Raw genomic sequence first — 144,179 nt, 5'->3', positions numbered from 1 at the left:
ATGAACTATACGGTAGAAGAAATGCAACTAAAAGATGCGGCTTCTCTGAACAGCAATTAAAAGATAAGCAAGACTCAACACATTAGCTAGAAAAAAATAAAACAACAACTTGCTTATTTTTTTTTTAACTTCTCTATTAAAAGCTTTCTGTCTTTTTGAAGTGCGACCCTTGATTTCTAGTTGAATCTCTGATGGTTGAGAGAAAGTATCCGGGCTTATTTTCTTACTTATAACAAAAAGTCTGAATGGGATCTTTAAATAGCACTCTCACCTATTCACATGAGCAAGCATAAATATCTTGTACTTCTTTGGAGCGCCAGTATCAACGCTGAAATCAAAAGTATGGAATCCGTATCCTTAGGAGTCTGTCAAGAAACATGGAAACACCTTTTGATTTCATTTATTTGTCGTTTCTTTTTTCAGAATGGCTTCTACTGTATTTTACAACACCTTCGACTCATCAGTAACTTGCTGACATTGGCCTGTTCAGATTATGCATATGCCCATTCCGGCACAGTCACGTGAGGTTTGGGGCAAATAAAAGATTTGCTTTCCGATCAAGAACCAACAGCAACACGGAAGTAGAACCACCATCAAGAAATGTTTACATCGTTTATGGGAGAGCGTTTATGAAAGAATTTAGCCTTGCTGTAGTGGGGCTGCTTACTATTACGAGGGGAAAAAATGCAATCTGCCAGCAGCAAAAGTGGGGATTCGTTACTTGAGTCAATGTCGTCGCCTTAATTCTTTTCCTCACAACAACCGAATGAGGAGTTGAGTTCTTGTTTCTGCATAAAAATCGCATGGGTGTGCATGACTACAAGAGGGGTCTTAAACAAGTTGCTGCACAGCTACTTGTTACAGAATAGGGAATATTGCGAAAAACCTAGATCAGCAGTTTGTTTCCTAATTGGGAAGAAGCACGGATTTATAGCAGAGTGACTCAAACGGGGTTTTCAAAATTTTTTAACATCGCGAACAAACATGACTTGCGGAGTCCTTAGGTTGTTTCGCCATGAGCATGCATCACGTGCAAAATATTTCCTCCAAAGCCAACCCAGAACAAAGAGTCACTCTCGAAAGTTTGCTTCCTTTTGGCTTCGACTTTTACAGCGGCAGATCTTATAGTGCCTCAGCTTCTGAGATCGTGTTTTTCTCTGCTGCGGCATCTGCGCAGATAAAGATAGCTCGAGGGAAGCCGCATTAGGGAAGACGGAGGCCATGGCAAGAAGAGGACGGGCTGAGGCCACCCATCGGTATGCATCAGGTTCCTGCAAGCGGAAGTGTTTTCATCTCTTTCTTCGCCGCAGCCATATATCCAACGGGCCTCTCTCTGAGACCGGCGGCCGCCGGCAATAACAATGTGTGCCGCCGAACTAATTTTGTGACGTGCTGAAAACCAGAAAAAAAAAAAAAGCGAGAAAGTGGCTAGACTTTGCAGTCCGTGCAGTGCTGAATGCGACGCTAAGAGGGGCCGTCGTTAAGAGCCCGCAGACCAGGCTGAAACAGGCGAAAGAAAAGATCCCTAAGGACAGCGGAGGCTGAAAGAGCCAGGAAACCGTTTTGGAAGTTTTGGCAGGGCAACACGTTGCTGCATTTCTCCAATTATGCATGCCTGGTATTACACGCCGACCTCATGGCATTTTATTTAATGTGATTTAGTTCATCCTGGGTTTTTTTTTTTTTTTTTAAGCCATGGGTTTGCAAGAGCTCTCTCCGAATACAGGCCTCGCAGCGATCTAGTCGTGCACCAGCTGTCGCCGAATTTCGGATGATCTAATCGTATCGCGGTGGGGAAAGTTATTTTGCATTTTACCATGGAAGACCCCGTTACTATTGCCCTAAAAGTAATTCTACTACCATTAATACTACTACTCTTACTAGAGCTACCATAACTACCACTTCACAGCTACATCGCCTGCCTAATTAATAATACACCTGTTACAGATATTAGCACTGCAACTAACAACACTGTTACTAAAAGTCGTGTTACTACGACCACAACCATAAATATAAGCGTCATTTTCAATAATTAATAAATAAAGACTTATCGCGCACAACGGGCTTGGCACAGTCTTAATAGATACTAGAGGATGAAGTACGTAGCCGTGCAACATCTCATGACCATCAGGCCTCTAGCTGCCAATGGGCGAACGTGATATCAAGTCCTTCGAATTATTTGCAGAGCGGCTTTAAAAAAGGGTGGCACTCTAGACGTCACTGTGAAGTTTGATGCGCTGGAAATCGTAAATGGCTCAGGCGCATAGTAATACACCCACCTGCTACATACGTTAAGTGATTATGATCAGGGTAATTGTGAAGTTAGGGAAAGGAATAACGCATGTACATGCTGAGTATGACGCGGGGCTATCAATTTAAGCTTCAAGGACGAACCATCATTTTTGCTCTGGCCGCAAACCGCTTACATGTTTTCTCGCTAAGAAGGTTTCTCGTTGACATAAGCATCAGCAAAATAATAGAAAGCTTAGGGCGGAAGCATAATAGCCGTAACAATTGCAGCAATATATTTTGCTGAGAATGAAACGAGACTTGTATGGAATGATTCTTTGTTCCTAGAAGACTCAGCTTCAGCACAACATTACACGTTGGAACTCCTTGATTGGATTCGGTTTCAGATTTTACAGAAGGTTATTAAACGAGCCCTTTTTTATGTCCCTGTCGCTCACAATAAAGACATTCATCGTTAAGAAACATGAAGTTCTATCATAAGGGTGCCGGCAGTTGCGAAGCTTGAAATTTTTGTTTGGAACGGAGCTTCAAACTTTATTCTAAAAATACCATTTATCACGTGCACTTCCTACTAACGTCAAGGCTATGAGGTTTAATTGAATGGAACTACATTTTAGTGTGGCAAAAATATCAGGGACGTTTAGTGACCTATATGCCGTAATAATTACGTGGCGTGACGCCACGCATTGCCTAGTACAAGGTGGTGACTTCGTGCACATTCATGTGCAAGCGGTCAAGCAGCAAAAACCACTCGCTAGCCCCGTATACAATGTCAGGGCAGGATCGGCATGTGATTTGTAACAGTTGCGTGCAGACATTTGTAGACGGCTCTAGGTTTGTCTATAAATAATCTATAGGCAATGGTTTACTAAGGCTTAGTACAGAGAGTTTTATAATTTGTTTTATAATTTGCTGAGAGTTTTATAATTATAATCTAAAGAATCCATTACAAATGAACGCTCATATTTACTAAGAGGTTTCGCATCAATAGCCGTCTTTGTCATGTTTTGTAATGTGTATGTTTGCGCACTTACTACGACGTTACTAAGCCATTCGCGTTTCATAGACTGAGCGCCATTACCTTTGCCATTAGTTGCGTTAACTTGCTAAGAACACTGCCGATGAACGGCGACATCTTGTCAATTTATGCTTCAACGGACACAACGTGCCAGTGACCCTAAGTAAATAAAGAGATCACATACGCACGCCTATACATATGAGTGCGGAAATTTTTCCAGTGCGAATGTTTTGCCAGCAACACTGAGCGCGCATATGTGAGTGCCGCGTGAGTTTTTCTCGCACACGGGCACATTGCCGTCAACAAGGAATTAAAAATAGGATGAAATTCAACCACGAAAACGCTTAGCAAAGAACTTCCCAATCGCCGTATCGATGGAACTTCTCTTGACTTGAGGGCTGCTTGATTTTTGCGCCAGCAGGTTCCGCAATCTCAGCAAAGCTTGAGGCACTGAGCATCAATCACGGGGGCTCAGAATAGCTCAAGAGATACGTTCTTGCTTTTGCGAGACGTAATCATATCTTGAAGATGACAAGCTGTCGGGCTAGTTGGTTTTCCATCGATGGTGGAAACGACGAACGATCGACGATGAAGGTAAGTATGTCTAGCGGTGCACCCACGTCCAACCGCACGTTCTGAAAAGAAAGACGAAAGGGCTTACTCTCGGAAGCGGCGAACATTACGCAATGTATTCTCCTCCGCAAAGCAATGGCTTCATTTCCCGCAACTTCTTTTCTATCTCTTCCAGTCTCTCCTTCATCTGTTGTTACCTTTCTGACCATGCCGATGCAATTTCGGGAGTTGCGGCACTAAAGGCTTTTGCTGACGAGAGACAAAAAGGACCCCAGAAGCGACATAAAAGCTTTCAATGGCTACGCTGCGCACATGATTACTTCACCATGGAAGTCCTAGTTTCGACATCTATCAGCAGCCATAAAAGATAACGCACTGCTTATAGTCGTTGTACGACATCATACTGCAGTATTATGTTTATCCGAGAACACACACGAGTGATAAAACGATGCTCGCTAGGTTGACGAAAATTGTTGATTATATCAGCTGCATTGCTTGCTACAAAGCATTCGGATTGGAGAACGTCCCTCTTGGCAACCTTTAGGTGCTAGGGGTTCGAGCCTACAAATAAAATTACATGCTCTATCACACCTCACAAATGGACCATATTTCAGTAGAAGAGAACGACTCTTCAGTTCATACGTGTTGGGTTCAACAAATTTAGTAATTAGAGTCTGCTTCGTTAAAATCTGGGGCATGATTTTAGAAAGACACTAATCGATGAGAGCAAAGAAGTCGCTACATTGTCGGCGCTGATCGTTTTCGTCGCATCGTTTTCTGTAATCTCATAAAAGGCCAACGAGAAAGGATCACCGCTGAAAGGGGCAGGGGGCGCTCGTGATGGCTGGGCAGAGCCCGTTGCGCAATTGCCCGTACTTCCGGCTAGCCGCCGAGGCGTCGGGTCCAGGTATTCTTATAAAACCTAAGAGCTCGACTGTTTCCGGGTAAAGCTGATATCGCTTGCTGAAATCGTTTCAGTCATTCTTCTACTTCTTTTTTTCTTTTCGGCTCGAGTAGCTTTCGACCGCGCGCCGTTTTCATCCAATTTCGAGTCTCCAAGCATGCATAGCCCTAGTTGGTAGAAAGTGTTTTTATTTCTTTCGCTTCCGGTAAATGCTCAGCGGTGCTTGACGATTCGAACGATCCATCCTGCTTCTAACGGCGATAGCTCTTTCGGAAACAGATCAGGTTGAAAAACAAAATAAGAATTTCGCCTAAAGAGAGCTAAAAGTAGCCTATTCAGAGTCCAGATTCTCGCCCATACAGCCGCTGAAAGTAAAGCTATTTCCGTTTTAAGGGACATTGCGGCGCATAGGCAGGCATGCGTGGCCTCCGTGAGTTCTCACTGATGTGTCCGTGGGCGGCTTCCACGCTTGTGGCACTTCTTGAAGGGCCGGATTCTTCCGTGATGGATCGTCGAAACAGCAATGTAAATGAAGCCTTTCAATAACACAGGTGGACAGCCTCCGCGTGGAACATTTATCGTGGAAACATCGGTTAGGTCTGATGCTCTGAACGTGTGTGTGAGCTTAAGGACCAAACATAGCTTGTTGCACGTAGGCTATATGAGCATGCGACACGCTATTAACAAAATTTTAAATGCAAAGTGTTGCAAAGAGTGACGCCAGTTATGAATTAAATTCCTATCATTTTGACCATGAAATAGGTCCAAGAACACGCCGAAAAATATGCAGTGAGGTCAAGAAATAAAAAAAAAAGCAGGCTGAAACTGGACGCTTCCCTTGACCTTCATATAGTTTATGCAACAAAGACCAAAAGTCGAAAGAAATAGGAATAGCGGCTGTGCAGTTTTTTGTCTGGAAGTATTGAACACTGAGACCGCTTACGCAAAATTCAGGAGGTTGCTTCGAAAGCTGAACGGTGACCCACTCGCCAGTTGTGTCACCTTGCCCTTTGTTAAAGAAAAGGAATGGCGCACGAAAAGTTGGCACTAAGGGAATTTGTATGTTTTTTACAAGTAGGCCCTAAACTAACTCTATCCCCTCGTTCCTTCTTGCATTGCAACGAGCGTGTTTTCGTGCGTACACCATCACGCGAACACGCACTAAGCTCCACGTGGGAAAAGTTCAAGGGTCGAGATAGCAGCCGAGAGCTCTTGACTGCATTGTGTAGCCGGATTTCAAGCAAGCGGCACGAATTTAATAAGCGAGCTGTTTTCATCCGTCGAGAGTTCTCCGCCGGCGAACAATGAGCGGCCGCTTTAGAACCACTTCAGAGGTACAAACTGGGCGTCGTAATAAGTAGAAGCAGGGAACATTTTCATGGCTAAACTTTTTGCCGACGTTCTACCTGATATTTTGTATCATTCACTTCCATAGTCGAGTGACGAAACCAATTTTCCGGAACGACACTTGCAAATGAAGTAGCCGAAAATATCGGCAGCCTTCATTATCCTAGAAAGGTCGCCTAATCAAGTGCCGCTTCGCTTGGCTGGACGCCGCGCGTAACCAGTCAAGGGGAGATATAGAACACTCCCCGACGTCGACAGCGGCCTCGTGATCCCTTTCAACGGATCGAGCGACAGCGTCATCTGATAGCGCTCCAGTTCGCGTGGGAAAGATGGGATTTCAGTGAGAGGATCTTGAGCTCTTTGATTTAGTTTTTCAAGAGGAGGAGGGACTGCTCGTTGCTTCGTAACGCGAGTCTGCTTCTTGACAACAATGAGTTACTATGTTCTTTTTGCGGGAAAATTTTGCGCGTCTGACGTAGCTGATTTCCAGGAGACGATTTATACGGCGGCTTGACTGGCACACTAAAAAACTGCATTCTCTAACTTTATTTTGGGCTAAAGTCACTAGGCGCAGAAACGGCAGAAAGAATGGGCATTTTCGGGTGAATGTATTAGCTCCCCTGTTGTTTGCATCTCATGGTCGCGGTTGGCAGTGGTTGTGTTTTTTTTACCTTTGTGCGTATTGCCTGGGGTATGGTAAGATCGGCAAGCGAATAATGTCGGCGGGTGAGGACATAACAAATATAGAAGGTTCTCCGGGTGGCCCGTGCACTGCAATAGTCTCTAAGACTATGCCTAAGACGTCGTCCAGTCATGTAACCCCGTTACTTTGCGGAGAAGGAATCGTTTTGTGAACTTGGGGATATATATGTCCGGCAAATACTTGCCTTGAGGACTCCGTTTTGCTGAAAATATGGCGTCGGCATTATGAGCAAAAAAATCACCATCACGCCTCTGGCAGATGGCCGGATACTGATTGGCCCGCGGTTTGTGTGATGTCACGGCACATACGACAGCGGGCAAGTCAAATAGCTGATTTGTGATGGGAATCGACCTCTCCGGTACACCCTTTGACTCCGAGTCACACACGCGACTCCAAGGCCTCGCAGGGGCGTTCGTACAGCTTGGTTAACGCGGGGCTTTATGTCAGTCATGGATTACCCTAATTTCTCGCATTTTATAATTTTTTTCATCATTTTGCCATCAGCTAAACATTTCGTTTTATACACTGCTTACTGGCCATCGGCACTGATGTCACAGGTGGTATAGCTATTCAGTTTGCAGGCAATAAGACGTTAAAAGTAAACCAAAACGGTTTCAGCTCTTCGTATGTAATTTTTGGGGTAAGAAGGAGGGCGGGTGGAAGGTATGAGATATGCATTTACTCCGCAGCGAGTGCAGTCATGCTTGTGATGGTGGTGGTGGTGCTGAAGGTGATGATGATGATGATGATGATGATGATGATGATGCTGTGTTCCAACCCCTGCCCTTGGACACCATAGGTAGGAACAGCTTCAAAATATAACTACTCCCACCGAAATGCTACTTATGATTGTCAACAGCCTTTATAGTTGGCGATTGTGAGTATCTGACGCAGTACGCAGACAATACGCCGGTCACGCCGAGCTTAAAGTAGGCTGGCGAGTATCGCCTCAGAGACTTTAATCTCTATTAGGGCCGCCTCTCCAAAACGTAAACCCATCAATAATGGGCAGACCGCCAACAATATTGTAAGCGTAAGTGTAAAATTGTTTTGATTTTACTGCTGCACGTACTAGTACCTAAGCCGGAACGTTCAAGCATATGTATTTCACACAATATCATGGGAAACAGCTACGTGACTGCATTTCCTGAACAATATTTTCCCAATTCAATCTTTGGACACTTTCCGATTTGTCCGCCAGCGCCTTTGACACTGCAGTAAGCAAATGAGTAGTCTCGTTAGATCAATACCGATGATACTTACGGTAGCCGCCTGTGACAACAGGATCGAATAATGGATCAATTAATGTACTACCTTGCAAAATATGGCACTTGACCACACCTCGCAAGAGGCACACACGTTAGCTTCTTGGTTTCCTTTAAATCGAGAAAATACACGGCATCATGTCTATCCTATGCTGTGCTGCGCAGCTAAATAAGATGGACACAGGAGAAAGTATTTTCGCCCAATCCAAAAGCACGGATTCGCCTACCACAGAGTAACTTTTCCTTTTAGGACTGTATTTTAAGAAGGAGGATTGTACCCACTGAGAGCTCTCATCTCTTTTCCTCTTACGATTTGATCATGCCTCACCATATAAACCTTTGTATGCCAAACATTTTTTCAATTCCTTTCACTATGTCCTTGCTCGATACCGCTATGTATCTCCTATGCTTGCCTTTTAGCGGCATACGCGGGCACACACCGTAGGAGGCAATGAGCATCATACTTATGTTTAGAGAAGAAGGGTCAAAGGGGTTGACAAAAAATGTTTTCCCGTATTCTCTTCAGTATTTTATAAGAAGTTATTGAGCAGTTCTGGCGCCTGTCTTCGGAGGAGCCTGTGCATACTTTTCAATAGGCAGCGGGGATTTTCAATGGTGACTGCGCGTCGCTATTCAAGAATTTGTGGCTTCCCGTACCACGAGCAGAGTGAAACAAACGGCTTTTAATTATTTCTGCATATCATTTTTCCAGTCCGGACCTTGCGAAACACCGTAGGCATCGTTTTGCCAACGTCACAAGCAGTGCTCTCATGAACGGTAGTCTCGTACACATATTTTAAATGGACTGCGCAACCAAACAGGCCGTGCTATTGCGATCAAAGTGCATCATTCATGCAGGCCTTGCAGCCTCCCCCTCGTGCTCACAGCTCCTAGAGAAGTGCCAAGAATTTATGAGAGAAATTATAGCACTGTAACGTCCAGAAGGTGGAAGCACAGTTCGTGACAATCGTGGTCTCACTGAGGCTACAGGTCACATAGAAGGGCCGTCTGCTGGTTTTTGCCGTTATGCCTTGAATTTCATCATTTTGCTCGAGAAATTGTTGGCGACAACAACAGATTCTGCTTTCTTTTCCCATTTCCCTCTTTGGGCTAATCCCTTGGCGGGCACACCTTCGATACATGAAAACACATGTTTATAATTGAGATTTACTCAGTGCGACTCGTCGCGTTGCCTGCTGCGCATTATGTTAGTCTCCATGCGTATCAGCGAATGGTTCGTCCTTGGAAAGGGAGGAGTCTCGTATTTTGTCTTAAACTGGAACTGATGACGACGCCATTCAGCTTTTGCTGCATATTAATAAAATGATTTTCTGGCTTACCTTTCTGTGTTGATGCCTTTAACTATTGACGACCACATGAAAACTGACAGACTCGGTGATCTCAGCTTTCGGCTAACCGGAGGCACGCGTGTTCAAGAAACTGTGCTGACACACCGGAGTTTGCCTGCGCAAGTGGTGGTGGTAAGGACGCTCGGGTATTCTACTTTTCGGCCTTTTATAAATCCAGGGGGTCGTGCTTTCAGTGAAAACAGCGTTTGAATTGTGATGACACAAATACCAGACGATACATATGTCTATTCCGACTGGTGCGCAGTGCGCCTTTAAATTCACGAGCAAGCGATAACACTGAATCAAGGCTGTGGCCTAAACAAAAGCTGCAACTGTATAATTTTATGTCGGCGGTATTGCACACAGTGCAAGTACGCAATTTTCCTAAGTCGCAGAATGCTTCCGAACGCGCAAATGCCCGTTTTGAGTCACCCCTTGCTCACGCAAAACCTTGGTTCCCAATTTGTTGACCAAATCTGGTTCGTGCACGTGCTGCCCGCATACTCGAGTTGAAGGACAATGTCTTTGTCTGCTCTGAGTTCAGTTAACATAGTTACCCATAGTGAGTTATATTTCGTAAAACGGGAGGGAGTATATAAGAGGGGCGTAGGCGCATCGCTGTACTCAGTTCAGTTCAGTTCAGTCGTTCAGTCGTGTCCGACTCTTCGTGAACCTATGGACCATATCACGCCCGGCTTTCTGATCTCTCACCATCTTCCTAACATTCACATAACTTCATCTGCAGCGCCTTGAGGATGCCATCTAACAATTGCGTTCGCTGCCTACCCCTTTTCCGGTGACCCTCAACCTTTCCCAACATCAAATCTTTCTCCAGCGACTTCTCTCTTCTCATCAGATGACCAAAGTAGCTGTACTATACCGGGTAGTAAAGCGCCCTTCTCGGCGCGTTCCTTAATGGGCAGCCTCTTGCCGCTAAACCAGTTGCACTGACGTATGAACTAGTGGATCAATTATACCTGATGGCAGGTAAAAAAAAAAAAGCTAAAGAAGGCGCATTAAAAATGGCAATGCGCTTTAACTTTCGATCTGGGCCTCCAACTACTCTCGTCGCCGCGACCACTGAAGTGTCACGTGACTCTACTCGAATCAATGAAGACGCACCTAGTGCGTTTAGATTGAGCGACGGAGTCGGTTCACCGCCGGAGCGTTGACCGAGTAGCCTTCACTGGGCACGTGACTTGCTCGCATTGCACATGTATTACCAAGAGGTACCACTCAGAATGCGCTCAGTGTATTATCATCAATCACAGAGTATGTGCGCCGAAGGTATTCGCCATAACTGACTGCGGAAAACTGAGCACTCTGCAGCAGAAAACATAATCAGTGGCCAACTTACTTATCTAAGTTAACCACTGATGTAAGTTAACCTCCCACCCCCGCTTAACAGAATTTGAACATTGTTTGCCGTAGGAAAAGAGTTGCTTGGGAACACGCGTCTTATGAAAAACAATATGGGTGTCTTAAGAAACCTTAGCTGTAATATTCCACAACGTTACTGCTCCTTCAGTTTTCTGTCATTGTAGCCCGATGTGTTCTTTCTCACTTTTTATTCTTATTTTGTCCAGCAGTTGTCAGCTCTCAATCCAGGTCATATGCTCCTCGCAGACACGGGCGGCTTTGATTCTGGTTCCGTTGCGGCCTAATACGCGGAGCCGTGTGGGCACGTTTGCAGACCACCGAGCACAGCGACCAACTGCATGACGCAGAGTCCGCCACCAAGCCTTGCCACATTAGCAGCACATTTGCGAAATGCCATCTGCCAGCGCTCCTGTAGAATTTAGCCGTCCACGTCATTTCACGACGGCACACAACCCGGTGACCAGTCAGCGCTAGGCCATGTCTCCAGCCAACTTTCACCTGCAGCAATGGCATCTGCCCACTCGGCCAAGCAGCGTGGTCATGTAATGTCATTCGCCCGATGATCAAAAAGCAATCAACAGTAGACCATGCCACCTGACCTTGCGACTTCATCAACCACTCGGCCAGTCAGGAAATTTCGTGACACCATTTGCATTGAAAAATTGCCTCACACAAGCGGGTTTTTTCACTCTTGCGTAGTCTAATGTTTCAGTCCAAAAATTGGGGGACTATGAAGCTCCACTAATGTCTCCTGTCTGCAGCTCCTCTTGCGTATCCTCGTTCGCAAACATGCACTTTGCTAATCGCTTAATCGCGAATACCTAAATTTGAGCCCCTATTATCATACTCATTAACATAAACACACTCATTAGCATACAATTTTTACATTACGTTAAGCACCACCTGAAATCATCCTCGCTTTAGCCAAACAGTACGAACGTGCCTACGTGGCTATAGCGTCGCGTTTCTGGTTCGGGATCCGAAGGTTCAATCTCTATCTCACAGGACCAATCTGAGCTGGCAGCTTCTGCTAACTCGATGTCTTTTGGTCTCGGGACTTCACTCGACTTTCCGGCCAGTCAGCACCTGGTTGCGTGTTTCTGGCGGCTGCACACGAATGCGCCGAGGTAGGTACATCATGTGAAAGAGGAGGAGATGAGGCAGCAGGCAAGATGCGCTATTCTTGCGTCCGGCTGTTGTGACCAGCCGCTGTGAAACCTAGCGAGCCGAATAACCAAGCGGCAAATGTTAGAAATTTCGTCAAAAAAAATAAGGAAACACAGCTGAAGGTATTCGTTGCTGGCGCTTCTATCGCGCAAATGGTTAGCGTTGCACATTTGAACTTTACCTTTACCTCTCATTCTTGGGATGGTTGCCGATCAAAATAGTCATAAAGAACTTCCAGATAGCGGCATCGCGTAGTTGCACTGGGAAACGACACCGAAAGCTGCAATACAGAGTGACACCGTGAAATAAACTCTGCAGAAACCGTTCACAGCTTCCCTGGGGATGTGCCACCTTTTTTGGTTGCATTTGAAGATACTTTTCAGACCAGATCTCAGTCTCAAACTCTAACATAAGGGAAGAAAAGACGTTGCGATGACGGTCGCGCATTCGCCATGCACCGTCACCACAGAGATCTTTACAAGGCTAGCGCACGCCAGCAGCCTACGTGACGACAACGGATGGGCGATAAACTGCCAGTAAATGAAGGTGCGAGCGCGGATCTGAGTCGAGTCACGTGTATGTCCTCTGGCTACTTTACTCAAGCCTGTACGTGCACATTCATTGGCTGACATTTTTTTGCTCATCCGCTCGTCGTATATATTCGCTGAGAAGGTAATGCTACGGCCTTGTTAGAGTCTCGGTGGTGACGCACATGCACCGCTTGGCCATGTTAACAACCGGCCTAGAGAATCGCCCAGCAAGCCAGCGTCTTCATTTCCTCCTCGGTCGCGTGCTTTCTCTCTCAAGAATTCGTGTCCAGGCGCCGCAAATAGTCTGCCTGGCAACGACACCTGCCAACTATTGGCTGCCAGAGGCCTTCTCAAAGTTTTTCGGTCACAAATCCGACAAGTTCGGGGCTGGCATCGAAATTTCTGAAGAACCGCGCTTTTAAAGGGACACTAAAGACAGCCAAAGATGGTATGAAAATCTAATAAACTACATTTGGTGACACTGTCGCCGCATATCCGGCAGCAAAAAATCAAATAATTGCTGAGATATTGCGATAACAAGTTGAGGTTTTTTTCTTGTTCCCGCCGGTCGAATTCAAACTGTGCCCTCCGACTACGTAGTCGGAGTTGAGTGACGCACACTATGACGTAAGCGGAGAGTCCGTGATAGCTAGCGAGCCGGCGCGGCCCGCGGCGTCGCGTCAGTTAAGGGCCAACATGGCAACAGCGTACTCGCAATGACGGCCTGAGCCGAAATAAATAAAACGATAAAGAGAGTAATTTACCCAGCGATGGGCCCATAAAGGAAGAAAAAAAAAACAGAGCGCTTGTGATGCACAATACTTTACATGTTTCTCAAGCTTTTGCTCTCCTTCTTGCACTGTGTATAAACAAACCGAGCCCTCGGTCATCGCAACGCTTCCTGACATGTTTACATACAAATAAGATTTAGTTACCAGCAAAATAGTGTCCTCGCTGCTGCGCTTGTCAGTTTTGAAGCTTCGTCGCACTTTTCTCCTTCAAGGTTTGTGCTACAGCTCCGTGTTCAGCGAAAATTACGTCCACGGTAGCAGAACATGACCGAAGTGCCGGCGCCACTACATTTGCCAGCGCTGGGAAATTCCACATGTTAAAATGGATCCAGTGCACAATATAGTACGCATAGGCATCCAGAACATTAGGTGCAAGACGCGAGAGCAGGCAGCATGCGCCGATGATCAAGAAGTTGTAATTTTTAGACCGGCAGCAGAAACACTTTATTGTAAATGGGTCCATGACATAAAAACTAGAAATATTTCCAAGGTTCCTGTGGCGCGACGTAGCCGAGCATGGAAAACAGACACCATGCGGTCTGCATGGTCCTGAGATTCTATCTTCGACTCTTGAACGGCTAATAAGTCGATTTCATTATCCAGCAGCAGGCGATTCAACTGACATTGCCGCCTTCGGGCTCCAAGCCCTCTAACATTCAAGGTTGCTACACGTAATGGGACATCTAGCTTATTTGCCATGCGTCTAGAGAAAAAGGCGCCCGATCCATGTGATGCCTACCTCAATCGTCCATGTGGATCTGCTTGTCCGAGGTTCCGAAGCGTACGCGCTCGTATCCGGCCTCCCAAAGGGATGTCTGAATGCGTACTGAGGCGTGCCTGACCATCGCACTTGCCACCTTCCATAAACCCAGTCAAAGAGCCACAGCCGAAAACAGGCTATGACGGCTGACGCACCCCCTGCACTCACATGCATTAGGTCCCGTCCAAACAACGGAGGCGGTTTCCCCGCCTGCCGCGTCTCGGACGAAACGTTCAGCCGAGGCCTCAACGTCGAACGTCGAACCCCCGGTGATTTCGATGGCGGCTCGTCACTGCCACCACCAGGCACCGGCGCTCTCATCATGGGGCCGCTTCCCAACGGGTAGCCCGCTTACTCCTTCGTTGAAGTCCATAACGTCGGAGTTGGGAGACTCTCCGCTGCCTTGGCTTTCGAGCACAGGTTCTCTGGCGTCCGCCACGCTGTTACTTGCGTCCAGTTGGGAACCATTCTCCACTGATGCAGAATCCGCTGTCGCAACGTTTGTGGACGTCCTCCTCATTGTCAAAGGGGTCAACACCGGCCCATCATTCCTTGCCGGTTGCCCGGTTGTTTTGGCTGCCTCTTCCGCGTCCGCCTCATCCATAAGATGCGCGGAAGAATCTTCGCTGTTCCCAGGACCAGCGATGCTCGCGTAGCTGCGAGAACACTGCCCTTCTTCGTGGCCAAAACGACGGCATGCACCACAACGCGGAACCTTACACTCTCGGCGAATGTGGCCGGTACTTCGACACCGGAGACATACCGGAGGCCTTCCAGGTACTACGACGAGCGCCAACTCACCGCCGACGTTCAGCTGGTGCGGCAAGTCGTCCAGTTTGACCCCCACTTTCATCGTCAAGGTTACAATCCTGGTAGTTGAACCCTTATCCGATATGCCATGCACGCGCCAGCGTTCCCTGGCCACTTCGGAAACCTTTCCATACGGCGCGAAGGCCACACGCACATCTTCATTCGGAACGTTGTGAAGCAACCAGTGGAGCTTCAGCCTCACATCCTGGTTGGCCGGATCAATAACGAGGCAGCGACGTTGCTTCACACACAACTCACCCACTCCAGCAATCTTCTTCACAACATCCACGTCTTTCAGGGTGATGGCCCAGACGTGGCTCACGCGATACGCCCCCATGGCGATAACGTCAGGGAGCAGCGAACGCTGAGCCAACGCGTCTCGGAAATCTTCCACCCGGTACGGGCGGGCCCTGATATCCGCGTGCCAAAAAACTGTGTTTAACACAAAACGCCCTGTTGGAAGACTTGGCAGAACAACCTGGTAGTCATTATCCTGTTCCATAGCCCTGTTACCGTGGCCAGACATGGCCGCTGAAGCCGCTCCTCCGGAGCCCGTCATTACACGTCCGTACGCTATGACGGCTGGAAGTGGAATTTGATGTGCGTGTTTGTCACTCTGTGGGGGCATCAGGCGAATGCCTTCTTTTCATTCGGAATACTTTGGGTATAAGCGTACACTGCGTATTTGCATGCGAAAGTGGCCGACTCTTGGTTGACTTTTTGTTCTCAAATTTATTTTGGCGTGCTGTCTGTAACGCCCCCAATGTTGAAAGTGATCGTCAAAACTTCTTTTATGCAGTCGAGCCGTACTTGAAATGTGACAAAATTTTGCTTGTATTGGGCGATTTTAACTGTGTGTGTGCTGCTACTGATCGAGTGAAGATTAGATCAGTGAAAGACAAGAGCGCTGAACTGTTGAATGTATATGTGCATGACTATTGCTTGGAAGACATTGGAAATGTGTTTTCTTCTGGAACCCGTCCGGAATACACGCACTTTCAACGCGATAGTCATGCGAGACTAGACAGGCTGTATGTATCTATTGATCTCGTTCCAACTTCTACCGACTATAATGTAAAACCTATTTCGTTTAGTTATCATTGCCTTGTTAGTGCGACTTTTGGAATGAAGGTCAAGAAATCTGTTTTCAACTGGCATCTATGGAAACTCAACGAGAAAAGTTTGGAGGATGAAGAGCTTGTTAAGGCAATCACGAACGATTTGGAATGTTTGCTTGAGGTGCATGAAGAAAGCCATGCCGATAAATGGGAAACATTTAAATAGCAGGCGAAGATAAAAGCAATAGAAAAGAGCAGTGTTATTCGGTACAAACAGAAAGAAACAGAAAAGGAACTTCATGGACAACTTGAGTGCCTGTTGTGCATGGAAAGCTGTTCGCCAGGAAAGTTCACTAAGCAAATAAGAGATGTGAAATCTCATTTAGAAAGAATCGACGCTGAGAAGTACAGAGCCGCGGTTATACGCGCAAGAAGCGATAAACTGTGGGCTGGCGATGCGCCGACAAAGCGAGCGCTATTAGATGAAAAAAGGTATGCTTGCCAGAAGGAAATCAGGCAAATGGGCAGATTACAAACGATGCTAAAGATGTAAAGTGTGCGATTCTGAAACATTTTGCTGAGCTTCTGAGTAATAGGCGCGAACATAGTGAAGGGTTTCCAATAGAATATTTACGGCTAATGCCAACGCTCGAAGATCGTGTGAAAGAGAGCCTTGAAATGCCTATTACAATGCAAGAGATAGAAAAGGCCATAGATGACCTCCCATGTGGGAAAGCCCCTGGACCAGATAGGCTGAGCGCCCCCTTTTACCAAGCATTTAAAAACCATCTTTCCAGCCTTATGTTGGAAGGGATAAGAGAAGCCTACGAACTCAAGCAAGTGCCATTATCATTTACTACGTCACACATCGTACTTATTCCAAAAAGTGATGATCCAGAGAAACGCCTGTTGGTGAAGTCCTATAGGCCAATAAGCCTGACAAATGTTGATTACAAAATCTTCATGAAGGTTTTAGCGAAGAGATTGCAGAGTGTAATAGCCAAATTAGTCGGACCGCACCAAACGTGCGGCATAAGAGGTAGCAGCATCGCCACAAATATACATGTGGCACGAACCGTACTGGAATGTGTAGACACGCTCGGAAGTCAGGTTGCCATGATTCAGCTGGATTTGGAAAAAGCGTTCGATCGCGTATCACACGACATCCTTTTCTCCATTCTAGAGCATTGTAACCTGGGCTCGGTAATCGTGGAGGGAGTGAAAATGGCGTACGCAAACTGCTCGACGCGTATTATAGTGAATGGCGATCTCACTGACAGTCTCGCAGTGCGTTCTTCGGTGAGGCAAGGATGCCCACTCTCTCCTCTGCTTTTTGCAGCCTATCTCGAGCCATTATGCTTGGCCATTCTCAATAATGAATGCATCTCGGGTTTCAAGCTTCAGTCGGCGCATGTGAAGCTACTTGCATACGCGGACGACATTGCAGTATTTTGTAAAAACAGAGAGAGCATTTGTAAAGTAGTTAACGTTGTTGAAAAGTTTTGTGACCAGACTGGATATCGGGTTAACTGGGAAAAAAGCTCCGGATTTTGGCACGGCTTATGAGATGCTGAACCGGCTTCTTTCTCCCGATTGCAATGGTCTTCCTTGCCAATGTAGTATCTGGGTGTGCCCCTACAATGTTATCGCGATCCTAGCTTACACTGGAAGGAAGAAACAAATAGAGTGCGAGAGAAAGTGGAAGCATGGCAGGGAAGGCAACTGTCAATCTTTTCACGCGCGTTCATCTGCAATGTGTTTTTGATTTCAAAGATATGGTATGTAATGAATGTTCTATGTGCGTCACGAACTGCCATTCAAAAAATTCATCGTGTGTTTACGGTTTTTCTTTGGACTTCGACCTGGGAAAAGACGAGGCTAACGAATTTATTTCTTTCTTTAAAAAGCGGAGGAGTTGGTTTGATTCATTTGTTTCTGCGCCAAGTAGTATCGCGCTTTTTTTTTCTTCGCGACCAAAATGACACCTTTTTAAGAACAGTCATGCAAGTGCGGCTGCAAAGGCTGTTACCCGGATTTGTCGTCTCCTCAAGGGAAAACATGCGTGGTGCTGTCACAGGATATTTGCGCGAGGTAGTTCTCTCTTACAAGTTGTTAGAAGTGCGTTTTTCCCTTGAATATTTGTACAGTGTTGGCAAGAAAAAGCTTTATAAGGACCTAGTGGAAATCATGCTGCCGGCACCTTTGTATCGGGAGCCTTACCGTGGAGGCCCAGGGCAGGATATTTTAAAACGAGTGAAGAGGATGCCAGTTCGACCAGCTGCCAAAACGTTCTTTTTTAAGTTGCACTCGAACACTCTACCCGTCAAAACCTGGCTTCACGAAAAAGGAATCTATGTCCCTTGGACGACAAACTGCCAGCTTTGCAAGAAGCCAGAGACAATCGAACACATATTCCTAGACTGCTGGGATGCAGTATTTCATTGGTACGTGCTACAAAGAACAATTAAAAAAGAGCTGCCACTAAACCCTTATGGCATCCGGTTTTTACCGGTGGAGAACGAAGACGTACCCTATGATTTAATAATGCTTCTAGGCCTCCACAGCTTGTGGAAAACACGAATGCAAGTAAGGCATGATGATATTAACATTCGCAGTGTACGTGAAAATTTTGAACTCCCTGACCCACCACAGTGGGCAGAAGTTCTGGATGACCTGGTAAAATTGAAGAAATTTTAACCTCACACGCGTCAGCTCAAGGGCAGCTGAAGTGTTTTATTAAGTGTGACCATTTGTTGTTCATGTATACTTCGGAAATAAAGAAAAAAAAAGCGACGTAGCCAAACGGTTAGCGCCGAACGTTACGGAGCAAGCAGTAGCGAGTTCGAGTCTTACCGCTACTGGCAGTTTTTTTTTTTTTTTTTACAAATCGATTTCTTCTTAACCTTTTGTAATGTATTTCTGGTGCTTCGTTATTTTCAGTTTTTTACTTTTTACCCGAGGCCCTTTTTTCCGCCGGGCGACGAGCGCAATATATCGACGCTCTCCTTGGTATGAGCGGCAAGTATGCCCCTTTTGTTTACGACGCCTGCAAATAGCACGTTGAAGGTCTTGTTGACGCAGTATATGTTGGTCAGATGTGCCATGATTTAGTGAACAATTGAATGATAATGCGTTTTTCCTTTGGTACTTAGCATATGTATGCTTTTCGTGGCGTACATAGCTGCAGTCAAGCGGTCAGGTCGCAGTCGAAGCGGCAACGGCGGCGATATGTTGGCGCAGAAGTGTGAACGAAGGAGTGTGTCGGCGGTAGCGGATTTCGCTCGCTCGTGCCTCCGAATGCTCAAATGGGAACCATCAAGGCGCATCTGCTGCTCCAAGCTCGTAATTCAGGCGCTGCAGGTTCAAACAAACTATCCGAGTGCGCACGAAATGCCTGAGCCGAAACATAACCAAAACTGAAGTGGGCGCCTGTGGAGCCTCCAAGTATATTTTTGTATTTGCCTTGCAACGTTTACGTTGTCTTTTCGCCGTCGTTTACGTATGATAAAAGCATGTTATCATGTTTGAGAAAAAACGTACTACCGCATTGAAACATGCAACGTAATTGGCATTTGTCAGCCTCCGGGATCCCTAGCGCGACACGTGATTTGTAGTTGCGAGCCTCGGCCGTTTGGCGATACCTGTATTTCTGTTATTCTTCTTTACTACCTTATAACAACTCTGTTTTCAGTAAGAGTGGTCTTTTTGTAATCAGGAACTGGCATTCTATCGATGCAAACCCACTTCCTTTCTCTCTTTAGTGTCCCTTTAACGCGGTATCGTTAAAACTGCAATGAGCTGTATTGATACTTGTGCGATTATCTCTCTGGGCTTTTTCTCGGGACGTGGACTTCCATCTGCAAGGCCACTAGCCAACTCGGCAATGAAATAATTTTATTGATCGAGTGGTTAATGATGTCACCAGGTCAAATAACTTGGCCGAATGCTGATTGGTCAGCGAGGTGCGTAACGTTACGAAACCATGCAGCATCTCTCAGTCATGCAGATAATTTAAGATCATGATAGCGCCGGATTTGTCTAGAAATGCAAATTGTAAAAATATTTTACCTTAAAGTGCGTTTTTGTATAAAGTGCGTATCGGTATCTATAACTAACCCCCTTGTATTCCCCGAAGTGGCTGCAAGGTATGGATGTCAAACCTATACAGTGTGGTGCAACAAATACAATTACAGCATACCTGTATTCAAAAAAGTAAAAGATAAAAGAAAGGTACCGTATGTAAACCTTCTACGATATGCCACGAAATTGTCAAAGGAACACAACCAGCCTAAAGATGTCATTAAAAGTTGATTTGGTTTGTGGGGTTGAACGTCTCAAAGCGACTCAGGCTATGAGAGATGCCGTAGTGGAGGACTGCAGAAATTTCGACCACCTAGGATTCTTTAACGTGCACTGACATCGCGCATAACACGGGCGCTTTGCTTTTCGCCTCCGTCGACAAGCGGCCCTCGAGGCCGGGAATTGATCCCGCATCCCTGGGAACAGTAGTCGAGCGCCCTAACCACTGCTCCACCCTGGCTGGTCGTTAAAAGTGTTGGCTGCAACGCTCACTCACTGAAAACATTACGAAAGGCGCTTTACACTTCTCTTCGGCCTAGCCGAAACAAGATAGCTAGGACGTAGGGGAAGTGAGGAAGGCGCTGTAAAGAGTGCTTTTTTTTTTTTTTTTTTTGAAGTTAGTCAATCCGGAATTCGGAATTCGGAAATAAGCGAATATATGTTGTAATGGAAAACTAATCCACACATAATTCCTCTAAAAAGCTGTGATAATGAAGAGAGCCACGCAGCGAGAAGAAAATGTGCCCTTAAATCCTGTATAAATTATAAAATGAGCCAGATAAGCTGATGCACGGATCAAAATGAGCGTAATCTACTCATTGGAGCCTTCTTCGTCACTTAGCCTTGTAGTCTTGACTTTTCAGAACGCGATCTAATTTAAACCTACCCCCACGCTACTTTCCAATCGACTGTGAATGATATGAAGGGATCGGCGGAAGATCTGAATTCGGAAGACGTCGCTAACGAAGGATTAACTAGTGAAAACGCTCTTCTACTGCACTAAACATAATGTTTCTTTATATATCTTTAGTTTAGCTGGCAGCGTTTCATAAATTCATTATTTCTAGCAAAATGGCAGACACAGATTGAAGATGAGAGGAATATACACCCGTCGTTCTGTCGTTCATTTGTACTGTATCGACCATTTTGCTGTGATATAAATTTAGAATGTTACACAAAACAAGAACAAGGTTTAGACCCCATATGTTCTATTTAGTCAGCTTACATTTCCGCTGATGAAGTGATGGTTTTGTTTTGTGTTTTAATGGGCCAAAGCGACTAAGGCTATGAGAGACTCCGTAGTAAAGGGCTCCATAAATTTTGACCCCAAGGGTTCTTTAACGTTCACGGGCATCGCACAGCACACGGGCGCCTGGCTTTACGCCTCCATCTTTCAGCGGTCGCCGCGGCTGGCCGATGAAGTGAGAACGCTGTCACATGACCGTTTGTCGCAGAAATTCGCTGCGCACATTCACTTGCATTTGTTGTAGAAAAACAGAAGTACTCCTAATTGCACGCGCAACGACTGTTGGCAGTTGTTTCTGGATTTTTTTTTCTTTGGGGGGGGGGGGGGGGGGGGCTCATTTTGCAGCACAATGACTTGAAGTACTATTTTCGGAGCAGAGTTAGCATTCATGCAGTGGAAGAAATGCGTCTCAAATAACACTGGTTTAAAGTTCCACATCGAAAGAGCTAAATCCAGAGTTTACATGATGATACTGGCCAGATTGCTTCCATACATTTTTAATGAATGCAGGGATAAGTTGCTCTAACATCTAAAGAAAGCCGTATAGCATCTCGTACAGCGCTACGTAATATCCGGATAAGAAGCTTTCGCATTATTCTTGTTCCCCGTTTAGGTGCACCTGTGCCACTACGAAAAAAAAAAAAAGAAAGAAACTCCTGAAATGCATATAGAAGTTTATCTGTGGAAAGATGGAGAGAAAGGGCTACACATCAATCATAAGGGGCACGATTTCTTGTGAAAGCCAGTTTCCAGTTCAAATAATTTTAACCGGCACGAAAGACCACGAAAGGCGCCATGGTTGTTAGGGGAAAAGGTGAGGGTGGTAAGGGTTTATTATTAAATAATCAAAAAGAAGAAAAAGAGTGTTACCGGCCGTGGCAACTGCTATCTAAAAAATCTGAAGCACCTTAGCGGCGGCCGGTGGGAAGGAAAAGCGCATAGGGAGAGGATAGCGAGGGGAAGTATAGAGGGGAGCGATAGGAAGAATAGGAAAAAAGGACAGGGGGAGCTTTGTACATTATTTACAAAATACAAAAGGTCAACGAATTAGCGTCGCTCGCGCGCAAGTGCCCGAGCACTGTCCACAAATGCCTGCGCGCGAGCGGCCACTACGATTGTTTACAATACAGGCTGTATAGTTGCATGGGTGTATATACATAGCGGCGCGCACGTAGCGTCCTATCGCAGACACATCGCGCGCGCGACACAATGCACAAGCGGCCGGGGTAGGGCGCCCGGCAGCATACAGGGGAAAAGGTGAAATAGTTTTATTTTTGGTGAAGACGTGATGGTTTTCAGGTATTATAAAGGCATGTTGACTGATATGGCATACACGGTGCAATAAAGTATCGCTACATTTGCGGCTCACGATAAACTTCGTTCTGTTAGACTATATGCCTTTCATATCCAATGATTACCTTCTCTTTACTATAGTAATAGTGGAGAGCCACCTTAACAAATAGGTAAGGCCCCACAAGTACCAGCCTCGTATTTGCGAGGTGTCGGATACAATACGCAGTGCTGCCGGATGTACACCGGTGATGCAAAGGATATTATGTTTGCTCTGGCCTACTTCTCGGCTTATTTGCTATGAGAGAACTAGAAAATGTGGCTTTATCTCAACTTTTAGCTGAAACCTTGAAGCGCAGCATTGATTAAGGAGGTCTGAACATACTACACGCTCCCGTTCAGCCTCTCACGGCAGCTCTCCGGTTGGCGTACGCCTGCCGGAAAGACCGCTGTGCCGGCTTACCTGCCGTGACTAGCCAGAGATCGCAAGTAATATCGGTGTACGCGTAGCCTAAATTCACAGCCGCCGAGGTTTTCAGAAGCGCTGTGGAGGTTATTCGACGCAGTTGCGCAAGCCAGTGCGCTGCCCCCCAACTCTTCCATTTGCAGGGTGAGTTTAAAATGCGTTTGATTGCGGTGCCGTCTTGAATCGAGTAGCTGGCCGATGTTGATTTCGAGAAAGGATGTTGTTTCCTCTCGACAGAAGAGGACACGTCCAGCGCGCACCCCGCCCGCCGACATCCTGCGTGCCATCTGCCTGTCTGCCTGCCATCAGCGCGAGCCGGATCTCACCGGAACTGAACAATGGCGCGTCTTCTCATCATTTACAATACGATGCGCCGCCCTGTTTACATGCACTGCGGAAGTCGACTTCTCCCTCTCGATCTACCTCCGTTCGGCGGATTAATGCGATGCGCTTTCTTGGCGCAATATGCTGGTTTATACGAGTGCAATACGCCAAAAAGTTAATACGATGCGCTCTTGTCGCATTCATATAAACTCGGCGTGTGAATGTAGCAACGTGGAGACAACCGGCTCGGCGCATACGCTACAAGGATCAAGGTAAAAATGCGTCTCATTGCCTCAAAAAGAAGGAGTGTTATAACGTATATCAATTCACTGTAAAATTCACGTGTTCATTCCCACATAAGTTCTCCCAACTTCCTTTTTTTTTTTGGCGTCCACCCAGTTTCTTTTTACAAGCTCATGATAAAAAGCCATAAGACAACTATTGTGTGACGCAGCCTATACCGGGTGTTTTTGCTAGGTCTAAAACTAAAAAAAATTAACTGGCTATAGATTTGTTTCAGCGCTGAGCTGTTTTGGGGGCCACGGAGGGCACCACGTAAGAGGCAGATTGCTATACTTAGTTCGCTAATTGAAATACATAAATTTACTTTTTAATTTTTATTCCTCGGGGGGGGGGGGGGCATTTTGTGTTTGCAGAATTAGGGCTCGTCATCAAACAGTACCACCAAAAAGAAAAAAATCTTCAAAAATTGTAGCGCGCGTTAAAGGCTTGCCTATGTGTCCCCCTGGAAGGCGCATTTCCATCGTATACCACAAAAGCAGCAAGCGCGTGTGATGATCACTCCAGCCAGGGGATGCGTTCAATTTTTGAGTCCCGGATAGTCCCGGCCTACTTTCTGGCAGGAGTTGACATTTGATTTTTCTCGGGCAACTCAGAAGCTTCGCCCGTCAGTACAGCTCTCTGTAAAGTTGCGCAGTGCTGGCGGCCATATAGACTCCGCACGCATTCCGACTGCTTGTCGTGCTTCCGCAGACGATACCGTGCATTAAATCGGGGCATGAGCTCCACATTTGGTCGCTAAGCGGCTGTAGGACGTTTGAATTTTGCGTCTTCGCTTTCTTGTCTTGAAATTCAGTACTTACGCACGCTTTCAGAGCCCCGAACACGGACTGTTTGTTCTAGCTTCAACGCGCAGGCCTGTAAGCATCGCAAGCGAACCGCCATGTTCTGGAGCAGGAAGAATTTGTAAAGGTTTTGCAAACGCTTTCAGCGGCTTTCTAGCGCAGCGAGTTGGGTCCTTAGAAGAACTCCGCGAGAAGCAGCGGTAAGGAAACGTCCCGCAAAACTGAGTGCGCTGATTGGCTTCGCATTCAAGCAAAGGCATTGACCGATTGCTCCTCTGTTTTCTACAATTATGCGCGTGTTAGGAGATAGATAAATGTGCGCATGGTGTAACTGGGAAAGAACTGCGTCGTGGTGACTAACGGTTGGCACCGTCCGCTAAAGCAGACAATGCCTCACATAACACTACTTTCTGTCAGAGCGGAAGCCGAGAACTCTCAGCAAGTAGTTCGGGACTGCAAAATCGAAAATCTTCAGAGTTCGTCACTGTGCTGGCGTTGCCTGAAATCCAGACGGACGCGCGGCGGTTCTTCGTCAGTTTCGCTTTGACCGGTCCGGCAGCCACCGCGGCGGTACCCCATGAGCACAGTCATGTCGCTCGCAATCTGACCTCCAAAGCGGAGCGTCTGACGCTCCTCCTCGGCGCTTGGCTGCAGTATCTGGAGGACGAATCCAAAGCTATATTTACAACTTGACCTCCACCCCCCCCCCCCCCCTAAAAAATAGAAAAAGGTATTCAACGCACTGAGCGACTTAGTGAAGCATACTACCCTTACCTCTTAAAGGTCTTAAATCATTTGTTAATTATGCTCACTTCTATTTAAAAGCCTCCAAAAGGCACCTTGTATGCACTCATTCAATGCCACTCGATGAAAACGCAAGGTTTATTCCAGCCTCAAATACATGGGAGTGACAAAGAAACGAATATTAAACTCGGAATAGAATATTAAATCCAAACGTTACAAGGTCGTGTGACGGCGACTCTTGCAAACATATCAAGTAGCAAAAAGTCGAGACAGAGATAATATCTCAATAGTTCAATTCCATCTGCATTTAGCCGAATTTTCTCTTCGTGAGCGCAGCGCATCAGTAGTAATACTCCGACGGCGCCCGGCCGGAAACTGCATGCATATTGGCCCGTACTATGCGGTGGCTTGAGGCGCGGGAAAGGTCACCGAGGGACCAGCGCGATATACGTCGCCACGTCGTCGTGACCGGGTCCCGTCACCGTCATTAGTGCGTGACACTGGCGACGTACAAGGCCCCACGAGCACAACCATACAAACGCCTAACCCCCCCTAGATTTCATCTCTTCAGGACCATCTTCGCGAGGGCAAACAGGCCGCGATGCAAGCAGAAAAATGTGGCAGAAAGTAATAACGAGAGACAGTGCAGAGAAGAGGAGGCAGCGTACGGGTCTGGCTCTGCGGCCGGTGCAGCAAAGAGCCTCGGTTATCCCGCTGAGTGGCACGCCTGTCAGAGGCGCGAGGACAACGGCGATGACGCGTCCGTCACATTTTCACGAGCCTCCGTGGCATCCTCCTCAATGACGGTGCGTCGGGCCACGCCTGCCAACGACTGTACGAGACACGCCGCCAAAGCCCGAGGGATCGCTCCGAAACGAAGGGACAGTCCGCGGCGAGAGACGGCCGTCTTTCGGTCCCGTTCAGTTCCCCATTATCATTGCTGATTCTGCGTCTCGCTAAGACGGCTCAACGGCGGCCCTGCGTTGCTACTGCGCTCCTTCCCGCTTATTTTCCCATCTTCCTTTCTTTTGAGAGTTTGCGGTTCTCACGGCTCAGGCTGCTTTCAGACTCATGCGCTGAGCCTGTCTCCTCGTTCACCGCCTCGATTACCGCGCGGTTTCGGCGGTGCTGACCGGTTGACGACTGTCAGCCTGAGCTAGCCGCCCTTGCTGTAGCGCTGCATAGAAAATGTAACAAAGGCGGAACTATTCTAGCGAGGAAATACGACGCGATCAAAGGAAGATTGGCAGCACCTAATGCGACAGATTGTTTCTTGTAGTTCCACTAACATTTTTGCGAGCCTGTGTGTGTGTGTGTGTGTGTGTGTGTGTGTGTGTGTGTGTGTGTGTGTGTGTGTGTGTGTGTGTGTGTGTGTGTGTGTGTGTGTGTGTGTGTGTGTGTGTGTGTGTGTGTGTGTGTGTGTGTGTGTGTGTGTGTGTGTGTGTGTGTGTGTGTGTGTGTGTGTGTGTGTGTGTGTGTGTGTGTGTGTGTGTGTGTGTGTGTGTGTGTGTGTGTGCGTGTGTGCGTGTGTGTGTGTGTGTGTGTGTGTGTGTGTGTGTGTGTGCGTGCGTGCGTGCGTGCGTGCTTGTATAGGTACTTGTGCGGTTGGATGGACGCCAACAGTCGGCGACAGCAAGGCAAGCACTGGAAATGTTTTTATTTTCTTATTGTGACGCTTTCGGGAAATTAATCGTGGAAATATGTTAAACCATATTTCAACTATTTTATATGTAATTGTACGATTTAATTCTTCATCAACGCCATACACAAAGCAATCCCCCTATGCTTTCTTTGTGTCCGTTGACTTCCTTTATAATGTGTATGGCTTAACGAGCCCCATGCAAAAATGGTATCTTTCAACACATGACATGCTTTAATAGCTTCAATAACTCGTAGAACGTAAAGAAAGCGAGTAATCCGTCTCATGCAATGCAGAAATGAATAAAATGAATAGATGTTTGAACGAAGTTGTACAGGACAGGTGTAGCACTTTTTTTTTTTTGTTTATGAGTAGTTGGAGTCAGTAGAAATCAGTAGAATGACTGATTTTTTTTTTAGAGTTCAATTTCGTGCTTTTTAAAGTGAACAGGATGAAGCATAAAGCTCCGCTTTTTTCCTCCTGGTGAATGTACGCACGAAAAATAATTACATCTTCCTGTCGCATAAAATTCGAACTTTTGCTGTCGTAATTACACTCTAAATTACCCAAGGAGCACTCCTTGCTTGTAAAAGAATTTTGAATAAATCTGTTCCTCTCTGAATGTTAAATGATTCCTGCTAATATATATAGGTTAGTGATTATTTATGTTACTGTTTAAACACCTTGCTATATAAGCTATACTAATTCTGATAATAACATAAGTTCAATATTTATTCATTATTCATAGAAAAAGTTATTTTACTTCCCAGTGGATGTGGCTCTATGCAGGGTCGTCAAAGAGGGCATGAAGAAGAATGCATGCGCCAAAGAAGCCCCGTGAGACGTCAGAAGGGTGCTGTTTACAACATCCTTCTGCCCTGCGACAAACGCTGTCTGGGACAAACAGGCTGTTGCCTTAACGAAAGACTGCAGCAGTACTAGCTGAAGGTCTCAGCCATTGTGATAGATGCTCACTTGGCCGATCATTGCAAAAAATGCATTCACAAATCAGCTGTACGCGAAAACGGGAAGAAACCGAAGCCATAGAAAACATGTGTAGACGGGAGGACAGGGAAATCCTTGAGGCTCTTTTCATTAGACAGGCTGAAGACGAATGCGTCAGCAAGGCCTATGTCACATCCCCTAAAAAGAATATTTCTGAAAAGGTACGCAGCCCACTATAGCATAGCTTTTTGAACTCCCCTAGTTTGTTCCCTATAACTCAGCAGCTTTTTTCACCTTAGCCGCCGGGGTGGCGCAGTGGTTAAGGTGCTCGACTACTGTTCCCAAGGGCGCGGGATCGAATCCCAGCCTCGGCGGCCGCTTTTCGATGGAGGCGAAAAGCAAGGCGCCCGTGTACTGTGCGAATGTCAGTGCACGTTAAAGAATCCCAGGTGGTCGAAATTTCCAGAGTCCTCCACTACAGCGTCTCTCATAGCCTGATCGAGTCGCTTTGGGACGTTAAACCTCACAAACCAAACCAACCAACCAACCTTCGTTACGTTTCTGGCAGTTTTAAACTCGCATTCCTCGGCGATCCTTCAATCTCATCTGCTTTTTGACCTGGAACTGTGTAATTGCGTTAGTGGTTTTGCTGTTATCTTATTATTCTATCGTTCATTTGTAAAGGCAATTTTATTGACCTCGTATTGTCCATCCAGCACCAAAATGTTTTGAATAGATTAACGATCGCATTGTTTCTGATCATCAAGGCAGCCTGCGACAACGTTACTCGGCCATCAGGTCATTTTTGGACGCCTTGGAAGCTGCTAAGATCGGAGGCCACATGTTGAGCTGCATATGAAGCTATCTGTCCGAGAGGTCCTTTTTTGTCCGCACTGAAGGCGGTCCAACGTCTTTACATTGAAGCTCGCGCGGAATTCCACAAGGTGGAATGCTGAGGCCAACTTTCTTCAGCTCTACTTTCGTCGGCCTTGTAGACTTACGGCCACAGTCTGCTCGGATCTCCACATATGCAAATCATATCTGTATTTGGACATCGAGTGTGACTCGTCCCCAAGTTCTTGCGAGGTTTCAAAAGGAGGCATCGATATCGTCGTCCTACCTACGTCTAAGTATTTTGACCGAGAAGTGTTCACTTGTGGTGTTCACACGTAAAACAATGTCACGTTACTCTATACGCATAAATGGCGAAACTGTTGCCTATAAGAGGAGGCATCGCTCCCTAGAAGTTGTCATCGATAGGAATCTCTCATAGAGTCTCCATCCCAGCGGCATGAGCAATAGAATTATTGCACTTGAACAAGTCCTTTCTTTCCTCTTAGGTAAGTCCTTGGGCGTACCAATGAACTCAATGCTGCCACTCTACCGGTAACTATTTCTGGGTTACATGTGGTACAGCCTTCTTATATTTAGTAACATTAGAAAAACAAGCATCCATGCTCTTCAAAGTCTGCGGTCGTAAGCTCTTAGTGTCTAGTTCGGACTCCAAATGTGCCTCAATATCAGCGACAGTCCTTGTCACCTGGGAACATCCTTTCTCTACACACATTGTTGTTGATACCATGAGAACACATATTCGGCGCAGAATACGGGTCCCCAGTCATCATCTAGCAACTCTTCTAGTAATTAGGCCAAGCACTGCATTCATCAAAGTCATAGAAACTCATCGCGGCTAAATCCCTTCGCAGTTCCCCTCTGCCGAAGGACCATGCTCACTTATATGAAGTTTACATGAATATCGGACACAACTTTATATTCCTGGAATTACGAAGAATGCCAGTACGTCATCGCCTGCTCGTAAAGAAATGATCTGGATTATCTGCATTATAAAACATCAACATCGTGTGCATGTCTGCACAGATGGCTCAGTTAACCCAATCAGCTGCGCGGGGTCTGTGATAATACCAGCCAAGTCAATTCTGATAAAGGCTTTTTATATTTTATATTTTGTCAGATTTATATCGTACATCCATCTTTATTGATTAAAGTGGAATACACCTACCAAAAACCGAAACATCTTCCACCTTCATTTTTTTGGTCTGCATCTTCCCCTTTCATCATGCACCATCCCGGCCAGACGGGATTCCGTCAGACCCGTGACTTCAAACATTCATGTTTTATGTCCATCGTCACTTCTGTATTCCAACCCCTATCAGTTTTATTAACGTTCGTGCCTTTTTGTAACACATGACATTTTTAAGTGGATTCAAAGGCTTTTAAGTGGGTTAAAGTGTGATACGTGAATGCAACTGACGGCGGTATCGGTAAAGATGGAGAATGCAAGATAAAAAGAAGAGGAAAATACTGTGTATAAATACCTCTTTTCTGGAGTACAGTTCAGTTGGAAGATTAGCGTGTGCCCTGTTCCTGTATACCTTGTGTGCGCCCTCCTTGTGCGCTAGCCACAATGCCCGAATCTAGTAGTCCACTAGCCCAATTGATAGCCTTGGCTTTCTACTAAGCTCTCCTGAGAAGGCAAACGATATGGTGAAAATGGCGCTTTCACAAACAATCTGCAAGTCACGACACAGCGGTACTTAGGTTAGACATAAACGAATCAAGAAGCATAGTTATTTGCGAGCCAACAGAAATTTAGCCTTATTTCGGTGCTAATACACAACTTTTGAGTGTGCAAACATTCTCATACTCACTCATCCTACCAACACGAATTAAAGAATCCAACAGTCGAGGATGCCAAGAAAAGGGTAGATGAATGTTCTTTTAATTTCTTCTGTTGACCTGAATTAGTACTGTAATGAATTTATAACGAAATATAATTGAACATGAACACAAAGTAGAAGAAAAACAACACATACTGAAAGTCGAAGCTCTTGGGCTCGAATCACCACAGTGGCGTGCTGTTTTCCTCCTACTTAGGAGTCTATTCAATTCAATTCGTTTCAATTTGTTCACTTCGAAAAAATATTTTCAAAAGCGTCTGGGCCGTTAACAAGCTGCATGTTTGGGTCCATGCAATTACTAACAATTACTAATATGTACATATAAATGCTATCAGGCAAGGAGCCGATTGTTGGTTTCTTTCAATTGTGTATCATGACGAGCCCCTCTATTCCTCCTTCGTTTCCCACTCTCTGATGTTAGCAAGTGCGATGCGAGTCTATCTTGAGCAGACAAAATATCTACCTCTGCACTTGGTAAGAATTCTGGAGGAATACGAGTATTTTTACATTAAAAAAAAAAAAAAAAGCTGCATTCAGAAGCGAAAAATACCAATTTGCCTTCGAGATCGAGAGTTCTGTTATTTAGCGAATACTTCTTAGCTCGTTTTTTTTTTCCTCGCCTCCACCGAGTCGTAACTCCGCAGACTAGTTCCGCGTGCCTCCTTTTGCTGAATAGTGTAATGTAATCTCTAGTGAACGTTTATATTGTGTTTTTGCGTCCCATCTGTGTCTCCTCTTTTGCTAAAGTTACCATGTAGTTAAAACAAATAGTCGTACTTAGTTCATTACATATTTGCGCAAAAGTCGAGAGGTTACTGTGCTAGTTCGTTCGCCTTTAAACACAAAAGTAATCCCAGTCATAATAATATCAATTACACAGTGTCATTATACACAGATGTACCAAGGAACATAAACTGCGCATTCACTGCAACAACAGCGAACCCCGAATATTAATAAGCATATTTTTCGCAGTGTGAAGCATCGTGACAAGGTCAAAAGAAGAACTCGGAAACAAAGGAGAATAACAGGGTCTGTCCGTGTCCTTCTGTGTCTGTGCACTGTGCTTCCTCGCGCAGGTCAGTATGCCTCCGACGACGGCCAACCAACCAGCCCAGATAACCGTTTCAGTTTTTTCTCAGTATTGAGAAGAGGTAATAGACGGCGTCGCTGTCTGTGAGAGTTTCTTAGGGAGCTCTTCATCCACCAAGGTAAAGCCAGGAGTGTAAAGTTCGTAGTTGTTTTGATCGGTGTTTGGCCGCAATCATATACATGACTCCGCAATTAAGGCTGTTATGTAGCCTTAGCGATATTCTTAAAAACTCAAAAACTCGTACGGGCTTTGGCAGAAAGCACTAAGACATTCGAGTATGTTTATGAATTTCTAAATATCAATTATTGAAGGCTTGCTCCTAAAGAAGACGTTTCTGCCATTGAATTAGCATTTGTCACTTTTTGGAAGATCGGCGGTTTTTTCTGCCCGTGAAAAGTGGAATCAGTTTTCATTCTTTACAAGATTAACTTATTAAAGCTTCAGAGTAATGAAGATAAAGACAAAATAATCAGTTCTGGAATATGTTTCAGTAATTATTTGTCGTTCTGAAGCTGCTGGGAGGCAGTGAGGCCGATCGCCGCTGTATGGCATTAATTGAACTGACGTCTCACATAAGCCTAATGGGCACTGTTGTTTCTTTTAGACGTCCATAATACTTTTTGCCCTTCTTTAGTGCTTTCAACCATACGCATAGAAGACCTCCCCCTTCAAAAAAGAAAAAAAAGAAGAAAGGATAACCGACACTTGTGCCGTGAAGCGTACACATTTTGCGTCAAATTCTTTCTCTAGCGGGTGAGGCAGCTCTGCAGTGAAAGTGTGGTGAGGTCGTTCTAAAAAAGCTCCTGTGCACGAAACAAGGTCCACAGAGCGAGGCGTTGGGAAATACGTCGCTCAGCGAAATGCACCCCACGAGCCAATCACACTACCGGCGGACAGTTCAAATCATAGTGGCAATGAAAACTTCTATGAATGTTACATTCTCTGGTTTAGACTGAGCCCCTCATGCTTCGCAGCATGCACAGGGGAATAACAACCACATAGTGAGGGCCAAACGGAAACTATTACATTGGCAACACTAGCGCAGGGCGCCCGTTACGTGCCGAGAAGAAGAATTAAGCCGTCTCAGGCTATCGCTTCATTCCTTGCCTAAGAAACGCAAGGAAGTTGACCACACCCAACCAGGCAGCTTTACAAATAATACAAGAACCAGTGCCGCAGGAGGCCGACCATAGTTTAAAAAATTACAGTCAACATAAGCAAGTCAAATTATATAACGCACGAAATTCTGCACGGATGCATGGTCGATATATAGGTTTCCGTAAAATATGCACCAAATCTAACATAAGACACATGTTGTAGCTGCACCATTTGTCAGCACTGGGTTTACATGACACATGGCAGAGCTTTTCAGCAGATTTCTCTGCTGCAGTCAGACCCTGACCGCTATGACTCCAATGAACTGCGACATTTTTTTTTAAATTATATTTAGCTGTATATCGTGGCAATAAACGACCTAGATACAATTCGCGCAGATAATGCAAGGGCGCATACTGAAAGATATAGCCAGCAGTTTTGTCAATTCAAAAATAGAAAAATCACCACAGCAACCCCAAAACCCGCTAAAAACCGCTAAATTTATTTTTTTTTGTGGTCAAAAAAATTATTTTTACGCATTTTATTTTGTTATTTTGCTTCCAAACTACTTCGAAAATACTTCAAATATATTAAAAAGAACTTTATATTTTAACTAGGAATTTCAGGTAGCGGGTACTTTCATTCTCAGGAATGCCCAGCCTGCCTTCTTTGGGTTTACATTTCAGTTGCAAAAGTACGTCTTTCTTTATGACTACAAACTGCTGTCTGCAGAGCTTTTACTTGCAAAAAAGACGCCTTCTGCGTCATCTTTGTTTATCAAACACTCCTCGGGCGATTGTCAGCTTGTACCATCGGTTCTAGGTGGGTGTGCAGCATTAATGTTAACGTACACAGTTTCGTAGCAGCTTTCTGTCTTCGGAATCCAGCTCGAATGATAAAGATGCGATTCGTCATCTCTGTTCACATTAGGGTGCTTGTTTAAAACTAAGAACGTTTAGGTGACTGAACCTGCCTCCAATTTCTGCGTTTTACCAGAGCAGCAACTAGCACGGACAGAGAAAACTCCTTTGGCTCGAAGAAGGGATTTCTGTCGACAGCATCCCTGTACTAGTTCACTTCACTTCAAAATAAAGCTGCGCTTCCATGGCTGCCGCAGCTTATGAGAGTGACCTTCTTTCATTTTAGTTGATTAGCAGTGATATTTCTCGAAACTTACCCAATAAAAAAAGTGGTACAGAACCGTGTCAAAAACGCTACAAAATATTATGTAGTCGTGTAGTTTTTCTGCAGCCCTTTTCTGCAGTCTGTAGTTATTTTGTGCTTTGATGCTGTATCTAAAGAAACTTCTGATGGAACTAAAGAAATTTCTGTTGTAACAACAAGTTCTGCTGCCAGGAACCACCCAAACATTCTGTTGTGACAACAAAACAATTTTAACTGGGTAGAGTCCTGGAGTCACTGATTTCTAAACTTATGCACATACTTGTTAGGTCCGCCGTCATACGCCATCATGTGGGGCTTTGACCGTCACCACCAGGGATTTAAAAAGGCGGCGCACTAATTTCTTTCCCAGCAGCCTATGACATGAGTGCGTGATGAGCGGTTAAAGCTGAGTAAATGAAACTGTGAGTGTGGATATGACTCAAGCGAAGAGGCACCTCGTGACTTATCTGATACCAGCGCGTGCGGCTTCACTTACTGACCTTTTCGGCCCGTGCCGCAGTCATTAAGAAGGCTCCCGGGCTGCGCTGGTCCTGCCAAGTGTTCGGTGGGATGTTCTGATACAGCATGGATGCTCATGCTGATCCGTATGCCAGTGACAGCGCCTCCTCTGGAGGAGGCGCTGTCTACGAGCCCTTATTATTCATTCTCCATTTCGCAGGCTGAGAGGTTTAGGTTGTTGCTAGCTGCTGGCGAAATTAGCCTTGCGGAATATCCCGGCTATTCCACCACAATAGTGATCGACATTTACAAATCAATTGAAGTCCACAATTGAGGCACAGATCAGTGGCCTGGCAGATGTGCGTCGCCATTTCGAATCTATTTGGTCTTCTGGCCTTGGCCACTGATTTTTGGTGGCAAAGCAGCGGTTTTAAATCGCCTGTGAGAAGCGACCGTATACCATTGACTTCCACTCGGACTTCACCACTGGCTGCACGACGCATTTCGTGAGTGGCTTTAATATCGATGACGGCGGAACCCACTTGCTTGTAATGTCTGCGCTGAACACTGATGCTTTTGTCTCACTCTGCTGTCATGATGCCGTGGTGCCGAATGAAATGAAAAATGGGCATCTATTTCAAATGAATTCTTATCGGATTGGCCCTACTTGCTCCTCTCGCTAATCATAAGAGCAATCGCGATCAGAACTTGTTCGTGATCAGGGCGTGGCCATGAATCAAAAGGAAAAATCGTTCTAGTCGCTGATCTAATTATTGGCGTCGAGGCCAGTATATTAGCTTTAAATTAGACCGGCTGTTTCGTCAATATATTTGATAGTGAGACGATTACGTTTGGACAAATCAGTTTACGACCTTAAACGGAAAGCATTGTTCAACCAGCGTGTTTGGAGGATTCCTTCGATATGGTTGTGAGAGACGCCATGGTGAACTGCTAAAGACAATTCCGACATCGGGTCTTCTGATGCCAACAGATATCGTACGGCTTGCGGGTGCCTCCTTGCGTTTTAACTCCACTGAAACGGAGCCGCCGCGGCCGAGATCGAACCCGCGTCACCTGCTCAGCAGTTGAGCGTCCTAACCACTTATATAAGGAGAAAACCAGAGAAAAGAGCATCTGCGCCCACACGTGTAGCATGTGAATTCTTGCTGCTTGTCATCTTTCAGTTCGAAAGTACTGCCTGATGGGGTAAATGGAAAATCACAAGGTAAAGGGGTATCCTCGACCGTTGACGTTCCCACAGAAAAAAAAAAAAGAAAAAAGAACGTCGGAGCGAATTCCAACCCACGGATCACCTGCGTCTTTAACTGTTGCTCTCTCGAGCGGTTGTGTATTGCATGTCGTCATCGTTTCGTATCTATTGTCAAGCTTTAAGAAACATTAAAATAGATTGCAGAAAAATAATAAATAAAGCCACTCGCCTAGGGGATTCAATGTCGTCGCCTTCATCAACTTCCATCTACGCTTAATGGCTCAAAACACACCGCCATCGCATTGCCCTCTTAAGGTTTGGCCTATATTCATCTCAAGTGTGACCTTGAAACCCTATATGCGCAAAGCGAAATTAAACGTCACATGCTTGCGCACATACTTCGCGTTTAGCCAACTTAAGCTAAATAAGCTCCGATAGTTTTCTCGCGATTTTCACCTTTGTTTTGTGTTGGACATGCAAGCCCGGTTTACTTTCAAATAAATTACTTTTTTCTTGCTTTTATCTTGTGCTGGTGGTGAGTTTTAATTAGCGGTTTACTTAATATATTGAATATAAACTTCTATATTGCACGCAATTAAGTGCTATAAGTATTCTGAAACATGTGAGAGTACTCCCTTTCATCTCATACATCACCACCAATGCGGTACATCACTAAGCATGTTTAGTAGTTTGGTAGTCAATGTTATGATTTGAAGCCATGGTGTTGTGTGGTTTGGTTTATGCTGTTTATCGTTACATAAGGACATCAGCTCTGAGGGACAACGTAGTGAAGTGCTTTGCAAAATTTGACCACGGGGGCTCCTTACGTTTGCTCTGAGATCGCACTGTATAGCTATACTGAAGCGATGTGATGGGTTACGTTACGGATAGGCGGATTTCCTTTGAGAGTCGCCTGAGAATTTCTGCGCATTAAAATTTAGGATTTACATTTCTATTTATAACATAACATAATACCTCAACCATGTTTATGGCCGTCAACGCATAAGTCGGTGGTCCTGAAGTAGCTGACTTCTATCTCGTGTCACTGCGTCGTTGTTTCATGTGCGTTCAGCTTTCTGAACCTTGTAAAGAAAAAGTGCATTTCGAACCCCTTTTACTGATTTGTCCAATATTCTTCTCCATTAAATTGCGCTGAATTAGGGGCTGGTATATTTGTCTACGGGCTCCAGGATGTAATGTTTAATTAGGTGTGACAGTTTGCTGTTTTCAATGTACTCCACATAATTAATCATTGAGTACTCTTTTTGTTTCACACCGCTCTCCTAGAAATTGCTTCTATCACAAGGAAAGAATTGCCGAAACTACCAATTCAGCGGCTGTCCGCGCCACATGTAGGATAACAATAGGAAGTAAAGCGTTATATGGAGATATATAATGCTTTAAAAAAGTCTTTCAGGAAGCAGGAAAGATTGAGAATAAGAAATAAACAGCTTCACAGCAAGCCCTTTGCCCTTTGAGTTAAAAATAAGTACGCACACGGAATGTTGTTGACAACAAGACAAGTAGCGAAGCCGCCTACACGACCTGTTTTGCATGACTCAGAAACGGGAGTGGATATTCCAGCAAGCAGCCTCACTTAAGTCGAAAACTCGTGCGTAAGCCCAAGAATGACGCCAAGTGCAATGGTCACCACCTCTCTGCCACATTTTGAGCTTATTTGCTGAACCCGTTTCCTTTTTTTTTTTTTTTTCATTGGCCATGACGTTGGCATAACAAGAAAAAAATTAACGAGCTAAGGTATGAACAGCACACTGAGAGCAAAAGCTAAACTGCCCAGTCACTCCTGCAAAGTATATTGAAGTAATATTTTGAGTACGCAGGCCTTCGTAAAATGACGCCACAAGTTTGATGCTGAAAGTTATAACGTAGAAAAATGAAATACTTTCACGAAATATTTTTCAATCGATTGATTATTAATCGCACTTTTTTTACTATAGTTATCGAGTGACTGATTCAGCCATTCCTTCTTCCTTTTGCGGAGCATTCTTACATTCATTTGTTCTTTGGTATTTTGCATTCCTAGGACTACCATTTAGGATGGCAGTGTCTTTGCCGCAGGTTAGATATCTGAAACAGTTGTGCGGATAAAGGGCAAGTAATATTGAGAAGATGTGTAGCGCGATGTCGTCTCGCTCCCATGTCGTCTCCACGCCAAAGCTTGCAGCTGACTTAGCGATATTACACATCTCGAACAAATGTTAGATATGTGTTATAAAGACAAATTTGGCAATAAAGAGGACAGACAGGAGCGGAAAATTAAGAATCTTCGGTAGGGCACCAAAAGAGTTCTTTCCGCAGCTTTAACACAGCTCTGCGTTAGTCGTTAGCTCTCAATGACACGGTTTCCTGCAAACAGCAGGAAGCCTGATATCGTCAAGAGAAGCGAATAATCAGAAAAGTAAATCCACTGCTATCGCTCTACGAGGGCGATCATTACCAATTGCTTAGAAAACAGAAAGTAGAAAATACCCAAACTCAAATACTTCGCCACATATTGAGTGTTAGCGCCATGAACAATCCAGTGAACTAACATATGCGCGCTCAGTTAAGGCGCGCCAGCACGCAAAGCGCACGACAGGAAACTGGCCCCTGGTCTTGCATCTAGCGTCAGAGCCGCATAATGAGGAGGTATGCGGAGGAGAAACTCCGCTCCAAAACGAGACAAGCCACTGTATAACATTTCAGTGGATGACAGCTCAATGTGGAGTTCTGCCAAACGAAAAACACGAAGCGGCTCGCAGCAGTCTTCAGCACGGAAACTATATATCAGGATTTTCTTCACGAAATCAGACGCGTCCCAACTGGTTCAAATATATGCTTATCAAGAAAAGGATCGGCTTGGCAGTTTGCTGGGGTATCATTACTCATTTCTTCATTTATTCCATCGACCCACATATCAGATCTAGACTATACACCACGCAGGCTTTCTCGCCGTACGCAAACCGTTTGCCATCGACCTCGTATCGACGATTTGTTCCTAAATGATCTACAGTTCCATTTAGGACAAGTGCCCGCACTGGGACAACCGCTGCTCAGTCGAAGCAATGCTGCACATTTTGCTTGAATGCACAGCGCATGCTGACGAACCTGCGCATTACATGAACGAACATGAGCATTCCGTGGAGTCGCTCACCGAAATGGCCCTAACATCGGACTTTGTATTCGATCCCTTTGCCTCTCATGCGCAGCAGAGACGTGCAATGGACTGTTTGCCCGTATAAATGACGTTGGTCTAGTAGGCAAACTCTAAACACCTCGTATCTCATCGTTATGCACACTTCATCTAGAGAATTTTGTTAGTCCATTTGTAAAACATGGCTCTCCGCCATTCTTCTAGTATTACTCATTTGTGTACCTTGGCCCAAATTGGCCTAAATTATTTTTAATTACATTCTCCTCTGTCCAATTTCTTTGCGAACGCACAGCAGCACGAAAGCGATTTTTGAATGGTGGCTTAAATTTATTATTTTTGTTAAAAGGTTTTTCTCTTTGTGTCTCTCAAAAACCAGTAATTTTCGGTAACAAACTCCATTGACCAAGTTCTATTTTTAAGATGAACCATCTGCGCTGCACAAATGCATTTTGCAAAGAGAATCCCCACAAAGCTCCTGCTGCGAGTGTTGCTGACAACAGGCCCGATTATCTGGCACTATAGAAGAATGTTTTAGCGCCAAGAATACACAGATAAATGTACATTTGAGACACCGGGCAGCGAAAGATAGAACACAAGCATTCTATGAACTTGATCAGACATTCAAATGAATTCAGAACATCCGCGCACAATATATGTCACAAAATAAAAAAAAAAGTGATGAATCGACAGGGATCTCAAAAAGGCACAAACCTTAGTTGCAGCTTATGAAAGAATCTTCCACAACTGATATTATGAAGTATTTGCCTAGTTCAGAAATGCAATGGTTGGCAGTCGCTTTCTGCATCATGAAAACTTCAGAGGAAATGGCGCCCCCAGCCCTTTTAAAACACGTTTGACTCACCTGGCAATGAGCGGTGAAATGCTAGCGGAATGTTAAAAATGTTTTGGCACTTAATAAAATATGACCGGTTCTATAAATTGGGCCCCCAAAAGCACGCCTATTATGCTACAAACAACAAGAAAACAGTGAACACATTTAACAGTAAGAGGTTTATCTAGAAATACAATGCAATTTGAGTTCAAGGCTTTATTTGTGGAGGAATTAAACTTATCTATTTTGCTCATACCCGATGCTTCGACATATAGTTAATCGGCTGCCACTTTCGCAGGCAGTGCTGTGCAGTTTCTGTTTGAAGTGGCGCCGCCTTGTAATGAAACTAGACTTTAATTTAAAGATTTCAAGGACACCGAAAACTCTAGACGCGAGGGAATATAACACGACGATGTGGCTTGACGTTGAATACACCGATAAAAATTGAATTATATTTACATGTGGATGCGTACGTCTGCGGAGGGACAATGGCAACATCCATAGATCGATGAACCATGAAAATTATGAAAGAACTAGCAGGGCCTAGTTGGTTGTACATGTCGCTTTTTGACACGCTGAACTCTTGACGGAACGAACCGGACGCGCTTCGTCTTGTCTGAGTCCAGTTCGTTCCGTTAAGAGTTCAAAACGTCAAGACGTAGTAGCCTATAACGCCAAGTGCAAACCGATAGGATCAAAGTTATGTCTGTTCCCATTCAGAGCAAGCTTGTAAACTGAAAAGGAATGCTTGACATCAAAGGATGCTATACGAGCATGCTTGTACTTTGAAACATAAGATGGCTGTGCATTCAGCATCCAAGAATGTGCACATATTGCTGAAATTTCCTTGAGTACTAAGAAGCGCAGCTTTTCTCCAAGGTGGACTAAAGCTTGGCGCGGATATTTTTAGCGATTTGACCGTGAGGAAGAGCAGAGTTTGGTGGCAGTACATTCTGTATTAGTCTGATGTTGTGAGATTTTCACCCGCACAATGCAGTTTCTCTGGAGTACTCGTGAGAAAAGTGCAGTTGACGTACACGTGTTCCAGGAGGTATTCAGAGACGGTCGCCTGAGCTCCTAACTATTTTTATATCCTTTCTAACACATCGCACATCCGGTTGGTTACCACTTTAGCAGCCAAATGCTGCAAGCTTCCGCAGTGGAACACCAGAAAACATTGATTAGAAAATGGTAAAAATTCTTGTTTTACATTCTTCCGTAAACGCCGTTCGGTGTACTGGTTGCGCAGCCGGAGTTGATTCGGTATTAACCGTTCCCAGTTGGCACAGTCGCCTAAAGTCGCAAGGCCTAGGTACTCAAATCACAAATGTATCTGAAAGCAAACGGAATCCAAAAACTTAATAGTACTGTATTTTCAGCCCCTTTGAGGAAATGTGGAACGTTTTTAGGCGCCAATGTCCGAAATAGACGTCTATAGGCACTAACGCCATAATTATTCATTTATAGGCTGTACAAAAATAAGAACGAAGTTATTGTCAACGTTTAATTTGGGCTTATAGAAAAATATTCTGTCATTTTGACGCTGAACGACGGTGGTAACACCCCGCTCGCGGAAATATTTCAGCTAGAATTGGCTTTCGCGCGCGCCGGCGCCACTGTGTTTGCTTTCGATAGCAGACATTTAAGAGCATGCCATTGACACTGTGCACTCAAGAGGACCAGCAGGGCTGTACTAGCTGTTAAACAGATTTAGTCTTGCAACAGCAAATTTATGCGATCAATTTCTGGCATTGTTTTTTGTCCTGGCGCCGCATGAACCCAGAAATGTTTTTGTTGTTGTTCTCTAATACCCGCGTTGCTCCTATCGATTTAAATGCATAGATAATACGAAACAAGTTGTGTTCATGTGCAGGAACTTCTTCCTACCGGTAAGCATAGTCCTGCTTGACAAGGCCTAAGAATACCTGAATATAGGTCTACGGCTGTCTAAAACATAGATTTTCTGATAAACTTATTTCTGATAGTCTGCCTAGCAAGCTAGCGAAAAAGATTTTTACCACGTCCATGCGTGACCCATGATCCTAAGCAAAGCTAAAAATTACGGATATAATTCAGATTGAAGTGCACACACTGTAAGCCCAAGGGACTCAGCAACATAAATCCATAACGTAAAAATATCCCACCAAGCCAATGTGCGGATTTTCCTAGCCTTCTCACCATTCTACTTAAAAGCTTATTTATTTCCACCTTATTACATTTTACCACTACTTTGTCATTCTGCATCCAGGGTTTCCGTGAGAAGACCTGCTGTAATTATTCTTTCACGTTGACGATGGTCCGCGGGTCCTTTCGCTTAAGGTTAACATGCGCACATCATACAAAACACTTCAATAAACGTATTTTCGAAGGCTGTCACCAATATGAAAGTATTTTAGGCTCCTATTCACTCCCTGCATTCCAACTTTCGCCAAGACTGGTAATTCCGCCGACAGAAAGCGCTTCCTTCTTTTTGCGCTGCGCAATTATGCAAAAGTTACCCATGTCCATCAATTTTCGTTGCAGACATTAATTGGGATAAATAGGGTCGCTTTCGCTGAAAATTCAACTTAATATACCAGTAATGTACGCGAGTCACTTGGTCTAAATATAGCGATGAAACAGCTTGCCGAGGCCCATACAACCTTTTCAATGAAGTGCAAACGAGGTCTCGGAGTAAGATATGAATAGAAAATGTTTTGCTTTTCCGTTTCACATTTTAGCCGAACTGTCACACGGGGTTTTCATTTGGCGCTCAGGTGCTGACAACTGGAGGGACAACAGCGTGGAGGATAGAATTTAGATGAAAAGGAATCACAGGATGTTATACAGGGTTAGGTGTTCTTAGTTCATTGTACAAAAATGTGGCTTCGGCGGCCCAGCCCTCCGCCGGCCCGAGCATCCTACGTGCCCCATCTACCTAACGAGCCCCTGGACTCCCGGGAGCCTCTCTTCTCCTGTAAAACTAGACAGGTGCTCTAACATATTAACTCCAATATTCATTTATTTCTCCGCGACAATTCAGCTAGAGCGGTGTCATTTGCATCACAAGCTCACAACCGTGCTGTAATATTTGTGTGAACTATAATTTGTTTCCGCTAAGTGAAACCTTCAAGGCAGGAGGATATCTTCTGCAATGCTATACAGGGGTGCTTGAGCTGGAAGTTTGAGCTCATTTTCAAACCTCACGTGAATTATATACATCATTATGCGCGTTATAATAAATCAGTCAGTTTTAAGATTTATTCTCTTGAAATATTGCAGAGGGTTATATTATAGCCGGCCGCACTCTGGCTAGCATGAACGCGGTGGCTCAATGGTTAAGGCGTTCGCGGCTCACCTGGGGGATGCGGGGTGGATTCCGTCCGCGGCGGCCGCTTTTTGTTAGAGGGGAAACACCAACAGCCCAGTCCGAGATCCTAATTGAACGTATTTCTTTTAGCAGCGCCAGTCCCGTCTGGTATGTGTCTTCTTCCTGTGTCCTGTTTCTTCGCGCTGTGTTTATTTCGTGATAGTTATGATCCAACTAGCCCAGACCAAGATCCTAATTGAACGTATTTCTTCTACCAGCGCCATTCCTGTCTTGTATGTGTCTTCTTCCTGTGTCCTGTTTCTTCGCCCTGTGTTTATTTCGAAACACAAGGAGCTCATCTCCTGTACCATCTCGGTGAATCGTTAAGAGCCTCCATAGGTGGAAATTAACCGGGAGCCCTCCAATACGTCCTTCTTCATAGCCGATATCGCTTTCAGTCGTTAAACCGAATATGCATACCATACCATACCATACCATACCATACCATACCATACCATACCATACCATACCATACCATACCATAACATAACATAACATAACATAACATACCATACCATACCATACCATACCATACCATACCGTACCGTACCGTACCGCACCGTACCATACCATACCATACCATACCATACCATACCATACCGACCATACCATACCATAAAATGCCGTACCAACCATACCACACCATACCATACCGTACCGTACCATACCATACCTACCATACCACACCATAAAATGCCGTACCATACCATACCATAAAATGCCGTACCATACCATACCGTACCGTATCGTACCGTACCATACCATACCATAAAATGCCGTACCATACCATACCATAACATACCATACCATACCGTACCGTACCGTACCATACCATACCATACCATACCATACCATACCATATCATACCGTAACGTACCGTACCGTACCATACCGTATCGTACCATACCATACCATACCATAAAATGCCGTACCATGCCATACCATACGATACCATACGTACCATACCGTACCGTACCGAACCGTACCATACCGTACCGTACCATACCATACCATACCATACCATACCATACCATACCATGCCACTCATGTAGGTGCAGATGAGAACAAGAATAACGCAGCACGCTATTCCCTTTTAGCATTTTTGCAGCATTACCCGATTAAAACGGGCAGCAGTGAAAAGCGCCTGATACCAGTAGACGCTATAGGCCGCTTTATCACGACTAAAATATGTGCATTTCGCAGGGGGAAAACGTGACTGGAATTAGCACAGAATAGCGCGCTCCGGTCACTTCTATGTCCGCAGATGCAGTGCTAGAAGTTTGGAGGAATGTGCTCCGTCTACAGGATCCGCCTTGGGCTTTGTAGTAGATATTGTTGCACGTTTGATGAATTCTCGCTTTTTTAATTTTTTTTCTCGAACTTTCCACTCTTTTAACTTATTTTTATTCTCACACGTACTGGTGGCCTGGTTACCAGACATTGCACAGGAGCGGACACTCGAAAGCAATATGCTGGTCATCAGTATTTTTGGTCATTGCAGCATTTATATTGTGCATCCATATGTCCAGCAGGGATACAATATCTCTAGAAGCTATGGTCTTATGTTCCTGTAGTTTTTTCTCCAACTATTGTTCTCAGTTCTTTTTCATTCTAAGGCATTGTCCTTGATGTTTCAACTATCGACAGGCATTTCGTTCGAGTAATCAGGGCTCTTAGATCATAATATTGCGGAACTTACTGCAGGGTTCATGCACTAAAAAGGGCAACTATAGTGGGGAGATTTTTCGTATTGTCGCAACGGCAGCGGTAATAACTTAAATGGGGTTCATGTTTTACACCAAAAATTTCTAATATACGAACAACCACATGGCGACAAATCCAAAAAACCGGACGAAGTAACAATAATGAATATATATGAGAAAAAAAATTAAGAGGTGAAACGATAAAATAAAGACATTAAGAAGATTTGAACCAGCATTCAGCGAAAAAAAAAATGGTTCCCTTTTTCCAGCCATGATTAAGACCGCCGAGGAATACAGCCCGGAATGTATGTCCAAAATTACAGTACGTTATTTTGAAAAGATGTAGAAAATATATCCAGGTATTGCATCCTCTAAGAGTCTATACAGGTGTAGCAAATTCTTGAACCACTACAAACACGACTGTCAAAGCGTTAGTTGTCAAAAGAAACCCTACTTACTTGAAAAGTACCTCCAAAACTCAGCAAACTTGAAACGTTTAAGCAAGATACCAACAAGGAGTAAAGAAACATAAGGGCCCCGTGGGGAAGCCGGAGGCGGTCGGTGCACCGTTAGCGCCGTCGTGTGTTACGGTGCATGGTCGACCGGTGTCTAAAAAATTGCCTTTCATGTAGAGCTTCATAGGCCGTAAAACTTAGACTACTGCATTTACGGGCACATGCAAGGCGTGTGGCTGCATATCGCACTGCACGATACGTCTGACTCGTATAAGAACTCAGCTGTTTCAATGGATTGCGTAGACATTGTTGAGGGTATGTCAGTCATCATAACGCACATTTATCATGACGTTTTAAAATAATACCAACTTCGGGGGAACTGTTACAATTTTTTTTTTGTGCTCTTCTCAGAACCGCTTGCCAGCTGTTAATAACCGGCCGTCGTTACAGTTGCCTCTACCATGTGAGAAAATTAATCGGAAAATTTCGCATACATACATTCCTATCGACAGCTCTCCCACTCAGAAACCTCGTCGTCCGTGCACCGTGCTCGGCGACTTGCTTAAGCTCACAAGTATTGCAGTGTTTTAGAAATACGTCTGTCGTGAAGTGGCATAATTCGCTCTCTTCGCTTTCATCTTTTTCTTACCATGTACAGGTCCCTTCAGTATAAAATGGCTCAAATATTGCTCTATAATTATGTGTGCATGCCCGCTTTTTCCTGCTTTAAAGTCACTTTTCTCTTCGCGCATGCTGTACAAATGTCCATTTCAACTATAGAACAGGAGTAGCCAAAATTCGTTCTTCGTCGAATAATGTATGGTTTGCCTAAACAGTTTGCACAAGGCTAACTGGCAGTCACCAGGCAGATAAACCGTGCTGTAATATTTTTATTTAGATGCGAACTATAATTTGTTTCTGAAATATGAAACCTTCAAGGCAGGCGGGTATCTTCAAGTTCTGCAGTGCTATACAGGAGAGCTTGAGCTGAAAGGTTGAGCTCATTTTCAAATCTCACGTGAAATACAGATATCATTACGCACCGCATATTAAATTAACCAAATTTAAGATGAATTCTTTTGAAATGTTGCAAAGGGTTATATTATAGCCGGCCACACTCCGGCGGGCATGAGCGCGGTGGATTAATGGTTAAAGCGTTCGCTGCTCACCTGGGGGATGAGGGGTAGATCCCGTCCACGACGGCCGCATTTTGTTGGAGGCGAAATGCAAGTAGCTCATCTGCTCTGCCATCTGGGTGAACCGTAAAAAGCCTCCATAGATGGAAATTAATTGGGAGCCCTCCAATACGTCATTCCTCAATGCCGATGCCGGTGTCAATAGTTAAACAGGATAAGCAGTTGCCATGCCATGGAAATCATGCAGAATTCGATCCATACCGTGCCGTACCGTACCGTACCGTACCGTACCATACCATACCATACCATATCATACCATACCACTCATGTAGGTTTAAGGTGCAGGTGAGAAGAAAAGTAAACGGAGCACGCTACTTCCTTTTAGAATCTTTCTAGCATTGCCTAGTTAAAACTGGCAGCAGTGATAAGTGCAGGATGTCAGTAGATGTTATAGACTGCTTTCTCAAGACCAAAATATGTGCATGTCCGAAGGGGAAAGCGGAATTAGAATTAGCACAGAATAGCGCGGTTCGATCACTTATGTCCGCAGCTGTAGTGCTTGTAAACGTTTGGAGGAATGTGCTCCGGCGACGGGATCCGCCTTTGGGCTTTGTAGTGCACATTGTTGCATGTTTTATGAATTCTCGCAGTTTAATTTACTTTCTCAAGCTTTCCGCTCTTTTCACTTATTTTTTTTTCTCACAGGTACTGGTGGCCTGGTTACCAGACTTTGCGCCGGAGAGGGCATTTGAAAGCAATATGTTTGACCGTCAGCATTTCTTGGTCATTGCAGCGTTAATATTATGTATCCATAGGTCCAACATGGATATAATATCCGTAGCAACTATAGTGGGATGTTCTTGCTTTATTTTATCCAACTATTTTTCTTAGTTCTTTTTCATTGCTAGGCGAATTGTTCGTGATATTTAAGTTATCGATCGACAGGAATTTCTTTCCAGCAATCAGGACTCTTAGATCTCAATATTGCGGAACTTAGTACAGGGTTAATGCACCAAAAATGGCAATTATATTGGGGAGAGTTTTCGTATTGTAGCAACGACCGCGGTAATAACGTCAATGGCGTTCATGTTTTATACCAGACATTCGTAATATACGAACAACCGCCTGGTGGCAAATTCAGAGAAACGCACTTAGTAACTATAATGCATATGTATGAGCAATAATATGACAACTGAAACAAAAAAATAAATGCATCAAAAAGATTTGAACCAGTATTCAGTAAAAAAAGGCAAAAAATGGTGCGTTTTTTTTTTTTTTTCATCCATGATTAAGAACGCCGAGGAATAGAATCCGGGCTGTATATCCAAAATTACGGTACGTTATTTCGAAAAGGCGTACAAAATGTATCCACTTATTGCAGCCTCTAAGGCACAGCCTATACAGGGGTAGCAAAATCTTCAACCACTACAAATATGACTGTTACAGCGAAGTCATAATATAAAACCCTACATATTTGAAAGCTACCTCCAAAACTTAGCAAACTAAAAACGTTTAATCAAACGAGCAAGATACCAACAACGATTTAAGAAACATAAAGGCCGCGTGAGGAAGCCGAAGGCGGTCGGTGCACCGTTTGCGCCGTCGTGTGCTACGGTGCGCGGTCGACCGCCGTCTGAAAACAGCCTTCAGTGTAGAGCTTCCTAGGCCGTAAACCTTGGATTACCGCATTTCCGAGCACATGTAGGGCTTGCAGCTGCATATCGGACTGCACGATAAGTCTGACTCGTAGAAAAAATTACTAGGGTTGAACGCTGCTGAACCAAATATTGAGCGAAAGCATTAGCTGCTGGTGACCGAGCGTTCTTCTTCTTCTTCCGCAACCCCCATATAAAGCCCCGCTTTAACCAATCCATTTGAACGTGCCTTAGTGGCCTATAGGGGTAACGTGAATGCCAAGGTCCTAGCAGGCTCAATTTGACATAACCGTCCAATGTGGAACGAAAGACATAAGTTGGCAGCTCCTGCCAGCTTGGGGTCGTCTACGGCGGTCGTCTAAAGGTCAAAGGTCAATGGTGGTCACCGCCGTTCCACGCTGAAGGCTCAAACTGCGAGCAGTATTGATTTCGCAATAAAACCCAGCTGTTTCAATGGATTGCGTATACGTTGTTGAGAATGTCACTCATCATAACGCACATTTATCATGACGTTCTAAAATAATACCAGCTACAGGAACCGTTCCAATTTTTTGTGCTCTACTCAAAAGCGCTCGCCAGCTGTTAATAGCCGGCCGTCGTTACAGTTGCCTCTGCCAAGTGAGAAATTATTCGGGGAAAGCCTGCCACCTTAGACCATATAATCTGGACTGCGCGGAGGATCAGCCTCCGGAAGATCTAGTACCATCTCCCTCGCTGGAACACTGGAAGCGTTCTCGCCAGCCAGGACCCAGACGTACAGTCCCGGGCCTAGGCAAGAGCGCAAGAGGCCACTGACAGGCTTGGACTGCCGGCCACCTGGAGCAGCTGAATGCACCCAAGGCGAAAAACATCTAAATCATCGCTGACAAATAAAGTTTTCTCGCTCTCATCTTTTCTCGCTCTCGTCGCTCTCATCTTTTTCTTACCATGTACAGATTCCTTCAGCGTAAAATGGGTCGAATTTTGCGCATTTAGTTATTGATTGCTCTGTAATTATGTATGCAAGCCCGCTTTTTCATGCTTTCAAGTCACTTTTCTCTTGGTGTATGCCATACAAATGTTCATTACAACTTTAGAAGAGAAATAGCAAAAATGATCTCTTCGTGGTAAAATGGCACTTTGCCTAAGGCAGTTTGCACAAGGCAAACTGGCAATCACGAGGCGGATCATACCCAGAAACGTAGTTTGGCTTAGAGAGTTTAATGTCCCAAAACGACCCAGGTACTGAGAAACGGCGTAGTGGGGGGCTCCGGAAACTTCGACCACCTGGAGGTTCTTTAACGTGCACTGACTCATAACTCACGGGTGCCTTGCTTGTGGCCTCCATCCGAGATATGAGATGTTGGCCATTGGTTTCCCGAATGCTTTCTTGTATCTACGTCATCCGCCTTGAAGACAGCTTGAGAGTCATGCAAAGAGCTCGCATGCATCCGTAAACGCACGCTCACAAGCGAATACACAGTCCAATAAACTGAGCATTATTGCATTTCATCGTTAACTGTTACGGTTTACTCCATCTGGTCTGAGTCTACAGATTTATTGAAACCGTAATTAGACATAACGACATAGAGGCGATGAATTTCAAGTGATACCTCAAATGATTGTTGCGTAAATGGTCAGTTAATGACAGCAACGTGAAAGTCTCATTTTTTTCATTTATGGTTACATCTTTGACAATGCCACCTTGAGAACTGTGCGAACAGTTCTGCTTTCCTGACGCTTTTTCATTTTCTTGTAAGCACTTTAACTTCGGTCTTGCGGCCTTATTCCATGGGCGTCGAAATTCTTTTCAGATCAGTTTGGTCCTCTGGTATCGGTTATTATTGTCAAGTGACAAAGCAGCAGCTTTCAAGCGTCCGTGGAAAAATTACTGACCACAGGCTTATTAGCGTCCGCCGTTCACACTTGGCTGTATATGCCATCAGTGGTTTGCCGGCGCGTGCGGAAAATGGCGATCACCAATAGGGGAACCAGCTAGCTTGTGACTTTTGTGAGGGCCGCGTCTGCTTTCGTCTGATTCTGCCGTCACACTGACGTCGGATCACATGAAATCAAAGCTTATGGAGTACGGCCCGCGGTAAGTGAAGAAGTTCGAAAGCAGTTAATATATAACAGAGAACAACTAAGGAAGATGAGCAAAAGGGAATTTAATTTTCGGATCAACGCTTATACAATGCAGTTTTTAATCGACGCGGCTGATGTGCGCCCTAAGGGGAATTACAGATATCTAACCGATGTAGATGTACGCATAGTGCGCTAAAGTGGCGAAGCGGAGCAGGGCGCGCAAAGCAAGTACCTTTTCTCTCTGAAGGATAGGACGCAAGCTCTCCAGGGATGTTGCAGAGTCTCGCTGGTGATGCGTCATTGTGACGGCATTGGACAGCTTTGGACGCGCTATTGCTCTAGGAGCTCGCGCACTGCCCGGCTTTCGCGGGGTGCTATATCGGCGAATGCGTTGTCCCGGTACACAATACGCGTGCCCTGTCGTCTCAGCGAACGGCGAACGCGCTGTTTGCGCAGCCTGCTCGGTGCAGGCGCCGAACCTCTCATCGACTCCCCGCAGAGCACACCATGGCCGACCGGCAACACAAGGCGTCCTGAGCGAGGCGGCATTTGCTCTTTCCCGGCCGCAGAGTTCGGCAATGGGATGGCGCGCATACAGGACTACGGCCCGAGAAGAGGAGCGTTATTACGTGTGCCCCGTTACGTGGATCGACGGCGTCTTCGTGGGCGACGACGCATCAGGGCTGGCTGCTCCGCGCGGTTCCTTACAAGAATGGCGCACGTCGCAATCGTATACACGGGACGTTGCATCACCAGCGCGTTCCCATTTTGGCGCCGCGCGTGTAAAAACCGGGATGGGCGACATGCTCTGGCGCCCGAATTGGGGCACCGCGTGTTGTCCAAGTGGACCGGATGAGTGCCCATTCAAATGATTCCCCCGTGCGACGCTGCGGGAAGCCCCGGCTGCTTTTGCTGCGCGACGCGTCGGTTTAGGGAGAAACGGCAAAAGCTCACTCTTACCAAAGCGGATGAAGAAAGGCGTCATTTGCGACGTGAATGGGGGCCGTTCGCCGGTGTATGGCTGCGCTCGCACAGACCACGGCTTCACATACAGGCCTGAACTGTCCGCCACGAAGCTCCCGGCGAGTGGTTGTCAGAAGAATGCAGCTTACATTAACCAGTGCCTCTGCCAAAACACGCGTTCTTGCATTTATATAGGAAAGGCTTTCGGGCCTGAATTTAGAACTCCATTCTGTAAATAGGCTGACCGGAAGAAAAGAATATGACATAACTCCTCTGCTTCTGTCTTCTTTTACTTATGAACATATTTTGGCTAAAACATGGCCAAAGTTTTCTGAAGGGTGTCCTTTGATGGCGATTTCTTCACCGCACTTTTTCGCTTCCAAAACGCTTGTTCGATGATGTTCTCTTTGAGAAATTTTGGCGACATCTGTGCTTTAGTGCCCTGTTGGGGCATTCGTTATACGTACCCAGTGTTGTTGCGATAAGAAAAGTGTTTAAAGTTCTTAATGTTTTAAAACATCAAAAGAAGCAGCAATGCCTGATACATTTTACTTCTAAGGAAAAGACATGGTCTTGAGAAAAGGTTTTTTTTTTTTTCGTTATATCTACACATGATAAAAAAATGCACCCCGTTTATTATCAACTGCAGCGAGCCTAAAGCAATGCCGCTTTCGCTGCCAGAAGTGGCGTGGAGGTGTGTGACGCCGATTCCACTCATGTAATGCATTAACATCTCATTGACTAAACTGCGAAACAAACGTCTTACAAAGAAATCCTGCCGATGCGACTCGCAGAGGTGGCTTTAAGATGGGTCTCGATCTTAAGACACGTTCAGCTGAGCGCCATTGTAAGCTGGACTATGAAGACCGGTCACTTGTTATGTGTTCTGCTCATTCTCAGGGCAAGAACATCTCATAACTGTGTGCAGAAAAACAGGCGGTTTGATTTATAGTCGCTCTAATTATTCCACCATTTGCCGGAAGGCTCTTCTGGTAGAAGACTCTTCTCTTGGCGACTGATGGCTCATTCATTCGTTCGTTAGACCTCTGATGCCTACCTATAGCATATCAACTGAAGCACCTTATACTGTGTGCATCTTATGCGACTTGATATGAGAACGGTCAATTCCGAATACTCATTTTTTCGAATCTTGAGAGTTTTGATAACGAATTTCAAATAAAACCGTTCAGTTTTTCGCCGCAATAGGTAAATATAATCCCAGTTTTGAAACACTCCTTTCAGCCCACTGTAAATGACAGAGTAATAAAAAAATGTAGTTTGGTGTAACGTTTCAAGCGAACAAAATTGGCATCGTAACTTTCGCTGCGTGTAAGTGTGGTCCGTTTTAAACTTGAGTCTTCGCATCCTTAGATAGTAAGGTGTCACATGTGTCTGGTTCCCCCTCTTAAAACTCTTTTCAACTGCTAACCCCATACCCAGGAATTCTATACAATCGGACTTTTGAGACAGGAAGTTGTAAAGAAATCAATTTTCGACTTATGTCAGACTGCACCAGAACAATCAACATATGTACAGATACTGCTCGGAGACGGTTGTAGTTTTCTGCTAGAGACTGTCAAAAAGGCAACTCATTTGGTTTCGTACGGCATTCTTAAGCACTCAATGAGACCGTGGGATAACATTTAAGAGAATGGTGACGCGCCCCTTTACAGATACGCAGCATATTGCGCATCTTCTACTGCCGCAGGCTGCTGTCGCCTTTTTATAGGCGCTGAAGTTCGGTGTCGACTGAGAAAAGTCCGAGAGCCGCACGCGCTCTGCCTAAGTCTTCCTCAACAGCGTCGTCATGGTTAGCATCGGCAGCTAGCGGAAAGTTGTTGCCTCTGACCTCTATCGACGCTGTGCCTTTAGCCGAAAGGCGTTTCCTCTGACCTCTATCAACTCAGTGGCATTTACTGAAAGAGACCATCTTAATTATAATTATTCTATTGTAGTTGGTAGAATATTGTGCGCTCTGTCCTCTTCCCATCCCGGCAATGTTATGCATGTTTGCCGAAAACGAAGGTCGACGAAGCTTTGTAGCAAACGTTTTCGTTTTTTAGCCCATAGCATATGCGTACCTTGCACTGTTACTGTTGCCTTCAGTCGGTGTTGAACTGAAGTCCGCTACATAGGGAGCTGCAATCGCGCAAAAAGTTTACAAATAATTTCAAAGGGCAATCCTGGGCAAATTAGAGGCCATTCAGATGAGCCTAGGAAAACATAAAGCTTTGATGGTAAAGATTAACAGAAAACTGCGCTTGATTGAAGGTCCAATAGTAGAGCTGAACTATAAAGTAAATAAACAAAAACGTATGATTAAGGATGTAACAAAAGAGAGAAGTGTATGAAAATAGTCTTCACCCTGACCATTGGAGCTGCTGAAATAACGTTATTTTTTTTATGGGGTCAGTCATAGCAAATTAGAGATCTTGGAACTGTCTAGCAATCACTGAAAACATTTGTAAAGAGACCTAAGGTTTAGAATTACAGAGCACAAAACAGTCGCCCTTTAATGAAAAGAATAGAAAAAGACAATAATCGCCGCTTCGGCTCCTACAAAGAAATATTTAGCATTCATTACGAAGTTCAAAGAAGCTATAGAACGTTGACAAAGACAAATCCCATTGAGCAAAATATATTTGGAAAGGCGCATGTGGATATGAGAAGGCCACGAAGGCCAATAAACCCAATGAAGAAATCGCGCCAAACTTGGCGCTGATAAGGTATTTGCTAGCGGCAAGACGTGCCGTCGAGGTAATAAAAGCTCTTGTTATGAAAATTCAATTATCTGAACACAGGAAAAGGAAGTGGGAGAAATTCAACCTCATTAAAGTAGTTAGCACAGAACTGTAGAAGGTCGTTGATAAGCTGACAACTTTGTTGCTCTTATCGGTTCTGTAAAGACCGATACCGTCTTTGGGTCTGGATCCTGGATGGCACATTTGATTAAGGCTAGCAAAGTGTTTCATCCAGACTTCATTGCCAGTAAAAAACTAGATCCCGAGCAGGCGATTGCGTCTTTTAGTTCGCCTTTGCCTAAAATAATTTCAACAAGATAAATGCAGCAACCGCCAATAGGCGTTGAAATGCAAAAGCGTAAGCTGTTATCCATCACAGTCACATTTCGCATAGAGCTTGCTGAACGAATATTTTGGTACCACTCGCATGTTTTTACGACCAGTGGTTCGCCAGACACGCACGCACCACTCTGCAAACACAAATTCTGACCATTTGGGGCCCCCAAAGGTGGAGAGTGCGACTTCCCCATCGAAATGAGAGTAGATTTAGAACTGAAATTTTACTTCCACGAACACAACTAATCGAGAGGCAACACTCTGGTCTCTCCACGACCATCCATAGGTTCACAATTTTAGCTGAATGACATATTTATATTAAATATATAAATTTGAGCGAACCACCGATCGGCGTTCGATTCAAGAGAATTATCTGTCCAAAGCGGTTCCCCACTGTGTGGTAGACACGTTTGAATGTCTCTCCTAGGTTCCAAATTCGGGTATCAACATGTTGAGAGCGTAACAAAGATTTGTTTGGTGCCACCCGCGTCCTCTTACTGTTACTAGTTCTCCTGCTATACCCGTCACGGTGGCTCAGTGGTTAAGCGCTCGGCTACTGAACCGGCGTACTTGAGTTCGATGCCGACCACGGTGGACGCGTTTCGATGGAAGCGAAACGCAAAGGCGTCCGTGTGCTGTTCGATACCTTAAAGATACCCAGGCGGTCAAAATTATTCCGAGCTCTCCACTACGGCACCTCTTTCTATCTTTCTTCTTTACCTCCGCCCACCTCCATCCCTTCCCTTAAGGCGCAGTCAGGCGTCCACCAGGAAGTGCGAAAGATACATGCACCTTTCCTTTCCTCTAAACCAACTTCAATTTATTGCCACGACCGCTGGAAGTTACACCCCATTACGGTTGCGATGCCCAGAGGTTGTCGGTACGACTACGTCACAGATTTGAAAGCTAGTAGAAGGGTTGTGTGCATTAGCTCAACGAAACGTCTAGCACCGGTCCGAAGCTCGGACCTTAGTGTGGGCGCCATCTTCGATTTCTAAGGTGGCACACCACCACGATGCATACTGCTTCGGACATGGAAATTTGGAGCCCCGAACAAACTGACAAAAATCACCAAATGTGTGAAGTAGGAGCTTACGCTCTTGATAGGTCATTGCGATGCGGAATCAGTGGGGCAAGGTGATCCTGCCAGGCGATTTTCATTCGCAGCTAAATAATTCTATCCGCTTCCTAACTCGTCGGTCACCATGTTGTAAATTTTTGCTGAAATCGTTTCCCCCTCCGCCGCGGTGGGGCTTTGGTTAGGGTGGTCGATGTCTGTGCCCAAGAATGCGGGATCGAAATCTAGATCGCGGCGGCCGCTTTTTGATGGAGGCGAAATGCAAAACGCTCGTGTGATGTCAGCGGACGTTAGAGAACCCCAGGTGGTCAAATTTTCCGAAGCCCTCCACTGCGGCGTCTGTCAATGCCTGGCTCGTTTTGGGACGTTAAACCCCATAAACCAGACCATAAAACGAAACCTTTTCCGAGGCCTCTTTTGATAGGTCCTTGCTTGCGGAAGGCCTTAATTTTCCAGACTTGCACTGGCGTGAGGTACCTTTTGAGCGCATGCGTCTGGTGGAAACGTAAACTTGAAGACAAAAAGTGTCATGGAATGTCTTTTGTAGTATACGGTATATAATTGATCCAAATCATGGCCCTAAGAAATTAGACCTATTTTTATGTAATTCACCAAGTGTGACGAATTTTGTAAATGTTATTTGGAGCATACGTGACGACCACGCAGTCGTCACAACTGCTTAAACGAAAGTTAGAGGGCAAACGAAAACATGAGAGCAGACAAATAAATGTACCTATATGATAAAACTGATCACTCCAGCACATTACTGAAGCTGCTAAATTTGTTTCAGTTTTCGAATGCCTCTCCGATCATAGTGACGTTTATGAGTTATAAAATAAGTCTAAAAGGGTACTGAAGGAGCGATGCGTACAATTCCAGCGTCGCGAGGACAGTATACAGGCTTAGGATTCTTAAGAAACCATGGATGACTAGATATATCTTAAAATAGTAAAAGGAGCACATTTTTAAGATATCGGAGAAAAGAACCAATCGTCACTTGCACAGGTTACGTCATATAAACCAATAATAAAAATATATCGAAGGTGTTAAGGCGCGCTATTTTCAAAAACCCGGCAGAGTTATAAAAACAAAAAGCCAAAGCATTCTGGCAGAACATGAAAAACTACGGGACAGATTCTTCTGGAATCATGACAATTATTGGTGTTAATAAGACACTATTAGGATGCATTGAGAAAGCTACTTGTGTGCGCAACTGCTTTTGATCAGTATATTTACCAGAACACAGCTGTAGTCCCGGCCGCCGCATTGGCTTTGCCGTTAGTGAGCTCGACTGCTGACTCGAATCAGATCCTGGCCGTGTCGGCCACTTTTAAATGTAGGCGGAAAGCAAGGCGCCCATGTACCGTCCACATTAAAGACCACAAGCGGTAGAAATTCCCAGAGCCATCCACTACGGTGTCCCGTTAGCCAAAGTTTTATCAAATGGAGATCAATGTTTAGGGTAACCTTCCAGCTGGAGTAGATTTCCTACGAGGAAACTGCTCTTAATCGGGTTCGAATGGGGATGTATTTGGGCGTATACTAATGAGTAATTATTGTCTCACCTCATATCTAGCCCTCCTTGCCCGTCTAGCCCTACCACCAGTCCTCTTTTGCTTATACCCCACCGAACTTGCGCAGAGGTTATAGAGAGCTCGGCTATACTGACCAGGGTCACTCTGGTTCTCGGTCACGGCGGACGCGGTTTAACGGAGCTGAAACCAAGGCGCCTTTGTACTGTGTGATTTGAGCGCAGTTAGAAAAACATACAAGTGGTTTCACTACGATTTCCCAGACAGCCTGTGTCGCGTTGGAACGTTGAAACCCATAACGTCGTAAACCATCTATCTTAAGTCAAATTCCATTCGGCGATCCGGAGCATGTTCTCTTTCTCCGCGAAATCAAGTAGCGCGTTTAAATTGGTGATTTTGATTCAGCTCCTTAGTTCTGATAGTACAGCAACGGATATTTTGCTCCTTCGTAGATTCGAAAAGCTGCTCCGAATTGCCGAGGGATGAGCCATTGGTAATGTGGCGTTTTCGGAAAGGCGGTGCTCCCAATTTTGATCATTAGCAAAGAAATTTTTCTTTACGCGCATTAAGCTGTGAAAACTGTGCAGCTTTTCTTTGTAACCGTATGATGGCAGTTGAATGAATGGTAATGATTAATTCATACTTTTTTTATTAAAAAGAGAGCATGTCCTTGCTCTTCGGATTAAAAGAAACAAGCTCGTTCGACCCAATTTTAGTGACTTCGGTAGAAGCAACTTCGATGCTCTCCTGGTTGCAGGTAGTCTTCGTAATGGCTTAGCCTCCCTGCATAAGGGCTGTGAACCTATGACGCACGAATTGCCGCCGCCCGCCGAGTCGGCGTCAGCCAGAGCATAACTGCAGTGATAAACACGCCATTTCTCTCTCACCTGCGTACTCCTGTACCCGGTCTCGCATAGCTCTAGGAGGGGGCTATGAGAGGAGAAATGTCCTCCGTCTCATCTCCTGTCTGGTTCGCGGAGCGAGTACAAGAGGCTCCACGAAACGCAAGATGACATGTATAAGGTGAAATCCAGAATGTGAGGGCCATATAGCTCTCACAGCAAAATCTCATTCCGAAATAAAGCTTCAGTTGTATATGTTTCATATAATGAGAAGATTTTGTTTTTGCGAGCGCATAAAGTAATGAAAGCACCTCAGGATAACTTTACAATTCTTTTACTTCACTAGACTGCATTGTTTACTAATGGGCGCATTTTCGCCTCGCGTGCCCAGGAACTCTGTCGTTTTCCCACTTCTGTTCAGCCATCCCACGTAGTCTGCTTTTAAAGGATAGCTGAACCGCCACCCGAATGGCTGCGGCTCGGGTATTACCTGTCTGCCGGAAAACGCTCGCCTGGCTCACATCGCTTATTTTCCTCTGCGTCAGATGGGCTGCTCTTCCAGCGCCTCGCGTGAATAATAAAAACGTTGCACTTACACACGCGTAAGAGTTTAACATCGCCTCGAGGGCAGAAAACAATCGCTCACAAAGCCAGGCGGCTGAAGAGCAAACATGCGCCGCTCTTCCTGCAGGCACGTGCGGAGGAGCGCGTTAGGTTATGTTGTCCTTGCTGCGCCTGAGCTGCGCGCGGACTGGAAAAAGCATCCTGTTAAGTCGGCACGCGAGCACTGCATCCGCGCCACAGCAAACATACAGCGGCATACCCGCGGAGGCGTAAGTGTCGTTTCTTTTTTGCATATTCATTTATTTATTTTTTATGAAGCAGCGAACGCAGTCGCAAACTCGGCTTAAATGATGGCGCGTAGCGGCCCGGTGCATTCGGGCGGGAAACCAGGATGGTGAAGGAAGCATGGCGCAGCCTTCCGTGGTCGCTACGGTTCGGAGAGGTCAGAGTGTGGTTGCTTTACCTAGCCGCACTTTGCTCTTTTGTATTGCTCTCCAGCCTTGCGTGGGCGCGCTATCGTGTCTTTCGCCGTCAGATGAACCTGCTCAAAGACATGCCCAAGGACTCTGATCACCACCTTGCATCGGGCATCGCCAAAGTGTTCGCCGTTCTTCGCAATCCCATGGATCCAGCCGTTGGTAACTAAACTAAGCATGCTTTTAGTGCAACGTGTGGTTGGTTTATGATGAGTTATCGCCTGACTTTAAAGCAACGTAAATCAAGCAGGAACTTTGTCGTGATGCAGAAACATTGCCTTAGGGTACTTTTCATGTTTTACCACTTTAGGAAAAAACGATCGCGACCCTACCTGCTGGCCATATTAACTCAAGACATTGAATATACGTTGATCGGAATGACTAGCATTTAAGCGGATTTCATTCAGCTGAGTTGAAATGAAAAAAAAAAAAGGTATTTTTTTGAGAATTGGTAGTAAACTTATGGCAGCGCGTTAAGCTGGATTGTGAAGGAACCAATAAGAAAACAGATCCTCACTGTTTTGACGTGCGTACGTTGCCCAATCAAAGGTAGTACATATCGAAGCGGCTATGTCATAATCCTATCAGTGTTTGGCCCAATGAAAAAAAAAATCGCAAATTTGGTCTATACATCTTCCCTTTAGTGATGATGGATATAAATTTAGGATGCTGAATTGTGAAACAACCTCAAACAACATGCGATTTCTTTTTGTTTGAAATACTAAAGAAACAAGAATATGCGCGCTTGTTATCATCATGTCTAAGCCCAACTTGATAAAAAGTAGCCATTCATGTGGTTCGGATATCTACTGAGTGCAGTGAAAGCTTATGTCAATAAGAGCTAACCATGGCGGTTTGGACTGGACATCTCAGCGCTGAAATTGTACGGCCTTTGTGAGTCATTCACGCAGTGCTTTAAACGATATCGTGCCTAATATGATCTCAGCTTGCAATCTGGGTGGAATACCTCCTGCCTTTAAGCAGGCCAACAAATATTCATCAATAACCACGGCAATGCTTTGAGCTGGAGAGCACCGTTTATTAGCATAAAAAATAATTTGGGAACGACCCTGACGCGAACAAAAGTGTATTCGTATTCGTCTCTTTGTTCTTGAAATATTGGATTTCAAATAAATTGTGGTTCGCTGAACGCAGTGCGTAAAATGCTTGCCCAGAGTCAAGCCCACTTATAGTGACAGCAGTAAAGAACGTTCATCTATTACGAACGAGGGCGATGATAATGTTACACACTACGGCTTAGGTGCAACGAATGACACTGACAGCCCATTTCGGCCATAGTGAACGAGGAGACGCCATAAGATCAGTCCCGAAAGGAAAAATACGCTTTGCACTAGCATGGTGATTGGAACACTTTTCTTAGCTACCGTGACATCTCCGTGAGTCCATCAAAAACAACGCGGCGGCCCAAAAATAGCAATAAAAAAAGGTGGCATAATTAACATTGGATAAGCTCGAACATCGATCCGCTACAGTGTCAATTCGTGCCTGTGCCGCCTGGTCTTGTGACAAAGCAGAAACGTACGGCGCGTAAGATGGGGACAGTTTTAAAATCGAAACTATACTAAATGCAGTCGGTGACCAACCACTGGTAGCGACTTCACCCCATAGGACGCTGTCACCGGCCATGATGATCAAGCCAATCACGTGCCGTTCATCGCCTCTCGATGGACATCTGAGCCGCGCCGTAAAGGAAGGAACATCGCCTCAACTATAGGCCTGCATTTATCTCATTACTTTCCGAACACTTCCGACCAAACCCGAGCCGAAACTGTGGTACGGCGACAGGTTTTCTACCGAATGAGCTGTACAGATCTCGCGTAAAATGTAGCGATAGTAACAGGACAGAACGAAGACTTCTGCACTAGCGTCACGCGTGGCGCCTTCATTAAGTTATTAATTTCAGAACCAGACTCCACCGCTCATTCGTCGTTCAGAGTGTTCGGCTGTAATTTTTAATGATCTCGAAATACAACTAGTATGTGAACTGAAACAAAACAGTGGCCCGGTTTTGTTGGATGAGAATAGGGAGAATAGAAAGGCAGGGAGGTTAGCTAGGCGATGTCCAGTAGGCTACCCTACACGTGGAGAGGGGAACAAAGGAAGAAAAAGGAAAGAAAGAGCGCCAAGGAAAGGAGTCTGGCAAGTGTCCAGAGAGCTATAGTAAAATGGGGTAGAGAGCGTACACCTAATGTCTGGAACTGAACCACGAGTCCTTTAAAAATGGCGTTAATAGATCGTCGCTTGCCGTTGCCTTGAATACCACTCGGCTATCACCGCAATCGTCCCCGATTAGGACACCTTACCAGGCAAGAAAACAGGGTATTAGTTCCCAGAAGGCGACTGACCTTCTTTTAGGTTTTTATTTATCTGTAGAATTCTGCGATTTCAATTCCGAAATATAAGTACCAGTAAAGCTTCACGCCCATACAAAAATGACCTATGTGCTTCAAAGGAAGATTTTATGGTCAGCCATGTCTATCCATGGACTTTTACAGTCAGCCACAAATTGCCGTTTTAAGATCTATGGGCAGCTATACAAAATTCTATACCATATTGGATATAGCTTCCCAACCATACAAAATCTTCTTAGCTAGCTATAGAAAAACATACGTTCCTGAAGTTATAGACCAGCAGTCATACAGTCACATTTAGCTGCCTATAGAGATGGTTTTCTATCTGTAGTCCATTATAGAGACGGTTTTCCATCTCTACAGCTACACAGCTACATATTTAAAACCTTTCAATCACTTTTAGCTAGCTATAGAAAACTGTATAATCCTAAAAATATAGTTGAGCAAAGTAGAGTTCTGGGCTAGTTGGTAATACATGATAAGTGGGAGGCTTAGCGCGGAACAAACAAGGACAAGAGAGGCACACGGGACGAGCGCTCGTCCCGTGTGCCTCTCTTGTCCTTGGTTGTTCCGCGCTAAGCCTCCCACTTATCCTAAAAATATAAACCAGTAGTCATGCAACTAGATATCTTTAGCTGCCTATAGACCGTTTTCGCGGCGAGGGAAAAAAAAACCTCGAACAGAAGCGCGAAGCATCGCTCCTCCTCTCTGGTATGTGGGGACGTGGTGACAGCAGCGGGGGCACCAGGGTATACTACGCATAAAGCGCACGCGCTACGCCGTCTCTTGCACACAAAGCGTCTCAAATAGCCACAAAGCTGCTCATCTGATACGAACGATGCTCTATATTTACAGTTGTTTATATTTTGTACGCTTTTTTACATAAACCTACCCCTGTACTGTCCGCTTTTCGCTCCTTTCTATCCTTTCCCTCAATGATCGTTTCATTTCTGCTGGCCGTGACTAGTAAGATCTTTTTCTTTAATTTGTTGTTCGAGAAGATGATTAATAGAAGATGAAAAGATTAATTAGCGGTGGTGTGCATTCGTGTCGGTATTCGCTGCTCCAGTTGCCACTATTTCAATCTGGCGAAGACAAACGACTTCTGAATTTCGCGCACCAAGCGAAAATATTTGCCTTGGTAGCGAGTTGTGAACACTGTGTTTGTAGAGGAGGGACGGGAAAAACTGAACACGCGTGCAACAAATGGATGATATTCTTGGTGGCAAAAATTTAGGAGATGCCTACTGGCCAAGAAAACCATTTCGCCGTCGTATTCACCTGAGATTTATGAAAGTATAAAAAATTACGCTTTCCCACTTAGGCACTACGATGTCTAATAAAATTGGTGACCAACTTATTACTTAAGAAAACAGTACTGCAATAAGATTTTTTTCTGAAAACACGCACCTCGTTAGCTTGTCACCCGGCAACTTTCAAGCGCAATCGAGCCCCGTAGCCTGCTTGGTTCGAGGCAGCTTCCTCAAGCGCTCTTGAGTTTCCAAACGCATTCGAGAGCGGGCGTCTTCATCCTCTACGTCATCTAACGCACACAAAGGAAACTTCCTAATGGTAATTGAAAAAGGCCTTATAACATCGGATGCTTCAATACTTGATAACGTCAATGCAGATCGAGATGATGAGGATCGAAAGTGTTCGTGTGACAGAACTGTTAACGTAACGTAATCAGGCCTGTACTCCTCGGCCGACCAGATCAGGCGCATTTCTGATGTAATGGTTGATTGCTGCTGAAAAGCTTTTTTCTTTCAGTCCGCTACTTTCAGAACGCAAACATTTGCACGGGAAATCTCCGAAATGCCGACGTGCGCTACTTGTCTCCTGTTCCGCGGGTGGGACCGCAAATACCTACATGGTGGATGTTCTCAACTTATCTGCTAGATGATGCCAATGCCAGCGGCTATAATAATGCGGTCTTTCATACGACGTTAGAGAAGACATACACGAATACATACACATAGACACATTTGAAGCTACGTATACCGTCGGTTCGAATCCCTCTCACGAGCTGCCTCTAAATTGACTATCAGATATATGATGTATGGTATATTGTAATCGTATGACATCAACCGCAATGCCGTACGACAAACGGTTTGGTTTGCAGTTTTGGTACAATTAGTGGGACTACTGTCAGCGCATGGAAGTCCGCCTTCGGTGAGTACCTCTGACCTACGGCAGCTTTCGTCGTGGTGACCACTGGCCGATTTTAAGTTAATTAGGCATCAAATTGAAACAAACGTCCGAAAAGGTATAGCCCGGTTTCTTCATGGGTATATAGATCCATAAACATCTATACAACTGTCTTGAAAACATTTTACCTGACCATTTTAGCTAGTCCTGTTTTCCGTGCGTTCTTGTGTCCTTGTTTCTTTGCACTGCTCCTCTCCATGTTGCCTCACCGACTGGCCCACACAAAGATATTAATTGACCATAAAACTGGCCCACACGAAGGTATTAATTGACCATAAAAAATTCCAGACTGCAGCACATAGGTAACCACAAGTCCATAGAAAAGGTGAAACACTTCTATAGCATGTACTGTAGGAAAGCCTATTACTGCCATAGTAAACGGCTACAGCCATTAGAGCCAAATGTCTACTAAACGAAGAATTTTCTATAGATGACTATAGAAAATGACAAAGACCGCAGTACATAAGAAAACAGAAGTTTATAGAACATGTTAAAGACTTCTATAACACTGATTATAGCAAAAGCTAGACTGTCATAAGGACAGCTATAGGCACCCTGCACCCGCTAGGCGTCGTCACTGTAGAGGCTGCGTTCAGCGCCCCGTGAGGCCGATACCTCGTCCCTATCATGAAGAAGTCCATAGAACATGTTAAAGACTTCTATAACACTCACTATAGCAAAAGCTAGACTGTCATAAGGACAGCTATAGGCACACTGCACCCGCTAGGCGTCGTCACTGTAGAGGCTGCGTTCAGCGCCCCGTGAGGCCGATACCTCGTCCCTATCATGAAGGCTCCCTCTGCAGGGATGTCGTCTGCTAGCGGTGTGCTGCTGATTGTAGAGGTGGGATTTGGAGCTGTTAATGGGGTTGCAAACTTATTTCGAGGAGCAAACATCAGGAAAGGAACGAAGGTTTTTGAAGCAGGCCATGTACACGACGGGAAGGAGATAATTTTGTGTGATGAGGTCCAAGTAACAGCCCGGTGCGTTGCGCAGACAAGCATCAGTGCGCCATCGAAAACCATCAAATTAAAGGTAAGAAATATATTTATTTGCTGTCTTTTAACATGCTGACTGTTGCACTGCTAGCTTCATGCAATGTACCAAGTGGCCCAGATAACCGCTGCATTCTTGCAAATTAAAGCGTCATAGACAGGAACGGTAACAAAAAAGGAAGAAAAACCACACGACGTTTCGAAACCTACTCAGTTTTCTGGATCAGCAGCTTATAAAATTCGACCGCTTGTTCTTTTGGAGCGAGAAGCGCTTCGTTTGTGTATGGGACTTCCAAAATTTGTTGCCAACAATGTGCTCTACCTTGAAGCCCGGATTCCACCCTTGATATATAGATTACAAATTCTAACCGTTCAGACGTACTTAAGGATATATGAATCAGAGTTTCACCGATCTATGTCTATTTTTTGCTGTCAACCGACCTCCTTTTTCGGTGTCCATTGGTCTAAATTTCACACCCCGCAGGTTGTTATGGTCAAAAATTTGCTGGACCCCTTAAATGTTTCCCTTCCTAGTATTCTACCCATACAAACCATCGGTTCATCTATTAAAATTGTCTTTGACGACATATTCCCGAATAATGCTAAAAACTTATCATCCGTTATTCTAAACGGATTATTAGAAGATCATTTAAGAAGTCTTTCTGCTAGTTTAGTTGTAGCTACTGACGCATCTCAAAGTAATGAAAAGGCGGGAGTGGGTATATATTGTCCACATTTAGACTGGTCTTTTTCTGTCCGGCTTCCGGACTTCACCCCAATTTTTGAGGCGGAGTTTCTGGCGGTGGTACTCGCTCTACGTAAATTAGACTCCTCTTTTTCTAAAGTGGCAGTAATTTCCGACTCTCTATCCTTGTGTTCATCTCTCTCTTCGTCGGTGGATTCTGCAATAGTAAAAACCTTTGTCTCCCTGATCCCAAAACATTTGAAAATTGTACATATGGTATGGGTACCAGGCCACAGCAATGTGGATTTAAATGAATATGCTGACAATTTAGCAAAAGAGTCCCTTAATGGCCCCGTATTATCTATCCTTCCGGCGACCGCGTACATCACCGCAGCGAGGTTTCGAAGAAACGTTCTATTAAATATGAAAAACGGACATCTTTTAAGATCTGAGGACTACCTGCATCTAAATTATTCTTGGAATAGAAAATTATGTCATTCACGGCAACTTGAGATTTCACTAACAAGGCTGCGATGCCGCATCCCACCTTTAAATTTCTATCTTCACAGGTCTGGTTTGGCAATGTCTCCTGTCTGCGCATTTTGCGGCGAACAAGAAACATTAGATCACTTTTTATTGTTTTGCCGCCGCTTTACTACGCTGAGGAAACAGTTGATGGAAAGGCCATTGCAACAGCTGGGCCTTAGTTTAAGCAGCCCGACATTGTTATCATTTGGCGCCACCATCCTTGGGCACAGTCACAGGTCTATTTTTACCGCCATGCAAAATTTTTTACTGCACTCAAATCGTTTTCCTTGCTAAATATTTAAACATCACTTGTCCTACAAATATAGTGTCAATCTCCCGTGAGTGTTACCACTTTTCATATTATATTTCACTTATTTCCCATTTTGTTTCGTTTCCTCTACCCCTCAAATTATTATTATTATATATATATATATATATATTTCTTTTTATGCAAGTATATTAAAAAAAAAATTCTTTGCTACCCAATTCTTGGCCGATCCCCCTCTGTGGGTATGTGCCATAAGTTATTTGGACAACAACAACAACAACAACAGTTCGTTCATCGGAAGTAACTGCAAGCTTGGTGGTGGTAGTTTAGTAAAAATAATCAAAGAAGAAGTAAAGAAATGTTGCCGGCCGTGGCAATTGGTATCTATCTTAAGTACCCGAACTGCGGATGGCGAAAAGAAAGGGGGGCAGGATTCAAGACTGTTGCAGCTTACCTTTTTTTGATCCCGTGATTAGTCATCCGCTGGGTCACCGGACATAGCCCGTGAATGCAAGATGGGGAGGGGGGGGGGGGGGGGGGATCCTGGGTACAGTTTTATGTTTCTTTGCGCCTGCTATGATTCCAGCTAGAGCCTCCTGTGTGAGCGCGGCTCTATATCCAGCACAATGCTTTTCTTCTTTTTCTTTTCAAGCCACTCTTGCGTTGGAATGTCTCGCAGTGTACGACACCGCGCTACGATCTCTGCTCGTTTGTGTGACGTCGGCTTTGTGGGGTTCCATGCTTTGGGGGAACTTCGCTCTTTTGTAGACTAAGGGGAAAATACTTGAGTAATAGGACGGGTGTCCTTCTTCATTCGATTTTGCACTTCCCAAGAAATGGCTGCTGTATATCTTGGATCTCGCCGAAGGCACCTAATCCATGCCATCTTCGCTGCAGAGGTAAACAAAAAAAATGAGAATGGTTCAACGCTGCTGAACTGAATGTGGAGCGAAAGCATTTGCTGCGGGTGACTGAGCGTTCTTCTTCCTCTCTTTCTTCTCCTTCTTCGTCGTCTTCTTCTTCTTCATATTGTTCGTCTTCTCCTTCTCAGTGTTCTTCCTCTTCTTCGTCTTTGTCTTCTTCGCGGCTGTTTAAGGTCATTCATGACTGAAACCACGGACTACGCGACAGGCCGAAACCTGGCGTAGTGTAGCTTTCGCCACAATAAGCAGCCTACGCGGCTACGCGCATACAATTAACAATCCACGATGCCTTTATCCAACGTCATGTATGTGCAGCATGCACGGCAGATGCCAAGAAACGTCTCTTTGTGCACTTTAAGACTTCAACAAGTACCTAATTCCACTGCATGAAAGCGAATTCAATGCTGCCGTCGTTCTGTCTCCCAATGCCACGTTGGAGAGCCGTAAAACTTTGTTCCATCAGGCGAATTCATGTAAGTATTGCTGCAACCTACAATACAGCAGTGTGTCCAGCTGTTTTTACGCGGCAATTGTGATCGAGAAAGAGGCGCAGAGGTCATTCGTGACAACGCGCACAGCAAGGCACAGCATTGCGGGCGCCATTGTCTGCTCTAGCCTTCATGATAGGGACGTGCTCGCCGCCGCGAGTGGCACGCGTGTCGCTCCGGAGTTAAATGCGCAGGGTGCCTGTAGACTAACACGGCGTTTGTAAACAAAGGGGCGCTAGCGACGCCGCAGAAGACTGGGGTGAAAAGTATGCTTATCCCATAGGAATACATTGATGGCAAAGTCCCCAAAGCAGTTTTGTAACTTCACGGACCATCTATATTGTCGAGTTTTTTGGTACAGAGCAAACATGAACATCCTAGAACAGATTGTTTAATCATGAAAGACAATTTCAAAGGCGCAGTATATTTAAAACACCGCGAAACGTAAGAGGGCAAATTTGAGCTGGGAGAACGACCCATTGAAATACGTTTCGCAGAGCAGCAGGAGAGGTGATCGGTCATTAAACGTTGGCGAGAGTTTGAAGAAATGTGTGACAAAGTATGTTACGTCATTTAGGAGGCAATCTAGATTTAAAACACCGCCAAAATTTTATGTTGTGGAGCCGTACGTACCGCCGACAGACTAGTTAATCGCTGTCTGTTTCTCAGAATCCCGCAAGCTTCTGTTGTAGCCTGATGTGCTACCTTATGCACTGAATTTGCCTACTAATAACGGTCGTTCAATGGGGGCGGCGAAGGATAACTGCATTTAAAAAACACTTATTGAACATCGTGACAAGGGAACGAAAGAGAACGCCGCACTGTAATAGACGGCGGCGAAGGCGGTGCTGTATTCGAGAGTGCATGACGCCGGTGTGCGCGAATGCGACTTGTATGAGCAGATTGGGGCATTTTGTTCGCCTGCTGCTTCGCGCAGTTCTTTTATCGTGTTGAGCGAGGACGTGGCCTTCAGCTTAAAAAAATTGTATCATTTTACAAGAATTATTTAAGAGTGAATGCAGCCTGCGCGGTAGCATGTCGGACAACAGGAGAATCTGTCGCGATTGCGAGGAGCATCCAACGGATAGCTAGTTTTTTAGGGGTATGTTGTCTTTACGACATACATTTATCGAGGCACTTTAACAATTGGTTGGCTTCAAAATGACGTAGCATGCTTCGTCACACATTTTTTTTTAAAACAGTCGCTATAGCTTTTAACCACCTGCTGTATTTATTGGAGCTCTCCGAAATTGGAAAACTATTTCGGTAAGCTTTCCTTCGATGCGTTTCTATGGACCGTGCTCCCTACTTGCACCCCCATATGTTTCGCGCTGCCTTACAAATACTGCACCTCTGTATTCAGATTTCATAGTAGCACCATGTGTTCTACGACGTTCATAGTTACTCTACACGAAATGACGACATCATAGGTGCACTGTGAACTCAGTAAACTGCATTAAAATCTTTTGGTTCCATGCATTGCTATAGCTGCTTTGCCTCCTTTTCCCCTCAGCCCAGTCGGCTTAGCCTGGCGACAGCAGCGCTACTGCATCTTTCTTAGGTCACAAATGGGTGTTGATCTGTAGCTTTTTAGACCAAATATTATAGCCGACCATACAAATAATTTTGTATAGCTGACCAAATGAAAAAGTTTGTGCAAGCGTAGCTTTAAGTATTTCATGTAAGCCCAAAAATAAATCACTGCACTTTTTCTGGCCTTCAAAGAATGCTGTAGCTACAACTTGACCTGCAATGTTTCGTGTTTACCTTAATCGCCGTCTCGGACGGTATGCGCCGACATTTGCTTGTAATCAGGTTGAAAAAATTATTTTGAAGAAAACTAGCGACCGATAAAGCTTCTTGCTTGTGTTCCACACTTTTAGACAGTTGAGAAAGCTGCAGGTTAATTCAATTTACAGACCTTTGAATATGCAATATAGTCCTGGACTTTTTTTTTTTTACATTCACGTTAACGGCGCACATGAAAGCTCTGTTTTTGCCATCTGCGCTCCTTGTTAGCAAATGCACACTGCTGTTTGTGCACAAACAACGAGGGAAGGAAAACTTGAAGTAAAAGTATCGAACTAAGAGGAGGAAAAAAGTTGGGGAAGGGTTTGGTCATTCACCGTGTTAACGTGGCAGCGCTTACGTTGGATTTAATTATGCGCGGTCCAAACAAAGTAGTTCTTCTTTTTTACCCTTCAAAAGATCCTTGTTTTAAACTTTCAGAAGCAAAAAATGCGGGAATCGGGTGCAACAATCCAAGAAAACAGTTTAAGAGGAACTTAAAAGGTTTGTCAGCACTAACATTCTCGAAGACTTCATTCGTGCCTTAATTTCATCAAGTGCATGATGCCACATTGGTGGCTGCGTCTATACGAATAAACAGCTCTTGTATTTAGACAAATAAATAGCGTAGTTTTGAGTTTACAGTTAGTTCGAGCACATTATTTAACCACGTGTGTGAATGTCGAGCAGGTCCGAGAGCTCCAGTGCTCTTCGGAGTAACACAGTCGGCCGCAAGCTTTTAAGGGATGCAGGTTCGGTGGAGGCTTTGCTTGTCGATCTTCAGCACGACCGATCAGATTGAAAAGGACGAAGTATGTTTCCTTTCTTACGAAGCAAAAATCGGGACTAGACTCTGTCAAGCTTAGAGTTTTACGAAAGGTCCGGGCTGTTTTTATGAGTGACAGTTCTTGAGCAAGATGGCAGGTCACATGGGACTACAATATGAGAAGGATGATGGTTGTACAACATGTCACAAGATTACAAAGAAACGAAGCACATCTTTTTGTCCCCTGAAAGGTAAAGCATGAACAAAATGCAAGAATCACTCCTAAAAATTCAAATAAATCAGCAATTCATTGTCGAGAAAGAGACTGTTCGCTTTAGCCACGAGAACTCTCGGCGATCTGTTGCCGCCGCTTACGAAGATTTTTTCATCACGATGTAAAGGAGCCCATGACATGTGAAACATCATATGCCATATGCCTAGCTAACCGAATGGCAACAAGCTCAATACCTGTGAGTCTCTGAAAAGAATCTGTCATCCAGCAGTCATGGGCAGTATCGAAGATACATGCATCTTCGATACTATCTTTTGATATTAAGTATCGTGGAAGTATCAGAGCATCGGTATCGAAGATACATTTTTAAAGTATCGTGTATTTTGAAGATACTCGATTCTAAAGAAAACTTCAAATAATGAAACCGCTGTGAGACTTTGGATTGATGGCGCTCGCTCAGACCGTAGTACAGGACCGCAGACAGCTCGGCTTGTAGTACCGCCTGCGTTCTCTACAGATGCCCCGGCCCCTCAGCGTCAACCACATTTCCAGACTCGCTTTCTTTAAACTGAAGGAGGCAATGGTAAGTAGGTGCTCACGAGGAAGCTGCTAAGTTTTTACCAGACACACAGAGATATATGAACAAAGCAGAAACGCAAGGCGAGCACATTGTAGGGATCTCGCACAGGGCTGTACCCGCTCTTCCCACCCTTTGCCATCCGTCCGTCACCCGTCTCTGTGGCCTTTGATTCTGGTCAAGCAGTGCCCTCAGTGTGCTGTCAGACGCAGTAACTTATGCACAACCCAAAACTCCTGTGCTCCGAGAGCTAGCTCTTCTTGGCGGCAAGAACATAAGCTTCTAAGGCCTCAGTCCACTACGATGCAGTCGGCTAACCACGTTCTTGCAGTTACGGAGTTTGACGAAAAACAAATCCATCCTTTGTAACTGCACAGAGAACAGGCTTCCACTAGACTTTTTTTTCTGGAAAAAATATTACGCCCAAAACTTTATGAATTCCACGAAATTAAAGATATATGAGTGCAATGTTCCAGCCCAGTTCTAATAACAAATTATGCGTTGTCAAAGAATTTGTTTGCGAAAAACATTTGAGCAAACCTTGAATAAAGCACCGAGTTAAGGGGAGAAAAATGGGAGAGGCCTTCGCCCTGCAGTGGGTATAGTCAGGCTGATGATGATGAGGATGATGATGAATAAATCTTGTAAAGATATCTCTAGCTTGAAAAAAACAAAAACATTATTTTATCAAATATGCGAATTGATTTACACGATATTAACTCCTTTCTGTTAAAAAAAAGATACTTCTATCTTTTATCTACAACCAGCCGTAGTTCTCCAGCGACGCTAGTGAACCTCGAGTTTCCTCTCCAGAATGCTTGAGTCAACGCGGCTGTGGTTCACTCTTACGTGCTGATAAAGGTGTCTACATCTAATATAACACTGCGGTGTGCTGTTGTACGTATGTAGAGAGGATTTTTTCATTTGTGTCGCTCTTAGCACGCCCACGTTGCGCTCTTTCCAGACTAAATAACGTTCAGCCATTTTATTTTTTTTTTTTGTTGTTTTCCTTCTAGCTTTTAACAATATGCAGATCTTTAAAAGTTTGTTATCGTACTAATGACAATATCGCTGCTCAGTTCTCAAAACGCACGTAGGTTGCACCTTTGTATTTGCACGTATAGCCAAGTGCTCACAGGTCGGTTCGCATGAAGAGCATTAGTTTAAAGAAATATTTCGCTCGGCTGCTTGTAGAAGCAACCGCTTAACTGTAACCATGGCTCCAATTCAATGTGAAATTCTGACAAGGACAGCTGTCCAAGCAATAACTCTGTGCTGGCGCATTCGTTAAGCCTTTCAGAAAAACTTAGCAATGCAATGCTCTAAAAATTCCAGAAAGCGCGGTAAAATTTCCTAATGCCGCTAATCGTATTACTACCTTTATAATGTTAGGATTTCAATAATGTATCGAAGCATCGGCGATACAGAACCCAGTATTTGTATCGAAACTCGATTTCGATCCTGTATCTTGTATCGGCATCGCAAATGCATTTTTTAAGGGTATCGAGTATCTGTATCGAAGATACTTTTTCGAAGTAGCTTGCCCAGCCTTACCATCCAGCGTGATATAGGCTAACTGACGCCTGATGTGGATAAGTGAAGAATGGAAAATAGCAATTTCGTGAACTGAATCAAAGGTATCGCCGAGTGGAATGACAGGACTCGCTGTGTACATTGCCCAAGCGTACTTAACCTGCATACCTCGTTGCTAATATTGTACGTCAAACCACTAAGGTAGAAACGTTATAGCTTTGAATTTATCTTCGACTGACGGAGTTGGTGTCCTTCGTTCAATTCAGGTTATAATGACAGTAATTATAAGCAAATTGTTGGAAAGGTTGTGCTTGGCACGGGCATGCAAAAAAAAAATGGGTTTTGGTTACCTGTTTAAACAGAACGACCACCCTAAGCACTTTTCTATGCGTATGAAAAATTGGCAGACAAAAGTGAAGGTTGACTTTGTGAGCTAGCCATGGTGGTCTGCTGAGATTATTTGATTTGAAAATAGTTGGATAAGATTCGTGCAAGGGACAAAAGAGGCAGCCGTGCGAAAGGAAAATTTGACCAGCTGCAGCAAGAGTGGGGCAATATACATTAGACGTTCATAGACATGTTGTAGAATTAATGCTTCCTCGGTGTCAAAAAATGTTCAGAGAAAAGGGCCTGGATCAGAAGTACTGACGGCGTTACCACAATTGTGAAAACTCATTTTGGAAATTGGTGCCTCATTTTCTAAAGAAAACAATTGTGGGGTTTAAGCTTGGCTTGAACCTGGTGATTGAGTGAAAGCTGGGAGTGTTGCAGCGATAGCCTCTTTAACACCTTTTCAATCCGCGTTTTTTCATATTATTTATTTAAATTAGGTTTTGGGGAAAGGAAGGAGCTTTATACTTTTGAGTGGAAGCCACGGATTGTGACACCACCACTTCAACAGGTCAAGATCATGTTTTCATAATTTTTGGCATATTGTACATTGGTTTATGGGAAAGGAAAGGCGCAGTATGGTGCCAGACTTGAGAAAAGGAAGGGGGAGTGGAAACGGAAAGAGACCCCATAGTGGAAGGATACAGAGTAATTAGGCCACCTCTCTCGGGCTGTCTCTCCATCTAAGTTAGGTTTTGGGGGAAAGAAGGCGCAGCATACATTCGGGTGAACACCACGAAATCGTGCTCACCCACATTTAATTAGATCAAGGTCACCAGAAGAGCAAATTTAGTGCCACACGAAGACCTGCTACACCTAGCGTAGTGAAGCTTTCGTTTCCACTGAAAATTGGTCTATTAAAAAGGAAAGCCGCGGTAACTGTCAAGGTCACTTGAAGGTGAAAACCGGTGCTACATAAACGGCTCAAAAGCTGATGTAGTGAAGAACGCCTATTGCAGCCGATACCGTAGAGTGCAGAAAACATTTCGGAAATAAAATTGATTACAAGGATACATTGTTGAGCAAGTTTATTCGTGGCATGGGAAGATAGTGAGCAAAAAAGACAGTTACGAGAGAAGACGGGATGGTACGAGCTCCTGCCGTTCTGACTTCTCTCGTGATTGTCTTTTTCGCGCACTAACTTCCCATCGCAATACATTTGCTGTAATTCATTGTAAATAAACATGAGGATAAATATTGCTTGAAGTTTGTTAAACGCTTCTACATTGCCTTCCCTTTCTGTTCATGCTCTAGTTTTTATGTTTAGTGGTATAGAAAATGGTAAATAATAAAAACGAAGGTGTAACATCATTTCCCAGTTACGCACATTATGCTTTACTAGTGACGATGGAGCGGCTTATTTATTTTGTACGAAGCATCTATCGGGCAGTAACTAATGTTACATAAGTCTGAATTGTGAATTTTTATAAGTCAGTGGTCTCGGAAGATTGGCTTTGTGAGAACCCGATCCGCTAGTTGTGCGGCTCTTACCGTAAAAGGATAATGAAAAGAAAATGGTTGCAATCAATGCAGTTTAATTTGTATGGGCCACCGAACTCAATATGTAAGGCAAGAACAAATTTGCGAATGAGGAAAATTAAATATGAGAGCTGTGGATACAGATAGAAGCCATAAGTAGGCATATAGTTTTAAAAACACACACAAAAATAACGCCAGTATGCAGCGGTGTAAACGATAGAGATGCGCCACGAATCACGAAACAGCGAAGTGGCCAGATATTCTGTGTTTTAGGAAGATGCATCACCGCTTAAAAAAGGCGCTCAGCTGCGATGGTAAATTGAGGCGTCTATAAGCAGAACAACTGTGCACGGCTGGCCAAGTACTAGTGCTGTGTACTAAAAGCGAGGCCTCAGCTAAAAACCAGTTAATGTGTAAACGTTGGCAGTTTTCTGTGCGCCGTTCATATATGCAGGATACGGCTAGACCGATTTGTCTTACCTTCCAGTGATGTACGAGGGCTTCAACGGATATGCCGGCCTTACAAGCAGGGAGGGCATTTTCCACTTCTGGATAGGAATGCAGCCTTTCGTTGTGTTACACGCCGCCCACACGGTGGAGGTATGTTGCTCTCAACTGTTATACCGAAAGCTACTTTCACTTATAGCGGTATGCACTGTGACATCGTTTTCGCTAACCTTCGATTTGAAATGCCGACGCATATTGATTTTCCTACCTATCAAGCAGTCACAAGTCAGTGAAAATGAAAATGGATGCGTTTTTTTTTTTAATTTACTCGTTTTAACTAAAAAGAGAGGAGAAAAACAGAAAGACACCCCTGGTGTGAACGAAAGCCACAACCTTCGCAAGCAGTCCCCCCCCCCGCATTGTTCGCAAGACGAAGCCACAGTACCGCACGGGATAGGGTGCCTCGGTGTTGCCCGCGTGCCGCCGTTCAGGGTGATGACAGCGCCGCCATTTTGTTTCTAAGGAGCGCTTCGCGCATCGGCATGACCGCGCTAACCGGCTGCAGCGACGAGCGTGGCAGGGACGATCGCACGGACAGCCGCTTAAAACCAAAATGACGCCGCGGCGGTGCGATGCGGTACAAAGCGTGTCATCACCCTGAACGGCGGCGAGCGGGCAACATCGAGGCACCCTATAGCACGAGATATGTACGGGCCGTAGAAAATATAGGAGTTCGTGTTCTGGCAGCATGCTGCGGTGAGATAAAATGCGAATCAGGAATCTGATCAAGAAAATAAAAAGGCTTACATTTCAATTTCACTTTGTTTAATGTAAACTTTTGCTAGAGCGAAGGGTCATACAGTTCTTCTTCTAATTTAGACGTAACATGTACTCACACCCTCAGATTGTATGTTTTAGTTGCAGGCGTCATGCTGATGCAGCAAAGTCTCCTTGCTTTTTGTTGTTTTTATTACTGAAAATTTCCCCTATCCTTATGATTGAACTGTTTCATTTAGTGAACGTCATTAGTTCAGTTATCTCTATGAGTGCATAACCAAAGAACTAATCTTTCTCTACGTATTTTTGCCCCCCAAAAAAGCAATGAAGCAGTGGTGATAATGTTCCTAACATTACCCTAACGTTTAAATACACAGTCAAGAAATTATCAATCAGCTAATGTCTTGAAGATACGTACAGGAAGGTTGCAAACTCATAGGTTTTGCAAGTGAGCATCACCTTGAGACGTATGGTATGCCTTAAACACGCACTTTTATGTATACCCGACACATTGCTTTGTTGCCTTTTTTCTGCCGTTTCCGCGGTTTTAAATTTAAGGGGAATGGAAAGGGGGGGGGGAGCGATATGCCGAGATCAGTATTACGATGGGATGAAATAGGTCATAAAGGGTGCTAGTTCCAAACATGTTGTCTGCACCTACTAAGCAGAAGCTTATTATTAATACGGTTCAAGCCACTTGACGTAGATACATCATCCCCCTTCTGTTGCTTTTTATTTGAAATGCTTCTATTGTGCCAATGTTGCTTGTTTACATTTTATAGCAAAAGCTTACATACTCTTTTTGCAGCCCCTGTTATCGAGCACTGTGAACATCTCCAAGACTGGGCAATATCACTTCCTTGGCCCCGTCCTCGGCGAAGGACTATTGACGAGGTGCTCCATCTGAAGTCGTATTTTTCATGTTGCTCGTTAGCGGTACGACGCAGAACAAGCGCCCCTACCTAGTTATATCGTAGCTTTCTATAGCTGCGCTGGATGCAATGTTAGTGAACGATTTTAATCAATGACACGTGCACTAATAACCAGCGCCAATGGGAAGCTATTGCTATTGATGGCTTCTGTCCATGCTTCAAAAACAAAACAGCTATATGCAACAGACATTGGGCATAATACTGTACCAGAGCAGCAAACATACTATCATCACCTGTGATTTGAAATCAAAGGTAACAGGACAGTGGCGGGACAAAAGTGTTACTTGGTCTGATATTCTTACAGCAAAATAACGTGCTGGTTCTCTTCAAAGACCATAGGATAGCCCACCGTGAAGGTAATACTCGAATGCGATGCTATATCATGCTATAGCATCAGGCCAATAACGACAATACGGGGCTTTTTGGGCCTCTTTTTGGGAGCAAAACACAGCACCTCACTTGTGTTTTTGTTTTATCCCCGTTAATATATCCCAATAAATCCTCCTCCTTCTTCCCGTTGCGTGTCGCTTTACGTTGGATTGGCCTAGCTTTGGCCATTTGCCAAACTACATAATGTCATTGCCGCTACTCTGCAACGTGGCAGCTGCGTTGGCAAGCGATTAACAGGCAGTAATAATTTCGTATACCTTAAGAAATTAAACTTGAAGTAAAAAATTCTGAAATATCTCGGTGTCTTTTAATGGGGGAGTGGAAGCTAAAATACGAAGTCCATATACAGTCGTGCTTCGTTAATACGACTCCCGGTAATATGGATGACTCGAATTTTGGAGAGGTTTTCTGGGGACCAACCTTTTTCCAAGCATTTACGTCTTGTTAATATGGAAACTCGCTGTGAGGACAATGGACAAAGAGAAAATTCACAGATACCTTTAGTGTCCATATATTTTTGTCGCGTTAATATGGACAGTCATAAAAACCAAATCATTACACTGCTTCAAAGGTAATTTCTCTCCTATATTTTGTTGACAGGCACCACATGATGTGTAGTGCGAATGACTGATTGGTGGACCTTTTCGCTTGTGGTTTCATTATTTACACTGTGAAGTTGAGCAAGCGATGCACGTTACGATTTTTTGTATTTTCATGAATTCACTTGAACAAAACTCTGACAGCAGCTTGCGCCGTGTTGAAAGTTGGATTCAGCAACTTTCAGCCGACTGAATGCTGATACGTAGCAGGGGTTCGTGGGACTCAGATGAAACGTAGAAGTCAACTAATTTATTAATGAAACGCCATCGGGAACAATATGCAGCTGCATCACAATACATTCAACTTCATCGAATTTGAAGGATAACAGTGACTCGGGTAATGTTCTTGTAGCTCCTAATGGCAACTACGCTAGCCTACATTATGCTCTAAAGCAGACATTATCCTTTGCGTTTTTTTTAGAAAAAAAATTCGATTCGTTTTTACGTACATCTCGCTTTATAGACAGTTTTGCGCAGAAACCAAAGTGTCCATATTAACGAGGCACGACTGTAACAGTTCGTGTTTTAGTGCGTGTCGAATGGCAGTGCATTCAAGTGCCGCTCAAGCTATGCGGCGCGTCGAGTTGGCAGCTGCAGATAAAACTAAGGTATTGGTATCCCTTTTATTCTATTTCCGCACAGATAATTGGGGCAGTGCACGCGCTCAGCACATCATTAACGTGCCGTGTAGAAAGGGAACCAGTCAAATAGAGCAAGGGCAAGGGGAGAGACACACACCATGACGTCATCGTTCTGTACGTCTCTCCTCTTGTCCTTGCCCATTTTGACTGGTTCCCCTCTTTATAATCTACCAACTGGCGCAGATTTCCACTTTTCTGCTGTGGAATACCGATATCAAAGCCAGCACTTGATATTGTTAGGACGTTTTCGAATCCATCTGATTTGGCTTTTGCAATTTAGAACCATAAGCGCAGGAAATATTTTGAAGCAAACAGAAAACTACTGACAAGAGGTTACGAGTATGCAAGGCGAATATTTAAGCGTAGGATGTTGCCTGACCGCATATAATTTTTCACAGATAAGTTCTTTTTTATTTTTCGCCAACTCAGGCACACGAAACTTAGTGCATGCTTGCCCACGACTTCAGTGATACTTTGAAGCAAGCTTCTTTCGAAAGGTCACTTACGTCAGTGAACGTTAGCCTGTACTTACATATAGGCATGCTGATTAATTACTGCGCACGAACTTGAACTCCCGCTTGAACACTGTAACACGAACCACCTGCATATAGGCTGACGTGCTCGAAACTAGGTTTGCTCCCAAAAGGGTGCAGTGGGTCTTGCGGGGCATCTTCTACGTACTGATCCGAGGGCGCTTGTATCCATGTTTCCTCGACGTAGGTTTTGAACCGACCGTCTAACACAGCCGAGGTGCAAGCGCACCCCTATTAGTCTACCCTTCTCCTGTTATTTTATTGCGTTAGCAGTACTGCGCCAGGTTTCAGCCCTTTGCGTAGTCCCGGGAAGGGCCACGCTTGACTTTGAGCCGCCGCAGAGCCGAATATGGTTTTAACCAAGCCGTATGAACGTGCCTCAGTGGCCTAAAGGGGTAACGTGAATTCCACGTTCCTGGCAGGCTGATTCTGACCTAACCGCCCCACGTGAAACGAGAGACCCAAGTTGGCAGCTCCTGCCAGCCCACATATAAACTCAAAGAAGACTAGTTGTTCATTTGTGTTCCACGCATTCACTCATAGCTAAACATCTCAAGCTACACCATGAGGTACACTCACTACATGTTGAACTATAAGCGCAGCCATGGAGGTATTGCTAACGCAATTCAATCCGGTTTAGCCAGAGCTAAACCATAACCAATTTGTCCCTCTCTTTCTTAAATTGGGAGAGGGGGATTTCATCCTTGCTTCACTTTACTACCTGTCCACCGATGCAGGAACACTGCGGACAAAGACGACGCGAAACTCTAGGGCAAACTAATTGTATCTAGTATTATAGAACTTGCCGTATTTTTTACGCGTAGAGTAAATGAACGTTCAGAACGAAACTAAAAATGGATTGCTAATAACATGTCTAACACAGCAGGGCTATCTATGGCGTGAATGGTACAGCGCAGGTTACACATTGTTTAGCTGTCGTACTTTTGCTTGGAAACATTAGCAATACGCCTGAAAATGAGAGTGTGATATAAACTGAAGACGCTCAAAATATATTTACTGAAAGCAAATAGCCGGGTTGCGCACCTATAAGATCATCACTGCTAATTTATTTCCACTGAGGCCGCAATGTAGGAGTCACCACCTTGCATCGTTGTGACCGCCCCCCCCCCCTCCCCTCACCCAGGTACTGCAGTGCAGTAGAAGAGAAAATAATAGCGAAGATGAGGGTATCGTAAGGATACCCAATACCAAATCTGCGTTATACACCGATGCCCCGCCGCTGTGGTGCAGCGGTTAGGATGCCCGACTACTGTGCCGCAGTTTTCGGTTTCGATCCCGATCGCCGGCGGCCGCGTTTCGATGGAGGCGAAACGAAGAGGCGTTCGTGTGTTGTGCGATGTCAGCGCACGTTAAAGATCCCCAGGTGGTAGAAATTACTCCGTAGCCCTCCACTACGGCTCCTCTTTCTCTCTTTCTACTTTCACTCCCACCTTCCTCCCTTTCCTTTCGACGTGGGTCATGGTGTCCACAGAAGCAAGTGTGACAGATACTGCGCCTTTCCCTTCCTGTGAACCAATTATTATTATTATTATTATTATTATTATTATTATTATTATTATTATTATTATTATTATTATTATTATTATTATTATTATTACATCGAGTCTGCGTCGATCCACAAGACCAAATATGTGTTCTTCCGCGAGATCCTAAATTACTATATTTTCCCGCTTACCGGTAACTCTTTGATGGGCTTGTTCCTTACTAGTATCTTCCGTTCCCTCTTCGAGCCTGGACTAATCCGTAACGTTGTCATCTTGTAGTCGCTGCCTCGAACCTTTCGGATGACCTCCACGTCTCGCATGCTGCCATGGTTAGCGAACAATGGGTAGAATCTTCCTCCTGGCCTGTTGTCCAGATTATCCAAGATAAAATTGCTGGCAACAAAATGGCTGGAAAATGGACCTTTGACCCATTCTTGGGCAGGACAATTTAAATTACTAGTACCAGTGCTCTTTACCAACCAATCATCGTCGACAAGCGCTTGACGCACAGACGACACGCCTAGTTTGTCTTCCGTACGGCAACGCTAGAAAGCTCCGGTCTTTCGTACATTTCTGGGTTGTCACGATCGTTACGGCCTAGCCTCGTACCCATTCTTTGCTTGCTCTTCCTTTTAAGGCCAGAATACATGGAGCAATTTTGCCGCGTCAAGCCGGCATTGTACGCCCGACGGCGCGCACACGACTGCCGGCGTCGAAAAAAACGCGCGCCGTCGCCGATCTGGCCCTGCCAGATATTTGACCCGCGGGCGGCGCGGCGTCGTCTCGAACCGGAAGCTACTGCGGACGCGAGCCAATAGGAGCGCGGAAAGCTGGCAATTCCGGTTTGAGCGGCCGCCGTCAACATGGCCGCCATGGCCGACGAGGTGTGCGGCAGTTTGGTCGCATAAATGTGATTATCTTAAAAATAAACGCTAATTAAGCACAGAATGTCGCTTTTTTGTGAGTATATGACCTACTCTCGGATCGTATTGTATTTGTTTTCTCCCTGAAGCGAAATTTGTAAAAAAAAAAAACATGTGCCGCTGGTATCCGAGCGGGTATTCCGAGGTATACCTTCAGTCATTCGAGCGAGCCAAATCCTTGTGCGACCTATGTACGCTTTCTAGTTTTAGCACAGGAGCATTTTAAACAAGCCCTTCCGAGATTTTAACACAAAGGACAGCATCACTTCACTCACGTACTTCGCTCGGCAGTTATTTCCGTTCGCTGATATATTTGCTTTCGGATCGAGTGATCCGCGGCGGCGCTCGCGCCGTTTCGTCGTTCCATGTATCTCGAGCTGGGCGTCGCGTCGGCGCGGCAGTTTTCGACGCGCGAAAATCGTGCAAAAAGCCGCCGCATGTATTCCGGCCTTTAGAGCTTTCGGCGCAGGTTCTACTAGTTGCATTCGCATGTGACGGGAGTAGCCGGTGCGCTGAGCCTACGAAGCCATGGATGTCGGGACTTCAGAAGTTTACTTAGTTTGCTCCAAATTATACGGCTTTTATATATCTCATTCATGTGTGTTCCTCTCCCATCAGTTGGAATTTGTTATTGAGATGTTGCCTTACGTATTCTGGTGTAGGATCCTAAACAGAGTCTAATGTCGGAATTCATTAAATATTGCTCAAACAAATCACTGCATTTTGGTTGAGAAGGTAGCCAAAAAATGCAACTATGAAGTGCCTGCTTTAGCATATAGCAGCTCAAGAGCGTAAGTCATGGGAAGTACATATATAAAGCTCATCGTGGCCAAATGAAAAAAAAATCACGTTGGCCGGTTGTATATCTTACCACTCACTGAGTTTCTTTGTGTAGTGTTGACGAATGCAATCAGAAACTTCGAGCACTTTTCCAACTTACCGTCCCTTGTGTACGACAAGCAATCTCATCTATAGGGAAGTCTGTAGGTAAACCAACTTCGACTTTCGAAGCGGCGCACAGCTACACAGGTAGAGCACCAACTATCTGGAAAGGTGTTGGTCATTGCCCTCGAAGGGGCCCTGAGCCTGGTATTGAGCGTAGATAGCAAACACATTCAGCGAGTGTAACCCTTTTCCGTGAACGCCCCGGCCAACTTACGCCGCTGCACGCGATATACGTACTTCGTGCTGAGCTCATAAAACAAAAACAAGAAAAACGTAAACTTTTCTTTCTTTTTTACAACACCATTATTCCTAATGATTGTTTTTGCTTTCGAGATAGGGTTGGGCGCCAGGCTATACACATCGTCCACGACAAGAAAGGTGATGTGAGTGCCCAGTTGCCCGTTTACGACTAGCGCCGTGGAGCCGCGCAAATGCCGTCATGGGAAGGTCCAGAGTTTGCAGAATAGAATGCAAAGCGTCGAAAATGAGCATTTTTTTTTTTTTTTCACAGGAACTGAAACAAGTGAAAACTGCAACTAGGAGCAATAACCCTTCAATTCAATTAGAGATTAAGAGGCTCCCTGCACTCTGCCGAAAGCTCGCATTGTTATATACAGTTAAAGTGCTTTAATTTTGCATGACTTTTGCGCTAGCCTTGGCTGCCAGAAGCTGCTGGTTTGAAACATGCCATCTGACACTACCTTGTAAAAATGGCAACCGTGTCCCGCGCAGGTGCCCGGCTTCCTCAAGGATGTATGCTCGTAAGAGATTCCACAAACTCCGCGTCGACCTTTCGGAGAAGAACGATCGAGTTAAAAACATTATCAGTCTGCAACGGTGATTCGTTATTCAGGTCAAGATGTTTGACGCAGTTTCCAGAGTTCAAAGTTCATTTGCGTTTGTTCTACGACAGAATAGAAGATGCCACTCTCACACCATCGAATCGAATTTGGAGAGGTCGTAATATTCACGGAGAAAAAAAAAGAAAAGAGGGCTTAGAAGGGCTTTATCGCAGGAGACGGATTTAAGTTTTCTTTGACAGTGTAGGGAATACCGGCCATTCAGCGAAACAGTTTGGTCCAAGTCCTTTTTCCCGAGGTCTGCCACTAGGGCAACCGAGCACCTGCCGAGGGAAACTATACAGCCATTGCAAAACCACTTGGTACATGTCAGTGGAGGGGGTCGAAACCGATACTTCTCGAGTTCAAGGTGAACGCTCTACAAAAAGGCGGCCGCTGCGGTCACCATTAGCTGCCGCTAGCCACAGCGGCCACAGCGTCTTCTACTCCGCCTTTCTCTCGGCGATTCCAGTCTACGAAAATAAAAAAAAGATTCCATTTCAGGGCAATGGTACTACATATTCCATGTTTAGTTTCTCCACTTGCGACGAAACTTTTCTGCTCCTCTTCCTTCACTTTGCTGCACTTGTCTACTGCATGATAATCCCACCTCGGCAACATAACTTCCAATATGTCATGGTGATTCAAAATTGTGTCTGTTGGTCGGCAATAAGCATGGTGGTTTAGGGCCTTCTGCAGCGGTAGCAATCATGATATGCTAGCAGGAAACACGCTGTGTGTATAGCCTTGAGCCGTAATCATACCAACATGGCTTCATACATTAAGATATTTCAACGCGAGACGGGCGAGCGAACCAAGAATCTCTGCGTCTAGGGAAATCCGCTAATGAGCTTCACAGCAAGCCGAACACGACATGCGAAGGCGAAGCTCTATCTCAACGCCTCACTGTTATCTCTTTCAGCTACGATGGAAAATCATAGGAGGGAAAAACCTCTAAGTATTCCCTCTCTTTTCCTGCCCTTTTTTTGTAACTTTTTTTCACGGGGTTATAATCTATTTCATTTTAGAACCTTCAATTAAAACATATCCTCTATGAATCATGGGTGAATACTTTATCGTTTTTTTTTCCTTCTTCCATCCATGGCGCCTACCTTCTTTTCTCTTCATTTCTCGCATGCTGCAACTTCCTCTGCGTGCTCTTCAGCTCTCGCTGTGTCTTTCCGTCGTTCCAGGCGTAGCATGCCTCCTTTTAGTCTTTAACTGACATTTATTTAAATTTGTTTAAGGGCTTTCATTTTTAATCACTGTTCATTTACCATGATTGGCTTAAGCCAGCGGCAGATGCTAGGACAGGCCTTCTGTCACCTTTTCTTTAGTTTTTAAGGGGATGTCAAAGGCCTTTACCTGCACGCGGTGACACTCTGCGCCCCGCGATACCCCTTCAAGATCCACGTGGTCAGCGGGATGTGCAGAGCTACATGGAACCTGTCAAATATTTTTAGGACTCATGCGAAACAATACTTTCGTCGAGCATAACTGGGCAAAGGAAAGCCACAGCGCGGTATGGTTTAGAAACCAACTCTTGTCATGCATATTGCTTCTTAACTTCCTCTTGGAGGAATTGACGCCCGCTTTCGAGCTCAGAGGAGGATGAGCGTCGTCAAACGAACAGTTTAGCCACATTTCAGAATACCGTTAGAGCTATTCTAGGTCATCTCACAGGTATCATATATATACGAATTGGTCACAAACGCTGTCAGCAAAATATTACGTGAACTGAAAAAAAGCCCAACTACATTTAGCAAGAAAGCGGTGGCAGGCAAGCAACTCGTTACATTCCGAAAGAAGCCGGCCTTAAGAAATGTGACAATAATTTTCTATTGTTTTGTTTCGAGCTCGCACTGCTCTCTAACCGGAGATCGGCATTTTGTATGAGCAGTTGTAACTAGGTTTCCGCTTAGCTTGAGGACACAAAGCCATTGCCACAGCAAGCCCAGCAGGTTACGAACATTATTAGCCTGCCGCGTCCTTAAAGTCGTGCACATGACGCACGTAATGTAACCTTGCCTGCCAGACATGTGGTTTTCTTATGGTTTGTTTACAAAGACAATTCTATCATTATAATTCTAAAACAAAAATGAGTAATGTACCCAACTGACTTAATGTTTAAACACTGCGGCTTTTCAGATACCTAATGTGCTGTCTCTTCTATACGGCATACAGTAAGCGCAGCAAAATGCATTCTACTCTTGTTCGGCTCTTTAGCGAGCTGTTTGATTTCCTTGGGGAAGATAGTTAGTGGAATTGCTTATCTGCCTGCTCATTGTATTGAAACCATAATTCACAAAGTGATGGCACGCGCCCCTTTCTCAGCACAGGGACCAAATGGCGCTCCCGGCGGAAGCTATTGACACCGGCTTTCCATTTTCGCGTCCTTGACAGCTGCATAGCCATATTCAACGAGCAGGCCAGGATTCTGGTACAGAAGATAAGAGAATCGAGACACAAGGACTTCGTCGACCTTTTTCCCATGATGACACACTGCACCCTCGACGTGCTCTGCGGTAAAGTGCCCCTTTTTAATTACGACCACCGACTAGCAAAAACAAAAAAAAAAAAAAAAGAAAACTTTATTGCCTCGCTGTGGCGACAACAGAAGAAGTATAACGCTTTTTTTTTTTTACCAATAGAGTACGGATAATATTTTAACGCGATCCTAATCTGTGAAGGAAAACTTAATTGCGTGTTCTGAATCAGAAACCCCTCACAAATTTCCCTGCCGGGGTGGCGCAGTGGTTACGGCGTTTGACTACTGTTCCCAAGGATGCGGGATCGAATCCCGGCCACGGCAGCAGCTTTTCGATGGAGGGCAAAAGCAAGGCGCCCGTGTGCTGTTCAGTGCACGTCAAAAAACCCCAGGTGGTCAAAACTTCCGGAGCGTTCCACTATGGCGTCTCTCATAGCCAGAGTCTCTTTGGGACGTTAAATCCCAGAAACCAGAACGAGAACCTTATAAATTTCAGAGTTTATTTTACTGGGCGACTGGCATTGGAGGTTTCTTTTTCTTTACGGCGACAGTTTTCAGGCTGCAACTAAGTAGTCAGTAACTTTTATTTGTGCGTCGGCAAAGTATTCAGCTCAAGGGCAACTACAACTAGTTGGCTGGAGTAGACTCTAGAACAGGGTGTATTCGAGGCAAATGGTAACCACACACGTGGTGCCCTGATTTAAAACCACTTTCTCTACGAGACAATCCGCAACGCATGCACGCTTGGCCTTCATTCACTTTCACGAGAGGCTATGGAAGCAAGCAGGACTAGCGAGCAGCGTTAAAACATTGGCGAGATTACGTCAGTTGTAGTTTAAATGGAACAGCTGCCTTTTCTCCGTAGGGTAAGAGGATGACGCTAAGTACGTGGCCGCCTGAATGTCTGTTAATCACGTTTTTTTTTTTTTTTTGTACTCATTCTTCCCGTGGCATAAGCTAAATAAAACGTTGGAAGTGGACGCTTGCAGGCCTTTCTATATTTTGTTTTGTCTTGCATGGTTTCTGCTTCTCTCTATGAGTAGAGCCGAAAATCCTGCCGGAGGAACTGGTGGAAGTGACAGCGCCGTGTGTGCAGTTTTTCTTCGCTCCAGCTCTTTCCTGCGCTATACTTAGTTCCAACTTTGCTCTGCCAAACAGCTCGACTAGCTACAAATTTTAGGCGGCCTGTTGAACGCGTGAGTGCACTTAAGTACCATCTCTGTTAAGAGACCCTGCGAAGAACTGCACAGAGTTATTTCTCTCAGTAAACATTGACCTTCTGCCTCTTTCTGGATCCAGTATCCCTCGTCCGGCAGCAAAAATAAACAATTTTCACATTGCGTGAACCTGGTGCATGACGTTTGCGAAGTCTCAGAGAAAATATTGGGTGTTTCAGTGAACACTTTCAAAAATTTTTGAAACAATTGCGTTCAAAAAGAAGAAAAGTATTTGTCCCAGCGGACATACTTTACCGCAAAATTTCTCTAAATGTTCACGTAATTAACAATATACCACAAATTAATCTTGTAATTATCACATTTGTGTGGTTAGTCACAATGGCACAATGGGGAGTTTGTTGCCGTGAACGAAAGCATGCCATATCAGTTTTTGAAACGAAGAAAAACTAGTCTTCTAGAGCTCCGCAGCGCGAGGAAATCAGATGCTTTTTTACGCACGGAACCGAAACTGAGCGCGTGAGAAGCGCCAGAAGTATGACGCATGTGCAACGTCCGCTCGTGATGTTTCATAATAAATTAAGCGCCCAATTCGAAACATGGTTGAGAATCTCCCTGGCTAGGCAGCCTCGGCGCTTAGCTTAGACCACGACCGGCGTTATCGCCTGCTTAGTTGCTCGGAGTAAGAAAACTGATAGTCATTGTCATCTATGTGGTAGAGGCTTTTGGGAACGCCGATCAGTGCTTGCCTGGCGCTCTGCCTTTCCGGTCACTTCTAGAAGTTTTTTGTCTTTTTATTTCCGTTACTAGCTTTGTTTAAATGAATAACACCACACTTCTCTGACAGCGTGCAGAATGCTGTTTAAAGTTAAACTGTGTCGGTATATTTACATGCCTTGCATTATTCTTGTCAAGCGTCTATTTCACTTATGCGGTAGCGGCTTAGCAGCTATAATTAACGAGTATGGATACCTAGTTCGTAAACGATTTTAATGAAAACGTTGGAAATACCGCATTATGTTTCTTCGCACTGGCTGGATCGATACGGTTGCCGTGTGCTGGATTACACACGTCTCTTGCTTTAAGTACTTATAGTACTTGACTCTCGACAGCAGATGTTCTGTACTTTCTGTTTGTATATTAATCAGGAATGAACCCAATTCCTATATTTTAATGACTCAGTTGCTTGCAGCCGCACTTGAATACTCCATGAAAGAACTATACTACTTGGGATGAAAAGACATTTTCACATTACGTGTTCAAACTGCTTGCTGACCATTGCGATGCAGAGAATAAGGCAGTCTTCAATAAAGTTCACAGCAGAAATGAGCATATCTGCGGGAGTGTTTGCAACTGGCATCTTGACAGGCTGCTTCAGGTATTCAAATTTCGCTGGATCCGTCTTGAAAACTTCGTTCTTAACGTACCCCCAAAGGAAGGTATCCAGTGGTGGCACATCGGGCGAACTAGGAGGGCCAACTGTTGTTTCCCCACGCCCAAACTATTGGTTAAGAAAGATGCGGTCTAGGAATTGCAGGGCTGTAGGGAAAAATGCGGGGGATCTCCGCAATACTGAAGTGATATTTTTTTTTTTTTTTTTAGCACGCCTAGTGGTATAACTGTGAGAAAAGTCTGCGTACTTTTACCAAGAATGCTTCCGACGATGAAGTATGGACGGGAAATAAAGCCGTCGTGAATGTGACGCTAAACATTTGCTGACCATTTTACTTGGTAAATGGGCTGACTTAGCCAATGTGGGTTTTTGTCACATCAATACTGGGCACCGCGCAAGTTGACATTCAAGTCCCTGAAGAAATAATCTTGTCTGTCCAGTGTACTGCGCGCTGAAATTCCAGGTCTTGACCGTATTTAATTAGCCAACGATTGCAAAAATCCAGCCGTTCAAGAAAATCATTCGATGTCAGTCCCTGGTGAAGACACATATGATGTGTATGGTAGTTGTGTTTGGAAAGTGACCTTCAACTGAAGCCGGGTTGGCTCCGTACGCTTTGGAAATTTCCCTAACGCTTGATTCCGACATAGCAGAAACGTGTTCGAGGACATGTCAAAAAGCATCATTGCACTCTCTGGTCTTTTTGTTTTGTAAATGCGGACTCTTACTGCAGTCTTAAATCTATTAAATATCCGCGTTAAAGGGGGATGAATTGGCACACGACGACCATGATGTCAGGGAAGCATACAATCTGGATGCCACCTCCGTGACGGGTCCATTTGCGCGCGGACATACGCAACCACAATATCCACCTTCTCATCAGTGGAGTATTGGAGTTGCGCTGGCACGGCTATTCTCAAAATTCACACGATGCGGGCTGACTTTTTCAAACATTTGGAACATTGACACGACAATGGCCTTGTCTACCGAGCACCTCAAATGCAAACACCTGTGCTTTTTTGAAAAACTGGAGGTAACACATGTTAACACAACCTCCAGAAGAAGTGCCTGATAATACAGCCACTACCGCGCAAGCCCTTCTTGCCATGCAGACAAAGCTCTTCTTTTCGGACGCGGTTTCTGACATGCAGCGATTATCGGAAAATAGAAGCTGAACATAGTGCGTAAATGAACGCATGATGGCGACTCAAATCATGCCCGCCGGGCAGCCACAAGCTGAAGTGGAGCATGCGAAGAAAAACAAAGCTGCAGCTGCGCTCATCAGGGCTCTCAAAATCGACGTTCCCGTAGTTGACGATGACTATCCTTTTTGTAACGTCGAGCGACGAAGCAGACGATAACGCTAACCGCAGTCTAAGCTGATTGCCGAAGCTCCCTTACTAGGAAAATCAACACACGCGTTTCGAATTGGGCGCTGTATTCGTTGCCACACGTCACCAGCGGACGTTGCGCTTGCGCCATACTTCCGGTGCTTCTTGTGCGCTCAGTTTCGGTTGCGTGCGGAAAAAAGCTCTCCGCTCTGCAGGGCTCTAGAAAATGAGATTTTATTCGTTTCAAAAGCTAATAGGGCATAGTCTTGTTCATGCATCAAACTCCCCATTGCGACTAACCACCAAACTATCATAATTAAGGACTTCATTAGTGGTTTCTGTTTTTTAAATAGATAAGTATAAGAGACTTGCTGCACACTGTGCCCGCTGTGGCAGAGAGTTTGTTCCCGGAAATATTTTTATCTATTTTGAGCCCAATAATTTTCAGGAATTTTTAAAGGTTTCGCTGAAACACCCTGTACATGTGGCAATATCTCGATCTTAATGAAGCGTACGAAAAACATGCACTTCATTCAAATTAACGAAACAAGAGTGAATTTCCTCTTACACATGCTGATGTATACCTAGTCGCTACATTTACGTTTTGTATTCCTACTTCTTTTTATTTTCGCACGGAGAGAACTCCGACTTACGAGCTTGAAAAATAGAGAGTGCCACGAAAAAAAAAAAAAGAAAAGAAACTTATTTTAGAGATGTTGAAGATGGTTCGTCATTCTACGAAGTCTTCCGGTCATCTAACATGGATCCATCGAAATATTTGTTGCCCATTATGCAAAGCAGTATTTCTACCTATTTCTCTGAAACTGTAAAAGGTTATTTTTGCCCCTTCATTTGAAATCGCAAACATTTGAAATCGCAAATATTTCAACGATGTATACAAGTACCACTACTGTTCGAATCAGTACTACTTCTACTTTAGCTCGAAGCACTGTAATTTGTCTCTTGCAGAGTCCGCCATGGGGATACAGCTGGGGGCGCAGGGGACTACTCAGCATAAATACGTGAAAAACTTGCACACGTAAGTACAATTCACAGATAGAGGACCACGATGATGCGATCAGAGATGATTACTTCTGCAGATTATCACCTCACCGACAACTCTTGCAGGCTCCTTAATTGTGGAATGGAGAGACTCAGCAAACCATGGCTATGGTGGAATGTGGCATACAACATGTCAAGCAATAGAAGAAGGTTCTCTAGAACTGCTGAAGACCTCAACAAGTTTGTAAAAGAGGTCAGTCTTACCTGGCCTTAAAAAAGAAACTACCTGAATGCCGATAAAAGATAATTAAATAAAATTAGGAGAATTAGGGCCGGCTACGTGTATCAAGGCGAAATCTCGCTTGCGCAGCGATGCTTGACTCCCACGCTTCATCCTGTGGTGCGCGCCACCACGTATACGCGACCGGTAGCGCGATGTACATCTGCTTCTCTCCCATTCCATTCCCCCTTCTTTGAAAACACCCGCTGTGCTATATCACCTGGTTTAGAGAGGTGATTAGGGTATATTATTGCAGGTACACGTGTCGAGTGAAATCCTTATCGCTAATTAGATAAGCAGATGCATGGCACTTAGACAGCGAAACGATATGATACCACCATGAATGCTTAATGTGGAATGGTTGCGTCAGAATTTTGATAAGAGAGAAGATAAATCTGCCGCCACTATGAGGTCAGTTAGTGAGTTCTTAAATCAACAGGCGTGCCTGAGGCAACAAAAGAGAAACAGCCATGCAACAGGAGTGTGCCGTTGTCCCCCTCGCTTCCTCGGTGGCTCGAAAACTGCTGGCGGATGGTGAGATGCTGTTATGTGAACGTTACGTAAGGTGTTCGCGCGACCCTAGAGCCAATAAAAAAACGAAAAACCCTATTTATATAAAATTATTGCACCAATTATTTCTAATGCCTGTGACTTAGCCTTAATCTTCCTTTGCGACCTAGATATCGCACCTGATTACAACTAGCGTAAATTTATTTCAAAATCATTATAGGTACAGCCTCGCTAAATTATCATCTCGCTTTACGCGAGCAAAACTGCAATATCCATAGTTCGCGAAGAAAGCTCGTGCATGCGTAAATAAGGCCAGTTTAATTATTATTATTGCGTTATAGCGAAGAAGACGAACAGACGGTTGTTTATCGTGTCAAAGGACTTTGATCATTCCACAAGACGAGAGTTTTTATTTCTGTAGCATAGCTCAGTTCAACTTCGGACTTTGGTACACCGTGAAAACATTGAAAGAATAGCCCCGGGGTACCCGTCGGTTACAGGCAAGCGTTAGCCCGTGACGCCAGTGGAGATGCAGCGGCGCTGGCTATAGCAGTTACTTTCGCGGTATAGGCGGAAAGCCCGAGCCGTCTGCATTGTATGTGCGGCGTTTGCGGTGTTTTCGAGAATTGCCAAATATTCCGGCAGGCTGTGGTGCGGTTGGTTACACCGGGGGGCACAAGAAAGAGAGCGGCACCTGTCTTCACAAGTTTCTTGCGGTCGGGTAGAGATGAAAGCGAAAAACAGAGGCGTGGAGAGCGACAAGCGAGTCTTTCCGCGACGAATTGCCTTCGTGGCTAAAGTGCGTTGCTCTTTTGCATTTGGACTTGATCAGTTAGTTTGCGGCTCTTAATCTTCGTGGTTGCTCTTCGGGAATGCGAGCGCCTGCAGCTCATGCACGCTTTGTTGTAGTCTCAACATAAGAAGTATAGAAGTGATATTCCCTGTTCATACAATCATAAGTGGAACGCAGGGAAGCTGCGCTATGAGATCCCATTCCATTGCACTACTGCCAGAGCATTTATTCATAAACAAAAGGACACAAACGAGCGGTCCCGCTAAGCGCGAGTTTCCCGAAAGAGCACCGGGCTTTTGAAGGAGCACGTTTTTCTCTATTTTTCATTTTATAAGTTTCAAAAAGTGGCTCTTTCATCATCAGGACTAGACAACGAAGATCTCAACAGTGTAATGCAGTGTTATTTTCCAGGTTATCTGAATTTTCGTTTTGAAAGTCGGTCAAGACCTTACCAACACAAAAAGCATCCTGGTCAAGCAGGATAGGTATGGAATATATGGTATATATAGCTGAAAGTCCCAAGTAAAATCGGCTATGAGGAATGCAGAGTAAGCAGAATAAGATGACGTCAATTTGAATAAATAATTCTAAGTATATTAAAATAGCTCGGCAATATGAGCGTAATTTTCGCTTCAAGCTAGTAAAAAAATTTTCATTTGCGCTCATGCACCTCTCCCATAAAGTCAAAAGAGGAAAATGAGAGCATTTTTAGGACCTCCATGTACGCATTAGCTTTGAGTTACTTTTACTAATGCCACAAATGTCTGTTTCATTGAGGAGAATAAAACAAGTTGGCAGCGCAATAGGCGTAACTAAATGATCGATTTTTTCTTATTCAAAGAAACGATATGGCTTAGGTTGCCGGTGATATTCTGCGTTCTCGAGAGTGAAGGTGCTTTGAGAAGCAGAAAGACCACCAAAAGGTTCGCTTGACGAAGAATATGCATCCCGCAGTACATGGCGTCGTCCTCCTTCTTCATGCATGGAAGTTGACGAGAATAGCCGATTAGTATTTCTTATACATTGCGCTTTCTTGTTTGCATTTAATTTAATCAGTCACTGCAGCGTCGCCCACCGTAGCCGCGCTGCTGCTGCCTTGGAGAAGGAATCTGATTCAGCCCATTGTCTAGTAACTGCCTTTGTGGAATAGGCTGAAAAATTACAGAGCTACTCTCAGCATAAACAGAAACCTTTCTTGGTAGACGAGACGCGCCCGCTTCGAAATATTTGCACGCGCCAGTTGGTTTCGAAGGCAGTGCAACTTGGCGCATTTAGGCACGTAGCGTTTTTGCCGACACCCCCATGTCGCTGCCGATCGCTGCGTCCCTTTTGTTTAGAAACATTACGCTTGTCTATACAATGGGCACAAGCTTAACCTCTGTAATGCTTCTGGATTTGTTGGGGGTAATGATTATAAACTAGGTATTTTAGCTCACCTAGAGTAGTGCGAAATGCCTGTCTGTGGGACGGTTAGCACTTGGAGCCTACGGCAAAAACACAAACGAAGTAGTACAACATGGGCTGGGCGCCTTAGAGGCACGAGAGGCTCAGGGAAAAATATTGCGCAAAGAACGCCTCAGCAAAATGGACGACAATAGATGGGTACCGAAAGATCATTGAATCACAGTCGCAGAAAAGGACCAGAAAACTAAACAGTAAGTATGTAGGAAGGCAGGTTGGAGAAATAAAGAACAATAAGCAACAGGTAAAGAACACAGAGGCTAAAACCTAGAATAATTCAAGAGAATAGAAGACGATCTAAGACATATATAGAAAATGAAAAACTTGGATTAAAAAGGAAACCTTTTATGACAACTCAACTGGCAGCGGCCTTCTCTTTGAAGCTAGATCAAGATGTCTTACAACCCGAAGCTACGGAAGGAATTTTAATCAAGAAGATGAAGCTTGTGCTATGTGCGGTAGATGCCCAGAGAGAATTGAACATATTATACTGGAGTGTAGCAGTATCCATTCAGATATCGATGTAGACATAGTCGCTCGAGCCGTGGAGCAGGGTTTTAGAGGTAACAAAAGAAACGTGAGTGAATCGGCGTTAGAGGTTAGCAAGAGAGGTTGGGAAGATTGGTGGATGAATAGCAGGGAGGGGACGCATGGAAGTTAAATCGAAATTATACAAGGGTATTTAAAGCTAACCCATATCTAAAAGTAAAATCATTAATGTTGAATGGTTGTCTAAGTTATTGAGCATAAAAATAAAGTTGGATACCACCCGTTAATACTTATAATTTATAAACGATGCGGCCCTATTAGTGTGCACACTCCCAGACATCCTTGAAGTGTGTGGGGTAGCTGTTCCGGTCTCGAAGAAGATGCCATCGAATTGCGTGGCAAGCTCAGCCGGAACTCAGTTACCTGCAATGACAGAAGGGGTTGGCCGTTCAGTGCCCAGCTCTAGCTGGTTCGAACCAGAGTAAGGGTCGGAGTCAGAATTAAGTAGCAAAACAAGCTTTTGTACAGCAAGAGACGATAAATACTTCACACTGACACTTAAAACACACAGACCACAGGTTCACAGAAAGGCAATGCAAAGCACGCAAGTGAATATGACTTCAATAAACACAGAGGCTTGACAACATTGAACAATGCGCGAGAGAGTCAGAGCAAATAAACACCGAATTGCTCATCGGACACTGTCGGAGACCAGCGTTTGGAGAGTCACGATGTGGCCGTTCTCTAGACAAGCGCCGCTCCTTCGAAGATCAGTGGGCTTGCCAAGCAGCGAGTTGACCCCATGAGTCGAGCAGTAGCACTGAATTGGAACACTCGTTGCAACACTGGCTCTAACACTGGCTCTTGCCGATGCGACGCGAGCTCAGTAAATAGGACTCGCCGTGTATATCTGTTACAACGCACCAAGGCAGGTGCGCACATACACATAACTCACTCTCAAAGCATGCTCTCTTGCTCCCGCTGAGACGTGCGTCGTCATTGGTTAGTTCAGCCGAACCTTCTGGACACATACAGCTGATTCTCCGGCCGGGTGAGTCATCGTCGCCGCCGAGTGATAAGGAGGGAGTGACGCCGATGCGCGCAAGGCTACGAGCTCACCTCGGGCAGAAAAGGAAGCGTTTCCCCAATCTTCTATAACTCTCTACACGATGCCGAGAGCGAGCTTCCTACGCGCCTCGCTGACACAACAAAAATGTGCGCCGATTAAGTTACAGCAGAGCAGGGTGATGACTATCACCACCCCGGGGATGCTCTTAACATCCATCCATCCATCCATCCATCCATCCATCCATCCATCCATCCATCCATCCATCCATCCATCCATCCATCCATCCATCCATCCATCCATCCATCCATCCATCCATCCATCCATCCATCCATCCATCCATCCATCCATCCATCCATCCATCCATCCATCCATCCATCCACCCTTGAACCGTAATAGGGCTGGCGTATTTAACTCGAGATCAAAGAGTTCCAGTCGGTTCGGTTCGGTTCCCGTATCCCGCTCTCATCTTAAAGGAGAATCCCAAGTTGGCAGCTGCTGCCAACTCGGCTTCATCAAGCTGTCTCTAAACTTCACACAACCCGGCACTCAATCAGTTGCCGGCCAAGTCACCTGCTCATGCTCAATGACCCCCCCGAGGCATGCCCGTGATTTTCCCTCACAGCGACCGATGGCTACGTCGTCAACGCCTACAAAGCCTACGTCGGACTTTCTAAAGAACGCGGCCTTTAAAGCTATAGCGTTAAAACCTCCAGAATCTTTCCTGCTTACACAAGATGCTTTACCTGTGTTTCTATTAACAATCATACTGTTCTTTTTTTGTAATCAAGGTTATTAGAAGACGCAAGGTGATTCTCAGTCATTGTGGAAGCACCAGCAGGGGAGACAAGACTTCCAATTACTCAAGAGCCTTCCTCGACGTCCTTTTGAAGCACCATCTGGAAGATCCTTCTCTTTCGGAAGAAGATATTATTGAAGAAGTTAACACCTTTTTGTTTGCTGTGAGTTTAAATTTTTCATTGGCTAAATTCACTCTTCTATTACTTTACGGAGCCATATAAGCCATGCAAGAGATTTCGTACGTCTGATCGCTGAGTCCTTGAATCTGACGGATAGGGCACATTCATTGGTGTGCGGTACTGTGCAAAATGCGGGAGTTAAAGCCTCTTTCAGTTTCTCCTATTAGATAAGGTAGGTGCGCAGGGCGGCCAAGTTAAGGCCCTGAAGGTAGCGATCGCTTGCAATTAAATCTATGGAGGAAACGATCCTGTCACAGATAGGAAGTCTGTGTCTCAGATGGATATCGCGAAAATGCATCGATAAAAAGCGTCACTGAAAAGGAGAAAAATTAATCTGCAGAAGCCTTGCATGCTTCAGACAAATTTTCAGAGCAATATGGCACCTTTTTCTAGTGTTTGCTATACAAATGGTTTTCTATCAGACTTGTTGGCGGAGGTCCAGGACCACCCCTGGCTCAGGAGAGCTTGGGAGGCGCGCAAACGAAAGGTATTCGCACCCTCGAAAAGTGCAGAGTGCAGGAGACTCTATGCAGACCAAGACGAATGGCTACACCCGTCGTTTCAGGACCTCTAAAATAACGAAACGTAAGAAGTTTTCAAGATCGTTAATTCTTGAAAAGCTGCCACTGCGATGTAGATTGGCGATAATCACTCCGGCCTCCGAAGTCCTAGCTCTTATTCTTGCCTGTGCCTGCTTCCAAAAACTATATATGTGACCAAAATGCCTCCTAGGGAGCAGAATACATATGATGCAGTTTGTAATTAGGGAACGCAACTTTGCGGCTTGGCTCGAATTGTAGCCGTGAACAGAAAACGACATTAGAGCAGCTGAACAAAACCTTTATATATCGCTCGTCGTTGGTTGGTGGCCGCAGTTTGGTTTGACGTTGTGGCCTGTTCGGTGCAGGTGTTTACCGATATATGCACTGGGATCTTGAGGTGCATCTTGCTCAAAAAAGGAGTGAATGCAGACAACACTGCTGTGGTGCTTTCTCTACTAAGGTCTTTTTGCTACTCAACCCCAGTTCCTCCATTTGGTTCTGAGCTGCAGCGCCAGCATTTCGGAACATGCAAACGTGTTTTTTACTTTGCGTTAAAGGACTGTGTATAAAAATGAATTATGAGCCATCCCTTTACGGTGTCCTCAACGCGCCGCCATTTTCACGCCTCTATAGCCGATAGGCAATAAGCAAACAAATGAAGGGAGAATGATGGACTTCGTTTTCGACGGCTATAAGAAGGAAGCCAAAGGCCACTGACACGAAGGAAAGCATAGGGGACATTTTTGTATTAAACAATGTGAAGTAGTAATGTAATCGTGCAGAAAATTGATAAAATGGTAGGAGAATCGACCAGATTTCGCCGGTGGGATCCAAGACCAAAGGTGTGGCATAGTCTCACAGGCAAAAATTATTTCACCAAACCCAATGTGTTTCCACAGCAGCAGTATTATGAGACTTTCGTGATGCTATGCACTGAATCGTGTTTCTTGGCTTGGGCACCGTAGGAACACCCTAAGCTGAGGGCGAGTACAATTTCGGTGCAGTGTCTTGTTCATGTTGACTTGATTGTGTGTAGAACCGCTAGAATGATCTAGGTTTTCTAGGGTGAACAGAATGAAATATGTTTAATCAGATATAACAGAGCATTCCTTGGACACATTTTCGGTCTCCTTAGAGAGGCAAAAAAGTTAAGGCACGGGGGTGCTGTAAGGCTTCGACTGTTTGTCTTCAGCTACAAAAAGGCGGAATTGCTTCATTCAAGTTTTACTTTACAGCATACCGGTCATCCCGCTTTAGACCGTGGAATCCATGTTATTGCACAGGGATTTGCCATTTCAGGGTCATGAGACAACTGCAGTGGGACTGACATACCTACTCTACATGCTGGGACTTCACCCAGATGTGCAAGGAAAAGTGGCAGAAGAAATTGAGCTTGTATTTCGTGGAGACCTCGACCGGGATGTTACAAGAGAAGACGCTTCGGCCATGAAGTACCTCGACTGTGTTATGAAGGTTTGGGCAGTCTTGTGGTCACTCCTTCTCTCTGTCGTCGTTGGTGCCGCGAACATGAGAGTGGTTTGTGGCTTAATGTTGGCACTGCAGACGCGAAGAGTATCGTTTGCTCCGGTTGTGAAACTTATGATGAGCTTCCTGCGCGTGATGCTGACGAATAAGGTCGTTAATTTTTAATAAGTGATCATAACGCTATTGCCTCGTTAATTCCTTAAGATATATGAGCGTTGTGAACAAAGCAGCCCAGTCATTGACACTTTAGCATTCCTAAAGTCACAGACATGAATCTTGCAGTAGATTTTATTTCCTTCTCCATGGAGAAAAGAGTCCACGTCCAGGCTAAGAACGCGCGGATAATGGGATATCTTAAATTCAACACAAAAATATTTATAGTGCGCTCATTGGCAGCTATAAACCTTTACGCATGCAAGACTAAATGAAGATCGAGATGTCTCCAACAAGCTTTCAAACGAACTTGGCGTATGAATGCCACAGGAACGAATCACTTGATATGATTAGCGGTGCGCTTTGGTTTGCAATTTAGACTATTTGAAAAAGCCATTAGTGTGACCTGTTAAGCTCTACTAAAGGAGAACGTTCTGTTGTTACAGGAAACAATATAGACGTACTTTTTTACCCCCTCTCGAACGTTGGCGTCGCTGGCATTCACAATACTTGGTCACTGTCAGAGGCGGCTATGTCTGCAGAACTGACTTTCTCTGATAGTGTTGGCGCATATATTTTTTCGTATATAATATTCATGAAACGAGAGAGCTCTACCATAGCGATTATTTAGTTACCTCCCAGTAGAGGTCAACTCAGGCAGCGTGGGCCCTATGTATACACCCCAGACAGGCACAACGATGCACAACTACGCAGCATCGCTGATTGGAACTTCTCGTGTCTAGCTTCTCAACATCACCTTTGTGTTTGCTGCGAAACCCCGATGGGGTAATAATACATTGTCCATCTATCATCTCAACCGCTTTCCTAACCTCGCATGTTTAAAGTCTTGCCAGAGCTGAGGCACCAATGTTGGGACAGGCGGAACTGATAGTTAAGAAATCCCGCTGGCGAATTAATTTGTAAAACTGAGCTTTCGGACGGTGGACTTAAGAAGCCCCTTACACCTGCTATCGTATGTCGGTCTTAGTGGTGCAATTCCTGAAAAACGTTCGATGGTGTGAAAACACGCGGAAGCCAGGAGACACAAAATGGAGTGAAGGCTGGGTGGTCTCCTTGCCTAGAGCCTTAGTCTACTCCACGGTACAAAATATATGGGTGGGCACACAGCACGGGCAAGGCACTGGACGCAAGGAACCAGATAAAGTACCAGCAACGCTTCTCCGAACCGAGCTGCTGATTGCAGCGTCAACGTCGATGTAGCGGTGAATCTTCGTGGAAAACTAAAACACATACATGAAAGCCGTCGTTGCGATAGCAACCAGCTCATATCGCACGGCGCATGCCGTGTGATATGACATTTCATTACGCAAATGATGTTCTGCCATTGCTGTAAATGACCAAAGTTGGGCGCCGCATTTTGAACCATTTGAGGCGGCCGCCAAATAAACATGGCGAATTAGAAGTGCAGTGTAGGCGGCTGTTAGCTCACCGCATTTTGGTAGAGAGTTTGGTGGGTGGTAAAGTAAGCTGACACATCTTATTGTAATTGCAGAAAGCACTGAAACTACGTCATAAGAGAACTTTTCAGCTCTGTCATCTTTTATAGGAATAATAATGAAGACGCAGATTTACAGCCGCATGAGGGTCGTAGTTACCCTCCCGTTGCAAATGCTTCGCTCTCATAGAGAAACCATCGAACCGCGCCGTCGTTGCTAAGCGCACCAATGCGGCCCGCTGACTCAAGCGGATGATTTGCGCGAGACGGGGCATTTCAGAGAGCAACAGAAGGGGAAGTTGGGCGAGTTTTAGGTTGTTCATGATGGTTTCGTGAGCGCTCTTTAACCCAGAGACAAATAAAAGAAGACAAATAAAGGCCCCAGTCCTGTGTTTTCTTCTCTTTGTCTCTGTGTTAAGCAGCACCCACCAAACCAACATGAATTTCAGAAAGCGCCGCGATGCTTTCTAATTATCTGTCTGATCGGTTCGTGAGTACAACTTTAGGGCTCATATGGCTCGATGACTGTCCAGGAACTTCGCGCGATAGGCAGCGAAGGATCATCAAAGACTTTCTTAAATGTCGGCTCTAAACACTGCCTTTTTGCCTTGCACTATGCACTCACTGCAATATTAATGAATTGAACAGCCTTTCCATGATGGGCAAAGCAAGCAAAAATATTCGCAGCTTATATTTCAAAAAGAAAAGTATGTTCCATGCACATGTCACATGTTTGCTTGTCACATGTTTGCTTGCCACATGTGATGTGTTGCACATATAAAGTTTTCTTTTAATATGCATGCGGGCTCACCATTTGCTTATTTTTTAGAGAAAAAAAAGTACTCCGCAGCACGTTATGACGGTACGCTCTAATCATATGATGTAGTTGAGCGACATCTTGTGTTGATTGTTTTAATACAGCCTGAAAATAATCTCCTATTAAACCGTTTCGACAGTAAAGAATACGCGCGCGTGGCGCCTTCCTAGCTTCATACCATTTCCTCACTCATCTTTCGCTTTCTTTCCTTATTGTCCGTTTATCCCCCTCTGCCCGTGTACGGTAGCCTGAGAATCGCCTAATTAACCTTTCTGCTATTCTGTTCTTCTGTTTCGTTCTCTTTCTCAGACATCTTTTGCGTTTCGCAGGAGCGTTTTCGCAAGCCAGCGCATGAAAATTTAACCGACTAGGTGTAAGGCCCAGCGTATGCCTTCCACTTCGCGTGTGTGTGTGTGTGTGTGTGTGTGTGTGTGTGTGTGTGTGTGTGTGTGTGTGTGTGTGTGTGTGTGTGTGTGTGTGTGTGTGTGTGTGTGTGTGTGTGTGTGTGTGTGTGTGTGTGTGTGTGTGTGTGTGTGTGTGTGTGTGTGTGTGTGTGTGTGTGTGTGTGTGTGTGTGTGTGTGTGTGTGTGTGTGTGTGTGTGTGTGTGTGTGTGCGTGCGTGCGTGTGTGTGTGTGTGTGTGTGTGTGTGTGTGTGTGTGTGTGTGTGTGTGTGTGTGTGTGTGTGTGTGTGTGTGTGTGTGTGTGTGTGTGTGTGTGTGTGTGTGTGTGTGTGTGTGTGTGTGTGTGTGTGTGTGTGTGTGTGTGTGTGTGTGTGTGTGTGTGTGTGTGTGTGTGTGTGTGTGTGTGTGTGTGTGTGTGTGTGTGTGTGTGTGTGTGTGTGTGTGTGTGTGTGTGTGTGTGTGTGTGTGTGTGTGTGTGTGTGTGTGTGTGTGTGTGTGTGTGTGTGTGTGTGTGTGTGTGTGTGTGTGTGTGTGTGTGTGTGTGTGTGTGTGTGTGTGTGTGTGTGTGTGTGTGTGTGTGTGTGTGTGTGTGTGTGTGTGTGTGTGTGTGTGTGTGTGTGTGTGTGTGTGTGTGTGTGTGTGTGTGTGTGTGTGTGTGTGTGTGTGTGTGTGTGTGTGTGTGTGTGTGTGTGTGTGTGTGTGTGTGTGTGTGTGTGTGTGTGTGTGTGTGTGTGTGTGTGTGTGTGTGTGTGTGTGTGTGTGTGGAAGACTCTCTCTCTCCATCCATCGCTCTCTCTGTGCTGCTTTCCGCGCTCTCTACACAACTCAAGCCGACACAATACGTTAGAAAGTAAGCAGACTTGGTGACCTGACGGTAGCTAGTCATAACGTCGCTTTTCGAAAAATGTGGGTAGCACAGTCAGTACCTAAAGTAATTGATACTTTGAGACTACGAGCGTTGTCCTCAGAGATGAACATTACCGGCTGCGCCGGTGCCTGTTCGTCAGTGCTGGAGCCACTTTGGAAATCTGTCGATTCTTCTGTTTACGACCAAGTCCTTAAACGTTTTAGTTCCTGCATTTAAAAGCCGCTGATAAGTAAACGTGGGAGATAATCGGCGCTTATGAACAGCAATGCTACTTTCCGCTTCAATTTTGCGCCATCCCACTGCAAATATTCCATTGCCGTTCTTGCTCTTCAGCTGAAACTCGCGCAGCCTTTCCGTGCGTAGCTGATGTCGAATGTTCGACAGCACGTATGTCATGACACACTAATACCGCAATGCCACAACATACTTCACTCGCCTCACTGCAACCCCAGGCTTCCGAATCACGGAATGCACCGCAAAGTATCAGTACCTGCAGGAGCACCGTCGTTTTTCATACTTGGCGCCAATATACAGTAGCAGACGACAGCGCGCTTTTTTCTGTCACCTTCTGTCACTTTATTTCTCTTTTTCTTCAGAATGCGTAACCCGATTGTGTGCTTACGTAACTTGGCACCCTCCGACCGCACACGTCAAGCGTACGTCACAATTTGAACAAAATGGCGAATTGTCGAGAATAGGGCCCCCGGATTATTCTTAACCGCTTATTTACCAAAGGAAATTCGACAGCGCCCCCTACCGCTTATATATCACACAAATCCCTAACATGCAAACGATTGAGTGTACGAATGGGATAAGCAAGCGAACGAAAATATGAACGAGTTACGTGTACAAAAACTGGAACTAATTCTGCCGTGTTTTAAGGTTTTTTTACATAAAGCAAGCCCAGCAACCATCAATATTTGCACGAACCCCGACTGAACGATCGTCAAAAGGCGTAACCAATCACGCCCGCCATGCCGCCTTTCTATGACGGAGCGAGTTGGCACGCTGCCAAGTTAATCGGGTGGGCTGCCGCCGCCGGCGCTTTCAACATAACAAGCCCTCGGTGCATAGCATCTTGGCCTCCGCTGACGGCGTAAAAGTGAAGAATTAGGTGAAGAAAAGTTAACGCTATAAGACAGGTTTCCAAGAACTGGGCGCGGTGCACGGTCCATACGCGCAGGACCACCACCCTTTATTTCTTATCGTCGTAATAACGAATAAAAAGTCTCAGTGCGCCATTGCAATACGATGACTTGAGTAAATCATATTCTCTAAGAACCTGTTTTAATGGAAATTTTTACACACATTATTACCTGGCATCAATGATACCATTAAGTTAGGCCGATCTTCACAACTTTAAGTGATCTGTTTCTGACCCCTAGCTTATTTATAATGCTGATTTGGTGCACCATATCACATTATTCATAAACAGGTCTATAATGTAGCTTTTAAAAAATCTTTAACCATAATTTTGCTGCTATTGTTTTATATCGTATAAATTATGCTTCGTGTTATTTTTCATTGTTGTGAAATTCTCTTCCACTTTGTAATGTACTCTGTGCCCTGAGGACAAAGAAAGAAAGAGAGAAAGGAAAAAAGAAGCAATGAAAGAGAAATAATTGCTATAGAAGAAGTGAGGGGAGCTCAGTGGGAGCTCGCAGAACTCAGATAACCTTTAATACAAGGAAGGAATAAAGTAGCGAGCGAACTAGGACTCACACGAGTGCGTGCGGAGAGGGCGAACAGATGAGTGCGCATATTGATGCGCAAACCAAAGAAGCAAAGTTAAATAACAAACGAGATGAGCGATGGCTAATACTTCGTTGTCAACGAGCCACCGCCGCTTATTCGTGCTGCATGTTCAAGTTAAGCGTGAAACATTATTCGCCTTCTACGCCTTTTTTTTAAGCATGCACGACTTCACTGATTCACAAAACTGCGTTTAATAATGCACCTAAACAAAAGCAACGCAGCAAAAATATTTTCGTCTTATCGGCCACAGTTTACAAGAAAATGGCCCTCAAAGAGCGCGTATTCCCAGTAGAAAAGCACTGCCGGCCACTACGTCACGGGCCGCTGGGCGAACTGCCATCTCGTAGGGCTTAGGCGAACTGGGGGACTTTATCTGAGCCCGGCGCGGCCCGCTATGTCTTCACCTATATATCTTACACAGTGACGTACTCAAATCGTTGTCAGAAACCGTGCTATCCATGCTCAAATCTTTATTTCACAACACTTTGCCCTACATCCCATCCCTTCAAATCCTGTGCCATACTTTGCCGGAGAAGATATCAGGGTAGGCTCCCTACGCACGTTGCCCGTCGATGATTTGTTTTGTAGCCCTTGTGTACCTCTAATGCGTAAGCATTAGAGGCGCCATGACGGAAACTTTTCTCCTTGCGTCCACCCACCTGAACCCTCGGTTGGCAGGGGGAAGGGCTGAGAGAGGAGAAACCCCATTCACTTTCAGACATGGGAGGCAGGAGGTAGATCAAGACAGGTTGGAAGATGGTATAGAAATTTCTCTCTCCAGGAGAGGACAGGAAAATGGAGAAGGATAACGAAGAAAGATGGAGGCGAAGGGGGGGGGGGGGTGAAAACTGAAGAAAGGGTATGTAAACACATAGGTGAAACCGCAGTCCACAGTATAATGCTAAACTTTGTGCCACAATAATCGCATTGCATCTCTCTATATACTTTTTTCTATGCAAGAAATGGTCATTTACCCCTCCACGGGGCCACTTCATGTTGATTACGAGTGATTTAAGACCGTTAAGCGTTTCTGTAGCCGTGGGAAAGTAATTAATTATTTTGCTTTAACTTCTTTCATGGTTTCGCATGTCTAGCATGGGAACCCAGGCAGTATCTTCTTTTCTTAGAGCGAGAACGGACCGATCATTTGTAACCAGACAAACAAACGCAAGATGCAATGCAAGTTGCGATTAATTTTAAATTGCTGACCACTTTTTGTTTGGCACCGAAGATATTGTAAATAATTATGCGCATACAAAACATTGCGCTTCACTGTATTAAATATATAGTATATATCGCAGCGCCATTTAACATTGGGATGATTGCGTACAAGTAGAGTGTGAAGTGTACACCCGTCATATCAAAAAGAGATTGACAGAGAAAACCATTAGTTTAAAATGTTGCCGAAACACAACACCAAAGTGCATTTCGTGACGTAGTGCGGATCACGAACGAGCAAGGAAGCGCCAGAAATAAAATAATTATATTGTGGGTAATCAACAGGATCTAACGACAACTCATATCGAATGAATGCATATTGAAGAGCTCTTGACAATACTTAACGGCAGTATATTACCAACGTGCAATAAAAAACAGCAGGAAACAGGGCTCATCGCGGTACAAATATTTTTTGTAATGTGTAATATTGCTCATTTGCTTTGCGTTAAAAAAGTGATAATATGCGCCTGATGGTTATAGGAACCAGTCAAGCTTCGCATTACTGAAACTGCCTCTGACAGCAAAACTGAACACGGCCAATCATTTTCTCATCCTCTGAGGCCTGTATATAATGTGACAGTTGCGAATATCACCAGAACATGTATGAGCAAACAGCTTAGAAGAAGCAATAACGCGTGTACAGTTAGTAGGCGCGTTCAAGCCCCACTCACGATACTCCGCGAGAATTAATGCTAACGACGTGGCCCCCGTTCCGTTAATGAGGTACGGTTTTGTCGTAACTATGGATAATGGCAGAACTAATCCGCGTTGCCTAGTTACCGAGCCATAGTGTCTAAAAACAATTGCCTTTATTTCATGCTGACATGCATCGTTGATGACTGTTTCATTTCGGCTTGGTTACACATTCAATAACAAATCGCAAAGTCAAGCAACCTTGCGAAATGACGCGCGAGCCACTATACATGACCTTAGCAGCAAGGGTCATTAATGTTACGCAGAGTACTATTGCATGACATGAAAACATAATATTTATTAGGTGTGGCAAAAGAAATATGAGCAGATCTCGATTCCCCTCTGCGAGAAACTCCGAATATAATCCTAAACGTGCGCGAGGTTTATTTACAGCATTTTTCAGAGACATCATACGACTAGAATTTCTTGACGTATGTCATCTATTTTCTGTTGTTACTTACAGGAGCAGGCAGGCCCTGGTTGTGAAGTTTGAGAACTCGGCGTTTGAGGTACCGCTGTCAGCCATATGTCCTGACAAAATTACTAGCGCGGTAAGCTCGCATGGGCCCTTTGTGGGCATCACTGGGAGTAAGATCGACATCCACGGCTGTTTCTCTTTGCAAATTTCCTTAGGAAACAGAACATTCTTCATGTCTGTGTTTTGTGATTGCAAATAGGCCTGCAATCCCAGTAGACGGAATAATCGGACAGGACATCATATCGGCCCAGAAAATTGATATTTTAACAACTGAAGGGGTCTTGGATCTACAAGAGTGCCGAATTACTATCAAAAACTGGCGAGATGATGCGCCCGAGCGTATATCCGTGAGGCTGACGTGCCTTTTCACTGTACCGGACTTGTCGCAAATTGTTTGCTGGGCAAAGCTGGCGAAACCTGTGCGCGTAGGGCAGGTTGGCGTCGTCGAGGTTGATGCTGTTTTGGCACATGGATTTATAGGGTCCGCGACTCTAGTGAAGCCAGACGGAAGATGCCGCGTTCCCGTCCACCTTGCAAACTTCACTAATGAGGAAATAATTTTGCCCCGAAATAAGAATATTGCTACATATCTGTGCGCTGTGGAGGAACCAAAAGACGAAAAAGTGCTTGCGGTCACAGATAATTGCCAGGAATTGACAGATGATGAGATCGCGTCTCTCTTTGAGGTGTCTCACATACTTGAGGAGGAGTTGGCCCAACTGAGGAAGGCAATTAAGGCATACACTGAAGTGTTTTCTTGAGGCAACTTTGACCTCGGACAATGTGGGGCAATCAAACACCACATAGAGACACGGGGCACATCTCCTGTGTATCAGATGGCCTACCGCATTCCATATGCGCAGTGCGAGGAGATGGCCAAGCAAGTGCAGGATATTCTGAAAGCCGGAATCGTAGAGCATTCCAAGTCCCCGTGGGGTTCGCCTGCACTGTTGGTTGAAAAGCCAGATGGGTCATTCCGTTTTGTAGTTGACTACAGGAAGCTAAACAGTGTCACCAGAGTGGACCCGTATCCGCTGCAGATTTTCACAGTTGAGATCGGCCAAGTACTTCTCAGTTGTGGACTTGTCATCTGGCTTCTGGCAAACCGAGATGAATCCTTCTGATAGAGAAAAAACAGCGTTTAACACGACCACTGGTCAATATCAATGGACGAGAATGACCATGGGATTAGTAAACTGTCCTGCTGTCTGGCAGCGAGCCGCCGACGTTGTGCTCGAGGGGTTGACTGGCCACACATGTCACGTGTACATGGATGACATAATCATCTATAGCTCTACGATCGAGCAGCACATGATAGATATTGAGGCAGTGCTGAGGAGATTGAAAGGCGCCGGGCTGAAGTTGAAGCCGAGAAAGTGCCAATTTTTGAAGGTGAAAGTAAAGTACCTCGGGCATGTAGTGTGTGCCAACGGCGTGCAACCAGATGAGGAGAACGTTGAGGCGGTTATTCGCTTTCCCAACCCAAGCGCTGTCAGACAGGTGCGAAAGTGTCTGGGCTTAGTAGGGTATTATCGACGTCACATCGCAAACTTTGTGCAAATGGCTAAGCCACTGACATTGCTAACAGCAGAGCACACACATTTCCAATGGACTGCCGAGGCACAAGCTGCTTTCGAGAATCTGAAAAGAAAGCTCCAGTGCAGGCGACCGCATCGTCAAACGTCGACGGGTCACGTGACATGACAAACCGCCGCACGCTGTCCCTCAGCCCATTCACAAACTGTGCTCTCATTTGATCCTGCAGCAATTTGTTCTTGATTTTGCTTTTCTCGTCCGATCCTTCGCAACTCGCGTTGCGAAGGATCGGACGTCTTCGCTAGGTACCTGTCGGGCACCCATAAACCGCTGCATGCGCAATCTCAACGGCTCCGTGTCAAACCTCGCGATCATAACCTCTTTGAACTTGGAAAATGTCGCCTCCCTGGCAGCTACATCAGGCCACACAAACTCTTTGGCAGTGCCTGCCATCTTACACTTGCAGAGACACAGCACATGACTATCGGCGCAAGAAACGATGCTGACAACTTGCTCCACAGTATTCAGAAATTCGCGAACAGGTCCGATACCATCAAACATAGGGATCAAATGGCTAAACGCTAGTACACTCGACCCATGCGCCATGACTGAATCTTCAGCTTTCGCGTTCATTTCAATGCCAGTCTAGCCAGTCGGCCGAATTCCGTGTATCCCTCCTACTCTCCGCGGAAAAGGGATCCGTTTAAAAGCAATGCCAGACCCGAAAAAGCCGCTGCCACCATATTGTGATGTCCCGGTCGGTCGTTTCAGCGACGGTGGCGGCGCCGCGCGGCCTGTTTTTGAAGCAGCGAGCCGGTGGTAGCTCTTCGCGGCGCCGGCGACCGCATTGGTTTGGAGCGTGGAGATGCGAGCAGAAAACGAATATTTTTGTGATTCCGAGATGTGCAAATCAATAAACTGTTTGATAAAGCAAGTATGTTGTTCCTGCCACGGAGCAAATGTGTAAAAAGCAACGTTTCGGTTCGCTGGGCCGGTTTGTACGACGTTTTGACTTGGTCGATGCGGATTCTGAGAGACGTATTTTGTTGAGGAAAAAAGCCGCGTCGTCAGTGCATTCATGCTCGCGAATCGCATTAAATTTGGGCTTAATATCATGCCATCGCAGCTGCACGAAAGTGCTGCTGTGTTTAAACACCAAGCTGATATGAAACGTATGGTGATATCTTTTAAGCGGGACGTGCAAAAGAGGGAGCCCTTTCTCTCATTAATAACCGCCTATGCACAACGTTAATGCACAATCATTGCGTAACAAAGGTGACGAGTTTGAATCATTCCTTTCTGCACTTAATTTTCGTTTCAACATAGTGATGGTGACTGAAACATGGTATCAAAGCAGTGATGAAGCCTTAGAATTGCCAAACTATAACACGTATGTGCAAAATCGCGTTGATAGACGAGGTGGGGGCGTTATGATAGCGATAGACAGAAATATAAAATGCAGCGTTCTTACCGATTTCACTGCAACTAATGATGACTATGAAATACTCTCTTTGCAAAGTGGTAAAAACATCTTTTCTGTATTGTACCGCCCTCCAAAAAGCAACTTCTTGAATTTTGCCTGCTTCCTTGACGAATATCTCCAATGGATCACAGAGAACAATCTTAACGCTTTCTTGGGGGGCGATATAAACATAGATTTTCTTTCACATTCAGCTAATAAAGTAGATTTAGAGTCAATACTGCAGTGTAACGGCTTTAATAACGCCATAAATGTCCCTACGCGATTACAAGCAGCGACAGCAATCGATGTGTTTTTTACTAACTCCTCAGCTGATGGTCTGACTTCTGGAGTAATAAATGGCCACATAAGTGACCATCTTCCAATATACATGCTTATTGAGAGTGTCTCCTGTCCTAAAAATCGTAAGTTCCCATTTACTACCTTTCGACGAATTAATCATGACACAATGGATCATTTTAGGGCAGTATTATAAATGTTAACTGGAATATTGTGCGAAACAAAGAGGACCCAGAAGAGGCTTACAATACTTTTATTGCCATATTTAAATCTATTTACGAACAATGTTTTCCTCTTGCAACATCCAAAAAACCGCGCAGAGCTCGCAAACCATGGATAACCGCTGAATGCCTCATGATGATAAAAACAAAAACAGACCTGTACAATCGCTTTATCCTAACCAGGTCATCGGATGATCTTGTACAATTCAAAGCGTACCGGAACAAAGTTACGTCTTTTCTTCGTCAGGCGAAAAAAGAATACATGGAAAAACTATTCAACCAAGATTTATTAAAAAGGAGCGATCTCGTGTGGCAAAATATAAATCGAGTTTTAAATCGAGTTTTAAATCGAGTTACAACTGCTACTAGTGCACTTGAAATGTTGGTGAACAATGAAAGAGTGAGTGGGAAACAACTAGCCGATGAGTTCAATAATTACTTTGTGTCTCAGGCAGTTTCCGGGAATAACAGTTCTAGTAACGTGAAGTGCATTGACTCGCGGGTTGTTTCCAGTGCATTCTTGTCTCCAACCAGTGCTAACGAAATCGAAAATTGTATCCTGGCTTTACGAAACAGCAAGTCTCCTGATATCGACGACCTCAAAACTTGCCCTGTCAAACATGTAGCTGATGTAATCAGTCCAGTGTTGGAATATATTTTTAACTGCTGTATTGAACATGCAGTATTCCCTAAGAGAATGCAGTTTGCCAGAGTCACAGTCATTCACAAAGGTGGAGACCGGAATAATCTTTCAAATTATCGTGCCATATCTATTTTACCTGTTTTCTCAAAGTGCTTTGAAAAGATCTTGTTCACACAAATATTACGTTTTTGTGACAAATACAACATAATAACGCCGAGTCAGCATGGTTTCAGAAAGAATTTTTCAACAGAAACTGCATTGCTAACACAAAAAGAGCTAGTTTTAGAGTCTTTTGAGCACAAACTTCTAACTCTTGGCATATTCGTTGATTTTTCAAAAGCATTCGATTGCATCAACCACAAAATAATGTTGGCTAAACTCGAACACTACGGTTTCCGCGGACAGTTTTTTCATATATTACAGTCCTATTTAAGTTCTAGATCACAACAAGTAAAAATAAACAATCACTTATCAGATGTCAAGCACGTGGTTTCTGGTGTTCCGCAAGGTAGTATCTTGGGACCGTTGCTGTTTCTTCTTTACGTCAATGACGTTGTCCGTATCAGTAATCTACCAACTTTTGTGATTTATGCTGACGACACCAGTTTATTTTTCAAAGCTGCCCAATTGGTAGACCTTGAGAAACAAGCCTCAAAATGCCTACAGTCGCTTCTAGAATGGTCTCAAAATAATATTTTAAACATAAACACTGAAAAAACCAAAGCTGTGCTGTTCAGGCCTCGAAACAAGTTGACAAATATGCCACCACTCTGTTTAAAGATCGGTGCGTCATGCATCCAAACGGTCTCGGCGGTAAAAAGCTTGGGCGTTATTTTCAACGAGAATTTGAGTTGGAATGATCATGTTGATATGGGGATGAACAAACTGTCAAAAGTTGTCGGTATTTTGTGTCAATTGAAATATTTTATGCCAAAGCGTATTAAGGAAATATTGTATAATGCTTTGTTTTCTTCTGTTGTTAAGTATTGCTTTTTGGTGTGGGGTACCACGACGTTTACTAATATTAACCGCTTATACCTCCTTCAAAAGAAAGCCGTTGGAAATGTTATGAATGTTCCCCAACTTGGACACACTGAACCAATTTTCAATGAGCTTCAAATTATCCGCTTGCCACAATTATACGAAACATTACTCTTGCGGCGGTATGAAATCGGTGTTCACAATAACAACTGCCTGGTAATAAAACTGTCAGGATTGCAACGCAAAGAGTCCATATACACTACACGAACGACACCCAAATGGCTTGTACCTAAGATCCGAACAAATTATGGTTACCAAATGCTGAGCTACACTCTCCCGCATGAATTAAGTAAACAGTATGAACGAATGTATAAATAATGAAAAATCGATTGTTTTATGTTTGTTCTTGTTTCTAAAAATGATATTATGCTATGTACCACTGCAATACTTCTGTAGGGTGCGTCGGCCTCGTCAAGCCTTTCTACTGGCTTTTTGCCGGCGCACCCAACATCCTCAAGATGTTAAATAAACATTATTCTTATTCTTATTCTTATTCTTATTCTTATTCTTATATTTATCTGGGTGCAGCTGTTCGTTACGGCTGTCGTTCAGCTTTAGTTTATTCTGATTCATCACCACGAGGTTAATTGAAATAAAAATAAAAATGAAGTACAAGATTAATAAGCATGACTTCATGGCCATACCGCCTCGACATAACGAAATGAAATGCTCACATTCCTCAGATGTACTTTCGTTCTTCAATGATGGCCATAGCTGCAGGCAGCGGTGATGGTGACGGTGTACACGGCGAGCTCAATAGGCGCGCCGCCATGACTACCGAGCCGCCTTCGTATCTTCAGGCAGTCGTCCCTCGGGAGACGAGGCTGGGTTGACCGGCTCTAGAGCGCCACCGCCCTTCTGTTGATTTCTTTGTCACCTCGGGCCCTTTGTTCCCGTTGCCAGAACTCTCGCCATTCCCGCAAGAGCGCACGTGTAGCCGTCATTGGCGCGTCTTGCTCGCATTCCAGCGTATTCAGCGACCCTTCTCGTATCCGGTTTTCGGAGAAAAGGCGACACGAGCAGGCAAAATTGTGGAGAGGTCGGTGGTTCCCGGAAGACACGTGCACCCGATCCCAAGTTCCGTTACAGGCAATTTGGCCATCACAGCGGGAGGGAAAGGTGATCTACTGATGTGAAATTCATTTTCTCGCAAATTGTAACCTTCCGTGTGGAGATTTCCCAAGGCTTAAAATCGATCCGGGGACATGTGCGCCCTTCGTCAAACGTACCGAGACGAAGTCATTTCTTAGTCGATCATGCGCGGTAGCTCATTATACATCGTGAACGTTCAAGATCTCTTTAATGGGAGATATACCCTTTTCTTCACGCCTCAAAATCGTAGGATTTTCAATGATGCTAGATCTCCAGCACACTAAAATCACACTCCTCAGACCCTAAATTTTTTAGAAAGGCTATACTCCTTTTTGGCTTATGTGCGATTCAGTGACCGCTAAGGTGCGTTGGAGACACGATTAATATCAAGAACATTGGGTGGTTTATCACGAAAGTTTTCGCAGCGTAGTCGCAGATTTATTATTGTTAATCTTGTTTCACCGAATTACTTTTCGCAGGAATCGCAGAGAATATTCACGATACTCCCTATCTACGGGAGACAAGTTGAAGAGGACTTCCAAGTCGGTAAGTTTGCTTCATTTTCAGCCATATTGCCGCGAAACCTTCAAAACTATATTTGTTGCTTTTTAACAGCCGCCGGCATACGGCCTTATCCCTCTGATTCTGGATTGCGTATCAGTTCTGTATTCTCTGTTTGTTAATGCTCGATGCCGCGAGTCACACGTTTATCAGTTTCGTTGTGGCGCAAGATGCACCGAGATCTGTCTCGAAGATTCCGGCCGCTCGTGTGTCTTTCTGCAATGTTCCAGCTTGTGCTTGTAGCAGTTTGCGATATTATCTAGATTGTTCTGAGGAGCTTTTAAATTGAGTGTTGGCTAGTGTGACGGGCATTCTTTGTTCGACGAGCACGTTTGTTGCTATCGCCGCCGCCGAGTTGCTTAGTTCGTTTGCGGGCGCAAGTCAGCCCAATAAAGAGTTTCTTCAGTGCAATCACCGACTCTTCATTTGTGTCATCGACCCTGGTCACCACCACGTGACAATATAAACAGGCTAATACGCGTCTAAGTCTGCACAACTCAGAGAAAAATATCGATACATGCACAGTTGTATGTATCTGATTACGTTAATCGATTATTTGTAATTACATCATATGTAATTTTGTAATCAATTGACTACTTTTTAGAAACAGTAACGTTTTGGATTACCGAATTATTTGTTCTATAATTGATTACAATACTCAAATTATTGTTTACAAAATAGGCTACAGTGGTGAAGCATCCTTGTTAATGTGATTACGTCAGATTTGTCGGCCACACGACGGTTCGCATGCCTTCCTGGTATGTTACGCTCTCCGTGGCCTTTGATCTTGGTGTAGCTGATGACGTTTATGGATGTTTCTTCAAATAAGTCTTGCCTAGCTAATTCCTTTCTTATCAAAACGTACTTCCTTTTCTTTAAAGTTCCTTGTTGGCTGTTGTGTTAGAATATACTATACTAGAAATTGGGAATATTGAAAGTGTACTATGTTTATTATCGTATAGCACCGTCTGATGTTCAGAAGAAAATAAATACAGATTATTTTTTTTTTAGCTTTTCAGCGGCAATACTTGTAGCGTTTTTTAACAGCGCTAACAATGAATTGCGGCGCTTCATAGAAGCCGTAGAAACTGGCATCGAAGCAGTACGCACCTACAAGCGGGTGTGCAAGGTGTTCGTATGTTATAACACCACGTTTCCCTCCAGGGTTTCTTTGATAGCGCAGCGGATTTTCTCTTCACGGGCAAACATTTAAAAATCAACGACAACATTGAAAACCACCTCCTTTTGAACATTAACAACTCGTAAAATAAATTCAAGTAAGCCGCACTAGTCCATTCCAGTTTTAGAGAGTATGTGTCATGAGAATAAAGATCCAAAAAAAGCAACGTAATAGAAATCGATTACTGCTCTGTAATTATTCAGGTAAGTTTCTTGGGCTATCATTGGCCACTGTAGTCAGTTACATTTCAGCTGGACTGATTTCGATTGCAATCACTTACTGATTTTCTACTGGATATATGCAGGGGGTGTTACTGCAGAGAATACCCCGAAGGTTTCACTGTTACACTAAGTTTATCCTTAGGAAGGAGCGATAATCCCGTTCCTAGTTACCGTCACCACTTCTTTATTTGCGCGGTTACTCAGGTGACACAAAGTGAATCGAAGTGCTATAAAAAGAATAAGTATCGTTAGAGCTTACTCTTCATTGCTAGCATATACAAAATCTTCAAGGGTGGAATAGTTTATGTTATCGCATCGGCTGGGAAACTTATCTGTATACTTCAATTTGGGTTGTGAAAAAGGCGGATAGGAAGCAGGATGAACGTTCACAGTTGTATTGCTTGCGGTGGCCCATTGTCAGCGCTTTCTGGCAGCTGTGCAAGCTAAAAAACAGATTGGTTGGCCTGCCGTAATAATGGCTTAGAAACCTGTTTTCGTGAAGTTTCGTGTCGCCTAGTCCTAGATTGCTCTGCCCGATTCATCCAACTGCTGATTTTTGCTAACAAAATACATTCGCAGCATTAGAACGGGTTTACAACATCAGAAATACCTGCTGTTTAGCGAAACACAATGTTCGTTCCGCAGTTAGCTGTTCCGCCTTCCTCAACAGCATCTTTGCTAGACCACTGGTTTTAATGAAGAGACTGGTGTCACTTGGCTTGTTATATGCTACGCGAGGAACTTTTCGGTGGGTGGAGCATTTTATCCCGCACTTCCGCATGCGTCCATCCTAATTCATAGTTTTTTACCCTATGGCAAAATGAAGGGTGCTGTCTCGAAATGTGAAGTAGTTCGCTATTTGGGAATGGGCAACAATACCCAGCAATCTCTCTCCCTCCTAAAAAGTAGAAGAGAGCAACTTGCCTGGCAAATTAAATATCGGTTTGTCTCTTAATACACAACAAAGCAGCTAGTGTGTTGTTCTAGTATTTAGGCAGGCGGGAATAGTATACCGAATTTCTGCAAGGTAAGCTGTGCCACAAATCATTTTAGTTTTCATTTCTTCATTCTCGATACAAATACGGGCCTCGTTACAGCATGCACACTGACCATGCTTTCTTTGGTTTCGAAACAGCATTGGAGAAAACAGCTAATCATCACCTACTGCTAAGTTTGCTTCGCTTGATATCGCAGCTGCATGTCCCAATTGGTTTTTATAGACAATTTTTTTAATAATCGCTCGCAGCCAGTGGACATAAATAAGTAGCAGGTCCTGAAGGCCTCCTTCCTACTGTGTAATGTTCCTTACCGGGAATTAATTACTTATATTTGCTTCTTGGTCGAAAATCAACATGTCAGCCATGAAAAAGAGCACGTCTTGGCTGTGAACTCAGAAGTTTCAGTCAGAGAACGGCCTTTCGTTCCAACTGTGCTCGCCCTCAATCAGCTTTCCCTACACCACTGTGTTTTTGTGTTTGCATGAGGGCAATAGCTGAGTGTCGTCACTGACTTTCTAATGGAATACGTGTTCCTTGACATCGTTTATATTCCTAGTAAGAGAAGGAAATCGCGGAAAGCGTGCCGAGTCGTAAACTCTAGAAATATTTTTAGGAATGAGCTGACAATCACAGGAGCGTTAAGCTATATTTCCGGCCAAAGTAAGGTTCCTTTATATCGATAAGAGACAAAAACAGTGTCTCTTTTTAAAACCGGGAATCTTTCCTTAGACCAGACGTTTAAAGCACAGTGCCATCTGCATCGTCCTAGAAAAGAGGAATTGTCACCATTGTTAATACAAGCCCCAGCCAGGGCCATCACAGTGACCGCCCTTATTCATAACTGAGAATTAGATTTTTGTTTTTAACAGATTCTTTCTATTTCCGTCATCCAGATGTGGTATTCCTGGTGGGAACCCCCTTAAGAAAAACTTAGTGGAGACTTGCTTAAGCGCTACACCGCCGCTTTGTCTAATGGGCCGGCAGGCTGACGGAACTGTGGTGATAACAAGGTACGCAATTAAGAGTAAACATTGAGGCATACCTGCACATTGGTTAATGGACAAGTACGCTCTCTTTCTGGCGGAGATAGAAACAGGGCAGGATTGAGCAACTTCGCCAGAAATTTTGAATTGCTGGCCAACTTGCAAGTTAGGCTGCATCCTAAGGAATTGGCTCAAGTGCAACATGGAAACAGACGCGTGTGCTGCTGGCGCTTTTGTGATTTCTTTGCAACAGCGGACTATACATCCAAAATTCCAAAATATAAATCCAAAATTTTCCTGCTTGCCTGCATAATAGAGTGGAGCAGTGCGCGATGGGAAGCAAACAGTGACAGTGACAAACTGCTCAGAGAGATGGAGTGGCACGGTAGCTGCGCCAACTGTGTACGACACGCCCATAGCTTGCTTTCTCGCTTGCTTGAAGGGGTCACCGAATGAAAGCTTAATATACAGTTTAGATGCTGCTGTCGAGTCTCTTACGGTATGGAGAAAATTCGAGTAAACAAACTCTGAGCGTTGCAACCCTATATGCCTCCAACAACAGTCATACATACACAGGCAGTATTATACGTGCCGTACTGGTACAGATGAACCTAAAATTCTCTTCTGCTTTGAAGAATTTCAGCCGTGTAATGGTCTCCTTGGTTGTTTGTTTTTAACCCACTTGTTAAGGTATTTCATAGAAGTCGGTCATTGGCGATTTCAATTAGCTGAAGTGTTTACCGCGGCAGCAGCGGCCTCCCGCTGAAGCATCCTCAAATGGGCGTTTTAAACCTTCAATATTTTTATAGTATCCTTCGGGATACGTTGTTTGACAAGGCTGCCCCAAGTTTCGCTACTTCTGGTACTCCATCAACTTACTGAGGCGAAAAGCTCCCAGTTTTCTCGCTCTCTTGAGCAAATAATTGGAAGTGATCCATTACAACACCCACCGACTCATTAGTGCACCGAGTCACATCAGGCCCACAGGGCGAAAAGTAGCAAATTCTCGAAGAAACTCCCACATCGACCCACGCAACCTTTGTAACTGAAGCTAATATCTGGGAAAGAGAATTTAGGCAGCGTGTATTCATGTTAGATTTAGGTTATGTTACACTCCGCTCACCCTGGCTTAATTTCATGCATCCATCGATGTGCAACGAAACTTGGAGTATAAAAACATTTTTCAGGAATGCTAATAGACATAAAATAAAGAGTACGTGTATTAAAGTTGGATAATTTCTAATTTTTCAGCAATATAATTCATTTATCTGTCTCATCGAAAATGTCTGTAACAGCCGAGAACAAGCGGTGAAGTTGTGGTTCATCTAAAGAACGACAAAATACTGAAAAATAAGCATATATTACGCTCGATAAGATAGTGTTCCTGCATATGCTCCTATATAGAAACACTACAAGAGGTTGACTATTAGGGCCCTCTTGTGGTAGCCAGCCACACATCAATTCATGCAGGAAGTTAATATAAGCCGCAGGAGGTGGCGCTGTTACCCCTGGAGCGGAGCGTCGGCGCTCAACAGCGGCAGTATAGCGCCAGTGCGTCGCAACCAGTCAGGAAAACTATGCAACCTGGGACTCAAATAGGTCGGGAGGGTTCGCTACCTGGAACGAACCCGCACACAATTATAAGGTGGCGGTCTGTGAGGGCTGGGTGCTGCAACAATCGTATAGTTACGCGTCAGCAGCACCGTTATCGCTTAGGTAGTGCTCTCGGCGTAGACCCAGATTGATCAGTCTGTTGGAAAGTAAAATGGAGCCGGCAATATCAACGGATGCGCATGCATGCAGATTCGCACGTGGTACACCTGGATGAGCATTGCTATACTTGTGATTTTTCCCTATTAGCTTCGCCGGCGAAAAAGCACTGTGTTTACACTGCTCGCGCACTCTTTTCACTTTCGGCTCATGTAAGTGGTGTGCATGAATTTTATGAGTACCTTTTTCGTAGTAAATTGCTACCTTGTCACATCCTCGAATTCTTTACAGTGCGCCGCTTATGAAAGCGGGAATTACAGTGGTAAGAAATCTAGAGGTGCAAGGGCAAGCCGCAAGGAGGGGCCAAGCGCCTCTGATCCAAAAATAATGTTCTGCCACAAGAAGCGTGACCACGTTTGTTGGCGTTGCTTAAAAGGACCCATAACGTGTAATAAAAAACTACGGTCTGTAAACTGCGTGGTGTTCAGGCAACAATATGTAGCATGGCATACAGTTTCGCGTAGCGGTACCACTTTTTGGCACAAAGACAACGTGGTGGTTAAAATAGAGTCCTTGCTTCATTCGACCACTTTTTATTTCAACTTATTCCTGTTTGTGCACCTGCGCACAGCTCGTTCATGAGACTGCATTACTATTTCCAAATATAAATATATAGCTACAAAAATAGTAAAACAACAAGTATGGCTCACTATATACACGCTGCCGTCGTAATAGCGGTACTATAGTACTATAAACTATACTCAAGCACTCCTTGCTCCCGATGAATTCGGAAATAAAGTAAGTTGTGGAGCAAAGTTCCCAGGTCTAATCACAGTAAGACTAATATAAAGCATTTATTTTGCGCACATATTAATTAGCAGTAAAAAGAAAGGACTTTCTGTCGCCTAACATTATAAGACGGCAAAATCACGTCTGCTCACTCAGGCTCACTCAGAAAACTTTGGTCCATCTGCGGGCTCACTCTCACTCAGACACACAAGGCCCGGACTCACTCACACTCATGTACTCAAACTCAAGCAAGCTGGCGGCTCATTCGGGCTCACTCAGGCTCATGGATACAAACTCACGCATTATGACGACTCACACGGGCTCATTCTAACTCAGAACTAATCTGGGCTCACTCACTCATATCAACTCACGACTCATATAAACTCACTCATCTCGTTTCACTCATATTTTACTCGCGACTCATCTGCACTCACTCACTTCGACTTACGACTCATCTGAACTCAAACTCATCATGGACTCACTCATTTCAACTCGCGACTCATCTGAACTTACTCATCTCCAGTCACTCATTTTTGACTCACGACTCATCTGGACTCACTCATTTCAACTTACGACCCATTTCAGCTCACTCATTTCGACTCACCGGGACTCACTCATTTCTGTTCTCGAAAGCAACGAGTGACGGTCCTAAAGCTTGCATACGTAGACGGAAAGCAATACAGAGAAAAACGCGGGAAATAAATAGAAAAGAAAAAAGAAGTGTAACATTACATGATTAGAATGTTTTCTTCTGTAATGAACGAGTTGAAAGGTTATAGGAAAAAGAAAAAATATGGTAGGGATTATGTCTTTTCAGCTGATTATATTACGAAAGCGTGGTCTTTTTAGTTATAGCACGGGCCAAATTTTGGAAACGGCTATGGCCGATTTGGTGGTTGCCGTCTTGTCGGGCACAGTCAAATTTGGTTGGATACCAATTATAAAGATGAAACTTCGAAGGTGAACTAGGCCAAATTCTAGAAATGGTCATGCCCAACTTTTTAGGTAACCATAGTGTCGAGGATGTTCAATGCAATTAGGAACTGATCGCTTTTGATGCAAATTGGCCAAAATCAAATTTCGAGGCTTGGTAAACCGTGTGTGACCCGAACCAAAATTTGGAGGTCACCATCATGTTCGCCGTCATCGAATTACGTAGTACGTTCATTTTGGTCCGAAATCGGCCGAGGTCAATCTACTGGGATGAGCGGACCAAATGTGAGGGCCGAGTCAAATTTGTAGGTCATCATCTTATTCGCCATAGTCATATAAATTGGACAGGTTTTTCCCCATATAGTCGAGGTAAAATTTCGGCGGTGGTGGGCAAAATTTAAGGCGGCCCTGGAGGTCACTATCGAGGTCGCCGTAGGCGAAATATGTTGGACAGGTTTTGAACCAAATCTACCGAAACGACATTTCAGCTATACCGGAATTCGCTTAAATTACGTACGTGGCCACGTGTTTGTGACCTCCTCAAACAGCCTACCCAATTAGAGCAATGGCACACAAATAGAAATATCACACAATATTCTTGGTCTGTGGTGGTGAGCCTATGACGTTTTTCGCAATAGAAAGAACGTTAAAAATGTGGTTACGCAATGGTCTCTTCGAACTTCATTAGCCTGGCATTATTAGCTATGCATGGCTAGCCTGGCTCGTTCGAATCGCTGTGCACCAATGAGCAGCTAACCCGTGAAATCATTTGCGAGATATTCCGAACTAAACAAACAGCAAAGGAAGAACTATATAGCCACCGCAATACAACACGCCAACGAGAACAAATGTTCGATTAACCTGCATTAATCGAAATAGTCAAAATAATTGCATAACAAAAACAACGAAATTGCTCTACATCATCAGCTCACCAAGAAGGTTTTTTTTTTTTTTTTTTCATTATTAGAACTACACAGGCAATTTGAGTCCGCTAGGATCTAATTAGCGACTTGTGCCCATTACTCACTCGATCACTTTAGGTCATGATTCTTCAACCTCTTAGCAAGAATTCATTTGATTTCATAGGACCTTTCTAGATAGGAATCAGCACGACTCAGATCATAATCTGAATGCGAGTCCAGACTCACTCACGACTCAGACCATGATCTAAATGTGAGTCCGGACTCACGACTCAGATCACGATCTGAGTGTTAGTCCAGACTCACTCACAACTCAGATCATAATCTGAGTGCGAGTCTGTAGTAACTCACAACCCATATCATGATCTGAGTGTGAGTCCGGGCTCACTCACGACTCAGATCATTATCTGAGTGTGAGCCTCAGTCAGCCCGAGTGAGTCGACTCATTAGTGAGTCCGCTGACCTATGCCTAATATTAAAGCTGTTTTACTTGTCTCATTTGTATATTGGTTTGGTTTGGTTTTGGGGTTTAACGTCCCAAAGCGACTCAGGCTATAAGAGACGCCGTGGTGGAGGACTCCGGAAGTTTCGACCACCTGGGGTTCTTTAACGTGCACGGACATCGCACAGCACACGGGCGCCACTTCGTTTCGCCTCCACCGAAACGCGGCCGCCGAGGCCGGGATTCGATCCCGCTTCCTTGGGCACAGTAGTCGAGCGCCGTAACCACTGCGCCACCCCGGCGGGGTTCATCTGTATACTAAACCGTGGGATATCAGAGGTATGTGTCACTGTAGAAAGTCGCGATTTTCATCGAAAATATTTCGGTTTGGTTATCTGCGCGCTGTAAGTATGTTTCTCTCATGTTTTCCTGGGATTTCTGCACTCAAACCGATATATGCTAAACTACATAAAGGGGAAAAGGATCGAGAAAAGAAATGTTACGGCCACTGGACGCAGCCGTCCAAACAGCTCTTTATATTTGCCGTAGAAAATAAAACCATGTACACACCCTTAATTCTTGTCGTAAAAAAAGAGGAGGCAAACAAAATGCAAGTAACAGCTAAAAATGCAATCCGCGTACGCATGTGGACAGATGCAGACAAACCAAAACTCGTGTACACCACTGCAGCGCTTACTGATAAACTTAATATAAAATTTACTTCTCTCCTAATACCATTGAGACGCAGCGGTCCTGCGCAGTCATCAGCATAGCAAGGCCTCAATAGTTTTTCAATCTATCTTTGCCTTTAGCTCTAGCTAATACTTATGTTGCACCAGGGGAGGCTTTATTCGTTTTATACGCCATGCGCAGCGCCTATAGGGGCGCCACTGAAAGCCGCGTAGTGGCGGCCGTCGGAACCCGAGGCGGGCCTCATGCGGCAAGCGTGGCCGTGGTGCGCGCGTGCGATCTGTCGTTTGTGCGAATCTCGCAGGCACTTCCGCGTTGACAGTGTGCGCAAGGGGATCGCCCTTTATAATAGTCGAATTGTGTTCGATAGCACGGCCGTCTGAAACTATACATCGCCTCCATGTGCATCAAGTGTCTCCTGCAGATTGGCGTCAACAAGGTTGCGTACGAAATGGAGTTCATTTTGAGTGCCCCGCTTTCATTACAACGCCCCGCTAATTAGTTCATTCCTTGATATATGAGCCAATATTCTTTCTTTGCTTAATGGTACACGCTTGCTTCGTTTACATCCAATATATTGCTACAGTAAACTAGCCCGCGTCGTAGAAACTGCGAGCGCGTTTCGTACCGATGTGACAGCAGGAAAATCCAGCAAGCTTGCAAACCAGCATTCTGAGCATTGGAAAAATAGCGCATATTGGACTCCTGTAGTAAGAGTTCAGATTTTTCATGCTTGCGCTTTACCACAGCCTGTACGGCATGGATTTCACGTATTTCGTCGTCAAAAAAGGCAGAGCGGGTAGATAATTTCATGGGGGAGTGAGATATCAGCAGAGGCAATATCTGAAAAGCTGCAACACAGGTTAGCCAAGAGCATATTAGATTTGAATTTTATATCCTATTTTATTATTGTAGTATCATCTTCATTTCATTTGTATCACCCTCGCGCCCAACTGCAGAATTACAGCGCGCTTTATAAGAAGCTCTCGAGTCTGAATAGCAAGTGTAGCGACATGTTATGTTTTCGTAATCTTGCCAGACAACAGGAACACTGTCTCTGGTCTTCAAAGTAATTGCATGGCAAGTTTCAAAACGCATGTTGGCAAATATCTGTTCAATATAACCCGCCTCAGTAGCTCAGGCTACTGAGGAGGATCGAGTTATCGGGACTGAAGTCGATCGGGCCCCCCGCGTTTAGGTGGAGGCAAAACGCTAAATGCCACCATGTGCTCTGCGACGTCCCAATGCACGCTAAATATCATCTGGCTAAGCGTTTCACAAATCTAATGCGTATTGTATCTTCCCGGCTAGCGGAGGCGACCAGGTTTAAACAAGAAGTGTTCACCGAAGGTGCAAAAACATAGTTATCACACAGCTCTGCCACATTGCCACATGGCAAATTTAATGGCATTTCCATCGAATGACATTCGTTCAAAGTGATATTTGTTTGCTACAATAAACTACAAACTTGCCACCTGCATTTAATACTACTGTGCTCCTATAATTTTGCACCTAGTCATCTATGTGAAAAATGCCAAATAGCATCGTAAAAAAAAAAAGAAAAGAAAAACAAAAACTGCCACTCATCGCTGCCAGCCAACCAGTATACCGCCGCACTCAGCGCGGGCGGAACAGGTCGCTCCGTCTGCCGCGGTCCGTCGGCGCCGAGCCGCCGGCACGGCGGATTTCTTTCGCCAACTTGAGAAAAGCATGTCTGTTGATCTTAACTAATACGCGCTTAATTTGACGAAGGAATCTAAAAAAAAATGATCTTTACTGAGGATCGCTGTTATGTAAAGAGATTTTGGAAGAATGATAAACGCAATACAAACAAATTTCTGCTCACATTAGCAGGTGCCGCCGGTGTGACGCAGCTCATCCAATTTCGTTCTCTAGCTCCACAAGGCGTCGCTGAAGTTACACCTTCCTTTTACTGTAAGACAATTTGTGAGACAATTGAACTGATACTATAAGGTAGTTTTATGAATATGAAATTTGTTATTTCCAAAGCGCTTCCAGCTACGGCTTTGATGCGAAACCGTTTAGGCGTTTAGGCCTAGAGACGACTAGGGCCTCACATGGCCATAGCGCCGTCGTCGGCCGCTTTCGCGGGCAGCGTCGTTACGGTAAGTTCGCGGTATCCGATGTGGCAAGCATTACGAATTGCTTTCTTGATGAGGCCAAGCTCGGGCATTTTTCGACGGGCCTTATCACGCCGAGCGAACGATCTAGCGAAAACGTACGGGAGTCAGTGGGGCTGTAGTATGCTGCACCGTAGGGCGATACTCGAAGTTTCTATAAAAGCACCTTCAGACAGTACACTAGATACTGCCTCTTTTATCTGTTGCTTTTGGCACTTGCTTTAGTGCGCGAAGTTTATGTTGTACGTTGTTCAGTACGCCGACACTGCCGCTAACTTCGTAACTTATAGTCCTAATCAACAGGTTAGTTACTAGGCATACAAGATATAAATATCAATTTAAAGGCTGGCTTCGTATACAGCGCAGTCATCTTCGCAACATATTCAAGGCGCACCAACAATTGCATATCAATCGCAGTTACCATAATTTGGAAATGGCATTAGCTTTGGTCGTGTAGCAGCGCGTCGAAAAAATGACATTAACCTGAACAAATATCATTCGGTGGGATTGCTTGCTTCACGGCCGCCGTCGTTCTCGTGAAGCATAACTGGAAACTTATACAAACGTGTTCCCGGCAAGGTTTTATGTTAGTTCGAAAAATCAACTACGCAGCAATTTTTCCCGGACGTTGCTAAATGTTGACAACGGCGTTATATCTATTAAACCGCGAACAAAGACGAAAACACGACCGGTGCGCATAGACGCTCACATGAACAGCGCCCGACCGAGCCCGCCTACGCTTTGCCGCTTTGGCAACGGGCGGCGTGGTCGGCGTTTTGCGCATCGCGTTATAAATCAGGCCTTGGGTTGCTGGAATGCGTAGCCTTGTTTACATTGCGCTCATGTTTCCTCAGCGTCTGGTTGAGACACCGACCCGTCTGAATATGCACCGCGCGGTCGCTTCCCCGCGGAATTTTTCAGACTAGTTTCTGTTCAGAAAGTGCAACCTTCTGTACATGCATGATGGCGCAGCCGACTTTTTCTTCCTTTGACTGGTCAATTCATTCTACCTTCTCTTGATCTCTGTCAGTTAGATTGGAGCCGAAAAACGATCAGGAGTGGCATGCTTTCGATAACTTTGTCTAAAGAGTATGATAAGTTATTGCTTTATTGCTTAACAGCAGGCCGTCCTTCGCATTTAGTTTATTTTGGTCTAGCTGAACTTTGCACACTTAAGCGTTCTCTAAACAACTTCCGAGGAACGCCGGCTAGGGAGTACCCAGGATATCCGCAAGCATTCATCCCACAAACTTGCTGATGAAGCATGGCTTCCCTTTGACATAAGCGAGAGTGTAGTGAGAGGGTATTAATCATTTGCAGTGAACTGGATAATGTTATGCTTCTATTCACTATTCTAGAACAACAGAAATAAACCGCTGCAAACGTTTTGTGTTTGCATTTGTGAATCCAAGAGTCGTGATGATTCTTGGCTGTAATATACAGGTACAGAAACCACAATTGACGGCAAGCACCAGACCTGGTAAGATATTTCTCCTCTAAATCAAAAACGTTTCATTCGTCAAGGCATCTGTGAGTTTCTTGGGTAGACGTGTGACGTAGCCATCGATGTACTTATCGCAGGCAAGATTATTATGACTTTCTAGGCCACCCAGAAAATTACTGTCGATATTGATGATGTTTTGTAAATGTGGCGAAAATAATTGCCGATTGTTTTTTCTGCATTTTATTCTGCGAAGTTTGCAGAGGAGAGAGACAGTGATGAAATTAAGTTTAGTTACCCATTTAATACTGAAATAAATTAGTGCAACTGGAAGAAAATGTCTGCTGCAGATAAAAACATTTGCGACAGTACGCCTTCACTGGAAATCTTTGTTCATCAGTTCATGGATGTTCCTACAACGTTAGCCCGGATAGTTATTTCCGCCGACCGAAGCTCTGGTTCGTGAGATGTTATATAGCAACTGCCGCAGTCAGCGACATCTTTTCATTTTTTGCATATTTTTATCCTTGACAAGTGTCCCTGTCCGCGGTTTCACCGGAGAAACCTCTTGATTCCGAAGAACCGAGTAGAACTAGTCTTTCTCATCAGCTTTTTTTTTTTCTTTCCGAATCTAACGTTTTCTGAAATGCCGCGTTTCATGGCCAACTGCCGGCACTAAGTAAGAACCTTGGACAAAGGGTCCGAATTCGAACTTGTGTGGGCTAGTGCCAGCCGCGATCCTGAGAATGATCTGTGTAAGAGCTGAAAGACTTCTTGAAAGGAAAGAGACCTACCAATTAGGGATTGTGGCGACTATCGAACTACTGTATATACAGCCACTTTTAGGGCGAAAAAGAACCTTCGTCTTTTGCGTGCCGATAAGACAGGACTGTTCGTGGTCATGGCTAAACACCTCTGCCGTAGTAAGACGTAGAAGGACTAAAAAAATAATTTCTAATCGGTACAAATGGGGAATTTTCCTTGGGCGAAACTGCAACCACAAGTAGCCAAGCAATTTTGAAATCAAAGACGCGATGAAAAACAAGTCGTTAACGCAATGCGCCTTTGTCGACATCAGAACGCACGAGGAAAGCATTTAATTTGCAGCGATAGTCAAGGACAAGGGCGACTTGCCGAAGATTTCTTAGTCTTAGATTTCTTAGAACCTTCGTGAATTTCACACCGCTTGATTTTTTTCTCTGATGTTTCTGTGGTGTGCAGCCGGAAAAAAATTGCATATTTTTAAAATCGTTGTAGTAAAGTAGTGAGTCTGAAGTTTCTATCATAAATCAGAGTTCAACTTGTTTTGCGGCAGGTTTACTTCAATGAAATAAAAACCAGACGCCCATATTCCGAGAAATTGATTTCAAAATAGTTAAGAAGGGGTTCATAAAAATGATTAGGTAGGTTAAGCTCTTGATACCTTCAAGTTATTGACGTTTTTGACGATAGGTTTTAATATATTCACTGATCTTCCATTTGTAGGCATTTAAGTTGCTATTATTGCGAAATCAATACTACTCTAGGTTTTGAGTCTTCAGCGTGGCGCGGTCGCACCCACGTGACGCTGTGACGTCACACCCCACGTGACACTAGGGTGAGGGCTGGACTAACTGGGCTACCAACTCAAGCGGTCGGCGTAGCGCGGCCACACCCACGTGATGCTGTGACGTACACCCCCCGTGACACTAGGTTGAGAGCTGGGCACGTTCATACGGCTTGGTTAAAGCGGGGTTTTATATGCGGGCTGGCAGGAGCTGCCAACTTGGGTCTCTCGTTTCACATGGGATGGTTATGTCAGAATCAGCCTGCTAGGACCCAGGCATTCACGTTACCCCTATAGGCCACTAAGGCACGTTCATACGGCTTGGTTAAAGTGGGGCTTTATATGTGGGCTGAGAAAGATGAAAAAGAGAAGAAAAAGAACTCTCGGTCACCAGCAGCTAATGCTTTCGCTCAATATTTGGCTCAGCAGCTTTGAACTCTTGTTTTTATTGTTTTTCAGAGGTCGGTGCATTGATTTTCTGTCGCAGTGCGACTTATTTGTTGTGAGCTCAGGGAAAAGTACAGAAGCAATATTTTGACACGCATCGCAAGGTAATAGGAAAGGTTTTTTCGATATGTTCATAAACGTGTCTAACAGTTTCGCGCAGTTGCCTCAGAGTTACTTAAGAACAGCAACCCTTTAGCTGTTTATGGAAATTCTTAATTATTGATTGCGAGCGCACGAGCAACTTCATAAGCCAACTTCTGCGACACATTGGACGCTTGAACCTTTTTTATCATATTCATCAACAGTACCTTACAATGTTTCACACTTCTCTCAAAATTATTTAGAAAAACGCCGCCCATTGGTTATCAGTGGCACTTTTAATAACTCGCTGCGGGCGCAGGAAAAACTTTAAAAGCACATTTCTGCCACGTATCACCAGCTTAGCACATCCCCATCAAACTGTGCACAATAGCATCTCATAATATCGTTCAACTGCTGAAAAGTTAAAATGTGTCCCGGAATGCTGGCTCTGTGCGTAACACGAACAATTCTGCGAAAAGCTGCTCCGACGCGCTGCTGCCATTGGTCTTTTACCTCACCATGCATCCTCATGGGCGCAAGTTTTAAAAATATTCCCTTTAAAGCTAACCTGTAGCAGCGTCGGTGGGTCAGCAGCTAATGAGACACCAGCAGCTGCAGAGCAGAATGGGGCGTTAGCACAACTCCCCCGAAAGGAGACACGAAAACGGAAATGTCTATCGGGATGAGGAAAAGGTGGCGCGCCATCAGAACGCAGACAGGCCTACCTCGCCCATGACACGATGGGGCTAATGTACGACGAAAGGCATTGTCGCTTAATTACACCAACGTAGAAAAGCGGCTGGAACACAAAAAAAAAAAAACTATCCTCAGGTATTTTCATTAATATAACGGCAGTTCACGCTACTGCACCGCTTGTATCGCGGTCGGCACAACTCAACTATCCTATCCCCCGTTCACGTGCTAGCTGCGCCTGTAACATCCAAGAATCACTAAATCTTGCTCTGCTCGAACTACTTGTACAGCAAGCACTTGACAAGGGTGACACGCAAGCTATTTATCTGAAGAGCAGCAAAAATAAATTAACCCTCAAATCGGCACATTTTCAAGCACCCAATCGCTTGTTCCTTATGCTGACGTATTACCAATCCTTAAGTCGCCTCTGCTCACACAATAATCAGTTGAAATAACGCGGTAATCGTAGCTTCCTTGCCATTATAAATTCTGATTTCTTCATTTACTTGTGCCTACCTGCACTTCTTGCGTGATTTGTTTGCAGAAAAATGGTTTAAAATTGTTGTATACTCACATTCACTGCTCAAATAATATTGTTGCTGAGTGGTATACGCTGGTCGTGCTAACGAAAAAGAAGTGCGACAGACTCCTAGAAGAAGAAGACGCAGACGAGTGCTGAGCTGTGATCATCCTCAGTGGTGTGGACAGCTGCCGTACTGTGAATATTTCCCGTAACATCTCTCATCTCTTGGTGGAGGTGCTGGGTGGAAGGGAGACCCATATTCGCAACCTCTTGGCGAACAACAGCCTGAATGAGTGATATTGTAGCCAAGGTGTTGTCGGGGGTATGCGAGAGTGAAGCTGCAGGAGTCATTGCCTCGAGCTTTTGGCGGACGATGCAGGTCAAAGTAGTGTCATTAGTTGGCGGTCGAGGAGTCGGAAGATCGACACAAGAGGAGCTGGCAGCCGTGTTCGGTAGCCGGTCGAAACGATGAGATATGCGCCTCTGTTTCGCTTGTTCGAAGCGTCAGCACACTTGTAGCACAGAATCCATGGTGGAACAATCCCTGCATAAAAGGAGGTTGAAAGCATCGTCGGCAATGCCTTTTACTACGTGGCCGACTTTTTTCCTCCTCAGTCATGGCGTGGTCGATTTTGCAGCACAGGAATAGGACGTCCTGTATATAAGTGATGTAAGACTCTCTAGGCGTTTGCGCGCGAGAAGTGAGCGCCTTTTTGGCGGCAAGGTGACGGCCAATGGGCTTTCCGGAGAGGTCGTGGAGCTTCTGCTTACAGATATCCCAAAATGTGAGGTCCTCTTCATGTGTCTCAAACCACACCCGCGCTGTCCCAGTCAAGTAAAAGATGATATTAGCGAGCATAAGTGTGGGATCTCACCTGTTGTGCTTGCTGACTCGTTCTTATAGAGCCAGCCAGTCGTTGACATCAACGTCGTCGGTCCCACAGAAGGTTCCGGGGCCCGGGGATGAGCCATGACGACAGCAGGTGTGGCGGTAGTAGATGTAGCGGCATCAGTAGTCATAGTGGCGGTAGCGATGCGTCGGCCGCTGCGGAGATCCAGCTTGTGACGGGGATCGAAAGATTCACCTCCACCAAGAGATGTTACGGGAAATATTCACAGTACGGCAGCTGTCCACACCACTGAGGATGATCACAGCTCAGCACTCGTCAGCATTCATCACCCCTGACGGCCTTTATCAATTCAAAGTCATGCATTTTGGCCTTTGCAATACCCCAGCAACCTTCGAACGTATGATGGACTCTTTGCTCCGAGGCTTCAAGTGGACCACTTGCTTGTGTTATCTTGACGATGTACTAGTTTTCTCGTCTACATTTGAAAGCCATCTCCGTCGCCTTTCTATAATCCTAGCGCTTTTTCGCCGCGCGGGACTGCAACTAAACTCCAAAAAGTGCAGCTTTGGTCACCGACAAATCAAAGTCCTTGGTCACTTGGTTAATGCTGCCGGCGTTCAGCCTGACCCAGGCAAGATTCGTGCCGTCAGCGATTTTCCCACTCCACGTTCATCCAGCGATGTTCGAAGCTTTATTGGCCTATGTTCTTATTTCCGACGATTCGTCCCAAATTTCGCAGCACTAGCTCGTCCCCTCACCAATTTCCTCAAGAAAGCCGTTTCATTCTCCTGGGGACCTGAACAAGCTACAGCTTTCTCGGAACTTAATGCTGATCTCACAACTCCACCCGTCCTGGCCCATTTCAACCCATCTGCCAATACTGAACTCCGCACCGACGCAAGTGGCCATGGCATTGGAGCTATACTTGCACAGCGACAACACGGCCGCACAAGGGTGATTGCGTATGCCAGCCGCCTCCTATCTACGTCCGAACAAGAATACTCTATCACAGAGCCTGGTACTGTTTGAGCTATTACAAAATTCCGCCCTTATTTGTTTGGCCGGCCTTTTACTGTTATAACAGACCATCATGCCTTGTGTTGGCTTTCCTCCCTCAAAGATCCTACAGGCCGTTTGGGGCGCTGGGCGCTTCGATTACAAGAGTATACATTTTCCGTCGTGAACAAGTCCGGCCGGCTTCACCAAGATGCAGATTGCTTGTCCCGTCATCCCGTCGACTCCCCAAGTCCTACCGAATCTGACGATGACGCATGTGTCTTGTCTGTGTCGGCCTTTTCTAACATTGCCGACGAATAACGTTCACTTAGATCCTTTGCTCCATTCTATTATCCTCCGTCTGACCTGCGACCGACCTGATCCATATCTTGCCTTATATGTACTCCACGAGAACACCCTATACCGACGCAATATGTGACCAGACGGCGCAGACCTTTTGCTCGTCGTTCCTCAACGTCTGCGTTCCAGCATCCTTGACCAGTTCCATGATGCTCCTACGGCTGGCCACCTGGGTGTCTCTCGCACGTACGACAGCCTGCGCCTGTTTCTACTGGCCGGGGCTCTACCGCTCCGTACAACAATACACTGCCGCATGTGAATTGTGTCAGCGTCGAAAGAAGCCCACCATTTTGCCTTCAGGTCATTTGCAGCCGATCCCTATACCCACTAACCCGTTTTCCCGTGTAAGTGTTGACCTTCTTGGGCCCTTTCCAGTTTCCGCCTCAGGGAACAAATGGATCGCCGTCGCCACCGATTATGCTACGCGGTATGCTATTACCAGAGCCATCGCGACCAGCTGCGCCACAGACGTCGCTGACTTCCTCCTAGAAACCGTGATTCTACATCATGGTGCCCCTCGTGAACTACCAGCTGACCCTGGCCGCTGCTTTCTGTCGCGAGTAGTTGATGAAATTCTCCGTTCGTGCTCCGTCCGCCACAAATTCACCACAGCCTATCACCCCCAGACCAACGGCCTCACGGAACGCCTAAACCGTACCCTCACAGACATGCTGTCCATGTATATGTCTGACGACCACCGGGATTGGGACGTTCATCTACCCTTTGTGACATTCGCCTACAATTTATCTCTCCATTCTACCGCTGGATACTCTCCATTTTATCTGTTATTGGCCGACACCCGTTACTGCCCTTCGACCCTTCACTACCCGCGGCATACGCCCCCAGTACTTACACCAGTGATGCCGTAGCCCGCGCACATGATGCCCGCCGAATATTTCCCGTAACAATATTTCTGGTAGCTTGTTCAATCCGTACATAACAATGACGTTTCAATTTCAGTTTTCCGAAATGTAAAGAAGCTTATATCTGCAAAAAGCGAGATCTGACAGTATTATTTCAAATTGGTTTCGAAAAAACTCTACACACTAAGTTTTTAACAAAGGCAAGCTTCATATCTGAAACGATAATTTCGTGTTATCAAATGTTTCTTTTATGCCACAAGGATAGAAATATCTGTTATAGATTTATTATTTTTTTTGCGTCCTGTCAGTGATTTTCCTCACGCCCTGTAGTAATCAAAATTCAATGTGCATCAGTACTGTCGCTTCAGTATATACCGGTGATGCTCTTCTAACATTCCACCAGCAATACCTGATGAGTGCTTACAATATTAGACTGGTTTCAAGACAGCTGAAAGCTAGTCTTGATGCTTTTTCCTTTCCGTTTTGGCCTTTTTGGGTTTTTGTGTGTGTTCTCTTTATCGATGCTTCTCCCGATACACTTCAGTCATCAAAATTCGATGTGCGCCGTGCTATCGCTTCACTATATTCAGGCGATCCTGTTTCAGTGTTGCTCCTTGCAATACCTGATGAGGACACACGCTATTGAACTGTATTTAAGCAGTCATTTGAGTCAAAAAATTTACAATCAATGCCATGCTATTAATTTTTCAAGAAGAAAGACTTCCAATGTTCTGCACTTAATGCGGTAAACTGGAACGACTTGATGAATTTTCATTCAAGGCTATATCTTGACTGCGGCTTGCTGTAAAAAAAAAAAAGAAAGAAAAGAAAAAAAAAAAACTCGCAGTGCGGGTGTGCGCGTTTTTTGTCGTTGCAATGGTGCGTTATCTAAAACCTAATCAAATTGCATACCACTCTGACCATCATGTTATGCCATTTTATTGAAATGAGGCACTAATATAAATAAGGACAAGGTAATACGGTTTCCTCGTTCATTTGTCACTTGTTTATGTTTTCATTTCATTTTAGCCTTAATGGCTGTTCGAAGGTAAAACATTCAAAGTGCAGCAGTGGACAAAACCATGGAGGCCAAGAGGTTTGGCTCCGGGCCATACTTTGTGACTCGTTAAGGATTACTGACGCTATACATATGTTTAACATCAGACGAAACCTCACCCTCGCTCCTCACAAAAGCTTCAATACGCGCTTGGATACAAATCTCTTCGACTTTCTACTTTTGATAAAGAACGCACATTACTTTTTCTTCCATTTTTGCTCGCCCTGTAAAAAGTAGTAATGTGCTTATAAAATACATCATCCTTAGCTTCCTCTCGTCGCCCCGAAATATTTTAGTGTGAACTTACTGATTTATTGCCTTTGGAAATATTAAACAGTGCTGAGTACGTACAAAATGTATGGTACATTCATTCGCCTTTCCTTAGAAGCGTATTTATTTTACCCGTTTAAGTACTGAACTATTAGGTAACGATAATCAGAATATTGCAGCTGTGCGGCACTGTGTACGGGATATGATTAATGCAGTTATTTGGTGTTGTATCCTGGAACGCTTGACTCCTTGAAATAAAATTTCCCCTCACCTTCCAGCTCAAAAGAAAGCGCTACAGCCTGTCAAATCAAACGCGTTTAAACGTGAGTCTGGAGTAGCACATTATTCATAAACCAGTAGAGCATGAAAAGGTTAGGCTACGTTGCTCTCCTTGCACTGCATCGTTAAAAATCGAAGCGATCATAGTTTCACAAACTTTCACTTGCCTCTTGAAGTCCTGCATTGAACTTTTTGCCTGATTTATTTCGACGTGCATTTATTCGACCAAGCGGCATGTCGAATACTGTTGTAACTAATATTCTTGAATTTCTAATACGTTTACGCTAAGCTATTCCTGTCTTCCGTGCCTTTCCAGAACAACAGGAAAAACACGTCGTTATAAAAGAGATGGTAAAAAAAAAATATTTATCGTCCCAGTTCTTCCAGAATATGCACGGAGGTCGGCTGCTGGGAGAGCAACAAATAACTTGTGGTGGAGACCCTGCAAAAGCTGCAACCAAATGTAGTGTTATTTGCAGATTATCTTAGAAAAATGCGGAGTAACGCAAATTCGCTTAATTATAAAGCTATCTGGACTGCATTCTACCTTTTGATGGTCACGTTTTTCAGTGTGCAAATGTATTCCCCCCTCCCCCCCCCCCCCCCCATTTTTTTTTAACAGGGAAGTACGTGGTGCCACGTGGAACTACATGCATTATCCTTGGTCAGATGATTCACAAAGATCCAGCATACTTTCCAAATCCAGAAGTATTTGACCCGGACAGGTTCCTGCCTGAGAACTCCAAAGGCAGGCACCCATACGCCTTCTTGCCCTTCTCCGCCGGACCAAGGAACTGCGTTGGTAAAGAACCTTATAGACGAAGTAGTTCATGTGCGCATGGATGGTGCTCATGCCCCGCCGGGGTGGTGCAGTGGTAAGACGCCCGACTACTGTGCCGGAGTTCCCGGGTTCGAACCCGACCTCGGCGGCTGCGTTTCGATGGAGGCGAAACGAAGAGGCGTCCGTGTGCTGTGCGATGTCAGCGCACGTTAAAGATCCCCAGGTGGTCGAAATTACTGCGTAGCCCTCCACTATGGCTCCTCTTTCTCTCTTTCCATTTTCATTCCCACCTTCCTCCCTTCCCTTACGGCGCGGTTCGGGTGTCCACAAAGCAAGTGTGACAGTTACTGCGCCTTTCCCTTCCTGTGAACCAATTTATGGTGCTCATGTGATACTGACAATACCAGTCAGGTTATTATTTTTTGTTTCTTTATCTTTCGTATGGTGTTTAGAAGGCAACGAAGAAAAGGTTCGCTTCTTTATAAGCGTCAACGCTCCTGCATTGTCTTGCCGCCTTTCACAAGCTTACGTGCAGAAAGGACCTGTTTTGCTCAGAAGCTTCCCCATAATGATACAGTGTTGCTGAAATATACAAGGCAGTGCAGTAAAATGATTTTTTTTTTTGCGAAGTTTATTGCCTCAGGGCATAAAAGGAATGTTATAATGGATGAAGGGTGTGGTCAAATAAATGAAAAAAGGTTGGCTGATGCAATGAAATCGAGGAGTGAACGATGATGCGGTCCCAGTGTCCAAACAGCATATGACTGCGGATTGTGGGGGGAGAGGCCAGCTGCCACCAGGTGCCGGATCCGAGTTGGCTTCAACGCTGGACAATCCTACAGTAGGTGATGGATGTCAGCTTCTATATTTCTTGACTTGCAGATGGGGCACCCAGGGTGTGGATATAAATACCGAAATTGTGGCCACTTTCGGATCACTGCTGGTGTTAGGGCCACCTCAACTCTAATCCTCCGAAGCGCCACCTCCTCTGCACGGGTTAGACCGCGGGGGAGGCTTACCGTACACGGAGGTAAAAGAGCACGTGTACGGCGCCGGAGGTGCTCCTTTCTTGTTAAAAGCAGGGTGGCATTGTCCAATTTTATGAGGTTTGGCAATGTCGATGTTGAGTTTGAAAGGCGGGTCGCAGAATCTACTTGGCTTTGAGCACTTAAAAGGTCACGCGGGGTCCATTCAATACGAATTGGATTTGTTATGCGAGCCGCTAGACTGTGTATGTTCTGGCAGATTTCCGCGCTACTACTAACTCGTCTAAGTAGCTTTGTCACCTGGAGAGCATCTGTACGTATGATAATATGGGCCGGGAAGCATGGGAATGGCGGTCACAGAGCGAAGCGCCTCTTGCACTGCAAGCAGTTCCGCACAAAAAGAAGATGGAGGTTCCGGTAATTGAAACGTTGACGTCTTGTTCAATGAAGATTTGCTAGGACAGTAAACTGTTGTTATCACTTCACAGGCTTTGATGCTTGCGTCGACGTAAATTATAACGAAACCATGTGGCAAGCGGGCGTCCTGTTCCATAATTCGGTCGCGAAGTGACGACGCCGTTTCCTGTGTTCTTGGTCGGCGTAAATCAGTTGGCTTGTTATCGCTCAGCTGTACAAAACGCCAAGGAGGAAGAACTGGCAGTGGCGGTGGTAGTATTGAATGTTTCGAAGCATAGGCCTTCAGAGCGCACGTTGCGTGAGAGAGTGTGGCCTTAAGCTTGCGTGCATCACGTCGTTGCTGCACCAGTTCATCTATTGTGTTTAGTTGTGCGCTTTCTTGGAGCGCCACGACTGGTGTAATGCGAGGGAGGTAGGTGATGACTCCCATTGCCTCTCGATTTATAGCCTCAAGTCGATCCCATTGTGCCCTTGTCAAATGCTGAAATTGGGCTTGATAAACAAGGCGCGGTTGCACAACTGCCCTCACCAACTGTCTCGCAACATCTTAGCGAGCGCCGCCCATTTTTGGAGCAATGCGTCTAATTAAACCCAGTGTCTGTAACGCTGACTCATGAATTGTTAAGCCCAATATTTTTACTGTTGGACTTTCCTGAAGTGGGGTTCCGGATAGATGTAGATGAATAGGAGTTGCCGATAGTTTACGGCGGCCCCAGCGGTTGGCGACTGATATGAACGTAGTTTTACTGGCGGAAAGTTCAAGGCCAATGAAAGATGCATATGTGCACGTAATATCTAAAGCTGATTGCAGGGCCGATGATTGAGTCAGTAGGTCGTTGTGTGTGCTCCCCACCGTGATGTCATCAGCGTATATTAAGAATTTAACATCAGAAATTTCATGTAACCGCCATGCAATTGAGATAAACACAATATTAAATAATGTTGGTGACAACCCCGATCCCTGGGGTACGCCGCGAAGAGGGACAAATGATCCTATGGCCTCGTTATTGAGGCGTATTGCAAATTGTCTACTTTCAAGGAGAGATTTTACAAAATTGCGTACTCTAAGTGGTAAATGAAGCATGTCAATTGAATCCAGAATGGCAGCATGACTGATATTATCGTAAGCCTTTTCTACATCCATGGCGAGGACGGTGCGTACATTGTGGCTGCGTGTTGATGATAATACGGAGGACGCCAAAACAGCCAATCCGTCTTCTGTGCCTATAGATGGTCGAAAGCCAATCTGGGCCGGGTGGTAGACACCGTGATGTTCAAGCCACCACGAGATTCGTGTGGCGAGCATTTTCTCAGCAATCTTGCAAATTGTTACCGTTAAGGAAATAGGTCGAAAGTTGCTTAGGTCTGTTAGTGCTTTCCCCAGCTTTGGGATAGGGATCACAATAACCGATTTCCAGCTGTCTGGTACATCGCCGTCTAGCCATACCTTGTTAATGGTGTCAAGGAGTTGAGGAAGTGCATCACCACTGAGGTTCTTGTAAACCTCATACGTAATGGAGTCCGGACCGGGCGCTGTTTTTCGGTTGGCTTCATCTATAGCTGCAAGCAATTCGGGCATGGAGAATGGGCTCGCAATTCCCTCGGTGTCGGCAGCAGATGGCAGCTTATCGACATGGGCTGGCATGTCCCACAAGTAAGGTCTTGTAACTGATGCAGGCAACACGTCGTACTTGGGGAAAAACTTGCGGGCTGCTTGTCTTGCGAAATCATTCGGAGACAAGTTTGCTGCAAAGCATGCTGTGGCCGCTGCATCAGGACGACGACAACCGTGCTCCATGGCATGGAATGTTCGCCAAAGATGGGCATTCGATGACTGTGTGGAGAACTGCTCGCACCCCAGGTACCATTGTCGTCGTGAGAGATCACGCTCATACCTTCGAGCCTTAGCAGTAATGCAATTTCTTGTACGTGCATGCGCAGAAGTTGGGTCTCTGGTTGCAGTCAATTCTGCTTGTCGACGAGCAGCCCACAAGTTGAGCAGAGGCACATCCGGTGTTGGTCGACCAACCTCCACCCAGGTAATGGTTGTAGCCTCATTTAGTGCTCTTTTTATGCGGTCTAGAAGCGATGGTGCCGACTCCACAGAGTGGTTTTGAAGAATGGCGCGGAAATTGTCCCAATGGACAACTGTACACTTGCGGCGTAATCGTCGGGCCTGTGATGGATAGAGACCGATGACAATAGGATGATGGTCACTGCCCCAGCAGTCCGGCTCTAAGTGCCACGAGAGGGTGCCGGTTCCTGACCACCACGTAAGATCTGGAGCGTATGTTCCACTCCTAGTATGAAGCACAGTCCTTGTTGGTGTATCTGGATGGTTCAGGAGAATAAACAGCGCATCCGTAAAGGCGTCTCGCACTCGCCTGCCGCGAGGACTTAAGGTGGGGTATCTCCAGTCCGGGTGAGGCGCATTGAAGTCACCCCAAACTAAAACTGGACATCCCGGGTATTGTTGCCTAACATTCAGTAACCATCCCAGGTTTATGCGGGAGGGAGAGCCACCACCAGGTCTTACATAGACTGACACAACTACAACAGTTGCCTTACCAAATTTGACTGCCACTGCAACAACCTCCTGATATGAAGTACACCAATTTTCCAGAGCAAGGCGTACCTGAGGAAACCGTGTGTCAACATACACAGCCACCTTTCCCGGAGGAGTATCCGTGTGCACACGTCGGTCGTCCATGGAAGGAGACACGTATCCACTGAAACCAGGAATGGGTGGCAACGCGTTCGTCTCCTGCAGTAGCATGGCCCATACATGAAGCTTGTTCATGCGAAGACGGGATTTGAGCTCTCCAACCTTTGTGGAGAGCCCTCTACAGTTCCACTGAAGCACACCGCGATATCTTGCAGTCGCCATCTTTATTATGAGTCCAGATGTCGCAAAAGCACAGATGTCAGGTTAGATAATTGAGTGACCATAAACCTCAGTAACGATTTCGAAGAGTTATCAGGCAGGGCAGCAGAAGACTTTTGGGAATCAGTGAACGGCATGGGAGTGTGGGACATAATCGTTGGCGAGGCAGCCTTGATATTCGCGGTCTGAGATTCCGTTGCTCGCCTACGACGAGCAAGCAGTTCACGATGTTTGCGGAGCTTATAGACCTCCGCTAAAAGCCTTTAAATTTGGTCGTCAACTGCTGTCACATCGTCCTGCGGAGGTTCCGGCATGTCCTTCCCGTTTGTACCCTGTTTGTGACGACGTTGTGCACTCACATTAGCGCTGTAAGCATGTGTTGTACAGATTGCCGGTGGCTCTGTCTCAGATAGCTGTGGCCATTCATCGTCATCCAACTGGAGAGCCTCGAATCTGTTGAATGTCTGAATCGGTGGTGAAGTACCATGTTGAGACCATTGCCTTTGTATTCCACGACGGACCTCTTGAGTTGCTTTCTGCTTTGTTGGGCAAGTTGGAGAGGTGATGTCATGGTCATTAGCTTTGCAAAGTCCGCATCGGTAAGATACTGTTTCTTCTGGCATAGCGTCATCTGGTGTTGTAAAAGGACAGGACCTATGCATATGTCCAGGTCGGAAACAGGTATAACAGTAGACGACACTTGGTTTATATGGTCGAGGGCGTAGAATGCAGCCATAATAGTATAGGCGAGTTGGGGGAGTCACGGGACCTTGCAAGGTGACGATGCAAGAGCGCCCCTTTCCCATGCGACGAGCTTGAATCACACGATGAGAAGGGCAGTAGAGCTCACGCTGAAGTGTAGCCTGGTCCTCGTCAAAGTCTACGTTGTAGACAATGCAGCGTTGTAGATCGGAACCATCAACAAGGTAAACCTGGACAGGAACCGAGACTTCGCTTGTTACTGAAATACACTTAAGTGTTTGAAGACACTCAACAGCAGCCAAACACGGGAGCCACACAGCAATTGTATTCGACTTCTTCCTGGCCGTGAAACCACGGAAACCCTTGGTTCCAAGACATGCGTCCAGATTCGCCTGAATAACTCTGTTCGGTATCTCAGTAAGGCACTTGGTTGTCAGAGTCTTAATGGTCACTTTATAGCATGGTGATCCGGGTGTTGAAAATACCGGGTGATCAGTTGTTGTACAGGAACGCTTGCCTTGTGAACTGTTGTTTGCGATAGATGATCCCGGTGCAATGTCTTCTGAAGGACGCTTCTGAGCACCACGCTGTGCCGCCCGTCCAGAAGGTAGCGCTGAAGACACGTCCATTGGCGTGCTCGGCTGCTCACTCACATTGGTGGAAACTCCATCACCAAGTGGAAGCTGGTTAGCCATTCCCGACCTCCGCTCTCGGGACAGATCACTCACGAGCTGATGTGCATTTTGAGACGGCAGGATATGTGCTGCAGCCGATGGACCAGGAGCAGGAACCAGTAGTTGGGACCCAGGCTCGGATGTCAATTGTGCGGTCGGTAATGCCATCGAAACAGGCGGCGCCGACGAAGGTACCTCCGCCAGCGTGCCACGGACGGCACTAGGCCTAGTCCCAGAGCGCAGTTCAGCTGCAGGAATTACGTGATGAATGCCACTCTACCAGATGATACATGAGCGGTCGGAACCTCCTCGGACTCTGAGAAGTCAATTCTCTTGATGTAAGGATCGTATTTACGCGAAAGGTAAGGTTTTCACTCAAGCGATGAGCAGCCACCTCAGCAGAGACACTTCGTCGTCCTCCTGATTATTCAATTCAATGATTCAATGATTATTCAATTGTACTCGTTATCAATCGTTACCTCCCTTTAAATATGCGCGCGCTGCTTTAGACGTTGCAGATTCCCTGAGCTGCAATGAAAACGATAAATATGCGCACCTTTTGTTACGCGTGCGCTGCACTGAGTTCATTGTACCGCTTCGCAATGTTTCGCTGACTTACTAAAGTCGGATAGCTTCTTGGGAAGTTAAATTAGCAATGCGGGCATGTTAGCAATTTATTCCGCACAAACGATGCGCACAGGTACAAGGACCGGGGAAGAATAAACCACCAGCGCCACGTTTATATAGAGCAGCAAAATTCTTGCGAAAGGCTACCAATGCTTTCTGAAATTGAGACTGGTTTACCAAAAAAATGTCCTTTGCTAGACTCATGAGTGTCTCACGAAGTACTCAGGGCTCAATGACCTATAAGGAACCCGCTATTATTCCCGGTTCGCCCTGCTGTCTCGAAGCTGCGTAAAAAAAAACTAATAATAATAATAATTACGTATCCTGCGCTTGAATATGGGCCAAAATGCATTCCAGCCTTATCCAAAGGGCTCAACTATAAACTGTTCTCCATATTTACTCCTGGAGGCACGAATATTTCTTTGCTTTGGGTTGCTTAGTGCTTGCACAAGAAAATAAAATAGCGCAAATACGAGGATGGCAGGCACAAAAGAAAACAAGGAATAGCTATGCAATGGGAAGACCGGAAACGGACAAATTTAAAGGGGTATAGGGCCTATCTGGACCATTTTTTGCAGTACCGTAATACAATCAGAAACGAGCAAACGAGGACGATGAAAGAAAGGAAGGTTGCAGAAAAGAGCACAAGATACTCTTCGTGTCGTGTGCGGCAGGGATCGATAGTTGATTCCACACCGTTAAGCTGGGACAGCTACTACGAAGTCTGTTCGGCGCATTATTGGGCAATTCTCACGGCACGTCAACAATGTGCAAAATACTGTTGCCGGCTAATGGTCACCAGCGAGAGCACTGCCAAAAATGTAAGCGTTGAACGCATTTCAATTGAGTAAGGATACCAGATACGTAAGCCTAAAAGCTGTAAAGCGAGATGCTGGAGGCGATAGCGAAAGCGATACTGCGGAATCGATGTGCTCATAGTCCTTAGCAATAAAAAAACTGCTTGCTGCAAGTAAACGAACAGTATTATTTTGTTTTTAGTTTGCTAGCGCCACTGACTTCATTCATATAATTCGCCGATGTCTCTTTGAAGCCGAAGTGACAGGAGCTGGAAACTTGGGATGCACTTTTGAGATGTAACTCTAGCCCACCGAATTCCGAATTCCGAATTCGACACTCTGCTCCCATGCCATGCAGGCAGATGCTTACAGCTTGATTGAAGCGCGGCTTTCTATCCATGTCGGGGGGTCTTTCATATGATGTAGTAGGTTGCTTCTGTAAGCTAATGAGCATGAGTGACCTGTAGCCGAATTCAAAGTGAAACCGAATTGTTAGAGCATCGAAGTCGCGTTCGGCCAAACCAGGCTAAATTGTAAGTCATTTTTTATCCTGCTCCATTTGATGCTTTTTTCGTTGCCAGCATGTATGCTTACATTTATTTTGAGCGCTGATACCTGCGCAGCCTGTCATGAACCCTAGTACTTCTGGGGCCTTTCGCCTGAACTTCGTCTTTGCGAGCGCAATGTGTCTGCCGAATTTCTACGTCTTAAACACAGGCGCGCGCGTGCGCGCACGCACACGCACTCTAGCACGTACACGTCAATTTCTGCTGATTCATTTATGTTTTCCTGAGTGCCGAATGTGGTTCTTTATTTTTCAGGACAGAAGTTCGCCATGACGGAGGAGAAGGTTATTGTAGCCACCGTGCTCAGGCACTTCCGTATCAAGTCCCTTGACCAGCGAGACCGCCTTATACACGCACCGCAACCGATTCTGCACCCGCGGTCCGTATTTGGTGGAGTCAGAGTCAAGTTTACACCGCGGCAAAGACCATAACACCAGAGCTTTTTAGGGCTGAATATAAATAGTTCCAATAAAAATAATTCACGTTCTTGACCTAGTAGCAAGAACTGAGCCCGCCAAATTCTCTCGAACGGCGGTGTATAAGGGCGTCCATCACCACAAGTATATGTGCAGAAACTTGTAAGCAGATCGCTTGAAGGAACTATATAGTCCATGCATTCATGAATGACGACAAAGCTTCATGACAAGTTACATGCCGTTAAAAATGATGAGGTAGTGATGCGACGCATTTAATACATCACATATTCTCACTTATGTTTTTTTTTCTTTTTTATGTCGAAACTGTGGAAGAGAGGGGGGCCATATTAAAGGTTCCTTTAACGAACAACATAAGCCTTCATTCTAGCCTGCTTTCAGGCTAATAGCGATTAAAGGAATTTGAAAGGAACGTCGATTTTACTCCATGTTAATCTGCCAGGGCACAGTTATTGTGCCTCAGTTACGGATCTTAATGAATATTTGAGCGTGGCTACGGTGGAACAGTTGCCGGCAGAGGAGGAGGAGGAATATGAGGAGTAAAGGCAGGGAGGTTGACCCGTAAAAGAAACCGGTTTGCTACCCTGCACTGGGCGAAAGAGGTGAGTGGATATAAAAGTTGTAAGAGAGGGATGGGTGAAGTTAGTAAAGTCACATCACGGACATGTCACATCACATCACGTCACAGTCATATCACGTAACATAACGGAAAAATCATAGCCTTTCGATTAGGCCTGTGCTTTTCATAAAGCGGAGCAGTGCCTGGGAGATTTTAACCGCAGACGATCGCCGTGGCCAGGGGTCTAAAATCTTAATTTCAGTTAATGGGCGTCCATCTAGGCGCTCCAGCGCACGGCATAGATAATGTCTTTCCTCACTGTATATGGGGCACTCAGAAAGAATGCGGCCTATAGTCTCGTCGCACCCACAGTTTGTACATGCAGGGCTGTTTGCCGTACCTATCATAAAAGAATGAGTTTGCAAATGCTACACCAACCCACAGGCGGCACCGCAAAGTTTCTTCACGTCGGGGTGGGCCAGGTAGAAGCCGGAGCTTCAGGTCAGTGTCAAGGGATTTTAAGAAGCGGTTCGCAAACTGGCCAGAATTCCACACAGAGAGCGTGTGTTCCCGGGCAAGTGCGCGAAGCCTGCCCGCTGCGTCTGCCCTGGAAAAGGGAATCAACACACAATTGCAGTCTTGGTGGGCTGTTCGTGCGAACTCGTCCACCCGGAGATTGCCCGCTATGCCGCTGTGTCCTTGAAGCCATTGGTAGATGATGTCATGTCCTCCATTAGTTGCATAGTGATGAATTTGTCGTATTTCCGCACCGGGTTGCTCATGGGCTCCACGGCGAAGAGCCGCTTTTAAGGCTTGCAGTGCTGCTTTTGAATCTGTGAAAATAGACCACCACTGAGGGCTCTGCTGACTGATATACGTAATTGCAACACAAAGAGTGGTTAGCTCTGCAGCTGTCGAAGAAGTCTGGTGAATTGTCCCAATTTTTTCTTCTGTATTAATTGAGGGTATGATCATGGAGCCTGGAGAACTCACGGCATTCACTGAACCATCGGCGTAGACGTGCAAGCGGTTTGCATGGTGCTCATGGAAGTATTCAAGAGTGACTTGTTCTAGTTATGTAGGCGATAGCTCGACCTTCTTCCTGATGCAGGGTATTGAAAGAAGCACGTGTGGTTTATGCAGGCCTCAGAGTGGAGAGGACGGTCTAGATGTGGGTGTAAACTGGGACGGCAGAATAGCGTGATGCGCATCAACGGTCTCTGTAAATGATGTACGTGGCCTGGTAATAATAGGAAGACAAGACTGGCCAAATAATAACAGGGAACCCGGGAGATGTGTCGAAAATGCGCCCTCAGAACGTCAACTGTTAGTTAGGTAGATATGAGATGCTCCTGTGCAATTAAAATGGTAGCAACCGTACAGACACATTTCGGCAATCCCAGGCAGGTTAGCAGAGCTTGAGCTTGAACGGTCTGCAGAATTCCTCAGTTGATTTTCCTGATATTTCCAAGTGCAGGTAAGCTGTGCCGAAGAAATCTCATAAATAATGCACGGTACAGCTGGAGCATCGACCGCACGGACGCTCCCCATGACTTACCGGCAGAATAACCACAATTAAAGCTATTCTCAGCTGTAGTTTCTAACAACCTCAACCTTGGTTTACTGTATGCAATTGCATTATCACCAGGTGCGTCTAGATCTTTTACCGAATTGTTATGGCGGGCCAAACAAGCGCGAAAGCTCAGGCAAGCATTCCAGCTGACAATCAGTGTTCTTTGTTCTTGTTATAGGTTGGCCTGGATATGGATAATAGCATTTTTTTTTAGACTCGAGATGATGTCGTCACTGTTGCTAGCTTAAAGCTTTATCTACTTTGCCTTCTGTCTTAGGGTACAAGTATGTGAGCACGAGTAGATTGCATTCTTCGAGAAAGCTTTCCGCACCTCTGCACCTGTGTTTTAGTGGGCTTGTTGTTGCTGGTCTGACATGTGAGTTCTCATGCGTGTCGGCCTGCACTTATACTAATGAACGTGTATCGAAGGTTGCGATCTATCCAAGTGTAGTGGCACAAACAGATATAATCAATCTTGCGCGCAGACATACTGTTGCGAACCAGCGCAAGTAAAAACCTCATCATGGTTCTGCTTGCCCAAAGAGCTTCCTGCTGTAAAAAGTAAAAACATACAGGAAAACACACTTCACCTCATTAGGGCAGCAACAAAAAAATGTAGCTACTGTGAGCCCATCTCTTGTTTCCAAGAATGACTTTAGCGTCATCGAATGGTTTCGTCACGCATACATATGCGAGTCAAAATTTTGGTTCAACGAACGGTTATTGTCCGCCTACTTTTGTTTAGAGCTCTAGCTGAGAACTACTGGGGTGCAGCCGGGGATCTCTCCGGCACTGTTGTAACCTTTCTTTTGAGCAAATTGCTGAAAAAATCTCATGGCCGTTTTTCTGTCCACTGGAACAGTAGATGCCCTTTTCACTTGCGTGTAGTTTCAAATGGTAGAGATCAAAAACAATCGCTTGCGGAGAAACGTCAATAACAGGCTGGGATTTTATGTCGTACGCGCTACGTTACTGTTGCTGCCATATGGGTGC

General features: G+C 45.0%; 1 protein-coding gene across 1 annotated transcript; it reads left to right on the top strand.

The window, feature by feature from the left end:
- The first annotated feature begins 58,236 nt into the window (after nt 1-58,236).
- LOC146203499 (cytochrome P450 4V2-like) lies at nt 58,237-141,051 on the top strand. The gene is made up of 11 exons (XM_084603052.1): nt 58,237-58,483; nt 74,041-74,153; nt 75,586-75,671; nt 84,419-84,609; nt 89,441-89,510; nt 89,600-89,726; nt 94,864-95,034; nt 96,894-97,067; nt 111,691-111,757; nt 132,809-132,988; nt 140,876-141,051. The coding sequence occupies exons 1-11, from the start codon at nt 58,237-58,239 to the stop codon at nt 141,049-141,051; spliced, it is 1,602 nt and encodes a 533-aa protein (XP_084459178.1).
- Nucleotides 141,052-144,179: the final 3,128 nt, after the last annotated feature.

This window comes from Amblyomma maculatum, chromosome 1, assembly GCF_055883805.1.
Source record: "Amblyomma maculatum isolate TAMU_Amacu chromosome 1, ASM5588380v1, whole genome shotgun sequence".
NCBI lineage: Eukaryota > Metazoa > Arthropoda > Arachnida > Ixodida > Ixodidae > Amblyomma > Amblyomma maculatum.
The sequence above is the reverse complement of the archived record's forward strand: the minus strand, read 5'-3'. Positions and strand labels throughout refer to the sequence as shown.

Bases quoted from the DNA above. Each gene is read 5' to 3' on its own strand.
- LOC146203499 (XM_084603052.1), top strand. From the start codon at position 58,237: ATGGTGAAGGAAGCATGGCGCAGCCTTCCGTGGTCGCTACGGTTCGGA. The intron at 89,511-89,599 runs GTAAGTACAATT...CAACTCTTGCAG, and splicing joins TACGTGAAAAACTTGCACAC to GCTCCTTAATTGTGGAATGG. The intron at 132,989-140,875 runs GTAAAGAACCTT...TTTATTTTTCAG, and splicing joins CGGACCAAGGAACTGCGTTG to GACAGAAGTTCGCCATGACG.